Below are 143,616 nucleotides of genomic sequence, written 5' to 3' on the forward strand. Positions count from 1 at the left end.
CATTGTCTCTGCAAGTTCACTCATTTTAGTCATCTATATTCCACATGTGAATAAAACCTTAAAGTAACAATGGTTTCACTTGTTGCTTCATAGTTTTTTTTTCTTTGCTTCATCTCCCCTTAAAATGCAATCAGAGGGGGTCAGGTGGTAGCACTGCAGGTTAAGCCCTTGTGGCACAAAGTGCAAAGACCTGCATAAGGATCCATCTGCATGGGAGTCGCTTCACAGGCGGTAAAGCAGGTCTGCAGGTGTCTATCTTTCTCTCCCCCTCTCTGTCTTCCCCTCCTCTCTCCATTTCTCTATCCTATCCAACAACAATGACATCAATAACAACAGTAATAACTACAACAACAAAACAAGGGCAGCAAAAGGGAAAATAAATATTAAAAAAATTTTTTTTAATTCCATCAGAGAGTCAGGGAGAAAGCAGAATGGTTCTGCAAAAGACTTTGTCATCCCTCAGGCTCTGAAGTCCCAGGTTCAACCTCCAGACACAATAAACCAAAGCTGAGCAGGGCTCTGGTTCAAAAAAAAAAAAAAAAGAGTATGCAATAAATTTGATTTGCAAAGACATATCTCATATCAGTAACTCTGCCCTGTATACCAGCATCTCAGTCTGCCCATCTGAACACATCCCTGGAACAACTTCGGGAAGAACAGCACTCCATGAAGACAACAGAAGGATGAATTATGAACAGCTAAATTCCCAATGTAAAGCAGAGAGGACAGGAAGCTGAGCATCAGCTTGTAGAAGCTAAATAGGAGACAGGGTGATTTCCAGTCCTTTCACTAAGAAACCAGCAAAATCCTAATGTGATTATCCCACTCTAGTCTTTTTCCATGTCTCCCACACAAGCATGAAGCTTCCTTTCAAATAAGGGAGCAGAAATCTCTGCCAAACTTACAATACAGGAGTCTGAAAGCACTCCTGTATTGTCCACAGGCAGGACCAGACTCATAGCACTGTGACCTGTACTATCAAGCAGGGTCAAAATCTTAGATGCCTGGTGTAAAGTTCGACTGGCACTGTCTTAGAGTTCTTAGTATTGGGTTGTCAGAAAAGTCATAATGCATTTTTTTTTACTATCTTTATTTATTTATTGGATAGAACAGTCAGAAATTGAGAGGGAAGGGAGAAACAGAGAAGAGAGACAAGAGAGACACCTGCAGCACTGCTTCACCACTCTCAAAGCTTTCCCCTGTAGGTGGGGAAAAGGGGCTTGAACCCAGGTTCTTGTGTACTGTAACATGTGCGCTCAACCAGGTGCAACACCACCCAGACCCTGTGATGCATTTTTACATGGAAAAATTCATCAAGATTTTCCCAACAACTCAGTGGCTTTTGGGCAATACCCCCACGTCCAAAATGTTCATTTTGCAATGGATCCTGAAAATTACAGTCAGTGCTGTCCATGGTACTTCCTGGTGAAACAGTCTCCTGTGGTACTAAGCTCAAAATTCTCTCTGGCAGGTTGAGCATGGGCAGAACACAGATGTGCAGTCTGTAAAGCTGCTGTGGCCTCTCCCACATTCCTCTTCCAAGAAAACTGAACAAGGATATCATAAAAGATCAACGCTGAGCATCTTTCTACTCTGTACAGTCCTTACTCCTGAGTCCCAACTCCCTAGCTGTGAAACATGGCAAGTGCAATCTTGAGCTAACTAGCTAACCTCTCTAACTGGCAGCTGGTGTTCACTATCCCAGCTGATCCCCCAGGTGATGATGGGACATTCCTGCTACATTGTGGGGTCATCTCAAAGTACAGGTACTATTTTTTTCACACAGCACTGTATAATAAATGATTTTTTAATTTTATTTATAAAAAGGAAACACTGGGGGGGGGTCGGGTGGTAGTGCAACGGGTTAAACGCAGGTGGCGCAAAGCAAATCACAAGGACCCAGGTTCCAGCCCCCAGCTCCCCATCTGCAGGGGAGTCGCTTCACAGGCGGTCAAGCAGGTCTGCAGGTGTCTTTCTCTCCCCCTCTCTGTCTTCCCCTCCTCTCTTCATTTCTCTCTGTCCTATCTAACAACAACGACATCAATAACAACAATAATAATTAGAACAATAAAACAAGGACAACAAAAAGGGAATATAAATAAATAAATAAATAGGAAACACAAAACCATAGGATAAGAGGGGTGCAACTCTACACAATTCCCACCACTAGAACTCTGTATCCCATTCCCTCCCCGATAGCTTTCCTATCACATAAAATCTCATAAATGTCATGATTTTCTACAATCTAGCTGGTACTGCAGTGAATATCCTTATAATTAAAGAGTTTCCGGGAGTCCGGCGGCAGCACAGCAGGTTAAGCGCACCTGGCGCAAAGCGCAAGGAACAGTGTATTGACCCTGGTTCGAGCCCCCGGCTCCCCACCTGCAGGGGAGTCGCTTCACAGGCAGTGAAGCAGGTCTGCAGGTGTCTATCTTTCTCTCCCCCTCTGTCTTCCCCTCCTCTCTCCATTTCTCTCTGTCCTATCCAACAACAACGACATCAATAACAACAATAATTACAACAATAAAATAACAAGGGCAACAAAAGGGAATAAATAAATAAATATTTTTTAAAAGAGTTTCCTCTGTTTAGGACCATTCCCCTATGTTATGAAATCCCAGAAAGGGGCTGTGTAGTAGTGCCCCAGGTTAAGTGCACATATTATCATGTGTAAGAACCCACATTCAGGCCCCTAGGCCCCACCTACAAGTGGAAATCTTCACAGCTGGTGAAGTAGGGTCTCTCTGTCTCTCCCTCTCTATCCCCCTTCCCTTTCAATTGCTCTCTGTTCTATCAAATAAAATTAATGTGGGTATTTTTTTCAATTTTTAAATCCCAGAGAAGCATTATATTAAAATTACTGTGCACTTTTTAGGTTGTTCAATACATTGCTTCCCAGATTACTATTCACAGCATTAGGTGAAAACCCTGTAGAAAAGGGGAAATTATTGGGCGGAGGGTAGATACCATAATTGTTATGCAAACAGACTCTCATGTCTAAGGCTCCAATGTCCCAGGTTCAATCCCCCGCACCACCATAATATGCTCTGGTTAAATAAATAAATAAATATATTTTTAAATTATCTTTAAAAAAAGGGGGAAATTCTATGTGTGGATATATATTATGCTGTGTATATGCATATACGTATACATATATATTACATAAAAATCTGACCGCTTAGCCATCATTATCCAAATCTTCTTCCTACCCATCATGGGCACATGATGAATTTGGCTCGTTTCTCTACTCACCTCTCTATCATTCCTGCCAACTTTTTAAAATATTTCATTTATACATTCAATTTTATGAGAGATACAGAGAGGGGAGAGACACCAGAGCATGGCTCAGCTCTCGTTTTTGGTAATGCTGGGGATTAAATCTAGGACCTTGGAGCCTCAGGCATTAAAGTCTTTCTGCATAACCATTCTGTCTCCCCAGCTTCCTGCCTCTTTTTTTGTTTTTTAAACCTGATTCTCCAGCCTCTCAATCAATTCTGGATGTCACTCAGAGACCTTCCAAGAAATGCCTTCTCTGCTTAATTAAGTTAGCCAGTCTCTCTCTCCCTGATGACTCCAAGCAAGAGAATGCTTAGAGACATTTAGAGAACCCTGCTAAACTACCACAATCAGACCTGTACTGGACTTCTCCTCACCTCCCACTCAGAAACAGACAGACCTAATGAGGAAAGCAAATATGCATCAAGGAAAAATGTAAGCGGGCAAACAGAGCCCCCCAACCACCCACCCCCAAAATGTCCCACCACCACGCCAACTTCTGATGGAAACAGATGATTTCTGTGGGCTGGCCTAGTGAGAACTCAAGCACAGCTGAGAGCTGAAGTCACCCAGCAAACAGAAAGAGCTGTAAAGACTACAGACTTGGGGAAGGAGAAAGGATGAAGAGAACCAACTACAGAAAGAGCACTGCAAGGGGCCAAGAGGTGGTGCACCCAGTTAAGCACTCATAATACAAATAGGATGCCAGCATGAGGCCGACCAGACTTCCCTGGACAGAGGACCCCACCAATGTGTCCTGGAGCTCCACTTCCCCAGAGCCCCACACTACTAGGGAAAGAGAGAGACAGGCTGGGAGTATGGATCGACCTGTCAACGCCCATGTTCAGCGGGGAAGCAATTACAGAAGCCAGACCTTCCACCTCCTGCAACCCACAATGACCTTGGGTCCATGCTCCCAGAGGGACAGAGAATGGGAAAACTATCAGGAGAGGGGGTGGGTTATGGAGATCTGGTGGTGGGAATCGTTAATGTCTCCTTTTCTAAAAATAAATAAATAAATTATAAATAAATAAATAAATATAAATAGTACTTATATACTATAAATACATAAAATATATAAAGAAATATAATTATAAATTATAATAAATAAATTATAATAAATTATAAATAAATAAATATATAAATAGTACTCAACCCATGTCTGTGACCTTGGGAGAACTACAGTTTCTGTTTTAATTGACATCCAATTAAAATTCCTTGTCAGGAGTAGTAGCATAGCAGGTTAAGCACAGAGCGCAAAGACCACCATAAGGATCCCGGTTCAAGCCCCCAGTTCTCCACCTGCAAGGGAGTTGCATCACAAGCGGTGAAGCAGGTCTGCAGATGTATATCTTTCTCTCCCCCTCTCTGTCTTCCCCTCCTCTCTCCATTTCCTATCCATGTCCTATCCAACAATAACGACATCAATAACAATAATAACAATAAAACAACAAGAGCAACAAAAGGGAATAAATAAATAAATACTTGTCAAGGCAAAAAATAAGGAGTTGAAGCGAGGCATTTATTCTTTTACAAAAGGGTGTGTTGTTAACAGTGGCCGCCAGGCAGCAGCTTGGCCCCTTCAGCCTTCTCCCATCTTTTATACCTGACGCAGAACTGTCTCCTCCACCCCTGGGCTGGGCTTCAGAGCTCACAGTCTCCCCGTTGCCTAAATAAGGAAAGGAGGAAGAGAGTCTGAGGGCCTCTGCTGGAGGATTAGCAAGCACTGCAAGGAGCTGACCTAAAGAATACAAAACTAGGGAGTCGGTGGTAGCATAGCAGGTTGAGCGCACGTGGCGTGAAGCGCAAGGTCCAGCATAAGGATCCAGGTTCGAGCCCCCGGCTCCCCACCTGCAGGGGAGTCACTTCACAGGCAGTGAAGCAGGTCTGCAGGTATCTATCTTTCTCTCCCCCTCCTCTCTCCATTTCTCTCTGTCCCATCTAAAAATGACATCAATAACAACAATAAAAATACAAGGGCAACAAAAGGGTAAATAAATAAATAAATAAGGAAGGCAAAGCAATCAGCATTATCCCAGTGGGAAACTGAACCATGACCAGAGGCTGAAATACCTTTAAGCCAAATCTTGTTTGCTACATCTTCTTACCTAACAATCACAATCACAAGGAAAGGTTTCCATAGCAACTGGAGCCCAGGGACTTAGTTGTTAGTTCTGCTGGTACTGACCACTCACTCTGGGTTGGGAAAACATAAGAAAAAGATAAAGTCAGCAAGCAGAATGGGGGGGTGGCGAAAGTGGGGGAGGAATAGACAGCATAATGGTAATGCAAAGAGACTTTCATGCCTGAGGCTCCAAAGTCCCAGGTTCAATCCCCTATACCACCGTAAATAGTGATCTGGAAATAAATAAATAAATAAATAAATAAATAAATAAAATAAAGTCAGCTATCAAGTGTGGAAATCTTGAGCGTTTTCCTAGCTTCCCTATGTGGCCAACTTTATGTCTGGTAGAATGGACAGGGTGCTGGGGTGGTGGCACACCTGGTTGAGAACACGTTACAATGTGCAAGGACCTGGGTTCAAGCCCCCAGTTCTCACCTGCAGGTGGAAAGCTTTGCGAGTGGTAAAGCAGTGTCTCTCTGTCTCTTTTCCTATCACCCCTTACCTTTTTGATTTCTGGCTGTCTCTATCCAATAAATAAATATAATTTTTAAAAATCAAGGTAAAGCAAAGGGCACGGTTTCATAAAAATAATAATAATAAAGATAATACCAAAAAATTATAATAAAAAAAGAATGGAGGCTGGCAGGTGGCACACCAGGTTGAGCGCACATGTTACATTGCACAAGGACCCAAGTTCAAGCCCCCGGTCCCCACTTGAAGGGGGAAAGCTTTGCTAGTGGTAAAGCAGTGTGGCAGGTGTCTCTCTGTCTCTTTCCCTCTCTACCCCCTTCCCTCTCAATTTCTGGCTATGTCTAATAAATAAATAAAAATAATATAATACTTTTTTTAAAAAAACGAATGGACAGGGGAGTCGGGCTGTAGTGCAGCGGGTTAAGCGCAGGTGGCACAAAGCACAAGGACCGGCATAAGGATCCCGGTTCAAACCCCGGCTCCCCACCTGCAGGGGAGTCGCTTCACAGGCGGTGAAGCAGGTCTGCAGGTGTCTATCTTTCTCTCCTCCTCTCTGTCTTCCCCTCCTCTCTCCATTTCTCTCTGTCCTATCCAACAACGACAACAACAATAATAACTACAACAGTAAAACAAGGGCAACAAAAGGGAATAAATAAATAAAATTAAAATATTTTTAAAAATTAAAAAAAAAAAAACGAATGGACAGTTGCTTCTAAATTACAGCCTGAATTCGGGAAGTAGGAACAGTTCCCTCACCCCCAAGTTGAGTCTCTTTCTTCTCTATGTCTATGGGATCAGCCCTCCCTTTGATGGTGTGAGTAGACCTCCCTCCACATCTGCATCGCACTCACTTGCTCAGTAAGCACGTGCTGTGCATAAAGGAGTGATGCTCCCATGTGGAGGTAAATCATAGTCCAGCAATCACACAAACACTGGCAGCAACTCTTGGGCAGGCGGGGGTGGTGGTGAGGGGACGGGGTTGCAGGAATCTCTGAGCATCAAGGAGAGCCTACTGGTGGTGGAAGGGCTCGAAAGTCCCCTGAAAGGAAAGACCCTTTGTGCTGAGGCCTGAGGGAGAAAGGAGGAAGCTGGGCAGTGAGCATCCCACACAGAAGAGGATGCCCACAGCCTCCCAGGTGCGTGTCACATGGGCACTGCACAGCCACTGGGAGGCCCATTCCGCAAGGGGGTCAGTGGTCTGAGCAGAAGCTGCAAAGAGAGACAGTGCCCAGTTTGCAGACAACTATATAGCCTAGGCAGTCAGCTTATCCTAAGGGCAGTGGAGAGCATTAACGGATTTCAAACAGTTGCTATATCCAGAAGAGATTAGAAGAGATCATGGCACGTTTAATTAAGCAGTGGCAGACAATGAATGATTTGAGACCGTTTTGTATGTAGAAGTGACAGGCCTCTGTGACAGGGAGAGAGGTCAAGAAAGAGATTACTCAAGGCTGACTCAGAGTAATTAATGGAAGAAAGTATCAAAAGCTCTAACACATATGAAAAGATATGTAAAGATGAGGGGGGCTACAAATACTACAAGGAAATACCATTTGTCCGTTACCAAATGGACAACACATAAACTAGAAGCACAATGATGAGAAGGTTATGAAGAAACAAGTAACTTTTTTAAATTGCTGGTGGGAGTGCAAAATACCAGAACACCCACAGAAGATGGCATTCACTCAAAATTGCACTGCAATTGGCCTTTGCAGTAGCAGATACCCTCCTTCTATGTCAAAGAAATGCCAACAGGGAGTTGGGCAGTAGCACAGCAGGTTAAGAGCACATGGCACAAAGCACAAGGACCAGCTTAAGGATCCCGGTTCAAGCCCCACCCCCACCTACAGGGGAAGTCACTTCACAGGCAGTGAAGCAGGTCTGCAGGTGTCTATCTTTCTTCCCCCTCTCTGTCTTCCCCTCCTCTTTCCATTTCTCTCTGTCCTATTCAACAACGATGATATCAATAACAACAACAATAATAACTACAACAATAAAACAAGGGCAACAAAAGGGAAAATAAATTTAAAAAATTTTTATAAATGCCAACAAAAAGGAAAAAATGCTTCATAGAAAGTTTTTTATCATAGCTCTCTTTAAAAAACTATCAACAGGAGTCAGGCGGTAGTGCAGTGGGTTAAAAGCACATGGTGCACTCTAAGGCAAGGACCGGCATAAAGATCCCAGCTGGAGCTCCCAGCTCACCATCTGCTGGGGAGTCGCTTAACAGGCGGTGAAGCAGATCTGCAGGTGTCCATCTTTCTCTCCCTCTCTCTGTCTTTCCCTCCTCTCTCCATTTCTCTCTGTCCTATCCAACAACGACAACATCAGTAACAACAATAATAACCACAACAACAATTGGAAAAAAAAAAGAGCAACAAAATGGGAAAAGATGGCCTCCAGGAGCAGTGGATTCATGGTGCAGGCACTGAGCCCCAGCAATAAACCTGGAGGCATTAAAAAAAAGAAAGAAAAGAAGCTGGGGCCCTAGTTGGGGAGTCCTGAGATTCCCAAACAAACATGACGGCCTAGACCTCGCATAGATCCCTCTCTCCATTGTTACTGGTCTGTCTATCAGGAACAACACAATAGACCCCTCTGTGGGCCCCCATAAGACTTTGCCCTCAATGTGGATCAACAATGGCAGAGAATGTTCTATCCTCCGAAGGGAGGCTGGACAACATACTCTATGCTACACCTGAGGAAGATGGGTCCTGATATTGGGGCATCTTGGAATGTTCTTACTCATGACCACAGAATGTGAGCTCAGATCTACAGGGATGCAGAGGTCACATAGGGTCCTAAGCTGAATATGGGTCCCAGATCAGATCAAATCAATGGGGTTTACAGTGAACAATATTTATATACCTTCCCCATATTTGGGAGCTACTCACTTCTCTGATCCAGCTTTCTGGTCCCTTTTCTAGCCATGACATCATCTCCCTGGACATTAACTTGGACCCACCTACATATCAGATGTCAAGCTCAGAAAAAAAAAAAAAAACTAGTACAGTCATGGGCTCTTTGGAATATAACTAAAATAGGCCTACTAAGTATCTACAAAACTAAGTATCTCTACCTCATAACTTAATAAAAGATTGAAAACTGCAAAAAAAAAAAAAAAAAAAAGTATCTACAAAACGGAGACCCCCCAACTCTTCATCTGCACTATTCCAGCCTTTAGGTTCATGATTAGTCAACAATTGTTTTAATTTTTCTTTCTTTCTTTTTTTTCTTTTTAACCAGAGCACTGCTCAGCTCTGGCTTATGGTGATACAGGAGATTGAACCTGAGACTTTAGAGCCTTAGGCATAACCATTATGCTGTCTCCCCGAGCCTGATTAGTCAAGAATTTGTTTGGCTTTGTATGTTAACTCTCTTTTCAACCACCAGGTTCCAGATGATAGCATGATGCCAACCAGACTTCCCTGGGCAGACAACCCAACCAATGTGTTCTGGAGCACCGCTTCCCCAGAGCCCTGCTCCACTAGGGAAAGAGAAAGACAGGCTGGGAGAATGGATCGATCTGCCGACTCCCATGTTCAGTGGGGAAGTGTCGGGCTGCGCAGCAGAGAACAGAGAGAGGAGATCTGGATCGAAGAGGGAACACAAATCTTTATTTGCACAGGCATCTCAGAGTTGGGTGAGAGAGCAGTGGTTCAGGCCACAAGGCGGTAGCAAAAATGGCCACCTCCCGGATCACCCTCCCTTGCGTCTAATCACCAATGTGAAAAGTAGGCAAGAGAGACGAGGGGCAGAAGAAGAAGGGCTTTATAGAGCAGCAACCAGGAGTGACATGTTGGGACAGGATTGGTTGAAAAAGGCACTGCGACAATATCGCAGGAAGTGGCAAAGCCTGAGGGGACAGCTTGGCAGATGTGATTGCATCTGCATAATGCCCCAGCAGGGAAGCAATTGCAGAAGCCAGACCTTCACCTTCTGCATCCCATAATGACCCTGGGTCCATACTCCCAGAGGGAGTAAGAATAGGAAAGCTATCAGGGGAGGGGATGGGATACAGAGTTCTGGTGCTGAGAATTGTGTGGAGTTGTACCCCTCTTATTGTATGTTTGTTGTCAGTGTTTCCTTTTTCTTTTTTTTTTTAATATTTTATTTTATTTATTTATTCCCTTTTGTTGCCCTTGTTGTTTTATTGTTGTAGTTATTATTGTTGTTGTCGTTGTTGGATAGGACAGAGAGAAATGGAGAGAGGAGGGGAAGACAGAGAGGAGGAGAGAAAGATAGACACCTGCAGACCTGCTTCACCGCCTGTGAAGCGACTCCCCTGCAGGTGGGGAGCCGGGGTTCGAACTGGGATCCTTACGCCGGTCCTTGTGCTTTGCGCCACCTGCGCTTAACCCGCTGCGCTACAGCCCGACTCCCAGTGTTTCCTTTTTCTAAATAAGAATTAAAAAAGAAAAGAAAAAAAAGACTATCAACAGGGAACAGTTTGAATTCACTACGAAGCAGTAAATAAATAAATAAATAAATACCATCTCTAATATTACTATGGAGTTATAGAATAATCTTGAGAAAGTTTAGGCAAGAGAACAGAATGCAGGGAAGCTGAGCAGTACACTATGATTTATGTAGAAATAAGAGGAACATTTAGTGACTTCTATCTGCTAGTTTTTGTTCTTTGAAGCATAAAATATTTTCATTATAAAGACATAAAGTTTTTCTCCCTTTGGCTGCTTGTGCTCCTATTTTTCTAATGAAATATAAACAAATAAATATGTCTTATTTGTTCCTTATGAAAAAGCTGATAGAAGAACCCAAATAAGGGCACAGGAACAGGACCTGAATGCTGAAGTCATCTCTGGGTTTTTCTTTTTTCTTTTAAATTTTTTTTATTATATTTATTTATTTAGTGAACAGAGACAGTCAGAAATCGAAAAGGAAGGGGGAGATAGAGAGGGTGAGAGACAGAGAGACACCTGCAGCCCTGCTTTACCACTTGTGAAGCTTTCCCCCTGCAGGTGGGGACTGGAGGCTTGAACCTGGGTCCTCGTGCACTGTAACATGTGCACCCAACCAGGTGCACCGCCACCCAGCCCCTCCTCTGTGGGTTTGACCCTCTGCACTGCATGTGGTACTCTGGTCTCTCTTGCTGTCTCTCTCTCTTCTCTCTCTCTCTCTCTCTCTCACCCTCACTCCTTCTCATAAAATAAAGAAATCTGGGGCCGGGTGGTAGCACACCTGATTGAGCACACATGTTATAGTGCACAAGGACCCAGGTTCGAGCCCCCAGTCCCCACCTGCAGGGGGAATGGTTTGCAACTGGTGAAGCAGTGTTGCAGGTAACTGTCTCTCTGTCTCTCCCTCTCTATCAACCCCTTCTCTCTTGATTTCTGGCTCTCTCTATCCAGTAAATAAAATAAAGATAATAAAAAATTTAAGATAAATAAGTCTTTAAGAGAAAAACAATAAAATTATCAACAAATGTTTGAAAAGATGTTCAGCATCATTACACATCAGGTAAATAAAATTAAACATCTCAAAGCAGATGCTACAACACACCCACCAGGGTGGCTTAAAAGGCTGCCAATACCAAGAGGGGATTGTGGAGCCTCAGATGCTGTGGAAAGGGTCAAATTGCACAATTGCCTTCTTAAACAGTATGGCAGCATTCTATGACCCCAAAATTCCATTCCTGGGTCCCATAAAAAAATATCTAAAAATGTACACTGTAGTTTTGCTAGATGCTCTCACTTATCTGTGAGACAGGAGAGAAAGATAGACACCTGCAGACCTGCTTCACTGCCTGTGAAGTGACTCCCCTGCAGGTGGGAGCCAGGGGCTCGAACCGGGATTCTTACTCCCGTCCTTGCGCTTTGAACCACCTGCGCTTAAGCCGCTGTGCTACAGCCCAACTCCCCATATGAAGTCATGTAAGCCTGTATTACCTCAATTAAGATAATTTTCAGACTAAGAGACATGTTTGAACATGAAGATATTGAGGGTAAACACCAACTTTCGTGCCATGGCAAGTCAAAGTAGTGTGGAGGAAAAGTCACAAGTCTAATCTTTGAAGAAACCGTCTCCGGAGCAGAGAATGGGGCAGAAATGGTCTCCAAGACTGAGCTGCAGGGGCCATGGAGATAGATTAACCGAGGGCCAGGTGGTGGCACACCTGGTTGAGCACACATGTTACAACATGCAAGGACCTGGGTTCAAGGCCCCAATCCCCACCTGCAGGGGGAAAGCTTCATGAGCGGTGAAGTTTCAGATGTCTCTCTCCCTATGTCCCTCTTTGACTTCTATCTCTATCGAATAAGTCAAATAAGTTAAAGGAACAGCTCAGAAGGCCAGGTGGTAGTACACCTGGTTAAGAGCACACATCACAGTACACAAGGACCTAAATTCAAGCCTCTGGTCCCACCTGCAGGGGGAAAGTTTCACAAGCGGTGAGGCAGAGCTGCAGATGTCTCTCTGTCTCTCTCCCCCTCCCTTCTCAATTCCTGTCTTTATCCAATAATAAAAAATATTTTAAAGAGAGATAGCTCAGTCTGTTACAGTACTAACTTACATGCCTTCGGCCTCAGAGGCAGCTGGTTCAACCCCTGGCAAAATTTTATGCCAAAATTAAGCTCTGGTGTCTCTGTTTCTGTATCTCTATCATAACAAATAGTCGAGAAAGAGAGAAATGGAAAAGGCTCATTCTCCCAGCCTCAGGTGCCCACGGTCTTGAAGTTCATTTTCCTGAAAGCTTGGCATTCTGACAATAAAATCCACCATTATGTGAGGTGACTGATGTGGAACCGAAGCTCGTTGCTTGCTACCCAGCCAGTAAGTGCTTTCTAAATGTAAAACCCACAGCCGGGGAGAGTCTGTGCACAGATGAAAGGAATGCAAATTGGTGTAACCTTTCAGGAATACAGTTCCGTAATCTACGGCATAACCTTAGAATAATCACACGAGTCCTCACACAATATGTGGCTTTTCTGGAAATTTGTTTTAAAAACACCAGCACCCAACAGGAGGCATGAGATATCTCACTTGGGAGGGCACCTGGTTTGTCGTGCATGGACGCAGAGTTGAGGCCAGGGTACACTGTAATACAGCACTGGAAGGAGCTTCATTGCTGTGGTGTCTTCTGTCTCTACTATGGCACTGAAGGACCCACAGCAATGAACCAGCAGCAACAACAGACAAAAAAAAAACAAAAAACCTTGTCATTAAGATATGCTTAGACTATAAAATTCAGCCTTTTGCCATTTTATTTCTTGGCAGGTAGTTATTTCAACCCAACCCCCAAACTCCCTTGGGAGGGGAACGGGATAGGCCTGGTAAAATTGAGTTGTTAAAGTCTTTTGCTTGGGCAGGAGAAATAGCATAATGGGTTATGCAACTTTAACACCTAGGGCACCAGAAGTTGCAGGTTTAATCCCTACCAGTGCTCTGGTAGAAATTAATCAATTAATTAAAAAAAAAAAATTCAGAAGGCCAGGCAGTAGTGCACTTGGTTAAGCACACATAGTACAAAGTGCAAGGAACCACACAAAGATCCAAGTTCAAGCCCCTGCTCTTCACCTGCAGGGGGAGATTCACTAGTGAGGTCTACAGGTGTTTTTCTCTCTCTCCCTATCTCCCTGTCATTTTGTGGGCCGCGGAGAAGAGAGAGAGGAGGCCCGGAGCGAAGCGGGAACACAAATCTTTATTTGCGCTGGCACCTCAGAGTTGGGTGCTAGAGAAGCAGGTTGGGCCACGTGGAGGTAGCGAAAATGGCCGCCTTACGCAGTAACCTTTGCTGTCTCTGAACACCGAAGTGGAGCGCTGGCAAGAGAGCGAGGTGCGGAAGAAGGGCTTTCACGAGAATGGGAAGGGGGAGGAGTAACCATAGCACTCCAGGATAGGATGATAACTCTCGTGAGAATGGGAAGGGGGAGGAGTAACCAGAGCACTCCAAATATCGCAGGGGGGGGAAATAGACAATGCCCTGAGGGCACAACATGGCATAACAGGCACTCCAAGAATGTCCCAACTCTCACAGGGAACTAGCAGTAGCCTGAGGGGACAACATGGCACCCTTTTCAATTTCTGTCAAGTAAAAATTTAAAATAAATAAGAAAAATAGAAGAAAAAATAAAGCAGGGGTCGGGTGGTGCTGCACCCGATTAAGTGCACATAGTACTAAGCACAAGGACCCAGATTTGACCCTTGCTCCACACCTGCAGGGGAGACACTTCACAAGCAGCAAAGGTCTGCAGGTCTTTCTTTTTTATTAGTGATTTAATGATTAGTAAGATTGTACGATAATGGGTATAATTCAACACAGTTCACACCATGACAGTTCTGTGTCCCATTCTCTCCACTGGAAGCTTCCCTATTCTTTTTTTGCCTCCAGAGTTATTGCTGGGGCTCAGTGCCTGTACTATGAATCCACTGCTCCAGGAAGCCACTTTTTTCGCCTTTGTTGCCCTTGTTGTTTTATGATTGTGGTTATTGTTCTTGATGTCGTTGTTGTTGGATAGGAGAGAAATGGAGGAGGGGAAGATAGAGAGGGAGAAAGCTAAGACATCTGCAGACCTGCCTCACCACCTGTGAAGTAGTTGGAGAGCTGGGGGCTCAAACAAGGATCCCTATGCCAGTCCTGAGCTTCGTGCCATGTGTTTAACCCGCGGCACTACCACCCAAACCCCCCTTTTCTTTTTTTACATAGATTTTCCCATTTATTAGTTTGTCAAGATGAAGTCACATGGAATTTCTGTATATAAAAAAAAAAGCTTATCTTGTTTTTGTTGAAAATATGTCAACTATGTAAAGTAACCTGTGATCAAGTTGAAGGATATATTGCTTACCCAACTTTTTAGCAACTCGTTCCTAGTTGTTTTTTTTTAATTATTAACAAGTCCATCAGATAAGAGGGACACATTTCCACATAATTCCTACCACCAGAACTCTGCATCCCATCCCTTCCCATTGGAAGCTTTTCTTCTTTAACCCTCTGGGAGTATGGACCCAGGATCGTTATGAGGTGCAGTAGGTAAAACATCCCCATTTTTTATGGAGCGCAAAAAAAAAAAAAGTTTTTTTTTTTTTTTTTGCCTCTAGGGTTATCACTGGGGCCTGGTGCCAGCACCATAAATCCACTGCACCTGGCGGCCATTTTCCCATTTTGTTGAATAGGACAAATTTGAGAGGGAAGATAAGAGGGAGAAAGACACCTGCAGACCTGCTTCACCACTTGTGAAACAACCTCCCACCCCGCAGGTGGGGAACAGGGGCTCAAACCCAGAACTTTGGGCAGATTCTTGTTTAGTACTATGTGTATACCACAAGGTGCATAAGTGCCCAGCCCCTGGACCAAAATTCTTTATGGGATGCAGGTGGGAGGTTTGGCTTCTGTAATTGCTTCTCTGCTGACATGGGTGTTGGCAGGTGGATTCATACCCCCAGCCTATTTCTATCTTTCCCTAGTGGGGCAGGGGTCTAGGGAGGTGGGGTTCCAGGACACACTGGTGAGGTTGTCTACCAAGGAAGTCAGGATGGTGTCATGGTAGCACCTGCAACTTAGTGGCTGAAAGGCAATAAGATAAAAGCAGGATAAAGTGTTTAATAAATAAGAACCCTAAGGTAGGAATAGAGCAGATGAAATTAGGGGCCTTCATGTGGGAAGAAGCTAGGAAATCTATTTTAGGTGTGTCTGAGCTCACAGTCCATGTTCACAGCTAGGAACATTCCAAGCTGCATTCATTTCAGGACCAGACTTCCTCGAGTGGCAGTGTAGGCTGGCCCAGCCTCCCTTCAGAGAGTGGGGCAGTCCCTACCACTGCTGCTCTACAGTGAGGGCAAGGTCCTGGAGAAGCCCACAGGAGGGCTTGTGATGACATTCCTGACGGAAGTGACCAGCAATGGTGGAGATGGATCTACTAGAGGTCTAGGTTCACTATATCTGCATGGAAACCCAAGGATTCCCTGACTAGAGCCCCAGATAATGGAGTGGCCTGGTATTGACCAAAAAAGCCATCATTAAAGTACCTCTCTCCCCATCTCCCCCCCCCTCAATTTTTCTATTCTATCCAGTAAAATGAAAAAAAAAAAAAATGTCACGAGGAGCAGTAGATTCATGGTAGAGGCACCAAACCCCAATGATAACCCTGGAGGGGGAAAAAAAATGCTGAGAAGCTAGTATCTGCTGCCGAATGTTCATCATGCTCATACCTGGTATTTTTCAGTCCCAAAAACATTCAGAATGTATTATCCATATATAGTTATTAAGCACACTTAAGTTACAAAAAGACCACCAAAAATGTTTTTTATTGCTTTACAACAAGCCAGCAACAAACATAACTGAATAATTATAAACATGACACAAATTCTCAAATGGGGTTATAAGACCAGCCTGTACTGCACTTAAGAGTTTAAAACTCAAATCCACAACTACTGCCAAGAACTTGAATTTTTCCCAGCAAAACAGATGCCTAAAGCAGCAGAGAGAACTACTGCCCATGCCTGATCCTGTAATTGCAGGTGTTTATAGTGTTCAATCCAGGTGGAGCTCTTCACAGACCCTCACATTTCCCCTATTAGCAGACTTACTGAAGGAGCCGCCATGCTAACTGGCCTAAAGTCCAAGGTGCATTGCAACAGACGCCTCAAGTTTGACTTCTTTCCCCAGGAAGGAAAACTTGGATCAGTCTTGAGCTCAGATGCCAAAACAGAATATCCCACTCTGCAAATCGGAAGCCCCAATTGGTACTAGACAAAAAAGGGCAATTTTTTTTTTAATTATACTGGAAACACTAGCACCTTCCTTTCAGTGAGTTCCAAAACAATGGGCTAAGTCACCATTTTAAGGATTTCAATTCCACGGCAAAAGTACTCTAGTACTACCTGAAAATGGAGAAGGGGATGAAAGTGCCAACAAAACTTACATGACTATGACTTGACCCAAGTTACAATAGGTCTAAACTCTGGGCTAGCCATCAACAACCTAAAACTGTATATTCATGAAACATCACCCAATCAGCTTGGTTCTTCAACTATTTTAAATACAAAATTTTCTTTCAGACAAAAAAAAAAAAAAAAAACGGCAAACAAACAAAAGCGTCTCTTTTTTCTTGCTCAGAACAAACTAGTCGGGGTATTACTAACCTGACTGGTGTTTTTATACTCCACAGCAATCATCCAGCCAGCTGTTAGGAATGTTTCCAACTTACAACAATCACATGGGGTGTTGATTCTCTGGATGTTTGTGAAGACTTTTAGTGGCTGCAACAGCAAAATGTTAAGGCAACAGCAGAAAACAGAGGTGTTTCACAACACCCTGCTCTCCACCTTGTATACAGAGCCAATAAAATGTCACTAAATCCCCTAATGCAAAACTTCCCAAAATAATCTGCTGAACTTGACTCTTCAGTTTAATCTTTTAAATGTTGACGGCAGTGAGAGAATCCTAGGGCCATAATTCCCTTGCCAAAAAAAATAAAATAAAAAATAAATGGGGGGGGGGCGTCTGATTTATTTATGGGGCTTAAATAAGGAAAATATAAAATAAGCTATCCTTTGCCTGGCAACCATCCCTTTTGTCTTCTTATATTGTATCCAGGGCACACCTGGGTATGAATGGCTGACTTTTTATTACAGACAACATCTGAGATATTTCTCAAAGAACCAGAAGCAAGACACTAAAATTCTCCATCAGTGTATCAACAGCATCAGGGTAAGCAAGAAAAAGACTTTACCAAAAGACTGACACACTTTGACAGAACGGGAAAAAGGTGATATACAAAGCAAATCACTGAAACAACAACGAAAAACTGTCCTTGTGAAATCTTGCACCCCGCAAAAACAGTATTTCAAGTCTGATTCACACCACAGCTAGTTAAGAAAATTAAGCACGCCTGGAGTCTGGCAATGGAGTCTCCTAACTACAGCGAGAGGCACTGCGCGTGCGCAGTGCTAGCAACGGGAGCCCCTAACTATGGCGAGCGGCACTGCGCACGCGCGGTGTCTAGCAACGGAATCTCCCGACTACAGCGAGAGGCACTGTGACATCCTCACAGGCAGCTGCCGGCCTCCGCTGGGCCAGGATCGGGGAAAGCCTATTTCTCCACACAAGCTGCCGCTGTCTCCTTATTGAAGCCGCGGATGGAGAGATCATAGACCACCTCCTCGACTTTCTTCACATCGTACTTGAGGCCGTCGTAGCGCTTCCTCAGAGAGTCGTTTTTCAGGTTGAGGAGACGGAAGCCGGAATCCAGCTCATTGATGAAGGTGGAGATGTGCAGCGGCCGGGAGTAGTCGCCCGCAGTCACGCTGTTGACTGACAGCCTCGACTGCAGGAGAGAGGAGACCCTCAGCACAGGACACAGTGCCTCAGGGCGCACAGCACGCCCACCACGCCCACACAGGGCTGTGTCCTAGCAACTACTCAGGAACTTACTCCCTTCTCGCTGGAATTTCTGCGGCTCACAGATTTTCATAAATATGGATAATGCTATAGAGAACACCCCTTTTACAGCTGTTTCTTCTTCAGACATATTTTTACAGAACTTCCCAAAAGCAAGTTCAAGAAGGTAAAGGACAAGAGTAATTCACAGTCGTGTAGTTAAATGATTCTCCATACAATTCTATTCAGTAACTGCTATTAGGAAGGCCTAGCTCGCTGCTCTGCTGAAAGGAAGAGGTTGCTATCTTTGTTCGCTTTTATTTATTTATTATAGGATAGCGACAGAGAAATTGAGAAGGGAGGGGGAGATAGAGAGGGGAAAAGACAGCTGCAGCCCTACTTCACTTGTGACACTTTCCCCCTGCAGGTTAATTTAATCACCAGGTCCTTGCACATTGTAACATCTGCGTTCAACAGGTGCCACCACCTGGCCCCGGTTGGTATCTTTTGAAATACTACTACATATCAGTGAGTACGCACATCCTTTGCATTGGCATTTCTCTAAGGACTAGCAAAAGCAAAACAAAACCAAAAAAACTGGTGATTAAATTAACAGATGACTAAAAAAAACTGAATTAACTTATTGTCTGTACCCATTTAAAAACTGAACAGGGGGGTGGGGTGGTAGTACAGTGGGATAAGCACACATACTACGAAGCGCGCAAAGACCAGCATAAGGATCCCAGTTCGAGCCCCTGGATTCTCCACCTGCAGGGGGGCCACTTTACAAGCGGTGAAGCAGGTCTGCAGGTGTCTTTCTCTTCCTCTCCTCCCTCCATTTCTTTCTGTCCTATCCAACAATGACATTAATAACAATAATAACAACCACAACAACAAAAAAACAAGGGCAACAAAAAGGGAAAAAAAAAAAACAACTGTGAACAGATCAAAACATGAATGGCAAATTACTGAGCTTCTTACCAGTTCACTAGCAAGAATTAGAACTCCTGAAAGGTAATCTTCTACATCCAGATGGAATCCTTTCTCCCGATCTGGCTCAACTGAAAATCATATCAAAGTAAATATAAGGCCAAGATGTGAATGCAATTTAAAACTAAGAACATAAAAATGCATACATGTACATACAGAAACTATGTAACACACATAGAATTCTCTTAATTGGAAACAAGATGCACCTTCACTGTGGATTTTAAGCTCATAAGAAAGGTTCCAAGAATCTTAACACTTTCTCCAGTGGGTACCTCCCAGGCTGCAAGTCACTGACAAATGGTTCGAGCATTGAGTGCACACATGCAAGTGTGCATGAAAAACGAGACTAAGCAAATAAGGCAAGATGCTGTGGTTAATCTAAGTAGGGTACAGACAACAGGTATTCTCTGTACTATTTCAACATTTCTGAAAACTTAAAAAAAAATGTACTAAGAATTAAGAGCTGAAAGTGTGTGTGAATATGTACTACAAACAGTCATGCCTCAATTTCAAAAATTTAAAAGCTGGGGTCAAGGAGAAATGCGAGCAGAGTATGCCACAGCACACGTACAGCTGTGTGTGTGTCCATGTCATCAGCATCCCATTCAGTTCTCATCTGTAGAAGCAATATCCACCACCCCCATTAAGCTACCCACCATGTCTGAGTCTGCAGATAAGCACTAATGAAGACACTTACTGCCAAGAATTTCTGTAACTGCTTCTCGAGTCACTAATGTTTCCGATTCCAAATACACGACGAATGCTGCCAAGAAGACCAAGCGCTGCAACACAAACCTCCAGTGCTCGTGGAATCTGCACACGGACACAAGCAGTGATGTCGAGCGATCAGGACCTTAAGAAAGGCCTGCTACAAGGACGTTATTTTACGTGAAATTCCAACATATAAAACAGATAAGGGTACGGTAACATCTAAACATATGCGTTCATATGGAAAACCATTTTCAATCCCACTCCCCTGTGTTCTTGCATCTGAAGCATCTTGGGGTTGAGATGTTCAGGGGCAGAGTACAGGATTTGCAAGTCTGAGGTTCTAGCTTGATCCTTTTCCAGGTAGATCTTTTTCAGACAGGCAGGCAGGCAGACATGCAGACTGACCAATCAAACATACACCGAAATTCTACCCATGTGATGGGGGCCAGATCTTGAATTTGAGCACATGTACCTCAGTACAGATCTGGCTTCTCTCTCTCTCTCTCTCATACTATGCCCTGTCTACCTCATGAAATAAATTAAAAATCATCTTTTAAAATGCAGCTGTGAAAACTGCTTACCAGGGAGCACATCAGACAAGTTTGAAGCACCCATCTGACTATACTAGAGCAGTGCGCTCTGGCTTCTTTCTTTCATGTGAAGGGCTCTTCCACTCACACATAACAAATCTTACTTAAAAAATAAGTCAAAATTCTAGATCCTTATTTAACATACTTCATCAAAGCTCAGAGGTGTCTTTTCCTAGTTTAACATTAACATTTATTTAAAATAAGTAAACACATTTACATTCGCAATAAAGACACATTACTTTTTCTTCCTTAAAAATATTAAAATACCTAAGGATCCCCACCTGCAGAGGAATTGCTTCACAAGCAGTGAAACAGGTCTACAGGTATCTTTCTCTCCCCATCTCCGTCTTGCCCTCCTTTCTCCATTTCTGTCATATCCGACAACAACAACAACACAATAATAACAACAATAATAACCACAACAGTGATAAAAATATGGGCAACAAAAAAGGAAAATATTTTTTAAAAATATTAAAACAGGGAGTCGGGGTGTAGTGCAGCGGGTTAAGCGCAGGTGGCGCAAAGCACAATGACCAGCATAAGGATCCCGGTTCGAGCCCTGGCTCCCCACCTGCAGGGGAGTCGCTTCACAGGTGGTGAAGCAGGTCTGCAGGTGTCTATCTTTCTCTCCTCTTCTCTGTCTTCCCCTCTCTCCATTTCTCTCTGTCCTATCCAACAACGATGACAATAATAACTACAATAAAACAAGGGCAACAAAAGGGAATAAGTAAATATTAAAAATAAACATTTAAAATTTTTTTTTAAATATTAAAATAGCAGCGTACCTTAAAAATACATGGTATTAGAACTCCCACGTTCTGTACCCCCAAAAGAATCCTAGTCCATGCCCTCAGAAAGGAGGAAAAATGTTAGGGGAAAATGACCAGGGGGCTCTAAACTCCAATTCCATCAAGACCCAGAGAAAAGAGGGAAAAAGGAAGCACATATGGAAGTAGCAATAGGTGGAGGTGTGACTAAGAAAGAGAAGGCAGGACCACAGGAAAAAATGGACAAATCTATACAAATATGGGACAGTTCAGAAAGAACAGTCCACCCCATCTGTGACCTTGAGAACCACTGCAGTAACCTAATTGGCCTTTAGCTATAATTCAGTCCAGTTTTTCACCCATTTTCCTTTTTTTTTTTTTTTTAACCAGAGCACTGTTCAGCTCTGGCTTATGGTGGTGCGGGGAACTGAACCTGGGACTTTGGAGCCTCAGGCATTAGAGTCTGTTTGCATAACCGTTATGCTATCTACCCTCCACCCCATCTTATTTTTTTAAAAAAACATAAGATGTTACTTTTCAGTTCTGCCTTCACTCCGTCCACTGTAAACTGAATATGGTACTTTTCTTACAAACCTGTAATATTGTTCAGCAGGGAACTTGGTCTTCAAAGATGTTAGATGTGTCTTTACTGTAGCAAAATGTTCTCGGGCTTTCAAACACCTCTTTGGAACTAATCACAAAAAGATAATCAAGAAAGAAACACCAAATTTCAAATAGTGTCTTGCTTAAACTTCTATTTCCTCTACCTGGAAATCCGCCAACTTTTTAATTTCATGACCAAATGTGTCAGAGGCTCTCAAAATATCTTGTTTCTCTCTCTTTAAATAATTCTCAATTTTTTAATTTTATTTATTTCCCTTTTGTTGCCCTTGTTGTTTATTGTTGTTATTACTGTTGTCATTGTTGGGTAGGACAGACAGAAATCAAAAGAGGGGAAGACAGAGAAGGGGAGAGAAAGATAAGACATCTGCAGACCTGCTTCACCGCTTGTGAAGCGACCCCCTGCAGCTAGGGAGCCAGGGGCTCGAACCTGGACCCTTATGCCAGTCCTTGTGCTTTGTTCCATGTGTGCTTAACCTGCTGTGCTATCGCCCAGCCCCCTTATTAGCTGTCTCCCCCACCCTCATTTCTAATTTCTCTACGGAGTCACTGGTGTCTTTTTTTTTTAATTTTTTATCATTTTTATTTATTGTATAGAGACAGCCATAAATAGAGAGGGAAGGGGGTGATAGAGAAGAAGAGAGACAAAGAGACACCTGCAACATTGCTTCTCCACCTGAAAGGCTTTCCCCCTTCAGGTGAGAACTGGGGGCTGGAACCAGAGCACTTGCGCATCGTGGCATGTGCAGTCAACCAGATGCACCACTACCCAGGCCCCAATCACTAGTGTCTCTCTTTTTTCCTCTGTATCTCTCCCCCGCAATTTCTATGTTTCCTATCAAATAAAAATAATTAAAAAGGAAAAATGGCTGCTGGAAGCATTGGATTCAGTGCCAGCACCAAGCCTCAACGGTAAACCTGGTGGCAAAAAGAAACAGTAAAACAAATATTTGCTAAAAGTAAAAATGTCAAGAGGTATGTCATAATAAACCTGGCCTTAGTGCTGGGAACTGAACCTGGGACCTTTGTGCCTCAGGCATGAAAGACCTTTAACATAACCATTATGCTATCTCCCCAGCCCTATAGTCAATTTTTACACACACGCAGAAGATATTTTCGTGATAAAATGGTACATCAGTATTTTCATGATGGGAATTAGCTGTTTATAAGTTGAAGACTGAGTGATTAAAATCAAAGCACAGAACTTACTGTCCTGAAATCCAGCACCCTGATGGACCCCTTGCAGTAGAGTCAAAATCTCTCGAGCTGTTTGTTCTAAACTCTGCACAACTTTTCGGATTTCCTAGAAATTAAAAATCAAAATGTCAGATAAAAGTTAAGCTAATTATTATCGCATCCTCAAACCAAATATAACCTGTAGCATATTTAATGACAGCTTTTCAAACATTCAAGACACTTAGCGGGCAGAGGGTAGATAGCATTACAGTTATGCAAAGAGACTCTCCTGAGTCTCCCAAAGTCCCAGGTTCAGTTCCCCATAAGCTAGAGATGAGCCATGCTCTGGTTATAAAAAAAAAAAAAAAAAAAAAAAAGACACTTAGCCATCTTTACAAAGTCTAAACTGTCATACAAAACAGGTTTAAATTTCAACTTTTCTACTTATTTTCGCTGTGAGCCCCTCAGGAGTTACTAGAAAGACTTATATTTGTGCCCCAGGAGATGGCACAGTGGACATAGCACTGGATCGTCAAGCATGAGGTCTTGAGTTTGATCTCTCACATTACAGGTGCCATTGTGTCTATCCTCTCTCTTACTCATGACTAATAATCTTTTTTTAAGCCTGAAGCCTCCTCCTGCTGATTTCAAAGGTTAATAGCCACCCACTCCTCCCACCCCAAAATATCCCACTGGAACAATACAAAAATTAAATTATCTGGGAGTAGGGCAGTAGTGCAGCGGGTTAAGTGCATATGCAGCAAAGCACAAGGACAGGCATAAGGATTCCAGTTCGAGCCCCCAGCTCCCCACCTGCAGGGGAATCACTTCACAGGCGGTGAAGCAGGTCTGAGGTGTCTATCTTTCTCTCCCCCTCTCTATCTTCCCCTCCTCTCTCCATTTCTCTCTGTCCTATCCAACAATGACATCAATAACAACAGTAACTACAACAACAATGAAAAACAACAAGGGTAACAAAAGGGAAAATAAAATTTTAAAAAATTCAAGTAATAAGAAAAAATGTGTTTTTCATTCACTCCTACAAATATTCAGAGACACGTGTGCTATTATATACCAAAGAACCAAACAGTCCTTTGCAATCTAGCACATTAAGTGGGATGTCGGACTAAAAATCACACTGCACAGACCTGTCTGTGTGCGACTGAAAAACGTAACAGAGGAAGATCACTTGGCTTGTGTTATCATGGAAATGAATACAAGAAACGGGGGTGGGGGGTTACATTTCAGGAAAAGCAAACACCTGCAAAAGTCCGGAGGCAGAAAATGTCTGGTATTGGGGGGCAAGCAGGGAAGCCAAAGGGAGAGAAACTGAGAGCACCTTAGGAGAGCTATAGAAATAAGATGGGCCAGGGCGGTAGTGCCGGAGGTTAAGCGCACATGGCGCAAAGCGCAAGGACTGGCATAAGGATCCAGGTTCGAGCCCCAGCTCCCCACCTGCAGGGAAATCACTTCATAAGTGGTGAAGCAGGTCAGGAGGTGTCTGTCTTTCCCCCTCCTCTTTTGACTGCTGTCTGTCCTATCCAACAACAGCAACAGCTATAACAATAACAACCCCCAGTACCACTGGCAAAAAAAATTTTTTCTTTAAGTGAAATCTTAAAGACATAGGCTACGGCACACGTGCTGGAAAACCACCGACAAACCGACCTAGGGCGCACCTGGTTGAACGCACACGTTACAGTTCGCAAGGCCCCGGGTTCGAGCCCCCGATCCCCACCTGCAGGGGGAAAGCTTTACAAATGGCGAAGCAGGGCTGCAGGTGTCTGTCTCCCTCTATCACCCCTCCCCTCTCAATTCTGGCTCTCTCAGTCCGTTAAAAAATCATTTAGAAAATGTAATGTGGAAGAGGAAGACATAGTTGCACGCGGTGAAGTCAGAGGACACGAGCCTCGGGCAGGAGAAACCGGTCGGGGACGCGGTGGGCGGCCTGGGGCGGAACCAAGGGGGCGACACGCCCGCTGCCCACGGTCTCCCCACGGAGCCAAACCCGACCCCGCAAACACAGGCCGGAGGCGGGGGAAGAGATGCTCGCCTCTCGAATGTCCTGCTCCGCAGCCAGGAAGCCCTGCAGCTCCACAAAGATTTCGCTCACAGACATGGCGGCGGCACAGAGAGCAGCGAGGGAACAGCAGCCAGCCGAGCGCGACCCGGCAACACTCAGGGAATACGATCGCGGTGCCCTCCGCCGCCGCCGCCGCTGCGCTCTGCGGGTCTTTCGTAGCTGTGGGCACTGTGGCCCTCGCAGGCCCGTGTCGCGTTTGAGCGCGGCATGCCCGCCGCACTGCCTGATGTCACGTGTGTAGAAGCCGGAGGTCGTTTTCGGCTCTTCACTCAGGCACCACCGGAGACAGCCCGACAGGTGGCGGGACTAGGCCGGAGGAGGTGGTGGCGGGCTTCCACGTGGTTGGGGCTAGCCAAGCTGTCTGTTTACATACCATGGATTTTACTTTTTTTTATTCCCTTTTTGTTGCCCTTGTTATTTTATTGTTGTAGTTATTATTGTTGTTATTAATGTCGTCGATGTTGGCTAGGACAGAGAGAAATGGAGAGAGCAGGGGAAGACAGAGAGGGGGAGAGAAAGATAAACACCTGCAGAACTGCTTCACCGCTTGTGAAGTGACTCCCCTGCAGGTGTAGAGCCGGGGGGCTCGAACCTGGGTCCTTACGCTGGTCCTTGTGCTTGGCCCCACATACGCTTAACCCACTGCGCTGCCTCCCGACTCACGAATTTTACTTTTTTTTAAGTTACCTTTATTCTTTTTTAAAAAATACTTTTATTACTGGATAGAGACAGAGATATTGAGAGGGGAGGGGGCGGGAGAGAAACACCTGCAGCCCTGCTTCACCTGCCAGTGGGGACCAGGGCCTCGAATCCTTGTGCATTGCAGCATGTGTGCTTAAGCAAATGCAGCACCACGAGGTCCCTGAATTTTATTTTATTTTATTTTTTCCCTTTTGTTGCCCTTGTTGTTTTATTGTTGTGTTTATTATTGTTGTTGATGTTGTTGGATAGGACAGAGAGAAATGGAGAGAGGGAGGGGAAGACAGAGAGGAGGAGAGAAAGATAGACACCTGCAGACCTGCTTCACCGCCTGTGAAGCGACTCCCCTGCAGGTGGGGAGCCGGGTTTCGAACCGGGATCCTTATGCCGGTCTTTGTGCTTTGCGCCACCTGCGCTTAGCCCGCTATACTACAGCCCGACTCTCCCTGAATTTTATTTTTAATAATCTTTTATTTGTTCGTAGTAGTTTCTTATAAGAATATGAGATTATGGGGGCCGGGTAGCGCAACAGGTTAAGAGCACGTGGCGCAAAGCGCAAGGACCGGCTCCCCATCTGAAGAGGGGGGAGCTGTCTTTCACAAGCTGTGAAGCATGTCTGCAGGTGTCTCATCTTTCTCCCGGTCTTCCCCTCCTATTTCTCCCTGTCCTGCCCAACAGCAACGACAGCAATAACAATAATAACAACAATAATAAGGTAAAAAATAGCCTCCAGGAGCAGTGGATTCATAGTGCAAGGACTGAGACACACCCTAGAGGCAAAAAAAAGAATATGAAATTACAATGTAGAGTCCACACCACACCCACCAGCAGTTCTGTGTCCCCATCTCCCACCTCCCAAAGATAACCACCAGAGTTCTTAGAAGTCATAGTTTGCTTGCTTCTGTTTTGTTTGGATTTTTTTTTTTTGGCAAATCCAAGTAAATCTGATCTCTAGAATCCACATATGACTGAAAAAATCTGGTCTTTCATTTCTTTCCTTATTTTACTAAGCATAATCACCTCCACGTCTTTCCATTTTGTTTCAAAGGACACAATATCACCTTTTTTATTACAGAGTAGTAATCCATGGAATTGATATTCCACAACTTCTTTATCCAGTTGTCTGATGATGGGCATGTAGGCTGCTTCCACTCTTTGGCTATTGTGAGTAATGCAGCTGTGAACACAGAGGTGCATGTGTCCCTTAGAATTAGTGTAGTAGTGGTCCGGGAGGTGGCGCAATGATAAAACTTTGGACTCTCAAGCATGAGGTCCCGAGTTTGAGCCCTGGCAGCACATGTGCCAGAGTGATGTCTGGTTCTTTCTCTCTCCTCCTATCTTTCCCATAAATAAAAAAAAAATTTTTTTAAAAAGAATTAGTGTTGTGAGTGTCTACTGGATAAATGTTTAAGAGTAGTATTGCTGGATCATAATATAATTCCATTTTTACTTGTTTATGGACTGTCCATACAGTCTTTCAAAGTGGCTATGCCAGTTTCATTTCCATAGCAGAGTTCCCTTTTCTCTACAACTTCCACATACGATTATTTATTTTTTGAAACTATCAAACTTTATTTTTCTTTTTTAATTTTATCAATGATTTAATGTTGATTTACAAAGTTACAATATAACAGGGACATAATTATTGCACCATTCCCACCAACAGAGTTCTATGTCCCCATTCCCTCCATTGGAAGCTACAGCGGTTCTCCCAAGGGGTTTCATTGGAAGAGAGATTGTTGGTCCCAATTTCATAAAGATGGTTCGCCCCTGAATAGTACAAATTCGGGGCCTGAGATTCTGTGGACCACTCCTGTTTTAGAACAAGGTCACCCTTCTATGACAGTAAAGATAGGCAACATTCCTTTTAAATTTTTGATTGACAAGGGGGCAGCAAAGACGATTTTAAGGCAAGAAGAGGTTCCCCAAGATTGGGAACTCATCCCTGGACCCAGTTTACATGGAATCGGAGGGATGACGAGAGCATTTTACACACGAGACTCGCTTATGTGGGAAGACCCAGAAGGTTCTACTGGACACTTCCGCCCTTTGGTAGCTAATATTAGCACCAACTTACTGGGCAGGTATCTTCTGGAATGTCTTAATGTTAGGATATCCACAGACGCCTCTGCAGAGCGTAAAACTCATTCCCGCGATACCAGGTCTATTCAGCACCCCCAATACTAAATGCCACTGTTCGTAGCCAAACACCCCGCTTAAGCTGGCTTTCTAATGAGCCTGTCTGGGTGGAACAGTGGCCTTTACCTAGGGATAAGCTAAAAATTTTAAAAGAGCTCGTCCGAGAGCAGTTGTCCTTGGGACACATTCGTCATTCTCGAAGCCCATGGAATACTCCTGTCTTTGTGATTAAAAAGCGCTCGGGAAAATGGCGCCCCCTTCAAGATCTCCATGCAGTAAATAAAACCATGCAGGTCTGGGGCTCCCCCCAAAGGGGTTTGCCTCTTGCTTCTGCAATTCCCACGGGAATTCCAATCATAGCTATTGATATACAAGATTGTTTTTTCTCTATCCCCTTGCATCCGCGAGATTGTAAACGTTTTGCCTTCTCTGTTCCGTCTATTAATAATGCCAGCCCCGCTGATAGATTTGAATGGGTGGTGCTGCCCCAGGGTATGGCCAATAGTCCTACGATTTGTCAGGAGGGTGTCAAATCTGCCCTTGTCCCATATATTCATAAGGGCCTTAATATTTTTCATTATACAGATGATATTTTAATATGGGGAAAATCAGATACAGATCTCTATGCCTTACGTGATTTTCTCATTCCTGCATTAAAGAAAAGCGGCCTTAATGTAGCCCCTGAGAGGATACAGCTAATCCCTCCAATATCCTTCCTAGGTTCAGAGATTTCTCTAACGCAAATTCGTCCCTTAAAACCTAATGTTACCTTCCCTTCTAACCTTACTCTTGCTTCTTTACAAAGTTTTCTAGGAAATTTAAATTGGCTTAGGCAGTATCTCTATCTGCCCACAAGCTGCCTCCAACCACTGTTTGACCTGTTGAAAGGAAACAAACAGCCCTCTTCAAAACGTAAATTAACTCCTGAGGCCTCCTTGGCACTGGAAAGGGTTAACCAGGCCCTCCAGGACATGCACCTTGTTCGATTCTCCCCCTCCTCTCCGGTAAACCTTCTAATCTTCAACTCCACCCCCACAGTAGTAGGGGCACTGTGGCAAGACCATGGGGTTCTCGAATGGCTTCACACGCCAGTAGGAGGAGCTCCAAGACTCCTCACTGAGATAGATGCGTTAGCATTCATGGTTCGCCAAGGAAGAAATAGGTCTGTGCAGGTCTTAGGGAAAGAACCGGATTTAATCATTCTGCCCTTTTCTCTCACAGATACAGAGTGGCTTATACGCCATCATTCCCGCTTTGCCATAAGCTTCGTGGGGTTTCCAGGACAAATAGATAACCATTTTCCTTCTAATAAATTGATAGCTTCTTTACCTCTTCTGCCTCTACTAGCACCTAAACTTTTCTCTCGGGATCCCATTCCCTCTGCTCCTACAATCTTTACTGATGGCGGAAAAAGGGGAGCTGCTGCCCTTATATATTACCCAGACAAACAATCTCCTAAACCTCTCTTTACTGAGCTTCCTGATAATTCCCCTCAGTACAAAGAACTTTATGCTGTTTTTCTTGCACTAAAAGCTGTACCAGAATCCTTCAACCTTTTTTCTGACAGTGTGTATACTGTTAACTTACTTCCATGGCTTGCTCGTTCGTATGTGAAAATTGATGACAACCCACTTTCCCCTCTCTTGATTCAAATCGCCTCTATGCTCTGTTCTCGAACCCAACCACTGTATATTCAACACCTTCGCTCCCACAGCCCTCTTCCTGGTTCCCTGTCCGAAGGGAATGCCGCAGTTGACCGCCTTGCCTCCACAGGAACTTTCCCAGTCTCTGTCTCTGATCCTGCTAATTTTCACTCTCTAACCCATGTTAATCTTAAAGGCCTTCAAGCTCGATTCCCTGATGTTCCTGTATCACAGTTAAAACATATCCTCGCTACATGCTCTTCTTGTGCAAGTCTCATAAAGACACCTGCTATCCAGACCCTTGGGGTTAATCCCCGAGGTTTAAAAGCTAATGCTATTTGGCAAATTGATGTTACCCACATACCAAACTTTGGCAAACAAAAATATGTGTTTGTCTCAATTGATACCTTTTCTAAATTTATGTGGGCTACAGCTCAGACAGGAGAAAGTGCTAAAAAGCTTGTAAGCCATATGCTCTCTTGTTTTGCCGTTATGGGGGTCCCATTATTTTTGAAAACAGACAATGCACCTATGTTTACAAGTAAACAATTTAAAGATTTTTGTTCCCTCTGGAATATTACTCATACCACGGGCATTCCCTACAATCCACAGGGACAAGTCATTGTCGAGAGGGCCCATCAAACTCTTAAGGCTCAACTAAATAAAGATAAAGGAGGAACATACCCCCCAAATATCCAGCTAGCAAAAGCCTTAACTACGTTAAATCTCTTTAATATTTACAATAACTCAGCCTTACCCCCTATTATTCTTCACTGGCAATCACCATCTACCCTCCCATCTATTAAGGTCAAATGGAGAGACCCACTCGATAAAGTTTGGAAAGGGCCTGACCCATTATTGACCATGGGAAGGGGTTTCGCATGCATTTTCCCTCAAAATTTCTCTAAACCTGTCTGGGTTCCTGCCCGCCATGTCCGACAATACCCGCAGGATGGCGCTGTTATTCCTGAAGAACAAGAAATAACACAAGAGGACCAGATGCAGGATACATCCCAGGATCCATAATATGGCATGGCAGAACCTACAAAAGTTGGCTCACAGAGCCCTCTCTCCTACCCCTTCCCTGAATGTCTTATGTTATGAATGGCCAGTTGTGTTTTGTGAGTGAGTGTGCTGAATGACCAAAAATTTTTTGTATGACCCATCTGCTCAGAAGTACTCTAAATGTTAAAACCATTGTTACTAACATGTATTAACTCTCTAAGTAACCTGAGTCTGCTTATAGTCCAAAGTCAATAATAGTAAACCTCTAACTTGTTACAAGTTTTATTGTTTTTCACAAGTAAGTGATTACAGCTATCAAGCCTTCATATGAGGAATCATCTGTTCATACGGTAAGGTATTAAACTGTAAGAAGTTCCTCCATATCCAACCTATGTGAATTAGCAACATTCACATATTCTTGTAAACTTAACTGGTGTATCTTGTCTTGCCACCATAGGCCTGCCTTTGTCAGCCAACAGTTTAAAGATGTTTCTCTTTATAACATCACCCATGCCACGGACATCCTTTACTACCCCCAAAGACAAATGGCTGTTCCCCTGGACATCACATTCACTGACTGCTTCCCTTAGACTTGAGATATGCTCCTACCTCTTCATATCAATGGATACATTCCCCCTTCCTTACCTGTATACCCTTAGTTGTGGGACCCTAGCTTGTTTTACTTCTTCTGCTCACAATAGGTCCTATAATTCTTTTATTTCAACATTTTAAATTTATTTATTAATGAGAAAGAGAGAAAGAACCAGACTCACTCTGGTACATGTGCTGCCAGGGATCGAACTCAGGACCTCATGCTTAAGAGTCCAAGGCTTTAGTCACTGCATCACCTCCCGGACCACAGTCCTATAATTCTTAACAAGCTCATGGCCTTTTGCAGCAACAGATTGATGCCATAAAGATGCAACCTATACAAAGTCACTATCATAGGCTGGACATGGCAGAATATTGAGTTGCTGTGGAGGATTTGCCCCCCTCCATCAGAACGTCCACCATGTAGAGGGCTGGCTAGCCAATGACGGGTAAGAGGAAACTAGCGCTATCCAGTCAACCTAAGACAGGGCATCTGGTACTACTGGGCAAAAATGACCAGGTGTTCCAATGACGGGTAAGATGGAAGGCTGATCCCCAACCTAAGACAGGCACAGTCCACCCTGCCACAAAACAAAGTCCGCCAAACATCAAAACATGATATAAGACAGGGGGACATGTGGGGAGCCACATGTGCCCTCAAGGTTGCTATTGGCATGGCCATAGAGTTTATGTTAAAAGATAGTTCCTGGGAATCGGGTGGTGGCGCAGCGGGTTTAGCAAGAACTGGCTTGAGGATCCCAGTTTGAGCCCCCGGCTCCTCACCTGCAGGGGAATCACTTCACAGGCGGTGAAGCAGGTCTACAGGTATCTTTATCTCCCTCTGTCTTTCCCTCCTCTCTCCATTTCTCTCTGTTCTATCCAACAACCACAATATCAGCAATAACAACAATATAATTACAACAAGAACAACTAGGGCAACAAAAGGCAAGATACAAGATACAAAAAAAAAAAAAAAAGGGATAAGATAGTTCCCGCTTCCCTACACCTTAGAGTCTTTGTTAAAAGATAAGGTCTTTTTCCCCATGAATCACCCAGGACCTTCCAGATAAACGGCTGACTACCATGACAAATAATATAAAATGTAATCATAAATGAATAGGAAAGATACATCCCCCAATACTCAGTTGGTCAAGGCACCAAACCTCTTCTTCTATAAAGCATTCAAATCAGATGCCCTGCTAACCACGAGAAGCAGATTGTTTGTGTTTCTTTACAGGAATCCCGGAAAAACCATCTGAACCCCTGCACACCCTGACGTCACTCACTAGATGGCACGACTACCATGGCACACCCCCCGAAACCCTAGATGTCACTCAACGCGATCTGAAGAATCTGATTCGCAGACTCCAAGGACAGAACCTTTTTACTGCCTGTCTGCCTTTCCTGCTTTTGCTTTGACCTGTCACGTTTTGGCGGTTCCAGCTCACAATCTACAGAAAAGCAGAATTCCAGAGGCTGACCTTCCTCATGCAGCATTTCATCCCCTGCCATTTCTCCCCCTAGTCGCCTACTTTGGACTGAGACTTCTATCGGACTTGCTGGTATACCCTTTGGACACTTTAGACAATTTTACAGCAGCTTCCTTCCCTTCACGTTGCTGGTTTTTCATAGACTGATCCTGAGTAATTCATAGACTTTACAGACTGTTGCCTTGAGGACTATACAATGCCAAATAGCCCCTCTGTTTGGTGGGTCATGCCTCCCGCCTCCCCCTCATTATGTACCCTTGCCCCTTTCCCCACCCAAACAGGGAATGCTCCTTTACACACCAATCCTTCCCTTCACACCACACTGGCTTTTACTTCTCCCCTACTTATCTCTTCCTATTTTGTTATGTCATTTAGGCTTATACCCAAAAGGTTTCTGCCCCATGATAGTCTTTTATAGACTTTGTACATCTTATGCTATTACTAGGTAGAAAGATAGAAAAGATGTAGAGATATTGTGAAGAGATGGTTGAGCAGGCTGCGCTTAAACCTATGAGATGAGTCTCTCCAGGTAAGTCTCTCTCTCTAAAGAGGGGTTGAGCACAGGAGGACGCATAAATCTCACAAGGTTGGCAGCCATTTAAGCCTTCCCTCCTCCACAGAAAGTCCTACATCTTCCCACCCGAGCATGGCATTCCTCTGAAACATTTAAGCCTGCTCCATTTTTCTTTACTGTGTCCATTTAGATATAAAGGGATAGGAGGAGATGTTGCTGAGGACTTATTCTGATGCAGTCTCCGCCCCCAGGTTTTTCTATGCTCCGCTAAATCCTAGAGTGCCCCCTTTCAACCAATCCTGGCTCCGCCCCCAGGTTTTTCTATGCCCCGCTAAATCCTAGAGTGCCCCCTTTCAACCAATCCTGGCCCTACACGTCACCCCTGGTTGTCGCCCAATAAAAAGCCCCCTCACCCCTCCCCTCTCTCTCTGGGCTCTCGGCTCTCCCTCTCTGAGGTCTCGATCCCTGCTCTCCCCCGGTGGTCGGCCATTGCTGGCTGGCTCCACGTGGTCTGAACCAAACCTCCCCCCCATCCTATAATAAAGATCTGTGTACCCCTTTGCTCTGGACGTCCGCTCTCTTCTCCGCGGTGCAGCCAGACACCAGATCACCTCAACAACAGATAAGAGTTAACTATTGGGGTCCTGGTGATGGTGCACCTGGTTGAGCACACATGTACAGTCCGCAAGGACCCGGGTTCGAGCCCCCCCCCCGCCCCCACCTGCAGGGGGAAAGCTTCACGAGTGGTGAAGCAGGGCTACAGGTATCTCTCTCTCTTCTTCAATCTCCCCCTTTCCTCTTGATTTCTGGCTGTCTCTATCCAATAAATAAATAAAGATTAAAAAATAGTTAACTATTATTATTATCTGTCTACATTTGTATATAATTGCCCTTTTTCCTTATGACTCTTGTCTTCTGCCTTTCCAAGTCACACCTACATCAGTTTCTACTTTTTTTAATTATCTTTTTTTATTTATTTATTTTCCCTTTTGTTGCCCTTGGTTTATTGTTGTCATTGTTGTTAGATAGGACAGAGAGAAATGGAGAGAGGAGGGGAAGATAGAGAGAAAGACAGACATCTGTAGACCTGCTTCACCGCCTGTGAAGCGACTCCCCTGCAGGTGGGGAGCCGGAGCTCAAATCCTTATGCCGGTCCTTGCAATTGGACTCCCCAGTTACTACTTCTTAATGGCCCTCCCTTTTCCCTCTTTTTAAAAAAGATGTATTTATTTATTCCCTTTTGTTGCCCTTGTTGTTTTATTGTTGTAGTTATTATTGTTGTCATTGTTGAATAGGACAGAGAGAAATGGAGAGAGGAGGGGAAGACAGAAAAGGGAGTGATAGACACCTGTGAAGCGACTCCCCTGCATGTGGGGAGCCAGAGGCTCAAACGGGTCCTTAACGCCAATCCTTGCGCTCTGCTCCAACTGCGCTTAACCCGCTGTGCTACCGCCGACTTCGTCCTTTTCTCTCCGGGTCCTGATGGAGTTGGAGCTCAGAGCCCTCTGGGCATCTTCCCCCTATCAGAAATTTCTCCCCTTCTGGGAGTATGGACCCAAATTCTTTATGGGGTGCAGAAGGTGGAAGGTCTGGCTTCCTGTAATTGCTTCTCCCCTGAACATGGACGTTGGCTGGTGGACCCACACCCTCCAGCCTGTTTCTATCTTTCCCCAGCCTGGGGGGAGGTTCCGGAACACATCTTACAATGAAAAAGTTTTAGAAGCTACCAATCTCGGGGAAGAGAGCGCGCGACCCAGAGACGCCCAACCAGCAGGGAGCGCCCCCGTCCTTTCCGCGCCCTCAGCCCCGCCCACAGGCCACTTCCGCTTTGCTGTCGCTGTCCTTAGCTATTTCCGGTGCGCCGCCGCATGGGGCGCCTGGGTCGGGGGACTTCCACCATGGCGGTGTTTGCTGGCCCAGCTAAACCGCTCCTGTCGCTGAGCCCGAAGGACGATACCAGATTTCAGAAGGAGGTGGTGCAGGTTCGCCGGCGGGCGGTCCAGGTGAGCAGGGAGCCCTTTGCAGATCCCGGGACCACCGCCCCTAGCCCACTTGCCGCCTCCTGGGTCCCCGTGGCGATCACTGGGGCTCCTACCTGTCCGACTCCACCGTTCCTAAGGATGGTTGGCTGGTTGGTTTGTTTTTCCAGTGGGGGGCGGGTGGATCCCTGTAGCACTGCTCCGCCACCCCTGAAGCTGCGCACCCAACCCAAGGACCATGCTCCTGCCTCCTGAGGGGCCCCGACGGGAAGTCCACTTTCGCCCTGCTTCGGGAAATCCTTAGTGTTTTGTTTTGGTTTTTTTTGTCATGCAAAATTGGTATTAAGATTAGCTAGATGGGAAGTCGGGTGGTAGCACAGTGGGTTAAGCGCACATGTTGCAAAGCACAAGGACCAGCATAAGGATCCCGGTTCCAGCCCCGGCTCCCCACCTGCAGGGGAGTCGCTTCACAGGCGGTGAAGCAGGTCTGCAGGTGTCTGTCTTTCTCTCCCCCTCTGTCTTCCCCTCCTCTCTCCATTTCTCTCAGTCCTATCCAACAATGACGACATCAATAACAACAATAATAACTACAACAATAAAAACAAGGGCAACAAAAGGGGATAAATAAATTAAATTAAATTTAAAAAAAAGATAAGCTAGATGAGCGGCCAATCGGTGTTGCTCCTGGTTGAGTGCACACATGATAGTGCACAAGGACCCGGGTTCAAGCCCCTGGTCTCCTGTAGGAGGAAAGCTTCGCGAGTTGTGAAGCAGCACTATAGGTGTCTCTCTGTCTCTCACCTTCTCTACTACCCCTCTCCTCTTAATTTCTGTCCACTCAATAACACGAGACGTTTTTAAAAATAATAACAAAAAGGTTATTTTATTTTTAAATTTTTTTTTAACTTTTTTTGAGAGAGAGGAACACTAGAGCACTGCTCAGCTCTGGCTTATGGTGGTGCAGGGGATTGAACCTGGAACTTCAGAGCCTCAGGCTTGAGAGTATCTTTTGCATAACCATTATGCTATCTCCACCCCCACCCCCAGAAAAAGATTAACAAGTCTCTCAAAATGGTCTGGTAAGGGTAAAGTTAGGATCTGTATACAGAATGGAAAGGCACTTGTGTGTGTGTGTGTGTGTGTGTGTGTGTGTGTGTGTGTGTGTGTGTGTGTATGTGTGTATGTGTGTAATTCTCCCGACCAGGAAATTATGCATTCACAAGATCTATTTACATATCCCCTTGACTCAACGTAGAGTTACTTAGGTTTTTTTTTAAATATTCATTCCCTTTTGTTGCCTTTGTTTTATTGTTGTAGTTATTACTGTTATTCATGTCATCATCGTTGTTGGATAGAACAGAGAGAAATGGAGAGAGGAGGGGAAGATGGGGAGAGAAAGACACATGCAGACCTGTTTCACCACCTGTGAAGTGACTCCCCTGCAGGTGGAGCCAGGGGCTGGAACTGGGATCCTTATGCTGGTCCTTGCGCTTTGTGCCACCTGCACTTAACCGCTGCACTACTGCCCAACTCCCTGAGTTACTTGGGCTGGGCTGCAGACTGAGAATAGTTTGTCCTAGTGGGGAAACAGCACTAAACCACCAGGGCTTTAGCTGCTACGCAGGTAAGTGGACATACAGGTTTGTAATCTCATGCCTTGGGCTGAGAACCAGGGACTTCTTCCTCCTTTCTCTTTCTTTGTTTTTTCTTTTTTCTTTCCTTTTTCTTTTTTTTTTTTTTTTTTAACATTAACCTGTGCTTTTGACTTCAGCAACAGAAGAAAGAAAAACCTTCTTCCGGAGTGATCTATGTGGGACACTTACCTTCAACAATTTATGAATCCCAGATCAAGTCCTATTTCTCCCAGTTTGGCGCTGTTAAAAGATTCAGGCTATCCAGAAGTAAAAGGGTAAGCGTGTTTGTGCTGAATTAAATTGCCTTGGATTTTGAAAGTTTAACGGTGTACACAGCATGTTCCTTTATTATCCACTCCCCCATAGTAGGGGGTGAGGAGTCGAATGAGTATGGATTTGTTGTAATATTTTAGAGAAGATAATTGTCTGAAATTGCCAGTATTGATAAGTCATTCCTGTTGATCCTCTGGCTGTTAAGCCAGGTGACTTGAAACTCACCGTAAAGAGAATATTTGTACATTGCACATTGCCCTAGAGCAAAGGTTTGTGTAGTGAATGCTCAAGACTAAGGATTCTTGACCACCGGTGAGTGAGATGGTTCACTTAGGAGGGTGCCTGCTTTGCCACATGTGCAGCCTGGGTTCTAGCCCTGTTAGGCCCTGATGCCAATGATGACAATGTGGACAGTACCGCCATGGTTATCACAGGGGCTCGGTACCTGGATAACTCCAGCATTCTGGGGGTGGTTTGTTGTTTCAGTAAAGGGGGAGGTACCTGCAGCACTGCTCCACTGATTGTGAAGCCACACACATGGATGGGTGTTGAGGGCTTGAACCTAGGCCCCTGCTTTTTAGTGTAGAAGTATCACTTAGTGTATTTGACATGAGGGATCAAAAATTCGGGGCTTCATAAATTTCCCTTTTACTTTTAAACATTTATTTTAATGAGAGATCAGAGAGAAAGATACAGAGAAGGAGGGAGATCAGAGCACTGCTCAGCTCTGCCTTATGGCGGTTGGGGGGTTTAACCTCAAGAGTCTTTGCAGAACCTTGACGCTGTCTCCCAGCCCCCTTTCTAGACCTCTCACACATTCGTCAGCACACTGAGTAGAGTGTTTGCTGGAAATCTGTGTTTTCATTTTCAGCTGAAACACTTTTTTCACTAAACAGTCTTTTGAACTTTTTTCATCCAGCATTCAATTTTATTCATTTATTTTATTTTTTAAAATTTTTTCTTTTTTTTTATATTTATTCCCTTTTGTTGCCCTTGTTTTACTGTTGTAGTTATTCTTGTTGGATAGGACAGAGAGAAATGGAGAGAGGAGGGGAAGACAAGAGAGGAGGGGAGAAAGACAGACACCTGCAGACCTTCTTCACCACTTGTCAAGGGACTCCCCTGCAGGTGGGGAGCCGGGGGCTGGAACCGGGATCCTTAAACCGGTCCGTGTGCTTCGCGCCATGTGCACTTAACCCGCTGCACTACCGCCCGACTCCCTTATTCATTTATTTTAAAGACTTACTTGTTTATGAGAGAATTGGGTAGGGGAAGATAATATAACGGTTATACAAAGAGACTCAGCCCTGAGGCTCCAAAATCCCAGGCTCACCACCACCACAAGGCAGAGCTGAGCATGGCTTTGGTCAAATTAATTAACTAAGAAGAAGAAGAAGAAAGGGACCTAGAACATCATTGTGGTGCATGCAGTGATAAGTGCTGTATTCATTGAGCCACCTCCCAGACTGCTTGAATTGGTTTCACTTTTATTTATTGGACAGAGACAGCCAGAAATTGAGAGGGAAGAGGTGGTAGAGATGGTAGAGAGATACCTACAACACTGCTTCACCACTTGCAAAGTTTTCCCCCTGCAGGTGGGGACTGGGGGCTCGAACCCAGGTCCTTGCACATTGCAACGTGTGCGCTCAACCAGGTTTGCCACCACCCAGCCCCGAACCAGGATCCTTACACCTTAACCTATTATGTGCACTTATCCCGATGTGCTACCACCTGGTCCCTGATTCTCTTTCTTTTTGAATTTTTCTTTAAATATGTCTTTACTTACTTACTTTGGATAGACAGAATTTGGAAGGGAAGAGGGAGAGAGACCTGCAGCACTGCTTCACTGCTCTTGTGACTCTGACACCACCCCCACCCCCACCCCCACCCCCACCCCCACCCCTCCGCTACAGGGGCAACTCAGTGCTTGAATTTGGATCCTTGCGCACTGTGATACATGCCCTCAACCAGCTGTGTCACCAGATTTTTTTTTTTTTTTTTTTTTGAGAGAGAGACAGAGACAGATACCAGAGCACTGCTCAACTCTGGCTTATAGTGAGTGGTGCAGGGAATTGAACATGGGACTTTGGAGCCTCAGGCATGAGAGTCTCTTTGCATAACCATTATGCTATCTACCCCTGACTGCCACCAGCTTTTTTAGCATAGTTTACTCGTGGTGTAGCTGCTGGAAACACTTTTTGGATGGACAGAGGCAAAAACTTCTGTAGACGTATTTATTTCAGACTTTAGCACAATAGTAAACTTTGTAGCACAGGGTAGGACACATACACATGTATGTACATATATGTAAGCATAGTTGAAATAAAAGTCACATGAGACGACACACCTTTATTCAGTTTTTAAGGCTCCTACCTAGCTGCTAATTTCCTTTTATTGACCTCTAGAAGGTCACAGTGAGTTGGAGAAATGCTACTCAGAATGGTCACTGAATTTGCAGTGTGATGAGTGTGTGCATATTCTTAATGGGTTGAATGTTTTTGTGTTTGTCAGCCCTTGAAATTTTTTCTCCTGTGGTTTACCTGTTCATTCCTTCTGTCTTTTCTTACTGTCTTTCTTTTTTTTTTTTATTTTAAGATTTTATTTATTTATTAATGAGAAAGATAGCAGAGAGAGACGGAAGGAAAAAAAAATTCTGCCTTAACGGTCACCAGATTTCACCCATTGATGACATTTTAGTGCATTAACTTCATGCCTTTCCTAAACTCCCTCAACTTCTGTGTGGCTAAAGAGGGTAGGATGGAGGACGTGCCAGAAGTGGTAGAATAACTTGGGCCTGAAGCCCTGGAGGCAAATAAGTAGACACACTTAAAATTTTATTTTTATTTTATTTTTTTTATTTAAGAAAGGATAAATTAACAAAACCATAGGGTAGGAGGGGTACAACTCCACACAATTCCCACCGCCCAGTCTCCATATCCCACCCCCTCCCCTGATAGCTTTCCCATTCTCTATCCCTCTGGGAGCATGCACCCAGGGTCGCTGTGGGTTGCAGAAGGTGGAAGGTCTGGCTTCTGTAATTGCTTCCCCGCTGAACATGGGCGTTGACTGGTCTGTCCATACTCCCAGTCTGCCTCTCTCTTTCCCTAGTAGGGTGGGTCTCTGGGGAAGCGGAGCTCCAGGACACAGGACACATTTTTTAATTTTTACTTATTTTACCTTTTGTTGCCCTTGGTTTCTATTGTTGTAGTTGTTGTTGTTATTGATGTTGTTGTTAGATAGGATGGAGAGAGATGAGGAAGACGGGGAGAGAAAGATAGACACCTGCAGACCCGCTTCACCACCTGTGAAGCGACTCCCCTGCAGATGGGGAGCGGGGGTTCAAACTGGGATTATCTCTTTATTGGATAGAGACAGTCAGAAGTCAAGAAGAGAGGGGAAGACAGATAGACACCTTCAGGGACCGGGCAGTAGTGCACCAGGTTAAGCACACGTACTGCGAAGTGCAGGGGGCCAGCACAAGGATCCCAGTTCAAGCCCTTAGCTCCACACCTGCAGGGGGGTCACTTCACAAGCAGTGAAGCAGCTCTGTGAGTTTCTGTATTTCTTTTTTTTTTTTTTTTTTAAATCAGGAGATGCAGAGTAAAATTTCTTCCTTAAGGTAACTTTGGATATTTTTTTTCTTTTCATAAGGTGTGTATTTTCTGCTTATAGTTTCAGTATATATATATATATATATATTTTTTTTTTTTGTGGGGGGTGGGAGTGGGTTGGAGGGATGGGTCACAGTCTTTTTTTTTTTTTTTGGTTTTTTATTTATTTATTTTTTTTTACATTTCTTTCTTTATTTATTTAAGAAAGGATTAATTAACAAAACCATAGGGTAGGAGGGGTACAACTCCACACAATTCCCACCACCCAATCTCCATATCCAACCCCCTCCCCAGTAGCTTTCCCATTCTCTATCCCTCTGGGAGCATGGACCCAGGGTCATTGTGGGTTGCAGAAGGTAGAAGGTCTGGCTTCTGTAATTGCTTCCCCGCTGAACATGGGCGTTGACTGGTCCACACCTGCAGTGAGGCAGCTCTGTGAGTTTCTGTATTTCTCTCCCCCTCTCTGTCTCCCCCTCTTCTCTCAATTTCTCTCTGTCCTAGCCAACAACAGCAACAATGAAAAATTGGCTACCAGGAGCAGTGGGTTCATAGTGCAGGCAAAAAGAAAAAAATAGTTAGGCACCTGCAGGCCTACTTCACCACGTGCAAGACTTTCCCCTTGCAGGTGGGGAGACTGGGGGCTTGAACCCAGGTCCTTGCAAATTGTAACATGTACACCACCACCCAGCCTCTGTTGTGATTTCTGTATTTGTTATTGCAGACTGGAAATAGCAAAGGTTATGCCTTTGTGGAGTTTGAATCTGAAGATGTTGCCAAAATTGTGGCGGAAACAATGAACAACTACCTTTTTGGTGAAAGGCTTTTAAAATGTAAGTAGTACTCACTGCTGATGGCTCATTGCTGGGAATGACAGATTGTTTGACTACTGGTCCATGTGCTGGTTGTATTAAGGAGAGCTACAAGCATGTAAGAAAAGATACAGGCAGCTTCTAACTGGAAGTCCTGGGTCTTCCATCAGAGCAGTGTTTATGCTGCCGTGGCCATTGGCACGTTTCTTCAGGAATGAACAGAAGAACAGTTCACCCCTCCCTAACAGGTTGTGGGAGCCTTCCCTGGAGAAGCATCAGTCAGGAAGACAACAGAAGAATATAGAGGAAAGCCAGGTACTCCGGATAGGAGTCAAGGTTGAGACCATTCCTGGCTGAGAGAATAGCAAATGCAGAATCTCAGGTAACTCACAGCATTGGCCTGTGAAGGAACGTGAGACAAAACGAGATGAAGAAGCAGAAACAGAAGTGGAGGTCAGGTCACTGGAGACTTTGTGAATCTAAGTTTAGAATACGTCCTGAGTGAGGGCAGTGGGGGGACTAGTGGTCAATAACATTGAAGATGTCAGCAGTTATAGTTCGTTTGGAGGGCAGTGATTATAGAAGAGGCCAGAAGGACTGAAGGAGAGAAAGAAGAGGCTCACTCTCCACAACTCGGAGCTGTAGTCTCTAGGGTCCTAGAAATCCCCATCTGGAGGCAGAGTTAAGTGTCTGGAGTCCTTGTGCCCATGGTGGAGTGGAACCATCCCAAGCAGCCAGATAATCACAGGCAGCTGATAAATCACCCTAGTGGCATCTCTGTTGCTGTGGGAGAGAATACCAGTAGCATCATTGAGGTTGTGGGTTCATTTGCACTTTTTGTCATTTTTTTTCCCCAGAGGAAATAGCCTGAGTGAGTGATGGGGCGGGGGATGTGCCACGACTCCCTGCATAAAGTCAGGACCATCCTGTGTCTGAGTTTGATACCCAGCACAAAGAATTCTAAGCTCTGATAGAAGCGATAGTAGCTATGCCATCTCTTTCCTGTCAGTGGAAGCCTTTTGGTGCAGCTGACTGAGCCTGGGATCTCCTGTACTGTGTCACTTAGCTTCACCCCCTGCCTGAGGGGGTTTGTTTGGGTCTGATCTCAGGAAAATGCTCATAGGGAGTGGAGAGGTCAATATTTGTTAACAAGCAATTTATTATTGCTCAGGTAACAGAACTCTGTGTGGGTCACTCTGAAAGACAGAACTGTTTGTGCTATCAGGCTAAGGACTAGAGCACTCATCACCAGCCCCCTGTCCCTCTGAGAGAACTGCAGCAGGGCTTGTCTCTGCATGTGCTATTTCCATAACCAGAACAGTCCCTGTGGTCAGACACAGATCAGCAGTGAGCTGCCGTAGACAGTGAGTGGCGGTGAGTGACTTTGCTCCGGCAGCTCGCACAGTTCAAAGAGGAATCCTTTGAGTTCCAGCAGTTCCAGAGGAGTTGTGCCACCAGGACCGTGTGTGCCCATTTTATCCACTTATATATCCCCAACTCCTGAAGTGATTTTGGCACCCGGTAGGTGTTTGCTGGTTCTCTGCTTTTTATCGAGCAGTAGTGGTTTTTCTCCGGCATGTGCTTATTCATCTTGAATGTGATGGGCGGGGTCATGCCAGAAATTCTCAAGTTAACATTAAAATCCTCTCCCATGGGAGTTGGGCGGCAGAGCAGCAGATTAAGCGCAGGTGACACAAAGCATAAGGATCCCGGTTCAAGCCCCCAGCTCCCCACCTACAGGGGAATCATTTCACAGGTGGTGAAGCAGGTTTGCAAGTGCCTTTCTCTCCCCCCTCTGTCTTCCCCTGCTCTCTCCATTTCTCTCTGTCCTATCCAACAATGACAATGACAATAACTATAACAATTAAAAAAAAACAGCAAGGGCAACAAAAGGGAATAAATCGTTTTTAAAAATCCTCTCCCACTTGATTGAAAACTTTTTTTTTATATATATATAATAGGTCATTTTGTACCGCATGAAAAAGTACACGAAGAGCTTTTTAGAAATTGCTGTGTCCCGTTCAGAAAACCATCGTTCCCTGCAGTGAAACGGTACAACCATGACCGGTCACTTCTTCAAAAGCTACAGATGGAGAGGAGATTTCAAAAGAAAGAAAACCTACTCAGGAAGAAACTGGCTAAGAAAGGAATTGATTATGAGTTTTCTCCATTGGTAAATGTTCCTTGATGAAATGTTTGTTTTTCCTGTGGGGAGGCTGTGCGCTTTACTAATTGCCCAGACCCAGAGAACTGACTCAGCTGATAGAACCTCAGGTTCGGTCCTCGACACCCAGAAATTTGGGCCTCACTTTTCTTTCTCTACAGGAGGGGAATTTAAAAAAAAAAAAAAAAACTCTTAAGATGTGGTTATTAGAATTAAGAGTAGGTCCAGTTCATGGAGCACCTAGCCGAGCACACATCCCATGCAAGGATGGGTTCTTGCCCGCAGGCCTCCACCAGGGGTATGTTCCCTGAGGGTGGAGCAGGTGTCTTTTGCTCCTGAATCTTGTCTCACCTATCAAGAGGACTTGGGAGATAGCATAGTGGCTATGCAACAAGAACGAAAGAGAGAAAAATGTCACCAGGAACCAGTGGGGTTGTTTGGGCACCATGCCCCAGCAATAACACTGGTGGCAAAAAGAAAGAGGAATGTTTTGGTTGATTCTGTGGCACCGGTAACTACCAAGACTGAACTTTCGCTGTTCAGGTTTACACTGTGTTCACGTTCTCCTCAACTGGCCCAACACCAGGTTGAACGAGCAGGGATTGAAACTAGCCTGCCCTCACGAAAGCGTCCAGTGAACACAATGATAAATCTTTTTTTAATTTGCTAGTACAGATATTTTTACTCAGTTTTTGGGTTTTGCTTATTGTGTAGAGAGCTTGCTGATTCTATTCTTGCTGATTCTGAACCTATGCTCTCTCTCCCTTTTTTTCTTTTTTTTTTTTTTTAAAGAGGACAGAGGGAGAGATGACACCCATGAAATAGTCCCCATCTTTGTGTTCTCTTTATAGAAGGTCAATCCCAGAACCTCAAACATGGTTGGCATGTGTGCTATCTGCTGAGCCATCTTCTCATCCTCAAAGATTTCATTTCTTTTCCAGACTAAATCTCTAGAGGTTATTTATGGTCTCCCACAGATTTTACCAGGTTTCTTTTTTTTTTTCCCCCTTCGTTTAACCAGAGCACTTCTCAGCTCTAGTGGAATGGGGGGTTGAATCTGTGACTTTGCAGCCTTGAGCAGGAGAGTCTCTTTGCATAACCATGACACTGTCTACTCCCACGCCAGTTTTATTTTCAAAATTTCCAAATTTATTTAGTCCAATTCCTGGCTGTTCTTTATTTACCCAAACACCAAGCCTGGTTTTGTTGTTGTTGTTGTTTTGGTTTTGGTTTTTTGAAGATTGAGAGAGGCCACTGCAACCAAGCTTCCTTCAGTTCAGTAGGACCAGATTTGAACCTGGGTTGCTTGCATGGGAACACAGTGCACTATCCAAGTGAGCTGGTTGGCGGGCCCCAAACAAATTTTCAGTCATGAAGCGGGATAGCGTTCCTGCACAGCCGTTGTCCCTGTCACGTTTATGAACCATTTAGGTTCCAGGACTGCAGCTAGAAAGCAAGCATGCAGAGACTGCTCTTAAGAACTAGGAGATGCGGCAGGGGAAATAGCATAATGCTTATGCAAACAGACTCTCATGCCTGAGGCTCCTTAGTCTCAGGTTCAGTCCCCTGCACCACCATAAGCCAGAGCTGAGCAGTGCTCTGGTGTTTCTGTCTCTCTCTGCATCTCTCTCAAAAATAAAATAAATAAAAATACTTAAAAAAAAAAAAAAGCAAGGGACTTTGAGCACTTTGCTTAAAAAAAAAAAAAACAACTAGGAGATGGCTCTCCAGCTAGAAGGCCTGGATTTGAGCCCTCAACCGTCACTGAGTAGGAGTACCGCCACCAGTGGGGTGCTGCTCCTGTGTGTTAGCTCTCCTTTCCCACTTACTCTGCGAATCAAAGTGTCAGGAGCAGTAGAGTCTCTGGATGAGAGAGGAGACGAGCTGCTCTTCCATCACAGCCTGTTGCTCTGCTAGAAAGCAGCCTTCTCATGCACGATCTTGAATTCAGTCAGGACTTATCTTTCGTGTGTTTTTCTGCTTTCACCTTGCTGACTCAGACTCGCTGGCCAGCTCTAGGCTCTGGCCTTCACTTGGATGTCTGTTTATTCCTTATTAGGTTTCTCTCCTGGTTTTGGCCTAATCCACTATATTTGTGAATTTTGTATCTTGAACAGAAATGCTATCACTTCTCAACTTCTTTGACTTACAAATACAGTGTTTACTCTTATTAGTTGAAATGGTGTTGTTTACAGGGGCCTTACTTATTGAGTGTCTATGGGTCTGATAGACATTTAAAAGTGAAATTATGTGAGGCCATCAGTTTATAATTTCCTGTGTTTTCTTAAGATTTTACATAAGAAGGGGAAAAAAAGTGCTTCATCTGCTGATCCAGACATGTCTACAAAGAGTCAGGTAACTACTATCTTGCATATCAGATATAAAAGATAGTGGAAAAAAGATATTCAAGATTAATATAGATGAATATGTAAATTGATTGTCTCTAAAATCTTATTGAAGGTTTTACCAAAGAAAAAGAAGAAAAAGATCTCAGTTAGTTCTGACACTCCTGAGAAGACTGTGGATAGCCAGGTAAAACTCTTTAGTAGTCTGATAATTGGGTATTACAAAGAGATTTAAATTTGAGTGATTGAAGAAATAGCTCAAGGGGTAGCATGTAGTACAGTTTGACCTTGTGGCATCTTGGCAAATCCTTACTGAGCGTAGTAAAAACTGCTGTTGGGGATGGGCATGGGTGCACCCAGTTGAGTGCACAAGGACCCTGGTTCAGGCCCCTGTCCTCACCTGCAGGGATGAAGCTTTATGAGTGGTCAAACAGTGCTGCAGGTGTCTGTCTCCCCCAACCCCTCTCAGTTTCTGAATCCAAAACAGATTTTTTTTTCCTTCCGGGCTAGCCTGAGGGTGTTTCTTCCCAGGCATGTGCTCTCTGGGTTGGAGAGAACTCAAGTCAGAGCCAACCTAGGCTGCTGCTGCTTACTCAGCAACGCAGGAGAGGAACCAGGAACTCTCGTGGCTGAGCTAGAATGCAATGCAACTCTCCTTTATTGATCAGATACAACACCTTTTATATCTTATATCTCTTTAACTGGAAGTGGCAAATGGGGAAATGAAATGGGTAGGAGAGGGGGCGGAGCAAAAAAAAGAGCAAAAACATAGAAAGCTTCCATAGCAGCTGTTGCGAAGGTTTTAACCAATGAGATTAAACCAGTATCCTGCAGGCAGGGTGGGTCTCAGGCAAAACAATGATTATGTAAATAGACCATAGTATCAAAGATGGAGCAGGGCAAGTAATGCCCAAGAAGCTTTCTTAGCAACTGGGTTTTTTTTTTTTTTTTTTTTTTTTTTTTTTTATGTACACTCCTATTAATTTCTAGTCATGAATCACTAAGTAATATGAGGGGGGGGGAAACTGAATGTCTCAAACTTTTTAAAGCCTTTATTTTATTTTATTATTATTATTTTTTCTTTCTTTCTTTTTTTTTTTTATTTATTTTTTATTAAAGAAAGGATTAATTAACAAAACCATAGGTTAAGAGGGGTACAACTCCACTAGCAACTGGGTTTTAACCAGTGGGATTGTTACCCTGCAGGCAGGGCAGGTCTTGAAGTAGAAAGAAGATAGATCAGTGGGATGGGTGGGGATCTTTCAGGTAAAACAATGATTATGTAAATAGGCCATACTATTAGCAATGCAGGATGGAGGGGGGTGTGGCTTAATGCCAGACAAGCCCATAGAAGATAGATCACACTCCAGATACTGACTTTCTGTGCTGTTTGATAAGCATCTGAGCTCTCGATGTCATGCAGTTTTATCACTGCAAGTGAGGTGAAGCCAGGCATAAGTTAACACAGCACTGCTTGTGTAGAGGGGGGTGGTGCCGGCTCCTCTGCTCCTATTGTAATGTTGATCTTGATTTCAGTCTTCCACACCAGTATGCACACCAACATTTTTGGAAAAACGAAAATCTGAAGTGGCTGAAATGAATGACGATGATGACGATAACGAAATAGTTTTCAAACAGCCTATACTTGGTGTCAAAGAAGAAACACAAGAGACTCTGGCACCTGCACACACAAGGAAAAGAAGGCGAAAAAGCAATCAGTGATTCTGAATTGTACATGCATATATATGTATGTATGTGTTCTGAGAAATTGTATTTTGTTATGAAGAATGGTTGTATTTAACCAGATACTATGAAATGCAACCATTGACCAGGAAAAAAAAAGTGTTGGCTTAAGCCAATAAGGAAATATAGGGCCAGGTGGTGTCACATCTACAATGCCCAAGGACCTGGGTTTGAGCCCTTGGTCCCCACATACAGAGAGAAAGCTTTACAAGTTTGTGAAGCAGTGCTACAGGTATCTCTTTGTCTTTCTCTCTCTCTCTGTCTCCTTCTCTTTTGATTTCTGGCTGTCTCTGTCCAGTAAATAAAGATAATAGAAAACTTTTTTAAAAAATGGAGAAGTAAAGAAAATAAAGTCGGGGTCTGGCAGGTGTCGTGGGGCATAAAGCATTGGACTCTCAAGCACGAGGTCCCAAGTTCAATCCCCAACAGCACATGGACCAGAGTGCTGTCTGGTTCTTTCTCCTCCTTTCTCATTAATAAATAAAATGTTTTTAAGTCAGTAATTCTGATTATACTACACCAAATGTAATATATGAAATGTTGAACTACAAATCAACCAGATTCATACTACCTCTCAGTCACCAGTTTCCTTCATACCTATCCTAGCTTTTTTTTTTTTTTCGGGGGGGGTTGCTTAATGAGGGAAATTGTGATTTACAAGACATTGAGATGTGTACATCTTCCCATTCACCATTTTTTACTCATTCTGCCTGGAGAGAAGGGTCACCATTAACAGTAGTTTAAGTCACAAACTGTATCCTTTGCTGTTGTTAAGTAAAGAAATCTTGTTCTACCTGCTACCTGATTCTTTGTGTTAAGGTATGCATATCTGAGACCTGAGAATAAATTTCAATATCAAATAGATGAAACTAAAAGTTGAATTATACTAAGAGGTGGCTGAGCAGTGCCACAGCCAGTAGGGTGCACACACTGTGTGCAAGGGCCTGGCTTCAAGCCCCCCAGTCTCCCCTGACCTATAAAAAGCATTTGATTTTATTTATAAAAAGGAAACATTGACAAAACCATAGGATAAGAAGGGTACAACTCCATATAATTCCCACCCCCAGTTCTCCGTATCCCATCCTCTCCCCTGATAGTTTTCCTATTCTTTATCCCTCTGGGAGTATGGACCCAAGGTCATTTTAGGATGCAGAAGGTGGAAGGTCTGGCTTCTGTAATTGTTTCCTTGCTGAACATGGGTGTTGACTGGTCAATCCATACTCCTAGACTGCCTCTCTTTCCCTAGTAGGGTGGGTCTCTGGGGAAGTGGAGCTCCAGGACACTGGTGGGGTCATATGTCCAGCGAAGTCTGGTCAGCATCATGCTGGCATCTGAAACCTGGTGGCTGAAAAGAGTTAACAAAGCCAAACAAATTGTTGACCAACCATGAACCTAAAGGCTGGAAGTTAAGGACAAGGTCCTATGGGGGGCCCACAAAAGGGTCTGTTTTGTTCTTCCTGATAGAGATGACCAGTAAGAATGGAGAGAGGAATTTATTTGAGGTCTAGGCCCATGATGTCTGGGAATCTCAGGACTCCCCAAATAGGGCCCCAGCTGATGGGGTGGCCTGATAGTGACTAAAGACTCATTAACATAAGCCAGTCTCTTGCCCTTATTCAGTCCTTGCTTTGCTAAGATAGCTTTGGAGTGAGTGAGAACTGTAATAGGAAGTAGGCGAGGAGGGTATCTAAGTCTAATTAGATACTATTTCCTTAGGAACTTTATACTGACTCACTGCAGACTATTGTGTACATTTTGCTTTCAGGTATATATTTTGCCCTAACTTATGGATACATGTGAGCATATCCTCTATCTCACAGGACCTGATCTATATCTAGGTTTTGAGACTTTGTTAGGAAATGAACCGCCTGGAATGGAATTCGAGAATACTATGAAAGGAAAGGTCTCACCTGAGTAATGAAGCTGAAGCGTGGACATTCCACGCCTGAAGTCTTGACACAGTTTAAAATGAAGCATGCTGAGGTGGTACTCGTTGCATTGATTAGGTTGGGGTCAGTGGATGCAATATCATTTGGCATGAATTGAGAGAAGCATGCAGGAAAGTGAGCCCCACTCTAGAGGTTCAAGACTGGGGGAAATAACACGCTCTATAGAGGAAGTGGGAGGTTCCTGCTGTCTTAGGTTAAGAAGATAATAGGTAGTTATTGGTATAATCACATTATTTGGCAATTGGGTTAACTTTGAAAAATCTCTGTTAGGATTTGCTGTATCATACACAATATCACCATAATTTATATCCATTGACATTTGTATATAGCTGTGCTACCGTTTGCTTCTGTTCTCCCTGATTTAGGCTTATGAGACAGTCAACATATCAAAGACTCAGCCTATGTATTAAAAAGACTCAGTCTATGCTTTAAAAAGTTTGAGACATGCAATCAATTTTCCCCCTCTCATATTGATTAGTGATTTATAGGACTACAAATTAATAGTGTATATAAACACCATTCCCACCACCAAAAGACTATCCCTCCCACCCCCACCCTGCCGCCCAAGGAAGCCTAATATTCACCTGCACCCCAGGGTTTTTACTTTGGTGCCCTACTCCAGATGAAAGGCATTTTAAAGACTACATAAAATATATCATTCAGGGGGTCGGGCGGTGGTGGCACAGTGGGTTATGCGCATGTGGCGCAAAGCACAAGGACCAGCGTGAGGATCCCGGTTCGAGCCCTCGGCTCCCCACCTGCAGGGGAGTCGCTTCACAGGCGGTGAAGCAGGTCTGCAGGTGTCTATCTTTCTCTCCCCCTCTGTCTTCCCCTCCTCTCTCCATTCCTCTCTGTCCTATCCAACAACGAACAACATCAACAATGGCAATAATAACCACAATGAGGCTACAACAATAAGGGCAACAAAAGGGGGAAAAATGGCCTCCAAGAGCAGTGGATTCATGGTGCAGGCACCAAGGCCAGCAATAACCCTGGAGGAAAAAAAAATAGATATTCACAAACATGCAAATGGGTGGTAGTAAAACACTAACTTCACACTTCTCAATACAACTTAAAAATCCATCACGGGGCCAGGCAATGGCTTGCCTGATTAAGAGCACACATTAAAGTGTGCAAGGGGAAGTCTGGCAGTAGCGCAATGAGTTAAGTGCAGGTGGCACAAAGTGAAAGGTTCCCGGTTCAAGCCCCCGGCTCCCCAGCTGTAGGGGAGTCACTTCACAGGCCATGAAGCAGGTCTGCAGATGTCTGTCTTTTTCTTCCCCTCTGTCTTCCCTTCCTCTCTCCATTTCTCTCTGTCCTATCCAACAACAACAACAATAATAACAATAGAACAATAAGGGCAACAAAAGGGAATAAATATTTTTAAAAAGTGCAAGGAACTGGGTTCAAGCTCCTGGTCGCACCTGCAGGGGAAAGCTTCACAAGTGGTGAAGCAGGACTTCAGGTATCTGTGTCTTTCCCTCTATCTCTCCCTCCGCTCTCAATTTCTCTCTGTCTCTATCCAATAATAAAGAAATGAAAATTTTTTTTTTAAATATTTTATTTTATTTATTTATTCCCTTTTGTTGCCCTTGTTGTTTTATTGTTGTAGTTATTATTGTTGTTGTCGTCGTTGTTGGATAGGACAGAGAGAAATGGAGAGAGGGAGGGGAAGACAGAGAGGAGGAGAGAAAGATAGACACCTGCAGACCTGCTTCACCGCCTGTGAAGCAACTCCCCTGCAGGTGGGGAGCCAGGGTTCGAACTGGGATCCTTATGCCAGTCCTTGTGCTTTGCGCCACCTGCGCTTAACCCGCTGCGCTACAGCCTGACTCCCCGAAAATATTTTTTTAAATGTATCACAGACTGAAATATAAAACTAGAGAATTTTCTTTTTACTTGAGGCTTAGAAGCCTCAGATATGAGAGTCTCTTCATAACCATTATGCTGTGATTTGGGACTAGCCAATAGGTGATTCTTAAGTATGACACCAAAATTATAAAGGAAAAAATGAGGGACCAGGTGGTGGCACACCTGGTTGAGGACACATGCTACAGTGCATAAGGACCCGGGTTCGACCCCTGGTCCCCACCTGCAGGGGAAAGCTTTATGAGTGGTGAAGCAGGTCTGCAGGTGTCTCTCTGTCTCTCTCCCTCTCTAGGTTCCCTCCTCTCAATTTCTGGCTGTCTCTAGCCAATAAATAAATACAATTAAAAAAATAATAAAGGGTGGTCCGGGAGGTGGCGCAGTGGATAAAGCATCAGACTCTCAAGCATGTGGTCTTGAGTTCAATCCCCAGCAGCACATGTACCAGAGTGATGTCTGGCTCTTTCTCCTATGTTTCTCAATAAAAAAATAAAATCTTTAATAAAATAATAATAAAGGAAAAAATGACAAATTGAACTTAATTAAAATTAAAGACTTGTTAAGCTAATGTTGAGAGGTAACAAATACAGTCTACAAGCTAGGTGAAAAGAGCTGCAGAGAACGTTTATCCAGAATAGGCCTTTTTTTTTTTTAATCCAGAATAGGTTTTTTACCACCAGGGTTATTCCTGGAGCTCAGTGCTGGCACTGTAACTCCACCAATCCCCGTGGCCGTGGTAGGACAGAGAAGGGGGGGGGAGGCTCCTGCAGAATCTGCTCTGCAGGTGGGAAGTGGAGACTTGAATCCAGATCCTTGCACATGGGAATGTGTGCCCTCAGACAAGTGTGCCACAGCCTGGCCCCCAACAATTTTTCTCAGAATGGAGGCCCTCATGCCTGTACATTCTGTCCTTCTCCAAGTAAACCCCTGGGCTAGTTCCAATTGAATTTCTTTTCTTTTTAAATATTTATTCTATATTTTGTTGCCCTTGTTTTATTGTCATCGTTATTGGATAGGACAGAGAAATGGAGAGAGGAGGGGGAAAGAAAGACACCTGCAGACCTGTCTCATCACTTGTGAAGCGACTCCCTTGCAGGTGGGGAGCCAGGGTTTCGAACTGGGATCCCTATGCCGGTCCTTGAGCTTCGCGCCATATACGCTACTGCCCAACTCTTGAGTATTTGAATTTTTTTTTATTTACTTATTCCCTTTTGTTGCCCTTGTTGTTTTATTGTTGTAGTTATTATTGTTGTTGTTGGATAGGACAGAGAGAAATGGAGAGAGGGAGGGGAAGACAGAGAGGAGGAGAGAAAGATAGACACCTGCAGACCTGCTTCACCGCCTGTGAAGCAACTCCCCTGCAGGTGGGGAGCCGGGGTTCGAACCGGGATCCTTATACCGGTCCTTGTGCTTTGCGCCACCTGCGCTTAGCCCGCTGCGCTACAGCCTGACTCCCGAGTATTTGAATTTCTATTAGGGATTTGGGAGTGATAGGAAGTCTATGATAATAATTAAAATTTATTACACATTTACATGCATTTGATACTGTAATTTTTTTTTTTTACCCCAAGTGCTGGTGAACCACCAGATTGTGGGGAGGATCGGCTTTGAACCTGAAACCCTGTCTGCCTGCCTCAGAGTCCATGGGCAGAGCCACTACACCATCTCGGCAGTCTGCAACACTGTAAATATTTTAACTATAATTAGATATTCTAAATATTTTACAGAGGCTGGGCCCTAGTGCCCCTGGTTAAGCGCACATAGTACCAATGTCAAGAACCTGGGTTCGGGAGTTAGGCGGTAGCACAGCGGGTTAAGCACACGTGGCACAAGGACCGCTGTAGGGATCCCAGTTCGAGCCGCCCCCCCCCACTCCCCACCTACAGGGGAGTTGCTTCACAGGCGATGAAGCAGGTCTGCAGGTGTCTATTTTTCTCTCCTCTCTGTCTTCCCCTCCCTCTCTCCATTTCTCTCAGTCCTATCCAACAACAACGACATCAATCACTACAATAAAACAAGGGCAACAAAAGGGAATAAATAAATACTAAAAAATAAAAAGGGGAGTCGGGCTGTAGCACAGCAGGTTAAGCGCAGGTGGTGCAAAGCACAAGGACCAGCATGAGGATCCCGGTTCGAGCCCTGACTCCCCACTTGCAGGGGAGTTGCTTCACAGGCGGTGAAGCAGGTCTGCAGGTGTCTATCTTTCTCTCCCCCTCTCTGTCTTCCCCACCTCTCTCCATTTCTCTCTGTCCTATCCAACAACTACGACAACAATAATAACTACAACAATAAAACAACAAGGGCAACAAAAGGGAATAAATAAATAAAATAAATAAAAAGAACCTGAGTTCAGGCTCCTCCTCTCTACCTGCAGGAGTAGTGAAGCAAGTCTGCGGGTGTCTTATCTTTCTCCCTATCTACCTATCCCCTCTCAGTCTCTCTCGGTCCCGGAAAAAATAACTACTGGGACAAATTCATAGTGCTGGCAACGAGCCACAGCAATAACCCAGATAGCAATAAAAATATTAAACTATGAACTCATTTAATCAGAACACCCCTATGAAGTAGACATTACCATTCCTTCTCAAAGATGAGGGAACTAAAGCCCCCAGGACTTGAATGGCTTGATCAAAGACACCCACAGTTAACTCAAGTTTATTCCAACAGGGCAAGCACAAATGCTAGACTGTTAGTGGGAATGGGCTAAATGAAAAATGAAAATGCCTTTGTCTGACAAAGTCTGGTGACATTAAATTTGAGGCAGAAATGGGACATCAAGCATGGGGAAGGAAGCATTCTTGCGTTAAAATTTCAAAACCATTCATGTTAAGTGAAATAAGTCAGAAACAGAAGGATGAATATGGGATGATCTCACTCTCAGGCAGAAGTTGAAAAACAAGATCAGAAAAGAAAACACAAGTAGAACCTGAAATGGAATTGGCATATTGCACCCAAGTAAAAGACTCTGGGGTGGGTGGGCGGGGAGAATACAGGTCCATGAAGGATGATAAATGACATAGTGGGGGTTGTATTGTTAAATGGGAAACTGGGGAATGTTATGCATGTACAAACTATTGTATTTACTGTTGAATGTAAAACATTAATTCCCCAATAAAGAAAAAGAAAAGAAAAGAAAACACAAGTAGAACCTGAAATGGAATTGGCTTATCGCACCAAAGTAAAAGACTCTGGGGTGGGTGGGTGGAGAGAATACAGGTCCAAGAAGGATGACAGAGGACCCGGTGGGGGTTGTACTGTTATATAGGAAACTGGGGAATGTTATGCATGTACAAACTATTGTATTTGCTGTTGAATGTAAAACATTAATTCCCCAATAAATAAATTAAAAAAAAATTTTCGAAACCGTGGCGCAAAGCGCAAGGACCAGCGTTAGGATCCTGCTTAGAGCCCCCCAGCTCACCACCTGTAAGGGAGTCGCTTCACAAGTGGTGAAGCAGGTCTGCGGGTGTCTTTCTCTCCCCTTCTGTGTCTTCCCCTTCTCTCTCCATTTCTCTCTTCTCTCTGTCCTATCCAGCAACAACGATATCAATAACTACAACAATAAAACAAGGGTAACAAAAGGGTATGTATGTATATATATATATATATATATATATATATATATATATATATATATATGATTTCGAAACCACTAAAAAAACCACCACTAGGTGGCAATAGATCCCAAGTACCTGGATCTTTTGCTGTAGTTACTGCTCTAGGCTGAGATTGTAGGTAGGATGTGAGAGGGCAGACACCACAACACCAAAGCTTCCCCCCTGTACTGGGAGTCACAGGCACTTACAACTTATAGTTAGCCAACACCTCTACTAGAAAGTTTCAAGTTATGTCAAAGTTATGTGTTTGGCTTCTAAAGAGCAAAACCTGTCTAAGGAAGTTAAGGATTAGCTCCAGTCTGGAGTTGATGTCCCATTGATCCAATTAGAGAATGCTTCACATACTTAACTATAAATATCTCCCACTCCAGTGACTAATCTATTTGCTAATTAAAATTGCTAACCAAGTATCTTGGTCATCTGTACTGCTGCTTCTTGTGTTTAAAGGAGAAAATGACCAGGAAAGTAATGGAGTGTGGGGTTGTGTGCACCAGGCCCTGGGCTGTCTCTGAGAATGTATGACCAGTGCAATACTCTCTCTATCTATCTATCTATCTATCTAACCCCTTTCCCTCTCTCCCTCTCTGTGTCTCCTGGACGAAGAGAAGCAGAGAGAATGAAAGAGGCGCCAGCATCAAAGTTTCCTTCATTGCAGTAGGGGTTGTGGATTCTCTCTAGTAAAAGTAAACAACCCGGAAAGAAGGGAGTGGATGTGTAGCTACTACACTGGAACTTAGTTTTCTGTGCTGATGAGCAGCCAATTTTAGAATCTCCCCTGTTATAAATAGACGCTGTCAACCTAAGATGCCCCAGGAAAAGAAAGGCAGACATTTGATACTTGCCAAACATAGTTTCCACAGCAAATGTGCAGTGAATAACGGGCTTATCCTCGGGCAGCTTTATTCACAGGCTCAGTGATTTGAGGATTTCAAAGAGAAGTGCTATGCTGTCTTGAGGAGGAAGCAGGACTTTTGCAAAAGGAATCAAGGAAAAGATCCTAATTAGCCATCCAAAAGAGAAACCATGCAGATGTTTCTGGCAGTGATTCAGGGTAATCACTGCAATTCCCCGCCCCCAAGGAGTGTTTCAACTTTTCTTCTATTTCTGCTTTTACACTTAACTAAATGATAAATATTGTGGCTTTTTCTTTTTTTTAAGATTTTATTTATTAATGAGAAAGATTGGAGGAGAGAAAGAACCAGACATCACTCTGGTACATGTGCTGCCAGGGACTGAACTCAGGACCTCATGTTTGAGAGTCCAGTGCTTAATCTACTGCACCACCTCCTGGACCACTTTTTTTTTTTTTTTAAGATTTATGTGGCTTTTTCTAATGAGCTGTTTTTTGGGAAAAAATCACCACTGCCAATACAAGACTAGTGTTAATAAAAAATGCAGACAAGTAATTTAGTAATGCAGACTGCTCAACTTTCCCTCGCTACAGATTTGTACTTAGCTTTCTAATGTGATGTTGATAGAGAGTCAACCATACACAGGCAGATTGCTCTTGGGGCACATAAATTATTAGTTTTTGGTGACCCCTGGTGATCCCTTTGTTTTTATATTTAATTTATTACCTGACTAGATAGTGCATGACAATGCTACAGGGATATTTCCAAAAGGTTTTGAGTGAAAAGTCAGTCTCTAAAAAAGTTACTCAGTCTTTTATCTGGAACTAGAAAAGACCTAGAATTGCCAAAACAATCTTGAGAAAAAAGAACAGAACTGGAAGCATCACACTCCCAGATCTCAAACTGTATTATAGGGCCATTGTCATCAAAACTGCTTAGTACTGGAACATGAACAGACACACTGACCAGTGGAATAGAATTGAGAGCCCAGAAATGAGGCCCCACACCTATGGACATCTGATCTTTGACAAAGGGGCCCAGACTATTACATGGGGAAAGCAGAGTCTCTTCAACAAATGGTGTTGGAAACAATGGGTTGAAACATGCAGAAGAATGAAACCGAACCACTGTATTTCACCAAATACAAAAGTAAATTCCAAGTGGATCAAGGACTTGGATGTTAGACCACAAACTATCAGATACTTAGAGGAAAATATTGGCAGAACTTTTTTCCGCATAAATTTTAAAGACATCTTCAATGAAACGAATCCAATTACAAGGAAGACTAAGGCAAGTATAAACCTATGGGACTACATCAAATTAAGAAGCTTCTTCACAGCAAAAGAAACTACCCAAACCAAGAGACCCCTCACAGAATGGGAGAAGATCTTTACATGCCAGACATCAGATAAGAGTTTAATAACCAACATAAAGAGCTTGCCAGACTCAACAACAAGACAACAAATAACCCCATCCAAAAATGGGGGGAGGACTTGGACAGAATATTCACCACAGAAGAGACCCAAAAGGCTGAGAAACACATGGAAAAATGCTCCAAGTCTCTGATTGTCAGAGAAATGCAAATCAAGACAACAATGAGATATCATCTCACTCCTATGAGAATGTCATACATCAGAAAAGGTAACAGCAGCAAATGCTGGAGAGGGTGTGGGGTCAAAGGAACCCTCCTGCACTGCTGGTGGGAATGTCAATTGGTCCAACCCCTGTGGAGAACAGTCTGGAGAACTCTCAGAAGGCTAGAAATCGACCTACCCTATGACCCTGCAATTCTTCTCCTGGGGATATATCCTAAGGAACCCAACACACCCATCCAAAAAGATCTGTGTACACATATGTTCTTGGCAGCACAATTTGTAATAGCCAAAACCTGGAAGCAACCCAGGTGTCCAACAACAGATGAGTGGCTGAGCAAGTTGTGGTATATATATACAATGGAATACTACTCAGCTGTAAAAAACGGTGACTTCACCGTTTTCAGCCAATCTTGGATGGACCTTGAAAAAATCATGTTGAGTGAAATAAGTCAGAAACAGAAGGATGAATATGGTATGATCTCACTTCAGGCAGAAGTTGAAAAACAAGATCAGAAAAGAAAACACAAGTAGAACCTGAACTGGAATTGGCGTATTGCACCAAAGTAACAGACTCTGGGGTGGGTGGGTGGGTGGGTGGGGAGAATACAGGTCCATGAAAGATGATGAATGACATAGTGGGGGTTGTATTGTTAAATAGGAATCTGGGGAATGTTATGCATGTACAAACTATTGTATTTACTGTTGAATGTAAAACATTAATTCCCCAATAAAGAAATAAATTATTTTAAAAAAAAGTTACTCAGTCTTACATTATGCTGGGAGACAGCATAGTGGTTACACAAAAATCTTCCATGCCTGAGACTGAGGTCCCATGTTCAATCCCCAGCACCACCATAAACCAGATCTGAGCAGTGCGCTGGTGTCATTATCTATCTATCTATGTATCTATGTATCTATGTATCTATCTATCTATCTCTATCTATATTCTCTCTGTGTATATCTTTCATTAAAATGAATAAAATTTTTAAAAAATAAGAGGCCAGGTGGTGGCACACTTGGATGGTGAACATGTTAACAGTATAAAGGGTAGTCCGGGAGGTGGCGCAATGGTAAAGCTTTAGACTCTCAAGCATGAGGTCGTGAGTTCGATTCCCGGCAGCACATGTGCTAGAGTGATGTCTGGTTCTTTCTCTCTCCTCCTATCTTTCTCATAAATAAATAAAATCTTTAGTTCTGCAAGTGGTGAAGCAGGGCTGCAGATGTCTCTCTTTCTCTATCTTCCCTTTCCCTCTCAATTTCTGATGGTCTCTACCCAATAAAGATTTTTTTTTAATTATAAATAATAAAAATAGGAAAGTAGTTGTTCACTCTGCTCCAGTCCCCCTTTTGTCTCTCAGCTACAAAAATGCTCTTCCTGCTCAGATTCCAAAGCATTCTTCCCTAACTTCTCAATTCCGGTTAGAGGAGGAAGGGGGTGGGGGGCTATTAGATTCACACAGTCCAAAGTATCCCAATATAAGCAGCATATTTCTTCACTTTTTTTTTTTTTTTTTGCTCTCCCCACCCCATTTCTTCACTTTTTTATTTGTGATTAACAGTAGGTTACAAGATTGTAAGACTACAGTGCACAGTCCCACACTACACCCTTCACCAAGTTCTGTGTCCCCACCCTCCCACCAAAGAGCACCACCAGACTAGAATTCTCACAAAACAACACCCCCTCTTTTTAAAAAAAAAAAAAAAAAAAAACTGGCAGATTTGAACAACTGAATGCTCAAAAAAAAAAAAAAAGTAAAATCTAATAAAAACCAAATAGCAAATAGCACATTGTCAGAGTGCAGCAGTGCTGGGGAAGCATGCTTCCCAAAGCCTTGTCCTCCACAAGGCAGGGGTAGGGGCCACAAGGCCTGAAGGACATTCTTCTCCTCCCTGTGAAATCTAAGTCTTCCTGCTAGCAGGTGCATTGCCTTCAGACATTACTTCCAGTGTCTCATCCAGCGAACAGCCAGGGCTCTCAGAAGCCAGTGTGGGGTGTTGAACACCTGTCTTGCTTGTAAAATGTAAAGAAGCTCAGAGAACTCCTGCCACCTCCACCCCTTGTGTGGCCAGAGAAAGCGTCCCACCACCAACCTCCCCCGTGAACATTGTAAACATATCTTGCATTATTGAGCTTCTCTTCTGGTTAATCATTACCCACAGCTGCTGGTAGATGGAAAGAATGGCTCACAAATCACCAAGCAGGTATGTGTCAAAGAAAAATGTTCCACTAACCAGCAGGGAGGCTGACCCTTCATTTTAACAGCCTGGGGTAGGGGCATGGCAGACCATAAAAGTCACTTGTGTTAAAGTTGTAGGGTTAACAGTGAAACGTGCCTCCCAGATGCTGCTGGTGTGGGCCACAGGGTTTCAGGAGAAGATCTGGAAAGCAGACAACACAGACCCAATAGTGATACAAATATATGGTGTTGTTTTTAGCTTCTAAAAGTCATGTTTTCAGAGAAGGCTAAAAACTCAAAGGGACCAGATGGTGGTGCACCTGGTTAAGCACTCACATTACAGCATGCAAGGACTCAGGTTCAAGACCCTGGTCCCCACTAGTAGGGGTAAGCATCATGAGTGGTGAAGCAGGGCTGCAGGTATCTCTCTGTCTCCCTCTCTCTTTTTAAATACATTTTAAATTAATTTATTATTATTTGATAGAGACAGAGAACAATTGAGAAAGGAGGAGGAAACAGAGGGAAAGAGACAGAGAGACACCTGCAGCCCTGCTTCGCCACTCATGATGCTTTCCCCTACTAGTGGGGACCAGGGTCTTGAACATGGGTCCTTGAGCACTGTAATATGAATGCTTAAGCAGGTGTGCCACCGCCTGGCCCCCTTTCTCTTCTTCTCTATCTCCCTCTCCCCTCTCAATTTCTGTCTCTATCCAATAATAAATAAATAGTGTTTTTTTTTAAAAAAAAAGCTTGTCTTGAGTGATTATGCTTAGCTAAGTAAAGAAATTAAAGACAACTTAATCTCATTCATATGCAGAATCCAGAGAACGATACACATGAACTTGGGGGTGGGCAGGAAACAGAAGCAAGCAAACTGTAAGACTTGTGAGAACTCTGGTGAGGATCTTTGGGAGATGGGAGGATGGGGACACAGAATTTGGGTGGTGGGTGCGGTGTGAAACTATACACTGTCATATTACAATCTTGTAACCTACTATTTATCACAAATACAAAAAGAAAAATGTGTCCCACTTTCCAAGTGCATTGAAGCTTCCCAAGTGTTTTTTTTAAACAAAGTAGACCAGGGGATGGGTGGTGGCACACCTGGTTGAGTGCACGTATTATACTGCACAAGGACCCAGGATCAAGCCTCCAGTCCTCACCTGCAGGGGGAAAGCTTTGTGAGTGGTAAGGCAGTGCTGCAGGTGTCTCTCTGTCACTCTCTATCACCCCCTTCCCTCTTGATTTCTAGCTGTCTCTATCCAAGAAATAAAGATAATAAAAAATAAAATAATAAAAATAAAATTTTTTTATAAAGTAGAAGTGAGCATGACTTTTTTAGGGCACTTAGAACTGGGGAAACTGACTACATGCATAACAGATGCTGGGGGAAAACGTAACTTAAATATCCCATAAATGAATTCATAAAAATGTGTGTGAATGGGGGCCAAGTGGTGGAGCACCTAGTTAAGCGCACAAACTCCAGTGTGCATGGACACGGGTTCAAGCCCCTGGTCTCCACTTGCAGAGGAAAAGCTTCACAAGTGTTGAAGCAGGGCTGCAAGTGTCTCTCTGCCTCCTCCTCCCATCTCAATTTCTTTCTGTCTCTACCCAATAATAAATAAAGAAAAAAATTTTTTATATTTATTTTATTTATTTATTCCCTTTTGTTGCCCTTGTTGTTTTATTATTGTAGTTATTATTGTTGTTGTCATTGTTGGATAGGACAGAGAGAAATGGAGACTCCCAAGAAAAATATTTTTAAAAGATTTTTTTTTCTTCTCTTCTATTGAAAAAAAAGTAATAAAAGAAAGTAGAGTGGTCCGGGAGGTGGCACAGTGGTAAAGCTTTGGACTGTCAAGCATGAGGTCCCCAGTTCGATCCCCAGCAGCACATGTGCCAGAGTGATGTCTGGTTCTTTATCTCTCCTCCTATCTTTTTCATAAATAAATAAAATCTTTAACAAAGAAAAAAACAAAGTAGAGAGGGTAAGAAATCAGCCACAAACTACAAAGCATGGTCAGATTTCCAGGCTAGGTGAGTTAGATCACAAATCACCAAATATTAGCACTGGTGTTAGGACAAACCTGTTGCAGGTTAGGCTTTAAACCTATGGAGGGGAAGTCGGGTGGTAGCGCAGTGGGTTAAGTGCATGTGGTGCAAAGCGCAAGGACCTGCTTAAGGATCCCCACCTGCAGGGGGCGAAGCTTCACAAGCCGTGAAGCAGGTCTGCAGATGTCTCTCTTTCTCTTCCCCCTCTCTGTTTTCCCTTCCTCTCTCCATTTCTCTCTGTCCTATCCAACAATGACTACAACAATAAAACAAGGGCAACAAAAGGGAATGAATGAATGAATGAATGAATGAATGAATGAATGAATGAATGAATGAATAAATAACCTACGGAGGAAAAAGATCCTGATAACCGAAGCCAGGTGAATTTGGGTTTCTTGAAAGTTATTCCTAGAAGTCACAGAAAGGGCTGGGGAGATAGCATAATGGTTATGCAAATGCCTTAAAATCCTGAGGCTCTGAGATCTCAGGTTCAATCCCCAGCACCACCATAAGCCAGAACTGAGCAGTGTTCTGGTCTCTTTCTCTCAGAATCTTTCCCTCTGTATCTACTCTTTCTCATTAAAATAAAGTAAATGAAAATATTTAAAAAAAAAAAAAAAAAAGAATTTAGCCTTAAAAAAAAAAGTCACAGAAAATCAAAGATGTCATTGACAGGTGGTACAGTGGTTAAAGTGTTGGACACTTTAATGAATGAGGTCCTCAGTTCAGCCCCTGGCATCACATATCCCATTTACCAGAGGGCTTGGTTAGTTTGCTCTTCTATTGCCCTGTAGAGATCAGTGCAAACTGTAGACAGAGTTAAGCATGCCAAATTTTGTTTGTTTTTTGTTTGTTTTATTTTCCTGTTTTAGATTTTGTTAAAGCCCTTTTACTGGTGTGGAGGTTAATGGTTTACAATATAGTTATTAGGGGAGTCGGGCATAGCGCAGCGGGTTAAGCGCACGTGGCGTGAAGTACAAGGACCGGCTTAAGGATCCCGGTTCGAGCCCCCCGCTCCCCACCTGCAGGGGAGTCGCTTCACAGGCGGTGAAGCAGGTCTGCAGGTGTCTGTCTTTCTCTCCCCCTCTCTGTGTTCCCCTCCTCTCTCTATTTCTCTCTGTCCTATCCAACAACAGTGACAGCAATAACGACAACAACAATAAACAACAAGGGCAGCAAAAGGGAAAATAAATAAATATTTTTAAAAAATACAATATAGTTATTGACATGTGGGTACAGTTTCTCATCTCCCCATAGCTGGTGTTTGCAAATCACTCACACCCCAACTTAGGTCCTTTCCCACCATCATGCACCAAGACCCGAAATCTCCAACTCCCTCCTTCCCTACCTTCCCCGGAATCCTTTGATTTAGTGTAATACTAAGAAAAACATGTGAAAGAAAGTTATTTTCATGATGGCGATTGAATTCCATTCATAGCTCTACTGAACTAGAAGAAGGAGTCGGGCTCTGGGGGAGTGTATTCCTAGCAAGACCATGAATTGACTGTTTGGCCTTCTCTGTCTGGTGCATGGCATTGAGTGGGTGAGAAAGTCTAGATGAAGAGGGACTTGGTGCTTGACCCAGACTTAGGTAAGCTAGGCATGCCCTCCCCATGCAGCTGTGCAGTACCTGATATAAAGCCTTTTTCAGCAAAGTCACATATGGATGAGTGGAACCTGGCTCATACCAAGCTGTCTTTATAAACCATTAGAATAGACATGTCAACACCTATTTCTTCCCTGGCCTGTTAGTCTCCAGAGACTTTGTTGTTGGGGAAAACAACCATCTGGTGATGTGCTCTTGTGTCTTCCCCCTTGTTTTTTAGGGTCTCTCACCTGGCCATGCATGTGCTTTAGAAAGGTAACAGCAGCAAATGCTGATGGGAATGTAAATTGGTCCAACCTCTGTGGAGAACAGTCTGGAGAACTCTCAGAAGGCTAGAAATGGACCTACCCTATGATCCTGCCTTCCTCTCCTGAGGATATATCCTAAGGAACCCAACACACCCATCCAAAAAGATCTGTGTACACATATGTTCTTGGCAGCACAATTTGTAATAGCCAAAACCTGGAAGCAACCCAGGTGTCCAACAACAGATGAGTGGCTGAGCAAGTTGTGGTATATATATGTATATATACAATGGAATACTACTCAGCTATAAAAAGTGGTGACTTCACCGTTTTCAGCCAATCTTAGATGGACCTTGAAAAGTTCATGTTAAGTGAAATAAGTTAAAAAAAAAAAAAGGATGAATATGGGATGATCTCACTCTCAGGCAGAAGTTGAAAAACAAGATCAGAAAAGAAAACACAAGTAGAACCTGAAATGGAATTGGCATATTGCACCAAAGTAAAAGACTCTGGGATGGGAGGGTGGGGAGAATACAGGTCCATGAAGGATGACAGAGGACCTGGTGGGGGTTGTATTGTTAAATGGGAATCTGGGGAATGTTATGCATGAACAAACTATTGTATTTACTGTTGAATGTAAAACATTAATTCCCCAATAAAGAAATAAATTAACAAAAAACAAAAACAGGACAGGTTCCAAAACACCCTGCCCCAAAATTCCCCACAGCATTGGGGAAAAAGCTTCACTACTGTGGTGTCTCTCTCCCTGTCCTTCTCCCTGAAAATTATCAGCCCAGATTGCCTGGATGAAGTCCAGGCAGCCAAAACCACACACACACACACACACACACACACACACACACACTCCTCTCTCCCCATACAAAAAAAAAAAAAAAAAGACTCTGGGGTGGGTGGGTGGGGAGAATACAGATTCAAGAAGGATGACAGAGGACCTAGTGGGGGTTGTATTGTTATATGGAAAACTGGAAAATGTTATGCATGTACAAACTATTGTATTTACTGTTGAATGTAAAACATTAATTCCCCAATAAAGAAATTTACAAAAAAAAGAAAAAAAAACTTTTTCAAAGATGAGTTTGCTGCCCAGAAGCAAGTACAATAGATAAAGCACTGAACTCTCGAGCATGAGGTCCCAAGTTCAACCCCCTGCATTGCATGTGCCAGAATGGTGCTCTGGAGTTGCTCATTCTCACCCTCATACATAGAGAGAGAGGGGGAGAGGGAGAGAGAGAGAACCAGAGCATTACTCTGACATATGCCATGCAGGGGTGCTGAGAATCCAATTTAGTACCTCAGAGCTGCAAGTTAGGTCTTGTGCCTGCTGTGCAGCCTCTCAGGATACTGTTTCTTTAAAGATATTTTATTATTATTATCATCATCACCATCATCATTGTTTATTGGATAGAGACAGAGAGAAGTTGATAGGGAAGAGGGAGAGGGAAAGAGAAAGAGAAAGAGAAAGACCTGCAGACCTGCTTCACCACTCGTGAAGCTTTCCCCCTGCAAGTGGGGACTGGGGGCTTGAACCTGGGTCCTTGTGCATTGTAGCATATATGCTCAACCAGGGGCACCACCACCTGCCCTGCCATTTTTTTCTTCTGATGCAAATATATATATGTAGGGGCTGCAGAGATATCATAGTGATCATGCAAAAAGATTTTCATGCCTGAGACTCTGACATCCCTAGTTCAATTCCCAACACCACTATAAACCAGAGTTAAGCAGTGATCTGGTAAAGTAAATAAGCACAAAAGCATAATGACAAACAGAGTCAGTCTCAGATGGCTTATTGGTTCAGTTAGCCATGGGAAAATGGGGACTTTTTTTAAAGATTTATTTTTTTTTTAGTATTTATTTATTTATTCCCTTTTGTTGCCCTTGTTGTTTTATTGTTGTAGTTATTATTGATGTCATTGTTGTTGGAGAGGACAGAGAGAAATGAAGAGAGGAGGGGAAGACAGAGGGGGAGAGCAAGGTCATCTGCAGACTAGCTTCACCACTTGTGAAGCGACTCCCCTGCAGGTGGGGAGCCGGGGGCTTGAACCGGGATCCTTAAGCTGGTACTTGCGCTTTGCACCACCTGCGCTTAACCCGCTGCACTACTGCCCGACTCCTGGGACTTTCTTTCTTTCTTTCTTCCTTCCTTTCTTTCTTTCTTTCTTTCTCTCTCTCTCTCTCTCTTCCTTCCTTCCTTTCTTTCTTTCTTTCTTTTTAAGATTTTATTTATTTTTTAATGAGAAAGGAGGAGAGAGAGAAAGAGCCAGACATCACTCTGGCACATGTGCTGCCAGGGATTGAATTTGGGACCTCCTGCTTGAGAGTCCAGTTCTTTATCCATTGTGCCACTTCCACTCTTCCTTCCTTCCTTCCTTCCTTCCTTCCTTCCTTCCTTTCTTTCTCTCTTTCTTTCTTTTTTCCTTTCTTTTTCCAGAGCACTAGTCAGTTTCTGGGATGCATTGGATCGACCTTCTCGTGGTGCATCCCGTGAGTACCCATTCATTGGGGAAACTGACGATCCTTCCTAGCCGACTGAATCCACATGCATCCCAGTCACTTTCAAAGCCAGCAACAAGCAGCTCCTGACAGCTTTCAACCTGACCTGTTGACTGGCTACGGAAGAAGGGCAAACGCTAGAAGAAGAAGAAGTCAGTTTCTCAGTTCTGGCTTACTGAAGCAGACTGGGGGTAGGTATTGAACCTGGGACTTTGGGAGCCTTAGGAATTAAAGTTTTGTATAGCTATTACAGTATCTCTCCCCCACCCCCACCCCCGCCACCATCACCCTTACTCAGTCTTTTTAAAAATACCTATTAATTTTCACCTCCACTCTCAGAATGGACCAAAACCGTGGGGGGTTAGGGGGTGGTACTCTATGAAGACGAGTGGTTATGATAATGTGCCGTCAGCTACACCACTCCCAGTTCACTAGGTGTGTCAAGAGGCCAGTGGATTATAAGCCACCCACCCCCACTTCCCACCCGGGAAAATGCTTGTTTATTGGGAAAATGGAAAGTAGGTCTCTGGCTGAAACAGCTTTGCCATCAGTAGCAACTTTTTAAGCCCTTTGTCTGGTGCAAGGAATCAGTTCCCAGAACACAGGGGTTATTAATAACTGTGGGACCTTTTCCCAGACTCCAGATCAATTGGCAGAAGCTTCTGGTTACTTCCTTCTGGGTGCTTCTATTATTTAGAGCTGAGTAGCTCCTCCTCTGTGAGACCTGTACAGTTTTTGCTTTTTTTTTTTTTTTTAAGGCATGACTTAGGAATTCACAGCAGCCCCCAATCCCCAGCCCCCAGCACCCAGCTCACCAAAGTGAGCTAGTCTGCAGTGGGCTTAGCCTCCTCTCACACGTCCCCATCCAGCTCAGTGCCCAGCTGGTGTCCTTGCTGGTGCCACAGTGCCCTGTCTCCAGCTCAGTGGAGTGTTCCTCTCCTCCCTCTGGCACTTCACTGCCAAGTGCCATCCTGAGTGTTGACAGGGCTCATAAAGGCAGCCTGTGTGGAATGAGGTCACTCCTTGTGCTGGGTGGAGGCCCTAGAATCATCTGCAGGGCAGGTGCTAAGCAAAGCCTTGATCTTCCTGTGGGGACAGTGGTGTGAATACTACTCTGGGAGGAGCTCTTAAGCTGGGAGATCAGGGAGAATGCTTTTTTATTATTATCATTTTTATTTACTTATTATTGAATAGAGACAGAGAGAAACTGAGAGGGGAGGGGAAGATAGAGACAGGGAAAGAGACAGAGAGACACCTGCAGCCCTACTTCACCACTCGTGGGAACCGGGGCTTGAACCCAAGTCCTTGCACATTGTAATATATGTGCTTAAGCAGGTATGCCCCCCCCTTCAGAGAATTCTTTAAAATTTTTTTTTGTATTATCTTTATTTATTGGATAGAGACAGGCAGAAATTAGAGGGAAGGGGGTGATAGAGAGGGAGAGAGACAGAAATATACCTAAAGTGGTCAGGCAGTGGTGCACCAGGTTAAGCACTCACATTATAGTACACAAGGACCCGAGTTCAAACCCCTGGCCCCCACCTGCAGGGCAAAAGCTTCACAAATGGTGAAGCAGGGCTGCAGGTGTCTCTCTGTCTCTCTCCCTCTCTATTTCCCTCCTCTCAATTTCTCTCTATATATATATCCAATAATAAATAAAGATATTAAATTTAAAAAAGATAACCAAAACACTGCTTTACCACTTACAAAGCTTTCCCCCTGCAGGTGGGGGCTGGGGGCTCGAATCCAGGTCCTTGTACATTGTAACACGCTCTCAACTAGGTGTGCCAACACCCAGCTCCCCAGGAAAAATTCTTAAAGGAAGATCTTCCTCCAGAGCTTGTTCTGGACACCCCTTTCCCACTTCATCCCTCCTGGAGGCCTTTCTATGTCCTGGGCTTTATAGATTCTCACTCAGGAACTGGCTATTACTCCCATTCTCACCTTCCAAGCTCTCCAGGTGTGACACAATCCATCCTGATCCCGGCATGGCACAGGGGGTTGGGCAATCTGGCTCATCTCCTGACTCACCTGTGGAGAAATTAAAGCAAGAGAACCAAGCCTGGTCCACCATCACCATGTACGGTGTGAACACAGACAGCCGACTCCCTCTTCCTAACTAGCCTCCTGGGATCCTGTCTCAGTTCATGACATCACTGTTGTCTTAGTCACTCAGATGGGATGACAAAGCTGTAGCTTTGGAATCTCTTTCACTGGGCAGGTTTTTGTTTTATGAGAGAAACAACAAAACACTGCTGTCATATGCAGAGCTGAGCCTCAAATCACCAGGCCTCACTCATCCAAGAAATGTACTCTATTCCCTAAGCAACTTCCTTGGGTGCTAATTTTTTTTTTTTCTTTTTTTTTTTTTTTTTTTGCCTCCAGGGTTATCACTGGGGCACAGTGCCTGCACTACGAGAATCCACTGCTCCTGTGTCCTTTTTTTTTTTTTTTTTTTTTGATAGGACAGAGAGAAGTTGAGAAGGGAGGGGAAGACAGAGAAAGAGAGAGGCAGACCTGCAGACTTGCAGACTTGCAGACTTGATTCACAGCTTGTGAATCGGCCCCCGCCCCCTGCAGGTAGGTCCTTGTGCTTCATACTATGTGCACTTAACCCGGTGCACCACCGCCCGGCTCCCAGGTGCTAATTTTTGTTTGGTGGTAAAAATATACATAACACAGGAGTTGGGCAGCGGCGCACTGAGTTGAGGGCACATAGCACCAGTTACAAAGACCCAGGTTCAAGCCCCCAATCTTCATCAATAGAGGCTGCTGGGCTAGCGTGGGGGTGCCTCTTCTGGGCGGGTACTCTGGGTTGGAGATAACTCGACCAGAGTCTGGGCTGCTACTCAGTGATGTGAGGGAGATGACTCAGGAACCAAACATGTGGCCCAAGGTAATGCAACGTCTTTATTGATCAGAGAGACAATGCTTTTATAGGATAGAACTGGAAGTGGCAAGTCGGAAATAAATGGAAATGGCTAGGAAAAGGGGTGGAGAAAGGCAAAAGCAGGCTGGAAAGGTAGAAATTTCCTTAGCAACTGTTTTAACCGGTGGGACTAATGTTACCCTGCAGGCGGGAGGGGGTGGGGGGGGGTCTCAAGGTAGAAAGAAGACAGATCAAAGGAATGGGATGGGTGGGGCTCTTTCAGGCAAAACAATGATTATGTAAATAGGCCATAGTATCAGAAATGCAGGGTGGAGCTGGGGGAGCTGGTTTAATGCCCGACAAGGGGCAAGTTTCTTGAGCAGTGAAACAGAAGTGCAAGTGTCTCTCCTTTCTATCTTCCCTTCCCCTCCCAACTTCTCTCAACCCTGTCAAAATAAAGAAAACAAATATTATAGAACAAATACATAAACAACACAAAATGCATCATTTTAACTTTTTGTTTTTTCTGGTGCCATTTGGAAGGAAGATCAGACTTGAGAAGCAGGCGCACTGTGCAGGTGAGCTATCCTGCAGGCCTTGACTTGCTTTTATACAGACTTCCAACCACTTCCCTTGTCAGCCCCACTCCACCCTCATCCACTCCATCATCTCCCATAACTAAATCTGTTGTTCAAACTCCCTGGCCAACTACTAGCGCCCCACCCTGCACTCCCACCAAACTTGAGTTTCAGTTTTCATATAAGATGTTAGTTACTGCTTTTCCCTTGCATTTCAGATTTCTAAAATTTATTTATTTATTTATTTCCTTTTGTTGCCCTTGTTTTGTTGTTGTAGTTATTGTCGTTGTTATAAAAGTCACTGTTGTTGGATAGGACAGAGAGAAATGGAGAGAAGAGGGAAAGACAGCGAGGGGAGAGAAAGATAGACATCTGCAGACCTGCTTCATCACTTGTGAAGTGACCCCTTGCAGGTGGGGAACCAGAGGCTCGAACCAGGATCCTTATGCTGGTCCTTGCACTTTGCTTTGCGCCACCTGCATTTAACCCGCTGTGCTACAGACCGACTCTCAGACTTCTAAAATTTGTGGGTCTCCCTGACCTGTTGTCCTTTTCTTTCCCTCTTTCTTTTTTAATTTTTTAAATTTTTTATTATATTTATTTATTTGTTGGATAGAGACAGTCAGAAATAGAACAGAAGGGAGAGACAGAGAGGGAGAGAGACAGAGAGACACCTGCAACCCTGCTTTACCACTCTCAAAGCTTTCCCCCTGCAGGTGGGGACCGGGGGCTCGAATCTGGGTCCTTGCACATTGCAATATGTGTGCTCAACCAGGTGCGCCACCACCCAGCCCCTTCTTTCCCTATTTCTTTGTCTCGTGACCCATTTGTTAACTTAATTATATTTTCAGTAGGAAGTAGAAATACATTCTGGTGTCCCAGCTGCCACATAAAAAAAAATGATTTCACATGTTTATTTATAGTTGAGAGAAAGAGGAAAAAGAGAACCAGAGCATCACTCTAGCATATGGGATGCTGGGGATAGAACTCAGAACCTCATAATTGACAGTCCAATATTTTACCCATTGAGCCACTTCTCAGACCACCTCAGGTGCTACATATAACTAGAATTTTCTCCTAACTTAATTTCTACTTGAAACACTTTTTAAAATATTATTATTGGCTAGAGACAAAGAGAAATTGAGAGAGGAAGGGGGATAAAGAAGGAAAGAGACAGAGGGACAGCTGCAGCCCTAATTCACCATTCGTGAAGCTTTCCCTATGCGGATGGTTACCAAGGGGCATGAACTTGGGTCCTTGTGTACTGTAACGTTTGCACTTAGCCAGGTGCATCACTGCCTGGTCCCTTAAAACACTTTTTCACAATGACTTATTGAGTCCAAATGTTTTCAATTATAAGTATATAAAGAATAATACAAAAACCATTCATAATTCTAGAAGTAATCACTCTTTTTTTTGAAAATTTTATTTATTTATTTATTTTTACATTTTATTTTAACCAGAGCACTGATCAGCTTTGGTTTATGATGGTGTGGGGGAGAGAACCAGGGACTTTGGAGCCTCTGACATGAGAGTCTCTTTGCATAATCATTTTGCTATCTATCCTGTCCCAGGAGTGCTCACTCTTAACTTTTCACTGTATCTGCAGATCTAATTATTTAATGAGAAAGAGATGGAATGGAGAGAGAGAAGAAAAAGGAGGAGGAAGAGGAAGAACCAAGGCACTATTTTGGTATATGCAGTGTCAGGAATCTAGCCTAGGGCCCCAGGCATGCAAGCCCTATAATAGCTCTCCTTACTGAACCACCTCCCGGGCCACCTTATTTATTTATTTATTTATTTATTTATTTATTTATTTATTTATTTGATAGAGAAACTAGGAATGAAAGGGGAGGGAGAGAGGAAGAGAGATACCTGTAGCACTGCTTCACTGCTTGTGAAGCTTTCCTTTGTAAGTGGGATCCTGCAGCTTGAACCCGGGTCTCTGCACATGGTGACATATGTGCTCTGATGGGCGCACCACTGCCCAGCCCTGGTGACAATTTAAAAGGAAAAGAAGAAGAGGAGGGAGAAGAAAAAGGAGGAGAAGAAGGAGAAGAATTAGAATTAGTAGGAGGAAAAAGAGGAGGAGGAGGAGAAGAAGGAGGAAGAGGAGGAGGAGAAGCAACTTCCTCCTGTTTTATTGAATGCCAGACTAGCTGTCATCTCCACAGAAGACTTGTTGGGAGGCAACTGTTAAGATTTGCTGGGTCACTCCAAATATTCCTTGTTCTTCAGCTGCTCACTGCCCTGAGACTCCACCCGCAGCCCTGCTAGCTCTCCACCACTTCCACTGGAGGGGTTTTGCCAAGTCAGAACCAAGTTTCCAACTACAGTGCCTGAAGAATGACAATAAGGGAACAGAGAGTGCCCCTGCTCCCTCAGCTCTGTCATCCACCAAGAATGTTCTGCTAGGTTCTGAGAGAGACTCGAGGAAAACACTCAGAATGACCTCACTTCATTCCAGTATCCCACAGTGCTCCTGGCCATTGTCTGGACCTGGTGAGTCCTCATGGGGTTACTTCTGAGGTCCTTTGGGAGTTGTTATTTTGGAAAAGTGGACTGTCTTGTAAACTAGCAGCTGCCTCTATGGTAGAGCACTGGATATACAAGCCTAAGGTTCCAAGTTCAACTCCCGGCACCATATGTCAGAGTGTTACTCTGTTCTCTCAGTCATTCTCTATCTTTTAGCTTCTGTAATTGCTTCTCTGCTGGACATGGATGTTAGCAGGTGGACCCATACCCCCAGACTGTTTCTATCTTTCCTTAGTGGGGTAGGGCTTTGGGGAAGTGAGGTTTCAGGACAAACTGGTAAGGTCATCTGCCCAAAGAAGTCAGGATGGAATTATGTTAGTATCTGCAATTTGGTGGCAGGATATAAAGTGAGACAAAATGGTTAATGAACAGGAGCCAAAAAGGAGGAAGAGAACAGATGAGATGAGGGATTTATGGTGGAAGAAAGCTAGGAAAGCCATTTTAGGCATGTTCTTAAGTGCACACAACCATAGTAGTTTTGCTTGAGTTTGATAGCTAGCACGAAGTTGGATAAAAATATTGTCTGAGGGAGTCGGGTGGTAGCGCAGGTGGCGCAAAGTACAAGGACCCTGGAAAGGAAGCCGGTTCGAGCCCCTGGCTCCCCACCTGCCGGGGAGTCGCTTCACAAGTGATGAAGCAAGTGCAAGTGTCTATCTTTCTCTTCTCCTCTCTGTCTTTCTCTCCTCTCTCCATTTCTCTCTGTCCTATCCAACAATGACGACATCAATAACAACAACAATAAAAAAACTACAAGGACAACAAAAGGGAATAAATAAATAAATATTTAAAAATTAATTAAATAATAAAAAATAATGTCTGAGAAAATGGTGTCAGAGTAGAGAAAAACACTAGGAAGTTGGATTAGGGCAGAGAGGGTAGCTCCTATTCTTGAAAAAATTCTGTGGATAAAACTATTTACCTCCATCCACCCGACCTAGGGCCCATATATATGTTTATATTTGGCACCAGAGACTATGTAACCTCTGAGTCTCTATTGGTCTGAGCTCAGCTCATGGTCACAGCTCAGAACATTGTAGGCTGCACTCATTTTAGGACCAGTCTTCTTTGACTGGCAGGGCAAGATACTCCAGCCCCCCTTCAGAGCCTGGGACAGTCTCTATCTTTGCTGCTCTACAGTGAGGGCAAGGTCCTGGGAGGGCCCACATGAGGGCTTATGATAATGTTCTGGATGGAAGTGTCCAGTGGTGATGGGGAGAGGAGTCCATTAAAGGTCTAGGTCCATCATATTTGTGTGGGAATTCAAGGATTCCCTGAATAGAACCCCCATATGATGAGGTGGTGTGCTATTGACCAAAAGGGCCATTATTAAGTGGGTCAGTCTCTTTCCCTTACCCAACTTTTATAGTCCTCTCTTTATCTGATGACTTAGACTTTCTCCAAGTTGTTCAAGCACTGAGTGTCATTTGTTGAACCACACCAGAATTAGTTTTGGGGATCTGTCTTCTTTGGACCTTTCTGCTAGATTGCCAAGCTAATTTGGTCTACATCTAATCTACTGGAGAATTTAGGATTCCTTCTTTAGGCACCTCAGCTGAGATTCCAGCTTTATTAGGTCTATGACTAATCATAAAGGATTATTGAGTGCTATTACTTGGAGTTATACAATTGCCCCTTGTTTATGGATAATGTACACCTGTCCCCAGTACCCTAAGCCTTCACCTGTATCTGGTATCTGTTACTTTGTTAAATGATGTGCCACCTTATGTGGATGTAAGTAGTACATGTGTTCATGACATATTTTTCTTTTTTTTTAAGTTTTTAAAATTATTATTTATTCCCTTTTGTTACCCTTGTTGTTTTATTGTTGTTGTTATTGATGTCGTTGTTGTTGGATAGGACAGAGAGAAATTGAGAGAGGAGGGGAAGACAGAGTGGGGGAGAGAAAGATAGACACCTACGGACCTGCTTCACCGCTTGTGAAGCGACTCCCCTGCAGGTGGGGAGCCGGGGGCTCAAACCGGGATCCTCAGGCCCGTCCTTGAGCTTTGCGCCATGTGCACTTAACCCGCTGCGCTACCGCCCGACTCCCATTTTTCCTTTTTTTTAAGCTTTTATTAAAATGTAAACACTGACAAGACCATGGGATAAGAGGGGTACAATTCCTGGAGTCAGGCGATAGCAAAGCGCAAGGACCGGCTAAGGCTCCCCACCTACAGGGGAATCACTTCACAGGTGGTGAAGCAGGTCTGCAGGTGTCTGTCTTTCTCTCCCCCCTCTGTCTTCCCCTCCTCTCTCCATTTCTCTCTGTCCTATCCAACAACGATGACAGCAATAGTAACTACAACAATAAAACAACTAGGGCAACAAAAGGGAATAAATAAATAAATATTTTTTTAAAATAAAATCTTTAAAAGAGAGAGAGAGAGAGAGGTACAATTCCATACAATTTCCACCACTGGAACTCCATATCCCATCCCCTCCCCTGATAGCTTTCCTATTCTTTATCCCACTGGGAGCATGAACCCAGGGTCATTATGGGGTGCTGAAGGTGGAAGGTCTGGCTTCTGTAATTGCTTTCTCGCTGAACATGGGCATTGACAGGTCGATCCATACTCCCAGCCTGCCTCTCTCTTTCCCTAGTGGGGCAGGCCTCTGGGGAGGCGAGGCTCCAGGACACAGGGTGGGGTCATCTGCCCAGGGAAATCTGGTTGGCATCATGATAGCATCTGGTGGCTGAGAAAGAGTTAAGATATAAAGCAGTGGATTCATAGTGCAGGCATCAAGCCCCAGTGATAATGGTGCAGGCAAATACATAAACAAACAAACAAACAAACAAACAAGTAAATGCAACATAGCAGCCCAGGAGGTAGAACAGTAGATGCAGCTGCTGATGCCAGAAAGAGAACTCACAATCTTATGCTTAATAAGAGTCCAAAGCTTTATCCACTGCACTACCTCCCAGCTTGTTTATTTCTGTCAATAAGTCAGCTGAAATTGGGATAGGAAGTGCATTGACTCTCTTCATCATTGTGGAGAGTCTCTTAAAAATAATACATTTTCTGACCCATGAACACGCAATGTCTCCGGAGGAAAGGAGTCTCTTGGCTCCTTGTCCTAAGGAATGGGTTGTTGAGGTCAGTGTCTAGAGCTAGCTTGTTTCAGCCTCATTGTTTTGATGCCCTTATTCCATCCTCTCCAAACAAGGACAGTAAGACTAGATTTTTTTTTCTAAAAATGCATATTTTTATTTTAATTTTCTTTTTTTTAATTTCTTTATTGGGGAATTAATGTTTTACATTCAACAGTAAATACAATAGTTTGCACATGCATAACATTCCCCAGTTTCCCATATAACAATACAACCCCCACTAGGTCCTCTGAATCCTTCTTGGACCTGTATTCTCCCCACCCACCCACCCCCACCCCAGAGTCTTTTACTTTGGTGTGATATGTCAAATCCATTTCAGGTTCTACTTGTGTTTTCTTTTCTGATCTTGTTTTTCAACTTCTGCCTGAGAGTTAGATTTTGTTTACTTACTGTTACCTACACCCTTATAACCTGTTTATTGGGAAGTTTCAGTTAAGTAAAACAAACATGGGGGCCAGGTGGTGGTGCACCTGGTTGAACACACACATTACCTTGCTCAAGGACCCAGGTTTGAGACCTCACTTTCTACATGCAGTGAGGACACTTCATGAACGGTGAAGCAGGTCTGCAGGTCTCTCTCTCTTTTAAATTTATTTATTTAATTAATGAATTAATTAATTAATTTTAATGAAAGAAAGAGATACAGAGAGAAGATACAGAGACCAGAGCACTGCTCATCTCTGGCATCTGACGGTTTGGGAAATTGAATGTGGGACTTTAGAGCCTCAGTCTGTCTTTTTGCATAGCCATTCTGCTGTCTCCCCCACCATTCTCTTTCTCTCCCTTTTCATGGTGCCTACTTCAATTTTTCTCTGTCCTATCAAATAAAATATAAAGAAAAGGGAGTTGGGCGGTAGCGCAGCAGGTTAAGCGCACGTGGCACAAAGCGTAAGGACTGGCACAAGGATCCTGGTTCGAGCCCCCTGCTCTCCACCTGCAGGGGAGTTGCTTCACAGGTGGTGAAGCAGGTCTGCAGGTGTCTTTCTCTCCCCCTCTCTGTCTTCCCCTCCCCTCTCCATTTCTCTCTGTCCTATCTAACAATGACAACAACAACTACAACAACAATGAAAAACAACAAGGGCAACAAAAAGGGAAAATAAATAAATATTAAAAAAATAAAAAATATATAAAGGAAAAAGAAAGAAGGAAAGGAAGGAAGGAAGGAAGGAAGGGAAGCAGGGAGGAAGAGAAAAGAAAAAAAAAAAGGCCATCGGGAATAGTGGATTCATAGTACTGGCACTGGGCCCCAAAGACAACCTACATGGTAATAAAAATAGATTAAATAAATAAATAGGGAGTCAGGCGGTAGGTAGCTCAGCAGGTTAAGCAGAGGTGGCGCAAAGCGCAAGGACCGACATAAGGATCCCAGTTCAAGCCTGGGCTCCCCACCTGCAGGGGAATCGCTTCACAAGTAGTGAAGCAGGTCTACAGGTGTCTTTCTCTCCCCCTCTGTCTTCCCCACCTCTCTCCATTTCTCCCTGTCCTATCCAATAATTACGTCAATAACAACAACTACAATAACTACAACAAGGGCAACAAAAGGGAATAAATACATATAAATAAATAGACAGTTATTTTGTTCTTAAATCACCCACCTCCAATTGTGCATGACAAGTCTTCCTTTCTCATGTCTAAATGACATTTGAAGGACATCTCATTACAGTCCCATACCTTTCAGTCAAAAAAAAAAAAATCCAGTTTAGTTTAGTTTTTTATTTTTTGTATCTAATTCAAAGTAATCTCCTCTCTCTTAATAGAGGTATGTGGGCACAATCTGGCAGCTGGCTCTTACTTGCTCTACTTCTAGTTTCTAGCTCTTTGGGTGTTAGAGAATGAAAACAAAAGGGAAAAAGAAAAGAAAAAGGTACAAATATATATGCATATATATATATATATATCAGTATTTATTTATTTCCTTTTTGTTGCTTTTGTTTTTATTGTTGTTGTAGTTATTGTTGTTGATGTCGTCAGTGTTGGATAGGACAGAGAGAAATGGAGAGAGGAGGGGAAGACAGAGAGGAGAAAGAGAAAGATAAACACCTTCAGACCTGCTTCACTGTCTGTGAAGCGACTTCCCTGCCTGTGAAGCAGGACTTCCCTGCAGGTGGGGCGCCTGGGGCTCTAACCGGGATCCCCACGCTGGTCCCTGTGCTTAACCCGCTGCACTACCGCCCAACTCCCAGAAATATATTTTAAGAGCCTTTTTATTTTACTTTATTTTTTGCTTTATCATTATGACTATTATTATGGTTTTTATTTATTTAATAGAGACCAAGAGAATGGGAGAGAAGGAGGTGGGTAGGGAGGGAGGGAAGACAGACACCTGCAGCTTTGCTTTACCGCTTGTGGAGTTTTCCTCCTGCAGGTGGGGCTGGAGGCTTGAACCCGGGTCCTTGCTCACTGCATTATGTGCGCTCAACTAGGTGCTTAGTTTTTTTTGTTTGTTTGTTTTTAATTTTTATTTATAAAATGAAAACACTGACAAGACTATAGGATAAAAAAAGTACAATTCCCACCACCAGAACTCCATATCCAATCTCCTCCCCTGACACCCTATTCTTTATCCCTCTGGGAGTATGGACCCAGGGTCATTATGGGGTGCAGAAGGTGGAAGGTCTGGCTTCTGTAATTGCTTTCTCGCTGAACATGGGCGTTGACAGGTCGATCCATACTTTCCTCACTCTTTCCCTCGTGGGGCGGGGTTCTGAGGAGGCAGAGCTCCAGGACAACGTGGTGGTGCTACTTAAGCAAACACAGTGCCATGCTTGAGGACCCAGGTTCCAGGCCTCCTCACCTGCAGTGGAGGGCAACCTGCACAGTGGTGACACAGATCTGCAGGTGTTTCTTTCTCTCTCTCACTTCCTATCTTTCCTTCTCTTCTCATGTATTCCATCAAATAAGAAAGAAGAATTAAAAAAAAAAAAAAAAAAAGAAAGAAAAAGGAGGAAGAGGAGGAAGAGAAGAAGAAAGAGGAAAAATGGCCATTGGGTGTTGTTGTGGATTCGTCTTGCAGGCACCAAGCCCCAGTGATAGCCTTGGTGGCAACAAGAAAAAAAAATTGAATAGATTTGGAAAACAAATTACTTTCCTACACCACATACAAAGGTAAATCCTAGGTATTTGGAAAAATACTTTAAGTTGTCAGGAAGGTGGTTCAGCAAGGAAAGTCAATACCAGGCAGCTGTGAGGCCTCAGATCCCTGGTACCCACCACAGATGGGAGAATAGAGCTCTGCAGCTCTCTCTCTCTCCTCTCTCTCTCTCTCTCTTCTCTCTCTCTCTCTCTCTCTCTCTCAACAAAGCTTATGGGAATCAGGCCATAGTGCAGAGGATTAAGCGCACGTGGTGCAAAGCTCAAGGATGGGAGTAAGGTTCGAGCCCCCACCCCCCACCTGTAGGGGAGTGGCTTCGCAGGCAGTGAGGCAGGTCTGCTGGTGTCTGTCTTTCTCTCCCTCTCTGTCTTCCCCTCCTCTCTCCATTTCTTTCTGCCCTAACAATGACGACATCAATAACAACAACAATAATAACTACAACAACAAAACAACAAGGGCAACAAAATGGAATAAATAAATAAAGGAAAACAAAGCTTACAAAAATATAGACAAATATAGGCAGCATATCTTTGTAATATTTTTATAGGGAAAAATTCATTTATTTTATAAGACAAAGATAAAGAACAGAGCACCACTCTGCCCTGGTATCTGTAGTACAAGTTCATACCTGCAAGTCCTACACTCTGCTTGCTGAACCAGCTCCCTGACCGTGAAAGTTGTCCTATTTATTTATTGCAGAACCTGGACCTTGCACATGCATGGTTTCATTGATCCATACCACTTTTATTTTTTTTTAATAATATTCTTTTATTTATTTATTCCCTTTTGTTGCCCTTATTGTTTTATTGTTGTAGTTATTGTTGTTGTTGGTTAGGACAGAGATAAATCAAGAGAGGAGGGGAAGACAGAGAGGGGGAGAGAAAGATAGACACCTGCAGACCTGCTTCACTGCTTGTGAAGTGATGCCCCTGCAGGTGGGGAGCTGGGGGCTCGAACTGGGATCCTTCTGCCAGTCCTTGTGCATTGTGCCACATGTGCTTAACCCGCTGCGCCACCACCCAACTCCCTATGTGTTTCTATCCATCTAAAAAAAAGAACATTTTTTTCTCCATTTCTTTCTTTTTTTATTTTTTTATTGGGGGATTAATGTTTCACATTCAACAGTAAGTACGATAGTTTGTACATGCATAACATTTCCCAGTTTCCCATATAACAATACAACCCCCACTAGGTCTTCTGTCATCCTTCTTGGACCTGTATTCTCCCCACCCACCCACCTCAGAGTCTTTTACTTGGGTGTGATATGCCAATTCCATTTCAGGTTCTACTTCTGTTTTCTTTTCTAATCTTGTTTTTCAACTTCAGCCTGAGTGTGAGATCATCCCATATTCATCCTTCTGTTTCTGACTTATTTTACTCAATATGATTTTTCCAAGGTCCATCCAAGATCGGCTGAAAATGATGAAGTCACTATTTTTACAGCTGAGTAGTATTCCATTGCATATATATACCACAACTTGCTCAGCCACTCATCTGTTGTTGGACACCTGGGTTGCTTCCAGATTTTAGCTATTACAAATTTTACTGTCAAGAACATATGTGTACACAGATCTTTTTGGATGGGTGTGTTGGGTTCCTTGGGATATATCCCCAGGAGAGAAATTGCAGGATCATAGGGTGGGTCCATTTCTAGCCTTCTGAGAGTTCTCCAGACTGTTCTCCACAGAGGTTGGACCAATTTACATTCCCACCAGCAGTGTAGGAGGGTTCCTTTGACCCCACACCCTCTCCAGCATTTGTTGCTGTTACCTTTTCTGATGTATAACATTCTCACAGGAGTGAAGTGCTATCTCATTGTTGTCTTTGTTTGCATTTCTCTGACAATCAGAGACTTGAGCATTTTTTCATGTGTTTCTCAGCCTTTTGGATCTCTTCTGTGGTGAATATTCTGTCCATGTCCTCCTCCCATTTTTGGATGGGGTTATTTGTTGTCTTGTTGTTGAGTTTGGCAAGTTCTTTATATATTCTGGTTATTAGCCTCTTGTCTGATGTATGACATGTAAAGATCTCCCATTCTGTGAGGGGTCTCTTGGTTTGGGTAGTGGTTTCTTTTGCTGTGAAGAAGCTTTTTAATTTGATGTAGTCCCATAGGTTTATACTTGCCTTAGTCTTCTTTGTAATTGGATTCGTTTCATTGAAGATGTCTTTAAAATTTATGCAGAAAAGAGTTCTGCCAATATTTTCCTCTAAGTATCTGATAGTGTGTGGTCTAACATCCAAGTCCTTGATCCACTTGGAATTTACTTTTGTATTTGGTGAAATACAGTGGTTCAGTTTCATTCTTCTGCATGTTTCAACCCATTGTTTCCAACACCATTTGTTGAAGAGACTCTGTTTTCCCCATAATAGTCTGAGCCCCTTTGTCAAAGATTAGATGTCCATAGGTGTGGGGCCTCATTTCTGGGCTCTCAATTCTATTCCACTGGTCAGTGTGCCTATTCATGTTCCAGTACTAAGTAGTTTTGATGACAATGGCCCTATAATACAATTTGAGATCTGGGAGTGTGATGCCTCGGGTTCTGTTATTTTTTTCTCAAGATTGTTTTGGCAATTCTAGGTCTTTTCTGGTTCCAGATAAACATTTGTAGCATTTTTTCTATCCTCCTAAAAAATGTGCTTGGGGGGAGTCGGGCTGTAGCACAGAGGGTTAAGCACAGGTGGCGCAAAGCACAAGGACCGGCATAAGGATCCCGGTTCGAACCCCGGCTCCCCACCTGCAGGGGAGTCGCTTCACAGGCGGTGAAGCAGGTCTGCAGGTGTCTGTCTTTCTCTCCCCCTCTCTGTCTTCCCCTCCTCTCTCCGTTTCTCTCTGTCCTATCCAACAACGACGACAATAATAACTACAACAATAAAACAACAAGGGCAACAAAAGGGAATAAATAAATAAAATAAAATATTTTTAAAAAATTTTTAAAAATGTGCTTGGGATCTTGATGAGGATAGCATTAAATTTGTAGATGTCTCTGGGTAGTATATTCATTTATTCTACCAACCCATGAACATGGAATATCTTTCCACTTCTTTGTGTCTTTTTCAATTTCCTTGAAATATAATTTTCAGTATACAAGTCTTTCACTTCTTTGGTTAGGTTTACTCCTAGATATTTTATTGTTTTAGTTGCTATAGTAACAGGAATTGATTTCTGGATTTCAATTTCTTCTAACTTAGTGTTTGCATAGAGGAATGCCACTGACTTTTGAATGTTAATTTTGTAGCCTGACACCTTACCGTATTGCCTGATGATTTCCAAAAGCTTCTTGCTGGATTCCTTAGGTTTTTCCGTGTATACTATCATGTCATCTGCAAATAGGGAGAGCTTGACTTCTTCTCTTCCAATCTGTATCCCTTTAATTCCTTGCTCCTGCCTGATTGCTATGGCAAGAACTTCCAACACTATGTTGAATAGTAATGGTGATAGTGGGCAGCCCTGTCTAGTACCTGATCTGAGGGGAAATGCTTCCAGTTTTTCACCATTGAGTATGATGTTGGCTGTAGGTTTGCTATATATAGACTCCACTATCTTGAGGAATTTTCCATCTATTCCTATTTTTTGTAGTGTTTTGATCATTAAGGGATGTTGTATTTTGTCAAAGGCTTTCTCTGCATCTATTGATATGACCATGTGGTTTTTGGTCTTGCTTTTGTTGATGTGATGGATCACATTGATTGATTTATGTATATTAAACCAACCTTGCATGACTGGGATAAACCCCACTTGGTCATGATGAACAACCTTTTTGATATACTGCTGTATCTGGTTGGCTAGAATTTTGTTCAGTATTTTAGCATCTATGTTCATCAGAGATATTGGTCTGTAGTTTTCTTTTTTGGTTGTGTCCCTGTCTGCTTTTGGTATCAGGGTGATGTTGGCTTCATAGAAGCTGGCAGGGAGTATTCCAGTGTCTTCAATCTTCTGGAAGACTTTTAAAAGTAGAGGTATTAGTTCTTCTTTGAAGGTTTTGTAGAATTCATTTGTAAAACCATCTGGTCCAGGACTTTTATTTTTGGGGAGATTTTTTATAGCTATTTCAATTTCATTAGCTGTGATGGGCCTGTTTATGTTATCCACTTCCTTTTTACTTAGTTTTGGAAGTTGGTAGGTATCTAGGAAATCGTCCATTTCTTCCAGGTTCTCTAGCTTGGTGGCATATAGTTGTTCAAAACAGAATATTTTCTATAAATCAAAAGTAAAAAAAGTAGCCCATCTGATAAAAATTGTCCATCCATATAAGGAGATCCAAGTCACCAGTAAATATATGGAAGAATTCGCATTGCCTTGGCTAATGATTGCAATTTAACTAAGTATCATTGACACTCTTGAGTTAGATCTCTGAGATGACACAGTGCTAGAGTGAACATTCTCACATTCTGCTGGTTACTTCTGAGATAATTTTGTCTAGTTGAAATTGTGCATGGACTAGGATTTTGTAAGTTTACCTAGAGACATTCTTACACACAGTATTCTGAAGAGGGCTTTTACAGAGATGTTCTTAGCAACAAAGTAAAAAAAAAATACTAGCAGGACCAGGGTAGATAGCATAGTGTTTATAGAAAACAAAAACTGTTTGTGCCTAAGGCTCTGTAAGGTGCCAGGTTCGATCCCCAGCTCCAAGCACTGCTACAGGCCAGAGCAGGGCAGGGCTCTGGTGAAAAACCAAACCAGAAGAAAAGACCATCAAAAATAACAGTAAGTATGGCTGTCTGGGAACGGGAGCGGGACCCCCAGGATTGTTCCACCATCCTTGTTCCCACCATCCAGCTTGTTCCCACCATCCTAGCCTTCTCCTCCTTGAGCTTCACCAGCTTCTAGGTTTCTGTCTTGGTGACAGCAAAGGCATTTAGGAAACTGGCAGCACCAGCTGTGGGAAGAAGCATAGGAGGTGGCGCAGTGTATAAAGCATTGGATTCTCAAGCATGAGGTCCTGAGTTCAATTCCTGGCACATATACCAGAGTGATGTCTGGTTCTTTCTTTTTTTCCTCCTATCTTCCTCATGAATAAATAAATAATTTTTGAAAGAACATATAATAAAAAATTAAAGCATAACAGTAATTAAAACAGCATAATCTTTATAAATTAATTAATGCCAGTTAATAGATGAGAGAAATGTTAAGACATTCACAAGAGGGCAGTTGGTTTCTCTTTCTCTCTCTCTAATTAGATAGAGACAGAGAGACATTGAGAGGGGAGGGGAAGATAGAAAGGGAGAGAAGCAGAGAGACACTTGCATCCCTGCTTCACTACTCTTGAAACTTTCCCCCTGCAAGTGGGGACCAGGGGCTTGAACCTGGGTCCTTGTTCACTGTCATGTGAGTGCTTCACCAGGTGCACCATCATCTGGACCCCAGCAGTTGATTTCTCTTGATCCTTGTTGTATGCTTTACATTGGGTTCTAGTTCTCCCCCACCAAGAGAATTGGATCAGTCCAGTTAGTTTCGCAGCCACTTGGCCCCGCCCCTAGGGACCCCGCCAGAGTTCCAGAGTTGGAGAGTTGGAGAGCTACAGAGTAAAAGAGAGTGCTTGCGCCGCTGCAAAGAGACAGCAGAGTTCTGTTTGGTGATTAGTTTGTCTTAGTTTATGAATCGTTGTTCCTGAATAAAGAAATACAGCTTCCCTACCCAGCCGTTGTCTCCGCGTCTCTGTTACCCGCCTGTGAAGCTAGCCCGGCCAGCAAGAGCCGCCAAATTTTAACAACAGATCCTTCTTTTTTTCTTTTCTTTTATATTTATTTACTTTCCATTTTGTTGCCCTTGTTGTTTAACATTGTTGTGGTTATTGATGTCGTTGTTGTTGGATAGGACAGAGAGAAATGGAGAGAGGAGGGTAAGACAGGCAGAGAGAAAGATAGACACCTGCAGACCTGCTTCACCGCCTGTGAAGCGACTCCCCTGCAGGTGGGGAGCCGGGGGCTCAAACCGGGATCCTTATGCTCGTCCTTGCGCTTTGCGACAGGTGCACTTAACCCATTGCGCCACCGCCCGACTCCCCTCTTGATCCTTCTTGATGGTCTCATTTGTAGCATATATATGGTAAGTCTATAAATGCTTCTTAAAATAAATAAATAAATAATTAAATAAACAAGTGAAACATCATGAGGTAGTCTAAATAAATCAAGTGGAACTATCCTATTTATTCATAGTGTAAATCTTAAAACATATTGAGCAAGTATAAAAAAGAGTGAGCACATATGAAAAAGTTGCAGAGATAATATAGAATATAGATATTACTTATGGATGCATTTGTAGATATGAAACACTAGAACAGGTATGGACATAGAAGCACCAACTGTGTGTATGGGGGGGAGGAGATGAGATCAGATGGGGCTTCACAAAAAGTACACAATAGTTCCTTTTCCTTTTTGCATGTCTCTAAGATCTCATTAAAAACAAATAAACTCGGGCTGGGTGGTAACGAAGCAGGTTAAGCGCACATGGTGCAAAGCCCCAGGACGGCTTAAGCATTATGGTTCAAGCTCCTGGCTCCCCACCTGCAGCGGATCGCTTCAGAAGTGGTGAAGCAGGTCTGCAGCTGCCTTTCTCTCCCCTTCTCTGTCTTCCCCTCCCCCCTCGATTTCTCTCTGCTCTATCCAAGAATAACAACAATAATAACAACAACAACAAGGGCAACAAAAATGGGAAAAATGGCCCCCAGGAGCAGTGGATTCATATTGCAGGCACCAAGCCCCAGCGATGACCCTGGAGGTAGGAAAAAAAAAAAAGCAAACACAACCAAAATAACCCTCAGTGTTGTTCAAGACATTTTCTGTAAACTTCCATTTAGTTCTAATTTCAGCTTACTGCTTCCAAAAAAAGGTTATCTGCATTCAGACTGGTGACCCAACACTCAGGTTCTAACTTTAACTTCATGACTAAGATTCTCCCTGGCCTTGGCAAAGCCTAATACTTGCTTCTAGGTAGCAAGTCTATACAGGTAGATGTCCCACCGTACAACCAGAGTTTTCAAAATGTCCCTACCTCGTCTGCCTAACTTTCAGAGGAAAGTGATTCCATGAGATGAATGTAGGGTATCCTTTGGAACATGGAACACTTGGGTGTGGGTTGTCAACTTTGTTGGTCAGTGTTAAGACCACTCAAGTCAAGTCACTATTACTTAGTTCTAGTTCTTAACATGCCACTAACAAGGAAGATAAAGCATCAGGTGAATCCTTAACTGCTTTGGCCTCAGTCTTCTCCAGATCAGATAAGTATGCCAGTGATATTCAGTGATCTCAAAGGTGACTTCTTGATCTAACTTTCCATAGTTATAAGGCAAACCGGGTGGGGGTAGATAGCATAATGGTTATGCAAACAGACTCTCATGCCTGAGGCTCCAAAGTCCCAGTTTTAATCCCCCACACCACCATAAACCAGGACTGAGCAGTGCTCTGGTGTTTCTCTCTGTGTCTTTCTCCTGCATCTCTCTCAAAAATAAATAAATGAATAAATAAATGTAAATAAAATACTTAAAAAATATTAAAAAAAAAAAAGAAGGCAAAACCTGGGGCCCGGTGGTGGCGCATCTGATTAAGCGCATAAATTACAGTGCACAAGGACCTGAGTTCAGGCCTCTGGCCCCCACCTGCAGGGGGAAAGCTTCACAGTAGTGAAGCAGGGCTGCAGGTGTCTCTCTGTCTCTCTCCCTCTCTATGTCTCTCTCCCCTCTCAATTTCTCTCTGTCTATCCAATAACAAAATTAGAAAAAAAGAAGGTAAAACCTGAGACTTAAAAAAAAGATTATATTTATTATAATTTTAATTACTATTATTCCATTTATATGTTTTTTAAAATAGTGCTTTAATAATGATTAATAAGATTGTAAGATAACAGGGCTACAATTCCACAAAGTTCCCACCACCAGAGTTTCATGTCCCATCCCGTCCATTGGAAACTTCCCTATTCTTTATCCCTCTGGGAGTATGGACCAAAGATCTTTATGGGAGGCAGAAGGTGGGAAGTCTGGCTTCTGTAATTGCTTCTCTGCTTGACATGGGTGTTGGCAGGTGGATCCACACCCCCAGCCTGTTTCTATCTTTCCCTGGTGGGGCAGGGCTCTGGAGAGGTGAGACTTCAGTATACATTGGTGAGGTCGTCTGCTCAGGGAAGTCAGGATGGCATCATAGTGTCTGCAAGTTGGTGGCTGAAAGGTGGTAAGATAAAAAGGACAAATTTTTAGTAAACAGGAACCCAAAGGTAGGAAAGGAGCAGATGAAACTAGAGGTCTTTATGTAGGAACAAACTAGGAAATCTATTTTAGGTATGTTCCAAGGAGCTCATGACTAGTAATTTTTGCCTGAGCTATAAGGTCAATATAATTTTTGCCTTATAAGCTATAAGGCTCAGGCAAAAATAAATAAATAAACAAACAAACAGGGGCCAGGCGGTGACGGGACTGGTTAAGCTATTATATTAGAAACAAACAAAAACCTTGGGTGGCTTGGAGGTGGAGCAGTGGCTGAAGTACTGGACTTAATCAGTCTGAAGTCCGAAACTTGATCTCTGTTAAACTGGATGGATAAATACTGGTCATATCTAATCTCTGGACAACTTCGAGGGTTACTGTATTATCCACATGTCCAAGTTGAACATTCAAAGAGTCTATTTTACTCCACTTATTGTTGGGAGATATTTGCCATATTATCCTCTAGGTAGACAAACATTGCCTTTCTGACTTTTATACCAGTGGTATATTTTTCACTTTGTAACCTTTTTTTTTTTTCCCCCTCTAGGATTATCAGGTTATATCTGGGGCTGCTTGTCTTCATTACAAATGCACTGCTCCTGGACCACTTTTTTCCATTGTTGTTGGATAGGACAGAGAGAAATGGAGAGAGGAGAGGAAGACAGAGACGGGGAGAGAAAGATAGATACCTGCAGGCCTGCTTTACCGCTTGTGAAGTGACTCCCCTACAAGTGGGTAGCCAGGGGCTTGAACTGGGATCCTTGTGCAGACCCTTGCTCTTAACCCGATGCACTACTGCCTGACCTCCACTTTGTAACGTTTACATCAGTGGTTGTCTGTTAAATCCTTTGGATTGGTGAATACTCTCTTTGCAATATATATATTTTAAAATATTTATTTATTCCCTTTTGTTGCCATTGTTGTTTTACTGTTGTAGTTATTATTGTCGTTGTTATTGGTCATTGCTGGATAGGACAGAGAGAAATGGAGAGAGGAGAAGATAGAGAGGGGGAGAGAAAGATAGACACCTGCAGACCTGCTTCACTGCCTGTGAAGCGACTCCCCTGAAGGTGGGGAGCAGGGGGCTCGAACTAGGATCCTAACGCTGGTCCTTGCGCTTTTCAACAGGTGCGCTGAACCCACTGCGCTACCGCCCAACTCCCTTCTTTGCAATATTTTGTCTGGCTTTTTCCAGTTTGGTACTAAGAGAAATCTAATTTATCTTTTGTACTACGTTACAAATAACGTTTTTTTCAATCCCCAGCACCACCATAAGGGTCTCTCTCATTGACTTTCTGTATCTTTCTCTCTGTACCTTTCCTGTGTATCTCTCTCATTAAAGTAAATAATGTATTAGAGAAATTATGTTAAAAATGGACAAAAAAAAGAGTCGGGCGGTAGCGCAGCAAGTTAAGCGCACGTGGCACAAAGTGCAAGGACTGGCGTAAGGATCCAGGTTTGAGCCCCCCCCTCCCCTCCCCACCTGCAGTGGAGTCACTTCACAGGTGGTGAAGCAGGTCTGCAGGTGTCTCTCTTTCTCTCCCTCTCTGTCTTCCCCTCCTCTCTCTATTTCTCTCTGTCCTATCCAACAACGACGGCATCAATAGCAACAATAATAATAACTACAACAATAAAAAACAACAAGGTTAACAGAAGGGAATAAATAAATAAATAAAAATGGACAAAAAGTACCCATCTATCTGTCTATCCTGATTTTGCCACTTGATTATATATAAATATAAAGATATGAAGTTTAGCAAGGTAAGCTTGCAGCTTGTAGTCAAACCTGTTAGTTTTAAGAACTGACAATTACCATTTACAGTCAGGAATTACAGGTTGAAAACAACTATGCAGTTTAATTCACATGATGTTTGTATTCAGAAGAAAGGAGATACACAAGCGGAATTTAAATATTGCACAGTTAATAGCAGGGAGGGTGCCTCATCTTAAATGACTCAGAGTGTCAGTGCACTGTAGGGCAGGATGCAGAATAATGTCTCTGGGTCAAGTTCACAAGCGAAGAGTGTGCTGGAAAGTTATATAGTTAAATCAGCCACAGGCAAAGTAAAATTATCTGTGAATATGAAATTTAGAGAGGATGAACAGACTGATGTTTTTTATGCTTATTTATTTTACTGACTAGATGAATATGGAAAATTACAAAACATTGCCTGACTATATAAATAGATTATCTGCAAAGAGGGACAAAGGATGTGAGTTACTATAAACAGCAGGACACGAGATAATTTCACCCCTCAGTAGGAAACCTAGCTAGGATACATGGCAAATACAAATCATAGAATATAAAAATCTTGCCGATAGTGTATCATCTGTCTTTATTGTTCACTTAGCCGGGCCTTGTGCATGTGTGATTTCACCACTTTGGGTCAACTTTTATTTTCATTTATTCATTCATAGAGAGATTGTAGCCACCAGAGCTTCCTCCAGTACCTTGGTATCCCCATGTGGAGCTGGGGCTCCAATCTGGGTCATGCCTATGGAAAGATGTGTTCTCTACCCAAGGAGCCATCTCCCCAGCCCCTGATTTAGCTTTTTTTTTTTTTCTTGCCACCAGAGCTTCCCTGGGGATTCACGCTTTTATTATACCGATGCTTGAACCTGAGATCTTGCACATAGTAACATGTGTGCTCAACTAGTTGGGCCACCACCTGGCCCCTCATTTAACTTTTAAATTGCAAGCTGGCAAAGGGACAGACTCCATGTCCAATTCAAATACTAGATTATATAGTTAATATGATGGACAAAAAGCAGGAAAAATAGAAAAATAGTAGCAAAATTACACACATGAAAATCAGGCATGTCGGGGGTCGGGCGGTGGCGCAGTGGGTTAAGCGCATGTGGCGCAAAGCGCAGGGACCGGCGTAAGGATCCCGGTTCGAGCCCCCGGCTCCCCACCTGCAGGGGAGTCGCTTCACAGGCGGTGAAGCAGGTCTGCAGGTGTCTGTCTTTCTCTCCCCTTCTCTGTCTTCCCCTCCTCTCTCCATTTCTCTCTGTCCTATCCAACAACGAATTGTGTCAACAAGGGCAATAATAATAACCACAACGAAGCTACAACAAGGGCAACAAAAGGGGAAAAAAAAAAAAAAAAGAAAATCAGGCATGTAAAACATGTGTTTGGGTCAGACGGTAGCGCAGTGGGTTAAGTGCAGGTAGCACAAAGCAAAGCGCAAGGACCTGCGTAAGGATCCTGGTTCGAGCCCCCGGCCCCCCACCTGCAGGGAGGTCACTTCACAAAAAAAATTTGTCTTTTTGTAATATCAGTTTCACTAGTTGTGACAACATTGAAAATGGAACTACCCCCTCCATTAAAAAATGAGGTGACTGGTACTTGTGACCACACTAAGTGACTTTTCTGGCTCACAGAGTAAGCTGATAGCTGATGATTGTTGGGTAGTTGCCATCTCCCCCTGGCTTCTTCTTATCCATATGCCTATATAGGGATTTACTGATCCAAAGGTTTGGTCTATTTACATAAATCACTTTTACATAAAGCACTCCAGGGCATTGGTGGTTCAGTTATAGGATTCTCGCCTGTTCCGCCCCCTCCTTGTCACACTCTGATTTTCACCAGTCACTTTTCTCTCCACCCTCTCTATATCACATCCTGTTTCCACCCTACTTGGAGAGTATAAAAACAGCTGCTCTTCTGATTAAAGACACTTGGAAATTGCTTTCCGGCTCCGAGAGTTCCAGAGTGTATCTCCTGCGGAAGTTGGTGCAGCACGAGTTCCTGATCCCTCTCCCACACAGCAGCCTAGATCAGCTCCAGTTGAGTGATCTCCAACCCAGAGAGCACTAGCTCGGGAAGAAGTACCCTCAGGCTATCCCGGCAGATGATCATTTCATTTCTGTCTTTTCTTTTGCCCCCACCCCCACCCCCCAACAGAGAGCACTGTTTAGCTCTGACTTATGGTGGTACAGGGGATTAAACCTGGGACTTGGGAGCCCAGGCCTGAGAGTCTCTCTGTTTTTTAATTACTTCATTGGGGGGATTAATGTTTTATGGTTGACATTAAATACAATAGTTTCTTTCTTTCTTTTTTTAAATTTTTTTATTATTTTTTTAATTTTATTGTTGAGAGAGATGAAGAGAAAGACACAGAGAGAAACCCCAGAGCACTGCTCAGCTGTGGCTTATGGTGATACAGGGGATTGAACCTGGGACTGAGGAGCCTCAGGCAGGAGAGTCTGTTTGCATAACCATTATGCTAACTCTACCCCCAATACAATAGTTTCTACATGCATAACCTTGCCCACTTTTACACATAACAATACAGCCCCCACTAGGCCTTCCTCTGCTATCATGTTTCAGGACCTGAACCACCACCCCAACCCCAGTCTTCTACTTTGGTAAGAGTCTCTTTGTATAATCATTATACTATCTTCTCCATCCCAGTTAATTTCTTTTTCTTTCTTTCTTTTTTTTTTTTTAATTTTAGTTTTATTTTTTGATAGAGACAGAGAAAAACTGAGAAGAACGGGAAAGATATGGAGAAAGACACCTGCAATACTGCTTCACAACTTGTGAGGCTTCTCCCCCTCCCCCTCACAGGCGAGGATTATGTACTTGAACCCAGGTCCTTGCACACTGTAATGTGTACATTTAACCAGGTGTGCCAAACCCCCCCTCCCCTAGTTACTTAAAGAGGGGTATTATATAGCAGAACACCTTGCCAGATGAGGAATCTCATGAGAGGCAAACCAGGTATTGTCTCCTTCAGTGGGTGAAACTGGGTAAGTCAAGCAATGTGTTCCAGGGAGTGGTTAGGAGCATGATTTAGCAAAGCAGCTTCTAATCTCCCGTTTTCATCAGACACAAAAAGCATCCTTGGCCTTTGTTGACAGATTTGTTTGACAGACACTACATCTCTAGCAGAGAGACTGCCCTGACGGTGACACAGATGTGGGTAGTAAATACTGCTGTTCTTCCTGGATTTTTCATTTCTGTAGGCACAAAATATTTTCCCTTTTTTCACAGAGCTTCTAATCTAGATCACGGAAGAAGATTCAGAAAAGCTATCTAGCTAAATGCAAGTACTTACTACTAAAGTATTTAGGTTAACCTAGATGGGAATATACAGCCTAACTGAACCACAGGAAGATAAAGAAATCTTACTCAGAATTTAGTGATGTTTGCTTGCTAATAGATGCTATTACAGATATGCTACCAAAGCCTTCAAGAACAACTTTTTGTATTTTAACAAAGCAAAGGACTCTGGGTTAAGAGGGGAAAGGACAGAGTGTCCTGGTACATGATGGTAGAAAGGATCTAAGTCAGGGCTAAGGGTGTTTTTCAGACAGTTATCACAGGGAGATGAGAGATTGTATGAATGTTTCAAGAACTTTACTGTAAACCATTAACCCAAAATAAAGTGGTTTAAAAAAAAAGTCACGTAATGTGAAGTGCAAGGACCTGCATAAGGACCCTGGTTCGAGCCCCTGGCTCCCCACTTGCAGGGGAGTCGCTTCAGAGGCGGTGAAGCAGGTCTGTAGGTGTCTTTCTCTCCCCCTCTGTCTTCCCCTCCTCTCTCCATTTCTCTGTCATATCTAACAAAGATGACATCAATAGCAACAATAATAACTACAACAACAATGATTTTAAAAAAGGGCAACAAAAGGGGAAAAAACAACATTGAAAACTACAAAAAAGCGGCTGGAGCGACATATCAAAGGAAGAGCACATAATTTGTGTGCCCAGGACTTAGGTGCAGTCCCTAGCACCACACAAGTCCTGACCAGCTATATCACTGGGGATTCTTTCTTTCTTTTTTATTATTATTATTATTTTTTATATCTATTTATTTATTTTCCCTTTTGTTGCCCTTGCTGTTTTTTTATTATTGTTGTAGTAAGTATGGCAAATGCTAGAAGAATTGTTGTAGTTATTGTTGTTATTGATGTCGTCGTTGTTAAGTAGGACAGAGAGAAATGGAGAGAGGAGGGGAAGACAGAGAGGAAGAGAGAAAGACCTGCTTCACCCTCTGTGATGTGACCCCCGGTAGGTGGGGAGCCAGGGGCTCGAACAGGGATCCTACCGCTGGTCCTTGTGCTTCATGCCAAGTGCGCTTAACTTGCTGGGCTACCGCCCAACTCCCGATTCTTTCTTTTTAATATGTCTATTATTTTACATTTTATTGGGAGCCGAATTTCTTGGGGCTAATAATGTCTACACGAGGGCACACTTTCCAAGCTCCGCATAACGGCTGTCTGCAAAAGCCTCTCCCACCAGCCTGGGACCCTCTTCCATTTCTTCCCCTGAGTCCCTTGTTTCAGTGTAGCACACTGCCAGCAATTCAAATTCCACTCTGCTTTCCCTTTCTTTTATTTTAATTTTATTTTTAAATAATATTTATCTATTCCCTTTTGTTGCCCTTGTTGTTTTTTAAATATTTATTCCCTTTTGTTGACCTCGTTTTATTATTATAGTTATCATTGTTGTTGTTGGATAGGACAGAGAGAAATGGAGAGAGAAGGGGGAGACAGAGAGGGAGAGAGAAAGATAGACACCTGCAGACCTGCTTCACTGCCTGTGAAACAACTCCCCTGTAGGTGGGCAGCTGGGGGCTAGAACTGGGATCCTTGTGCCGGTCCTTAAGCTTTGCGCCACGTGCGCTTAACCTGCTGTGCTACCGCCTGACTCCCTGCTTTCCCTTTCTAACTCTGCCTCCCAAGTTCCACTTACATGTCATCCAGCATTCACCCCTCCCTTCCTGACTCATCCCACCCAACACTTCTTCTCCTTTCAAGGTGAGGCAGAGAGTGGGATTTTAGTCTTCCTGGTCTAGTAAATATCTAGGTCTTTGACAGCTGGCCTTGGCACACCAACATTGGTCGTATCACTTTGTCCATTTTGCCCTCCCTTTTCCTGTGTTTTTTCCTGCTTTTTTGGTTGCCATTGTGTTTCCAGTTCTAGCCAACCACTGGTCATCTCATTTAGAGTTGGAGTTCCTTTGCTTCTTTCCTGGACTCCTTTCAGTAATTCTTGCAAGCAAGGATTGATGGTGGTGAATGTCATGGTATGGGAAGTTCTGGATTCAGAAGCTTGTCCTGTACAACAAATCCACAGTTGGGAACCTACATCTGTGAGCATGGTAATGTGTATTATCTACCTGGCGTTCCATAGCCCAGCCCCTAATGTGAATTATTTCAAAACATGCACACACACACACTCATTCAAGAGGTAAAGAGAAAGCACAAACCACGGCTATAGAAATGAGGGGAGGGGAGGGGAAATAGAACACTATTTCACCACTCATGAAGCTTTCCTCTGCAGGTGGGGATGGGGGCTTGAACCTGGGTCCTTCTGTATTGTAACAAGAGCACTCTGTGTAAAAAACAAAACTTATGAATTTTTGTTTTAGCCATAAACAGATTTTCATTCATTCAGATCTTTAATTTCAATTGTTTTATAGTATTCATAAGGTAATGTCTACATTCATTAAACTCATACAGTAAATTTTTCTTTTAATATTTTACTAGTGGGGGCTGGATGGTGGCATAAGGACTCAGGCTCAAGCCCCTGCTCACCACTTGCAGGGGAAGCTTCATGAATGGTGAAGCAGTGCTGCAGGTGGCTCTCTGCCTCTCCACCCCTTCTCATTTCTGTCTCTATCCAAAAATAAATAATAAAGATAAAACATCCTTGCTAAAATGTGTAAAATTTTTAAAAGACTTATTAGTGATTTTAGTAGTGGTTTACAAGTTATAGGATTCCAGGTGTACAGTTCCATACCACTCTATAACCAGTGTTCTGTATCTTTCCACCATATCCCCAATATTCATTCATTTTTTTTGCCTCCAGGGTTATTGCTGGGGCTCAGTGCCTGCACCATGAATCCACTGCTCCTGGAGGCCATTTTTATCTCTTTTTGTTGCTCTTGTTGTGGTTATTATTGGTGTTGTTGATGTCGTTCGTTGTTGGATAGGACAGAGAAATGGAGAGAGGGAAAGACAGAGAAGGGGAGAGAAAGACACCTGCAGACCTGCTTCACCGCCTGTGAAGCGACTCCCCCTACAAGTGGGGAGCCGGGGGCTCCAACCCAGATCCTTATTCCCGTCCTTGCATTTTGCACCATGTGCGCTTAACCCGCTGTGCCACTGCTGACCCCCTTTCTTTTTTGCCTCCAGGGTTAGCACTGGGGCTCGGCAATGCTGGCACTATGAATCCACTGCTCTTGGTGGCCACTTTTCCCATTTCTATTGGATAGGACAGAGAGAAATTGAGGAAGGAGGGCAAGATAGAGGGAGATTATAGACACCTGTAGCCCTGCTTCACTTGTGAAGCAGTGTCCTCCCTGCAGGTAGGGAGCTGGGGGCTCGAACTGGTATCCTGACGCAAGTCCTTGCACTTTGTACTATGTGCGCTTAATCCAGTGGGTCACCACCTGGGCCCCTTCCCAATATTTTCTTTCCTAAGACTATTTTTTCAAAGCAGTCCAGGAGGCAGCACACAGACTACGTAATTATGAGTTCCCAAGTTCAGTGTCCTGCATCACGTGTGCAAGAGTGACACTCTGGTGGTTCTCTCTCCTTAATAGGTTTTTATTTTTTAATTAAAAAAATAGAGAAACATGAAAGAGACATCATTGAAGCTTCCTTCAGTGCAATGGAAGTTTGCCTCTCTCCTGTCTCCGTTAGTAAATATTTATAAAGAGTAACTTTTTATTTAGTGGCTGGATAAACAGCTCATGGGTAGAGTACAAGACTTGCATGGGCGCCTGAAGTTCCCAGAACTGACCACTCCATGTGTCAGGATAGTGCTCCGACTTCCCTTGCTGTCTCTTCTTTCATGACTGACTTTTTTGAAAACAAAGACCCAAAAACCTCATGCCTGAGGCTCAGAGGTCTCAGATTCAGTCCTCAGCACAACCATAGGCCAGAGCTGAGCAGTGCTGTGAGGGGAAAAAAAAAAAAAACCAAAAAAACAAAACCAAAGCAAGCGACACATGCTCTGTCTGACCCCACTCCATGAGGCGCCGACAGACGCAGAGCAGTGGCTGGGAGCAGGCGAGAACTCAGCGGGTGCTGCCTCCACTGTGCAAAGGAGAATGCCGGCGGCCGCTGCAGTCCTGCTCAGCTCTGGCTTCTGGCGTCGCTGAGCCTGGGGCCTCGCGGGAGTCTTCGCGCAGAACCGTTGTGCTGTCTCCCCCCAGGCCTTTTCATCAGCCCCATTTTTCTCTGCCCTTCTGCACTAGTTCCAGTTGCACGGCCCTTTTCATGGTGCTGCTGCCAGTCCCCCGCCCACTGAGGGACTCTCCTCCATGAGTCCGTGTGTGTTTTTCTTTTCTTTCTTTCTTTTTTTTTTTTTTAATTTTTAAATCTTTACTTATTGATTAGACAGACACAATCAGAAACCGAGAGGGGAGGGAGGGGTAGAGAGGGTGAGAGCCAGACACCTGCAGCCCTGCTTCACCACTTGTGAAGCTTTCCCCCTTGCAGGTGGGGACTCCAGCCCAGGTCCTTGTGCACTGTAACCAGTGCGCTCAACAGGTGCGCCCCCACCCGGCCCCGTGTGTTTTTATTTTAAAATTAAAAATTTCCCTTTTTGTTGCCCTTCTTTTATTGTTATTGCTGTCATTGTTGTTGGATAGGACAGAGAAATGGAGAGAGGAGAGAAAGACAGAGAGGGGGAGAGAAAGATAGACACCTGCAGACCTGCTTCACCGCCTGTGAAGCGACTCCCCGGCAGGTGGGGAGCCGGGGGCTCGAACCGGGATCCTCACGCCGGTCCTTGTGCTTCGCGCCACATGCGCTTAACCCGCAGAGGGGTTGTGCTACCGCCCGACTCCTTGTTTTTTGTTTCTTTTTTCCCCCAGAGCTCTACTCAGCTCTGGTTTACGGTGGTACGAGGGGGCTGACCCCGGAACTTTGCAGCCTCAGATGTGACAGCCTCTTTGCACAACCACCGTGCTACCCACCGCCGCCGCCCATGGGTCTCTGTCCTGTGGTTTCTTCCCAGGGAGGCTCCTACAGGATGACACGTCCCTTCTCAAAATGGCCTTTGAGCTGTAGCCCCCAGGACACGCTGCCTTCGGTGGGTCGCCCCTCTCCCATCTGGTCACCGCTCTCTCCCTTTTCTGCAACTGGCGGAGGGGAGGGGTCGGGGCGGGCGTAGCCAGCACAATGGTTCTGCAGACTCTCCCGAGAGAGGCTCCAGAGTCGCAGGTTCAATCCCCAGCACGTCAGCCAGAGCCGAGCAGCGCTCTGACAAAAGTAGATAAACGGGCCTAGTGGTGGCGCACCTGGGTGAATGCACACGTTACAGTGTGCAAAGACCCGGGTTCGAGCCCCTGGTCCCCACCTGCAAGAGGAAAGCTTCACGGGTGGTGAAGCAGGGCTGCAGGTGACTCTCTCCCCTCTTAGTTTTGGTCTATCCAACAGTGAATAAATACATAAAATGCAAGTGCAGGCGAGTTCTGGGCACCCGGAGGCCGACACCTACTAGCTGCGCGGCGTTATGCCCTCCGCAGCCCTTTCCCCCCTCGTCATCCGGGCCAATGCAAAAATAAAAATAAAAGGCACAAAGGTGCTGAAGTGAGAACAGCTGACTGGCTGGCTGCCTAGCCGCCGCGGGGGTCTCCAGGCCGGATCCGCTCCCCAAAGGGCCCAAAACCGTTAACAAAAACCACTTCCGGCTCATGATCTCGCGAGAAGAGAAGAGGCGCGGACGGCTTCCCCATACGGGAAGTCGCGGGGCACAGTTTCCTCCATCCGAATCGGCGAAGGGCGGGGGGATACGGGCTTAACCCAGAAGGAAAACACCTTTCCCTCAGCTTTTTGACGCCGGACCCAGTGTCGTTCCGGGCGTTGGCTTCCCCCATCAAGGCTGTCCAGACTCCTCCTTAATTCTCCATACACTCCCTTAATCCTGGCGCCCCTTGTCTCTTGGGCGTCTGTCCACAGTTTCTCCAGAACTCGCAAGCTCACCCTCCCGCCCTGACACAACCTTTCCTCTACGGGACCCCGCCAGGGTCAGATGACGTCCTCCGAGGAGGTTAGAGCTCCAGGGAGCTAAGGCTCGCCGAGCTGTGGCCGGCGCCTGCGCGGGGCGTTACCATAGAGAAGCAGCGGCCTCTCTGGTTTGCAGTCTCTATGGTCCAAGGCCCGTCGCTGGTGCTCATTTTTTTTTGGGGGGGGGGGGGAAGAAGGGAGCGCGTCTTGCGCAGGCGCACTACGTTTCTATTTTTTTTTTTTTAATCCCGCACCGAGAGCTTAACCTCATTGGGGTGGAGGAGAAGGCGGCGGCCGGCTGGTCCGCTGCGGCAACAGTAGCGAGTCAGGCGGCGGTAAGTACCCGGCCGGGGCGGCTCGAGGGAGCCCTGGGTCCTGCTAGGCCTCCTCCCGCGGTGGCGGGCGCAGGGTTCGGGTGGGTGGGGGCCATGTGTCTGGGTGCTGTCATCCTCTCGGGGGCGCCCTTTGGGGAGGGGGGCGGGGAGTGGGGGCGGCCCTTGGGTGGGAGCCGGAGTGGGGGTGCCGGGTGGGCAGCTGCTGTGTCCCGCCGCGATCGCCAGTCCCAGGCTGGTGCACGGGGTGGGGGGTCAGTCGGCTTTGTGTGCTCCCCTTTTCTCCCAGACCCCACCCCCCACCCCGTTTCCGCTGGAGTCTCCCGGGAGGCCTGGGCCGGTGGCGGTGCTGGGGGGACGCGGGGTGGGTGGGGGCACCCAGGGGAGCCGGGGATCGCGGGGGGTCGGGGGCAGGAGGTGTCGGGGTGACCAGCGGTCCCCGCGAGAGGGATGCGTGCGGAGGGGGGCCCCGAGGGAAGGGGTGTCGGGGCTCGCAGCCTGGCCAGACAAAGCTCTGGGGCGGGGTGGGGTGCAGGGGGCGCCCCGGGCCCGCGGGCGCCCAGTCCAGCCCTGGGCGGCCGCCCCCACTCGCCTTTGTTGTTCTCGGGCTTCGGCTGCGATCTTGCACGTTAGTCGGCTCAGTGGGGTACAATGGAGCTGGCTCATCGGATGTTGCTTTCCTTTCTTTTTTTTCTTCCCTTCTTCCCGAGCTACTTATGGGGTCCATCCCCGTCCCCCACCCCCACCACCAGAGTTGAACTGATTACATAACCTTTTAAAGATAGTTTTCTTAAATACATTTATATCTATATAAAAAAAATGGAGGTGGAGTTGTAAAGTAGGCTGTGTTACATCAGGTTGAGTTTCTGTGTATTGGGGCTTCGGCGGTGACATCCCGGTTGGCTACAGAGTCTGGGAGCTCAGCGGCTGGGGGTGGTGCACCTGGCAGAGCGCCCATGTTCCGGTTCTCAGAGACTTCGGGTTCGAGCCCTCGCCCCCCCCACCTGCAGGGGGAAAACTTTGCTAGTGAAGCAGGGCTGCAGGTGTCTCTCAGTCTCTCTCCCTCTCAGTCTCCTCCTTCCCTCTCGATTTCTGGCTGTCTCTATCCAATACGTAAATAAAGATAATGAAAAGAAAAACGTCTGTAAAAAATAATAAAAACAGAATCTGCAAACTCTTTGAAGCGTGTTGATATGGCAGTGAGGAAACCTCAGCTTCTCTCCTACGTCCTTTGGGAGGAGGCAGTGATGGAGAAACAGTTGCAGGTTGCCATGTGCTTTGCACTCCATCCTGGTGCTACAGTTCTGATGTCAATTCTGGCTTTATAAGTCATTCTTTTATTCTTTTATTTTTGTGACATTTACTAAGCCTTTTGTGTGAGAATCCTGGAACAGTGGGGGCCTCCTTTGCACATCAAAGGGTAGTGGAGAATGGTAACATTGATGCAGTAGCCGTATAGATAAGAGAAGGTAACACAGCAATGTCCCAGAGTTACTGAACTTTGGTCTTCCTCATTTGTTATTAAAGATTTCAATTTCAGCGAGTTCATTGCTTATTCATTTTAGTAACACTGTGTGATTGCACCTTTTAAGTAATTGTTACTTAAGCATTGGGTTTATGTAATTTGTAGTTTATTGGCTAATGGTACCACTCTTTCAGATTTTTTGAAGTTCTAGTTTTTATAAGAAGTTTTTACCCATAGCTTTATATTCAACCAGTTAAGGCTAACCAAAGTCAAAACTCCTTTAAAATGACTGTTGAGACTATCTCTGTGTTACAGTTTAGTGGTAGCTGCAAAAAGGCCTTTGCTAAGCTTACACCTTAAATTAGTGTTTGAACTGAAAGCCTAGACCAAGGGTGGCAGGCATTTGCTGATGGACTATACACTTTACTTGAGAGGAGAGCATTTTATACTTCGTGCTAGTAGAAAGCAGATATCAGAAACTTGGTGTGCTGTATGCTTCAGTGACTTCAGAGATTGTTGTTAAAATTTCGGATGCTCTTGCCGGCCGGGTTGGCTTGCTTCACGGTGGTGAACAGAGACGCGGAGACAACGGCTGGGCAGGGAAGCTGTATTTCTTTATTCAGGAACAACGATTCATAAACTAAGACAAACTAATCACCAAACAGAACTCTGCTGTCTCTTTGCTGCGGCACAAGCACTCTCTTACTCTCGAACTCAGGAACTCTCCAACTCTCGTACTCGGGAACCCTCTGAAACTCTGGCACACTGGGACTCTCTCTTACTCTCTAACCCAGAAACTCTCGAACTCAGGAACCCAGGAACTCTGTCACTGGGGAACTCAGGAACTCTCGGACTCCGGAACCCTCTCCCAGGGTCCCTTGGGGCGGGGCCAAGCAGGCCCGCGAAATTAACAGGACTCATCCAATTCTCTTGGAGGGGGAGGGCTAGAACAAGTCAATGTAAAGCATACGACAATTCCCCCTTTTCTTTTTAACTAAATGACTATAGTATCAAGGGTGTGGGGTGAACAGAAACATATATAACAAAAACCAGCATGTTGCCAAGGGAAGGCCTGAGGGGGCCATATCTGCCTCTGGGGGGCTACTTGCCTCGACAGGCATTAGCATGGGGGCGGGGACGGCCTAGAGTCCCACAGGCAGCTGGCTGCAACTTACTTACTATGAAACAAAACTTGTTATTAGCATATCTACTGCAGGATCCAACGTTTCTAATAGAGAAGGAATTTGAGACTTTTACATATCAACAACGTCTTTTAACCTTTTGTTACACCCATTCAAGATGGAGACACACCCTAGGTGTGGGCCGGAGAGGAAACCTCAGGCATGAGAATAATTAGCATAGCCATTGTGCGATCTACCATTTCTAATAGAGAAGGTAGTGTTTTACATATCAACAAGTCTATTTAACCTTTTGTTTAGACCAACTTAGTTAAAATATATTGATTGTTAACTAATTTTTACCTTAGACTTTAAATGTAAGTTAATTTTATCTTTATGAGAATTACATTGAAAACCTTTTTCATTTAACTTTGACTAGTAAGAATTTAGCCTTAAAGCTACTGTTTACCAAACTTTAAACATACACATAAACATGGTCATTAATACACAAGGAGAGAAACCTTTGTTACGAAGACATGTCATTTTAAACACGAATTTAAATCTGTACTGTCTTAGTTGTTGGGGGGGGGGGTTCACCATCCGGAGGTGGCTTCCCGTGTAGCTCCACTTCTAGGAATTGCAGGTTGCGATCTCTGCACGAATCTCTGCGTACTCCAGCTTGTCTGCCTTCAGACCGGACCGGCGGCTGGAGATCTCGTGTGCCCAGTTTCGGCAGGGAGCCCGGGGGTCCGGGAGGCCCGGGATGGTTCCAGAATTCATAGAAAGAGGGCAGGCAGGCCATCTTTGTAGAAGGCGTGGGCCTAGGTGCCCAGGGGTGGCGGCCATGATGGGCCGCCGCGGCCCTGCCCCATGGCCCTGCCATGTCTGCTGCCCTGTTCGCAGTGGCCGAGCAGCGTGGAGGGATCACGCGTCCAGTGCCCTGCGCCACGCGGTGGAGAGCCGGCTCCTGTGGGCTGGCCTCGGGCTCTTGCATGTTGGCCTCGGGCTCTTGTGTGTTGGCATAGGGCTCCAGCATGTTGGCATTGGGCTCCTGGGTCTTTTGTGTGCTGGCGTAGGCCTCCTGCGGGCTGCGGGGCTGCGGGGCTGCGGGCGCAGTGCGTGGGGTTGTCTGGGCGCAGCCGGCTGGCTGGCTGTTTAATAACCAGGTGGAAACGGCAGCTCTGCGCCTTGCCTCCCGCCCGCTGGCTCTTCCCGCTGGCTGTTCTGAGTTCGCCCGAGCGAGTGGAAACCACAGAGTGGTCCAGAGATAAATGTTCCAGAAACAGCAAAACAGTCTCGTGAAGAAAGAGCAGAGGCCTTTGGAGATCTCTTCACAAGCAGAAGAGAAGGCCATCGAGCATAGGTAGCCAAATTGTCTTTACTTATCTGAGAGATGCGCAGGTCAGGTCCACGTGGGCGCCATTTGTTGTTAAAATTTCCGGGGCTCTTGCCGGGCCGGCTAGCTTCACGGTGGTGAACAGAGACGCGGAGACAACGGCTGGGCAGGGAAGCTCTATTTCTTTATTCAGGAACAACGATTCATAAACTAAGACAAACTAATCACCAAACAGAACTCTGCTGTCTCTTTGCGGCGGCACAAGCACTCCCTCTTACTCTCGAACTCTCCAACTCTGGAACTCTGGAACTCTCTTACTGGGGAACCCTCTGAAACTCTGGCACACTGGGACTCTCTCTTACTCTCTAACCCAGAAACTCTCGAACTCAGGAACCCAGGAACTCTGTCACTGGGGAACTCAGGAACTCTCGGACTCCGGAACCCTCTCCCAGGGTCCCTTGGGGCGGGGCCAAGCAGGCCCGCGAAATTAACAGGACTCATCCAATTCTCTTGGAGGGGGAGGGCTAGAACAAGTCAATGTAAAGCATACGACAAGAGATATGATCTTTTTAAGTGTAGTTCAGATGATGGGAACTTCCTTCAGAATCTTTAAATAGTTCAACAGGGGATATAGAGAAATGATTGATTTAAGACCTTCAAGTTTATCATTCTAGTCTGGCAGACTAGGCTGTACCCTGGTTTGTACATGTGACTAATCAGGTAGTCTGCCCAGGTGAGTTGTCTTGCTGTCCTTATCCTGACTTTATTTTTAGTCTTTAGCTAGAAGGTTTTTTATTTTTTGGATTTTTTTTAATCTTTATTTTTTGATAGAGACAGCCAGAAATTGAGAGGAAGGGGGAGAGAGGGAGACAGAGAGACACCTGCAGCCCTGCTTCACCACTTGTGAAGCTTTCCCCCTGCAGGTGGGGACCGGGGGCTTGAACCTGGGCCCTTGGCACTGTAACATGTGCACTCAACCAGGTGTGCCACCACCAGGCCCCAGAAGTTTTTTTTTTTTTTTAGATTATAATGTAACTTTATTCTCTAATACTACTGTCAAATAAGGGATTGTAAATATTAGGCTAAGCTTAAGCTGAATTATTAAAAATTTTGATAACTGCAGTTCTGCTTGTCAGATTAAATAGTAGACAGAGGAAAACATGACATGTTTAGGGAGTTGGGCTGTAGCGCAGTGGGTTAAGCGCAGGTGGCGCAAAGCACAAGGACCGGCATAAGGATCCCGGTTCGAACCCCGGCTCTCCACCTGCAGGGGAGTCGCTTCACAGGCGGTGAAGCAGGTCTGCAGGTGTCTATCTTTCTCTCCTCCTCTCTGTCTTCCCCTCCTCTCTCCATTTCTCTCTGTCCTATCCAACAATGACAACAACAATAATAACTACAACAATAAAACAACAAGGGCAACAAAAGGGAATAAATAAATAAAATAAATATATAAAAAAAGAAATTTTGAAAAAATGGAAAAAAAAACATGACATGTTTAAAAGCAGAATCATCAAATATTGCCTAGGAGGTAAGAGAACAGTATTATTAGCTTATAAAAACAAATGCTTAAGCTGCAAGAACTCATTGGTGACATTTAAAAAAATTTAATTAATTTTTTTTGTGTTGGCTTATACAACATAATTAGAAAAGAAGTAATTTTTCTTTTGAAAACATCTACTGGGGCTGGGCAGTGATGCACCTGGTTAAGAGCACACATTGCCATGTACAAGGACCTGAGTTCCAGCCCTCTCTCCACCTGCAGGGGGGACGCTTCATGAACAGTGAAGTAGGTCTGCAGGCATCTCTTTTTCTCCCCCTCCTTCTATACCTTCCCATTCCTCTCAGTTTCTCTTTATTCTGTCCAGCTTAAAAAAAAAAAAAAATATATATATATATATATACATACACACACACACACACACACACACGCACGCGCGCACACACACACACACACACACACACACACACGGGGGAAAAAAAGGAAAAAAAAAGTGCATGGGGAGCCAGCAGCAAGCTCCAGGGATATCCCTCCCTGGTGGCATAAATAATAGTAAGAAAAAGAAACATTTGTTGTCTGCTTGTCATCCCAAGGTGATAAAATCTCTCTCGTGCTTAGATCATCACTGTTACTCCGAATGCTTCTCTTCAGATTATTCAGGCTACTCGGGTTCACCCCTCCCCCAGTGCTAAAGTGGCTCAAGTCCTGGCATTTCTTCCTTAGCATCTCTGTGTACTTTCCCATTGTTTCCTGCCTGGGCGGTCTCTTCACTCGCTCAAGTTTTCTTTTGTATCTTTTACCTTCCTCTTTGCCTTTGCTCTTATCTGTATTTTTGAGGCCACTGGGAAGTTGTAGAGCTTTGTGGGGATTTGAGTAAAAAGAACCTTGTGTCGTAACTCAGAATTATAGAATTTGAGCCTTGGAGGAGTTTAGAGGTCCCCATTAACCGACATTCCATCTACTGTGTCCAGGGCGTCAGCCTCAACTCCAGACATGCCTCCCCGGCTCTGGAGAGGTCTGTTGTTCTAGTAAGGTATTGCTGATTGCACCAGCTCTCCCTACACTCCCTGCCCTCCCGATCTTTGTTGTACCTCCTGAAGCAACAAAAACTTATCTGTGTTATCTCCACAGTCATCAGACCTCTCCTGGATTTGTCGATTTGTTTATTAAACCCTCAAGTTAGCTAGTAAGCAGCAGGACAGTACAGCTGAAAAGCTTGACACAGTTCTCACAGTCTAAGGCAGACAGGCAAGAGACCAGAAAGCGAAGCTGTTCATGCTCTAAGTATGTGCACAGCACTAGGTCCTTTGTTCCTTGCTGACTTAAGATGACCTCACCTTCCTTTCTGTAGGCATCTCTGTTTTGTTAGTATCCTCTAAGTGCAGTGTCTGAACTAGAATAGAATTTGATGACTTGACAGAGAATATATCTGCCGTTTTAGGTTAGAGAATGGTATCAGTGGTTTATAGTTTTTTTTTTCCTCCCTGCTGGGGATAAAGCTAGGTCTTCTCATTTTTTTAAAAGTATTTATTTATTCCCTTTTGTTGCCCTTGTTGTTTTACTGTTGTAGTTATTATTTTTGTTGTTATTGATATCATTGTTGGCTAGGACAGAGAGAAATGGAGAGAGGAGGGGAAGACAGAGAGGAGGAGAGAAAAATAGACACCTGCAGGCCTGCTTCACCGCTTGTGAAGCGACTCCCTTGCAGGTAGGCCACAGGGGGCTCGAATGGGATCCTTACGCCTGTCCTTGTGCTTTGCTTTGTGCCACCTGTGCTTAACCCTCTGTGCTACCTACCTACCTAGGCCCACCGTCAGCTCCCAGTGTTGACTTTTTTCAGAGAGAAAGGAAGAAGAAAAGGCTCACAGAAGAGTGACACCACAGCTCTGCTCCACCTGTCTCAGAGCTTTTCTGTTTTATTGTTATAATTGTTGTTGTTATTGATGTTATTGTTGGATAGGACAGAGAGAAATGGAGAGAGGAGGGGAAGGCAGAGAGGGGAGAGAAAGATAGACACCTGCAGACCTGCTTCAGACCTGCTTCATTGCCTGTGAAGCGACTCCCCTGCAGGTGGGTAGTTGGGGCTCGTCCTTGTGCTTTGCATCACACGCATTTACTCCGCTGCACTACCACCCGACTCCCCACAGATGACTATTTTAAACCTAAGGTTTGAGAGCTTTATACTTTATAGTAATTTTGTCTGTGATTATATTTAATGTTGCAGATTTAAAAAAAAAAAGCCAGATAATGTATCTTGGGAGGTGGCTTAGTGGCTAATGCACTGGACTCCTGGGCTCTCAAGCATGAAGTCCTGAGTTCATTGCCCGGCACTGAATGTGCCAGCGTCATGCTCTTGACTCTCTTCTTCTTGCTCATGAATAAATAAATACATCTTTAAAAAACAAATAAAAATTGCCAGATAAGGGTGAGTGTACAGAACTCTGATGATGGGTATGGCGTGGAACTATATACATTCTAACTGTACAATCCTGTAACATACTGTCAAAAACAAATTCTTAAAAATGCCAGATAATAAGTGGGTAGATTTTCCTAAATAATTTGGACAGTCTAAATAATCAGAAAAACCTGATTCCCAGTTCCTTGGGAGCTTGATATCAAATTGTGTTATAATATTTTAAATGTGCCTACACTTTGGGTAACTTTGAACTTTCTTTTTTTTCTTGAAAAATTTTTTATTATCTTTATTTATTTATTAGAGATAGCCAGAAATCGAGAAGGAAGGTGATGGAGAGGAAGAGAGACAGAGAGACACTTGCAACATTGCTTCACCATTTGCAAAGCTTTGCCCCTGCAGGTGGGGACCGGGGGTTTGAACCTGGGTCCTTGCACATAGTAACTAACATGTGCCAACCAGGTGTGCCACCACCCGGCCCTGAACTTAAAAAAAAAAACATTATTTATTTATTTATTATTGGCTAGAGACAGAGAAATTGAGAGGGGAGGGGGTGACAGAGAGGGAGTGAGTCAGAGAGGCGCCTGCAGACTTGCTTCATCACTTGTGAAGATTTCCCCTTGCAGATGGGGACCAGGAGCTTGAATCTGGGTTTTAATGCACTTTTACATGTGCGCTTCACCAGGTGCGCCACCGCCTGGCCCCTAAATTTTGAACTTTTTCTTCATCATCATCATCATCGCCAGATGTGTGGCTTGGGAGATGATAGAGTGGATGAAGTAAGTGTTGGAGCTTTGATTGTGAAGCCCTGAATTCAGACCCTGGCATTACATATGCCAGAGTAAAGCTTTGGTGTCCTTCCCCCCTTCTCATTAGTAAATAAGTAAATCTTTAATAATAAAAACAAAACTCTCAGATTAAAAGAAATAATAGCCAGGCTTAAGGGGGAAAATGTTCAACTTTCAGAGCACTTATATTCATAGTTGTGCTTGGTCCTGTCAGAGTTCTGTTAGGTAGGCAGGGGACCTCTCCTTATTATCCTGTCAACTGACAGACGAATAATGATGAGCCGTACGTAGATCAACTCTCAGTACATCATAGAACTGGGGTGGAGACCAGAGTGTTGGGATTGGGATTCTGTTTTACAGGTTAATGTTCTTTTCATGTAAACAGTCTCTCAGCTTTATAATTTTGTCAGCTTTTATTGAAGCTGTGTTTTATCATCTTTGTGCCATGTGAATAGTTACCAAAACAGCTACTCTTGTTTTTGTTTTTGTTTTAACCAGAGCTCAGCTCTGGTTTATTGTGGCATTGGGGATTGAACCTGGAACCTTATTGCCTTTGGCAGAAAACTCTCTCTGCATAACCATTATGCTATCTTCCCAATCCTGTCTTTTTTTTTTTTTTAATTTTTTATTTTCCCTTTTGTTGCCCTTGTTTTATTGCTGTAGTTGTTATTCATGTTGTAGTGTAGTTGTTATTCATGTTGTTGTTGGATAGGACAGAGAGAAATGGAGAGAGGAGGGGAAGACAGAGAGGGGAGGGAAAGACAGACAGCTGCAGACCTGCTTCACTGCCTTTGAAGCGACTCCCCTGCAGGTGGGGAGCCGGGGCTCGAACCGGGATCTTTATGCAGGTACTTGTGCTTCGCGCCACGCGTGCTTAACCCGCTGCGCTACCGCCCAACTCCCTTACTCCTGTCTTAATGTTTCTGTATTTGCTTTTTGAAAAGGGTAAATCCAAGTCATAATAGTTGCACATATCTGTTAAATTTGATTATTACTATTTATTATTATTTTGTGGAAAAGCCTAGAGTTGGCCTTCACCTGGCTGAGCATGATGTATTTGGGTGAGCATATCTTATGAGGGTGGCTGCGGCCAGCGGATCTACTCTCCACCTGTCTATGACTGTTGTCCAACTGACTTTTCAAGCAGAATCAACCTATTTATAGTCTGACAACAACAATGATGATGATAATGTAGCAACAATACAGGGACCTGGATGAGACTGGATGGGGGAGACACACATAAAGCTATCTTTTTTTTTTTTTAAGTTATTTATTTATTTTGCCTCCAGGGTTATTGCTGGGCCTCTGACAAATCCACTACTCCTGGAGGCTATTTTTTTTCCCTTTTGTTGCCCTTGTTTATTGTTATTATTGTTTTATTGCTGTCGTTGTTGGATAGGACAGAGAGAAATGGAGAAGAGGGGAAGACAGAGGGGGAGAGAAAGACACCTGCAGACCTGCTTCACTGCCTGTGAAGCGACTCCCCAGTAGGTGGAGAGCCGCTGTGCTACTGCCCGACTCCCAAACCATTCTTTCTTAATGCATCACTCTTTGCAACTGTCCATCCATCCACACTTTTTAAAATAATTTTATTTCTTATATGTTTTATTCTTTCCATTCCTATACAATACACATCTTTGAAAATTTTAATAGCGCTGTCATATTTGAGTTGATATAGAAAATTTTTGTAAATGAGGATTCTTGACATTTAGAGAGGCCAAGAGAGAGAAAGGGACCAAAACCCGTCACACCACATAGGGGGCCCTGCCCACGGTGGTCATCGGTGCTGCATAAATCAGAAGTGGAAGAGATGAAAGAGTTGCTCTGTCCACCATAGGGCTCTCTCTCCCGGCTTTGTCTTGCTTTTGGTATTCACATAGTGCTAGGGATCAAACCCAGCACAAAAGGCAAGTGTTCTTCCTGCTGAGCCATCTCCTTTACCTTCCCTTTCTCTCTCTCTCTCTCCCTCTCTCCCTCTCTCTCTCTCTCTCTCTCTCTCTCTCTCTCTCGTCACCAAGGTTATCCTGGGGCTCAGTGCCTGTACTACAAATCCACCGCTTCCGGTGGCCTCCCCATCCCCCTTCTGTTTCCTTCTTTTTTATTATGTGGGACAGACAGAAACTGAAAGCAGAGGGGGAGATTGGGAGAGAGGAAAAGAGACACCTGCAAACCTGCTTCACAGTTTGTGAAGTTCCCTGCCATATAGGCAGGAGCGGGAGCTCGAACCCAGGCCCTTGTGCGTGGTAATGTGGGTGCACCGTCATCCAGGTCCCTACACTGCACTTGTCTTTAAATGTTGCTGCAAGTATACCTCTAGCATCCAGTCCAGTCCCTGGCAATATTGGATGCCCCATCTATGATGTCTAAGGCAGTACGATCTGAAAACTACCTTTCAACTATCTAAAGACTGATCAGGACACAACTTAGGCTTGGAGAACTCTGTATCTTCTTAGAATTTAAATCAAAACACAGTCAAGGGTGGAGGGTAGATAGCATAATGGTTATGCAAACAGACTCTCATGCCTGAGGCTCCAAAGTCCCAGGTTCAATCCCCTACACCACCATAAACCAGAGCTGAACAGTGCTCTGGTTAAAAAAAAAAAAAAAAAAAAAACGCAGTCAAAAGGAGCATAAGAAGACTTCAGAGAAGGAGCTGTTTTTATGGACTTAAACTACTCTTAGAAGACTGGCTTATTGTTCAGAGAATGAACTCTCCAAGGCACTGCTACACAACGTGTTCTCTCAACACAGCAGGCCTCCGTTAGTGAATCTGAGCTGAGCAGCTGCTGAGGACAGAGCATGACTACCCACAGGAAAGATGCCCAGGCTGGCCAGGAGCTCCCTCAGATGGTGTGCCGGCTTTGGCACCACCCAGGTTTGAGGCTCTGGTCCCAGCTGCAGTGAGGAGTGTGCTTTGGTGGTGGCATCTTTCTCTCCGCTTGAAAAAGTCAGCCTGGAACACTGACACCCAGTGATGACAAAATCAACTAACTAAATAAAAAGTTTTTTTTTTAAGTATTTTTTTTAAAAAAAATTTTATTTATTTATTAATGAGAAAGCTAGTAGAGAAAGAACAGGCATCACTCTGGTACATGTGCTGCTGAGGACCTCATGCTTGAGAGTCCAGTGCTTTATCCTATGTGCCACCTTCCCAGACCACAAAAAAAGTTTTTTGTTGTTGTTGTTGTTTTTTTAAGTGAAAGAAGAAACTTAGCAGAAAATTCAGTAAGGTTGCCCCCAAGGGAAGCTTCTAAATTAAATGACCTGAGAATCACTTGAGAAATCTATCTTAGGCAGCAGATCTCTGACCCATAACACCAGATACTGCGCTCACTAATACATTTCAAGCAAGATCTTTGAGCACACGTGTTTAAAGAAATGCTTGTAGATCACACCCTAGTACTGACAGCTAAATCAGACAGACCGGCCCCATAAGCCCAGACTGTGTTTTCCGTCATACCTGTTCAGAAGGGGAGTGACCTTGGCAACACAGGCAGAATGGAAACCAACCATGTTAGAAGAACTCCTTGGCATGCAACACCCAGTACAAATTGCATTGAGTTGGTTCATGTCAAACTCCCTGGTTCTGTTAAGCGGGCCCTGGGTAGTGCCACAGCAGTAGAGAGCAGGACTTGTAAGCTTGAGTTCAGTCCCCAACACTGCGTGTGCCAGGGTGAAAGCCTCTTGTCTGAGGTTAGCCTTCTTCCCCAGCGAGCGAGGCAAGCACCCCATTAACATGGGATGGCCTAAGGGCCCACAAGTAACCCAGTTAAGATCATGAGTGCTGATCTGTGAGGCAAGGCTTTGACCAAAGGGGAAAATGTAATCAAATAGTCAGTTAATTTTTTTTTTTTTCCTTTTTATCAGAGCACTGCTAAGCTCTGGTTTATGGTAGTGTGGGGGATTGAACCTGGGACTTTGGAGCCTCAGACATGAGAATCTCTTTGCATAACCATTATGCTATCTACCCCTGCCCTCAAATATTCAATTTTACATCCCTGCTATTCTTCAGCAAAAACTGTGATGAACTCTCTAGGGTTTAAAAAGCAAACATAGAGTGGTCCAGGAGGTGGCACAGTGGATAAAGCACTGGATTCTCAACCATGAGGTCCTGAGTTCAATCCCTGACAACACATGTACCAGAGTGATGTCTGGTTCTTTCTCACTCTTTCTCATAAATAAATAAATTCTTAAAAAAAAAAAAAAAGCAAACACAGGCTGGGGAGCTAGCATAATGGTTATGCAAAAGGCTTTCATGCTTGAAGTTCTGAAGTTCCTGGTTCAATTCCTCGAGGGGTGCTCAGGTCTTTCCCAAATGTAAAGATCGATAATATCTAGATCTCACATGTTTCAGGTGATTTTTTTCCCCCCTTTTTACAAATGGCATAAGATAGTTAGATAAATCCCAGGTTGAATATTTGATGTGGGGCAGGAGAGATAGCATAATGGTTATGCAAACAACTCTCATGACTAAGGCTCCAAGGTCCTAGGTTCAATCCTCCATACCATCATAAGCCAGGGCTGAGCAGTGACCTGGTAAAAGAAAAAATAAATAAAATAAAATAATAAAAATAAAGTAAAATAAAAAAGTTTCAATGAAGTAAGGCACTATTTAAATGCAAAAGAAAAGAAAGGGGTGGCGGTTCATGGCATAGTGGTTATATGCAAATAGACTCTTATGCTTAAAGCTCCAAGTCCCAGGTTTAGTCCCTTGCACCACCATAAGCTAGGGCTGAGTAGAGCTCTGGTTTAAACACACACACACACACACACACACACACACACACACACACACACACACACACACACACACACACACACACATTCATCCATCCATCCATCCATCCATCCATCCATCCATCCATCCTTTGTTTATTTGTAGCAGATATGTATTATTAACAGTGAAAAGAAAGAATGGAGTTATTTTGTTCTTCTATTTTCTATTTCCAAGCAAGAATATGAACTCAAGTAGGAATGAACTTATGCACCAGACTTCTGTGCCTGGCACCCTGGAGTCCCAGGCTTAACCCCCAGGACCATCTTAAGTTGAGCAGTGCTTCCTTTCTCTCCCTCCACAAAGTAAAAGGAACAAAATACTTAAAAGAATAAAGAAGCATTTACTTCATAACAGGGAGGCACACGGTCCGACTACTGCTGTGGCCTGTGCAGTGGCAGGGAGTCAGCTCTAGTCCTCAGGCATGCAAGTCCTCTGTTCTGCCCCACTAAGCCACCACCACAGCTGTGTACTTTGCTTGCCGTCCTTCTCCTTCTCCTCCGCTTGGTGATTTAATAGTGCTCAACAAGATTGTGGTGACAGAGGGGTCCATCCATACAGACCCAGCAGCAGCGTTCCATATCCTATCTCCTCCATTGGAAGCTTCCCTATTCTTTATCCCTCTGGGAGTATGGGCCATAGATTTTTGTGGGGAGCAGAAGGTGGGAGCACTGGTTTCTGTAACTGCTTCTCTGCTGGGCATTGATGCTGACAGGTGGATTCATACCCCCAGCCTGCTTCTGTCTTTTCTTAGTGGGATAGGGCTCTGGAGAGGGGAGGTTCTAGGACATATTGGTGGGATCATCTGCCCAGAGAAGTCAGGTTGGCATCATGGTAGCAACTGCAACTTGGTGGCTGAAAAACATTAAGATATAAAACAGAAAGGGGCTAGGCGGTAGCGCAGTGAGTTAAGGGTACATGGCACCAAGCACAAGGACTGGTGTAAGGATCCCAGTTGGAGCCCTCGGCTCCCCATCTGCAGGGGGGTCGCTTCATAAGTGGTGAAGCAGGTCTGCAGGTGTCTGTCTTTCTTTCCCCTTGTCTGTCTTCCCTCCTCTCTTAATTTTTCTCTGTCCTAGCCAACAATAACGACAACAAGGGCAACAAAATGGGAAAAAATGGCCTCCAGGAGCAGTGGATTCATAGTGCTGGCACTGAGCCCCAGTGATAACCCTGGAGGCATAAATACATAAATAAATAAAATATCACCCTTCAGACATGGGGCTCTACCCTGAGAAGGGTGACCCTTTTAAATCCTGCAGTCTACCAGCTGAGTAATTGCCCTTATCAGGAAGGTTCTTTAAAAGTCAGTTCTCTTAAAGTCATGTCTTGCTCTGGAAGCTGACTTGTTCTAATGGTCATGGTAGTTTAGCCTCTTGCTGATTGAGTTTAACTTATGGGAGGGGTTGGCCTGCCAAATAGACTCCCCATGGCCCTGGACTGCACGTTTCAAAGTGAATGTGATGGGAGTCGGGCTGTAGCGCAGCGGGTTAAGCGCAGGTGGCGCAAAGCACAAGGACTGGCATAAGGATCCCGGTTCGAACCCCGGCTCCCCACCTGCAGGGGAGTCGCTTCACAGGCGGTGAAGCAGGTCTGCAGGTGTCTATCTTTCTCTCCTCCTCTCTGTCTTCCCCTCCTCTCTCCATTTCTCTCTGTCCTATCCAACAATGACGACAACAACAATAATAACTACAATAATAAAGCAACAAGGGCAACAAAAGGGAATAAATAAATAAAATAAAATATTTAAAAAAAAAAAAAAAAAAAAAAAAAAAAAAAAACAAAGTGAATGTGATGAGAGAAGCTTTCCATTCTCATTCATTTCAGAACACGGATTTCTGAAATTGCCAAAGGAGTACTTACTTGGGACAGAGTAGCAGTATTTAACACAACTGAAGAGTAATGTTTTTATGGAGTCAGGAAAGAACGAGGAACTGTTGGAAGATTTCAGAACATCTGATAATGATTGTTTAGACCTCTTTGGGGGTGGGACAGGGTGACTGGTGGGGCGCAAAAGGACATACATGGGTGTAAATGAGTATTGGGCCAAAACCACAAAGCCTTTAATGAGAACTGTTGCCATTAAGATCACAGAATTATTCTAGTGTTTACACTGGAGAAAACTTAGAGAAAGACACAGTTTATTTATTTATTAAGTTTTTAAAAATATTTTTTATTCCCTTTTGTTGCCCTTATTGTTTTATTGTTGTAGTTATTATTGTTGTTTTTGATTGTTGTTGTTGGATAGGACAGAGAGAAATGGAGAGAAGAAGGGAAGACAGAGAGGGGAGTGAAAGACCTGAAGACCTGCTTCACTGCTTGTGAAGCGACTTCCCTGAATGTGGGGAGCCTGGGGCTCGAACTAGGATTCTTACACCAGTCCTTGCACTTTGTGCCACCTGCGTTTAGCCCTGCTGCACTCACTACCCCCTGACTCCCAAGACATAGTTTATTTACCTTGATTGGGATAGTTATTCTACAAAGTTGGCAGTTGTACGTACAGTCACACAAAAAGAGTTTTAGTCCTGTTCCCAGAGAACTCTGCCTTTAAATGGACAGGTAGGTAAGTAAAGACTCGGTCACTATTATCCTTTTAAGTGACCACAGTGTGAAAGACTGAAGGGATTATAATCTGCAGGTGGAGGAAGAGATATGTCCTCTTTCTATCTGACCTGAAGAATGTGACACCCTGAACCAGGTACATACACTCCTGGGGTCTGTTGTATTCTACTTATGAGAGAGCTGTGCCAACTGGGATAAGGAGCCAGACTCATGAGCAGGTTGGCACTATCATTTGATTTTGAGGGGTTGCCACAGAGTAGAGCCAAGAGAAGGAAGGCAGGAAAGAAGGAAGGACTGTTTTACCATTTGTAATGCTTTTCCTGTGCAGGTGGGAACTGGGGTCTTGAACCCAGGCCCTTCAACATTGCAACACATATGCTCTGGCCCCGAAACTTTTTGTGGAGAGCCTTAGGTGTTGATAAAATTAAGGATGTTGCTACTTTGACATCATTACTTTTATTAGTATTATTTATTTGTTGACAGAACAGAGAGAAATTGAGAAGGAAAAGGGAGACAGAGAAAGTGAGACACTTACACCACTGCTTCACCACTCATCAAGCTTCCCCCATGCAGTTGGAAACTGGGGTCTTGAACTTGGATTCTTGCGCATGGTAACAAGTGTGTTCAGTCAGATGTGCCACTGCCTGCCTTGCATGTTACTTGAATCATCAGCTGATCAGTGACTTTTTGGGGTAGGGGTTAGATATTTATCATCCTTCTGTGAAGTGACTGCCCTGCTTCTGGATAAAGATGCCATTATCAGACATGTGCTATTTCAAGCACAAGTTTAGTTCCTGTACTGATAGCTGCTTTTCAAAGATGACTAGGAAATATACTGTGGGGTAGGGCTAGATAGCATAATGGATCAGTGCTCTGGTAAAAAAAAAAAAAAAATTATGAGCAAGGTCAAATTTGTAGTAGTTATGATTTTTTTTTTTTTTTTTACCTTGTGTTAATTACCTGCAAAGGAGAGATGAAACTACTGGTTAAATGTATTACATTTTAAACCTGCTGGGTCCTTACCCACTGTAACATGTACACTTAGCCCAGTATGCCACTATCCAGCCCTAGTTACATTTAAAAAGTACTAAATATTTATTTGAACAGGGTTAATAATTAAAATTTTTCTTTTATCCCCTACTCACTCAGTTCCTCTCAAGTTATCAATGTTATTAATTACACGTGTGAAAAATGCAAATAAATACACACAAATTTTTTTTTGTTATAGATGGTAGCCTATTATGGAATATGTTGCATCTTTAAAAATCTTAGTATATTGAGGGGTTGGGTGGTAGCGTAGCAGGTTAAGCGCACATGGCACAAAGCGCAAGGACTGGCATAAGGGTCTTGGTTCAAGCCCCCGGCTCCCCACCTGCAGGGGGGGTCGCTTCACAAGCGGTGATGCAGGTCTGCAGGTGTCTTTCTTTCTCTCCCCCTCTCTGTCTTTCCCATCTCTCTCCATTTCTCTCTGTCCTATCCAACACCAACAACAGCTATAACAATAACAACCACAACAAGGGCAAAAAACAAAACAAAACAAAACAAAAAAACGGGGAAAATGGCTTCCAGGAGCAGTGGATTCATAGTGCAGGCACTGAGCCCCAGCAATAACCCTGGAGGGAAAAACCAAAACAAACAAAAATCTTAGTATATTTTGGAAATTGTTTTGTGTCAGTACATTAAAGACTTTCTCATTGTCTTTTTTTCAAACTGAAGAGTGACTGGGCAGTCCGTTCAAGGCATGTTTTGGGAACATGAGGTATAGTTTGTCTTCAGGTTCATAGATGGTGCTGTAAGGATATATCTTGAGTTGAAGACATGGTGTCCTTAAAATTTTGAGACCTATCAGCTGTCTCATAAAACAAATTATCCACCTTAGGTTTTCACAAAATTCAGAGTTCTAGGGCTGGGTGGTGCACACCTGGTTGAGCACACCTGTTACAGTGCTCAAGGACTCGGGTTTGAGTTCCTAATCCCCACTTGCAGAGGGGAAGCTTTATGACTGGTAAAGCAATGTTACAGGTGTCTCTCTGTCTCTTCCTCTCTATCACTGTCTTCCCTCTTGATTTCTTTCTTTCTTTTTTAAATTTATTTCTTTATTGGGGAATTAATGTTTTACATTCAACAGTAAATACAATAGTTTGTACATGTATAACATTCCCCAGATTCCCATTTAACAATACAACCCCCACTATGTCATTCATCATCCTTCATGGACCAGTATTCTCCCCACCCACCCACCTCAGAGTCTTTTACTTGGGTGCAATATGCCAATTCCAGTTCAGGTTCTACTTGTGTTTTCTTTTCTGGTCTTGTTTTTCAACTTCTGCCTGAGAGTGAGATCATCCCATATTCATCCTTCTGTTTCTGACTTATTTCACTCAACATGATTTTTTCAAGGTCCATCCAAGATCGGCTGAAAATGGTGAAGTCACCATTTTTTACAGCTGAGTAGTATTCCATTGTGTATATATACCACAACTTGCTCAGCCACTCATCTGTTGTTGGACACCTGGGTTGCTTCCAGGTTTTGGCTATTACAAATTGTGCTGCCAAGAACATATGTGTACACAGATCTTTTTGGATGGATGTGTTGAGTTCCTTAGGATATATCCCCAGGAGAGGGATTGCAGGGTCATAGGGTAGGTCCATTTCTAGCCTTCTGAGAGTTCTCCAGACTGTTCTCCACAGAGGCTGGACCAATTGACATTCCCACCAGCAGTGCAGGAGGGTTCCTTTGACCCCACACCCTCTCCAGCATTTGCTGCTGTTACCTTTTCTGATGTATGACATTCTCACAGGAGTGAGGTGGTATCTCATTGTTGTCTTTATTTGCATTTCTCTGACAGTCAGAACTTGGAGCATTTTTTCATGTGTTTCTCAGCCTTTTGGATCTCTTCTGTGGTGAATATTCTGTCCAAGTCCTCCCCCCATTTTTGGATGGGGTTATTTGTTGTCTTGTTGTTGAGTCTGGCAAGCTCTTTATATATGTTGGTTATTATACTCTTATCTGATGTATGACATGTAAAGATCTTCTCCCTCTTGATTTCTAATGGTCTCTATGCAATAAATAAATAAAGATAATAAAAATATTTAAAAAATTCAGAGTTCTGTCATTAACATATTAAAAAATTCTATACTAATATATAAAAGGGTGTAATTGTCTCTTCTGGGGGTGGGGGCAGATGGGGAGTAATCTCTAGGACTTTGTTGTTCTGGGCAGACTTTCAGATACAAAGAGTGAGATGGAATGAGAGAGGCAAAGAGACCACAGCACCAAAACTCCCTTCAGAGTGGTGGGGCCAGGCTCAGACCTGTGTCATTCATCTACAAAGCAGCAGGCTATCCAAGTCAGCTATTTCGCCAGCCCGTATTTATTTATTTGTTTGTTTATTTATTTATTGTTTGCCTCCAGGGTTGTTATTTCTGGGGCTCCGTGCCTGCACCATGAATCCGTTGCTCCTGGAGGCCATTTTTTCCCATTTTGTTGCCATTGTTGTTATTATTATTGTTATTGCTGCCGTTGCTTTTGTTGTTGTTGGATATGACAGAGAGAAATGGAGAGAGGAGGGGAAGACAGAGAGGAGAAGAGAAAGACAGACACTTGCAGACCTGCTTCAGCGCTTGTGAAGCGACCCCCCCTGCAGGTGGGGAGCCTGTGCTCGAATCGGGAACCTTATGCCTGTCCTTGTGCTTGGTGCCATGTGCGCTTAACCAGCTGCTCCACTGCCTGGCCCCAATTTTTAAAAATTTTTATGAAGTGCTGCAGAATAAACTGAGGACCTCACATGCTAAATACTTCTGAGCAACCTCCCTGGCCCACTTTTTAATTTTATTTTTAAAATATTTATTTATTTACTCCGTTTTTGTTTTCCTTGTTTTATTATTGTAGTTGTTATTGATGTCATCGTTGGATAGGACAGAGAAATGGAGAAAGGAGGGGAGAGAGAGACACCTGAAGACCTGCTTCACTGCCTGTGAAGTGACCCTCCTGCAGGTGGGGAGCTGGGGGATCGAACCGGGGTCCTTACTCCGGTCCTTGCGCTTTGCTCCACCTGCACTTAACCTGCTGCACTTAACCTGCTGTGCTACCGCCCGACTCCCCCACTTTTTAAATTTTATTTTCGTTCTGTCTACTTAAAGAGGTAGAGAAAAGGGAAGAGGTGGGGGAATGCTGAAGCACTGCTCAGCCCTCCAGGGGCATGCCTTTGGTGCTGTCCACGGTGCTCGCCTGCGGTGCCAGGGACTAACCCACAGCCTACACAGGGGAAAGTCCACCTCACCCCAAGTCGCCATTTCCTGGTGCTCACTGTTCTGTCCTGTGTCATCATGCTGATTGTTTGAGGATCAAACACGAGTGGAGCATTTGTCTGCATCTCATTTCTTGTTTTTATTTTCATTGATGAAATGACGTTAGATTTTTAAGGACTCCTGCATCACTTCTTCTCCCTCCTCCCCCACTTTCCATTAGTGACATGACCATGCTTTGCAAAATCATCAGATTTCAGGGGTATACATTACTTCTCTATAGCTTGACTCCTTTATTCAGTTACAGACAAAAATCCTTCCTGCTTCCATATTCCAGGCCTTCTCACACCTTCTGTCTCCACATTAATACCCAGTGCTTACCAGGGTTTCTCTTCTGCAGACGAGTGTGAGCCAGCTCCCTTGGGAAATGTGGGATGGCTCTGTCAGCTGTCAGGCTATTGAATGACAGATCAGATGCTTTTCACACAAATTCACCTAGGTCTGGGGGTTTATGGGTTTTGAGACCTCTCTCATACTGGCATCTGTGCTCATCTTTGCTATCTGCTTGGCAGGCTTCTCTGTTTGAAACCAAGTCAGTATGGTGCTAGAAACAGATACTTATTTTTAAAGGAAAAAAATGTGATTTTTTGTTTGTTTGTTATTTTTAGGGTTATTGCTGGAACTTGGTGCTTGCACTGCTCTCTGTGGCCTCTTTTTCCTTTTCTTTCTATCTTTTTTTTTTTTTTTTTGTAAACAGAAATCTTTTCCTTTAATATGAGGTACAAAACAAGGATATCACCAATATTCATTATAGAAGTCCTAGCCAGATTGAGGCAGAAAAAAAGAATAAAAACATACCAAACTGGAACATCCCATAGAAAGTGGAATATAAGGCAGTACAACCTTTATGGAAAACAGTGTGGAAGTTTATGGAAATATTAAAATAGATGAAATATATGATCCAACAGCATTAAACTTACATATCTGTTCAAAAATATAGAAACAGTAATTGGAAATGATATGAACCCTGTGTTCACTAAACTATTAATACAATACAGCCTCTTTTTCTTTGTGGTTGAAAAACACATACATACACACACACACACACACACGGGGGGAGAGAGAGAGAGAGAGAGAGAGAGAGACAGACAGACAGACAGACCTGCAAGACTGCTCACTGCTTGTAAAGTTTCCCTTGAACTGGGGTCTTCTCACATGGTAAAGTGAGACCACAGCACCAAAGCTTGGTGGGGGCAGCCTTAAACCCAGGCCAAGCACACGGTGACAGGGTCAGGTAGTATAGGACATGACAGTGACTGTCAGTGGGTGTGCCACTGCATGGCTCTGTAAAATTTAATTTTTAAATATATTTACAGAATAGGCAGTTGTATGGAAAGTGGAGGGTAACATGAAAAACTTAAGATTCAGAAATTTTCTTAGAAGCTTTATCTGTGGGTGGGTAAAGGGAGTACCAGAGCATCACTTTATGATGTATGATGATGAGGATGGAACTCAGGGCCTCAGGCTTGAGAGTCCAAGTCTCCTGGCTGCTTTTTTTTTTTTTTTAATTTTTTAATTTTCATATTTATTTATTTTCCCTTTTGTTGCCCTTGTTCTTTATTGTTGTTGTAGTTGTTATTGATGTCAGCGTTCTTGAATAGGAGAGAAATGGAGGGGGGGAAACTAGAGAGGGGGAGAGAAAGATAGACACCTGCAGACCCGCTTCACTGCCTGTGGAGCGACTCCCCTGCAGGTGGGGAGCCAGAGGCTCGAACCGGGATCCTTACGTGGGTCCTTGCACTTCACGCCATGTGCGCTTAACCAGCTGTACTACCTCCCGACTCCCTCCTGGCTGCTTTTATCTTTTCTCTCTTCCTTTCTCCCTCTTCTCCTCGCCCCTCCTCTACACATACACTTCTTTTTTTTTTTTATCAGTGTGCTTTTATATACCAGTGCGTTGCTGAGCCCTGGCTAATGGTGGTGCTGGGGATGGAACCTGGGACATCAGAGCCTCAGGCAGGAAAGTCTTTTGCATGACCATTATGCTGTTTCCCTACCCCTCTCTTTATTAAGTGAAGCTGAGCTGTACTCTGGCCTCTCTATTTCTAATTAAAATGAAACAAATATAGTATATTTATAAACCATGAAAGGAGAAGAAATTGAGTAGGTGGAAAGCTATCATAAACTGGGTTTAGTGATTGAGAGAGACATGGTGAATCAGCCGAGCTGGAGCACCCCACTGCTGCAGGATATTTTTGTGATCACTTGAACAATTTCAAGTTGTTTTTTTTTTAAATATTTATTCCCTGTTGTTGCTCTTGTTGTTTTATTGTTGTAGTTATTGATGTTGTCATTGTTAGATAGGACAGAGAGAAATGGAGAGGGGAGGGGGAGTCAGGGGGAGAGAAAGATAGACACCTGCAGACCTGCTTCACCACCTGTGAAGCGACTCCCCTGCAGGTGGGGAGCCAGGGGCTCAAACCGGGAACCTTATGCTGGTCCTTGTGTTTTGCGTCACCTGTGCTTAACCTGCTAGGTTACTGCCCTGTTCCCCAATTCCAAGTTTTAATGATTTTTCTAAAGGAAAGAATCGTGTGCCCACCCAAAACCCCCTGGTCTGCACTCGAAAGGTGTCTTGGATGGAGCTCATCGAAAACTACCACACTTGATTTTTGCAAGAAAATGACTGTTGGGCCTCCTCTTTGTCCAGTCTTTTTACTTATTATACATAGAATATACAGAGCATTGTACAACTCTGGCTTATGAGGGTTGGGGGATTGAACCTGGAACTTCAGAGCCTTGGACATGAAAGTCTTGCAGAGTCCTGATGCCATCTCCCCAGCCACCTGCAGACATTCTGAGAACAACAATTCCTGTTAGTTCCCAATGTCACGCATAATGACACATAATAGTGTCTGTTGAGAATTACCAAACTAAAATGAGAATTTCGGATTCTTTTTTTACTTTATCTTTTTATGGCTGCGTATATGTAAGTATGAAAGCTCTGGACACAGATACTCAGTTCATGAAATGTGAGGTGTGTGTAAGAATGATTCTTAGGAGGAGCTGGGCAGTAGTGCAGCGGGTTAAGCGCACATGGTGCAAAGCGCAAGGATGGTTGTTGGGATCCCGGTTCGAGCCCCCAGCTCCCCACCTGGAGGGTTTTGCTTTGCAGGCAGTGAAGCAGGTCTGCAGGTGTCTTTCTCTCCTCCTCTCTGTCTTCCCCTCCTCTCTCAATTTCATTGTCTTATCCAGCAACAACAGCTATGACAACAATAACTACAACAAGCGCAACAACAAGGCCAACAAAATGGGAAAAATGGCCTCCAGGAGTAGTGGATTCGTAGTGCAGGCACTGAGCCCCAGTGATAATCCTGGAGGAAAAAAAAAAACAAAAACAAAAAAGAATGATTCTTAGGCACCCTTTAAGAATCCAGCCCTCGTTGCAGGGGTGGGGACCAGTAGTGATCATGGGTCGGTGTGCACCATCTTCCCAAGTGGCCTTTTTTCCTCTAATCACAGGTTACTGGCTCTCGTGTTTGTGTCTTATTCATTGTATTTACACATTCCTTTTAACAAAATGTTTCATGTATTCACTTATTGGATAGAGACAGAGAGAAACTGAGATGGAAAGAGGAGATAAAAAGGGAGATAGTAGGGGCCGGGCAGTAGTAGCTCAGCAGGTTAAGTGTACATGGTGCAAAGGGCAAGGACTGGCATAAGGATCACCGTTCGAGTCCCCGTCGCCCCACCTATGGGGGGACGCCTCACGGGTAGTGAAGCAGGTCTGCAGGTGTCTATCTTTCTTCCCCTCTCTCCCTTCTCTCTCAATTTTTCTGTCCTATCCAACAACAGCAACAACAGCAGTAATAACAACAGCAACAAGAGCAGTAGAATGGGGGGGGGGGAGAAGGCCTCCAGGAGTAGATTTGTGTTGCAGGCACCAAGCCCCAGCAATAACCCTGGAGGCAAAAAAAGAAAAGAGAGTGAAAGACACCTGCAGCACCGCTTTACCACTTGTGACACTTCCCTTTGCAGACTGGACCAAGAGCTGGCACCCAGGTCCTTGTGCATAGCAGCATGTGTGCTCAGCCTGACCCCTGCACAGTCCTTTATCTTGAATTTTTTTTTCTTGTTTTTCCCACATAGCCTTTTACTTTCCACACCTGAGGGAGAAATGGAACTCAGTGACTGTCAGTGACTTGGAAGTGAGATTTGAACCTGGAGCTGTCAGGCCAGTGTAGGTGTGAGGAAAGTGGCAGACAGAAGGACCAGCCAGGGCCTTAGTTGGCTTAAGCTATCAGAGTGGGAAAGGGTTAGTGTCTGAGAGATATCTGGCCCACGGGCCTACAATTGGGTGTCATTAATGTATCGTCAGGTTTTCAAACATTTTTTTAAATTTAATTTTTTAAAAAAAATTTATTTATTAATGAGAAAGATAGAGAGAGAGAGCGAAAGAAGGAAGCAGACATCACTCTGGTACATGTGCTGCCAGGGATTGAACTCAGGACCTCATGCTTAAGAGTCCAGTGCCTTTACCACTGTGCCACCTCTCAGACTACTTAAATTTAATTTTTTTATTATTTATTTTCCCTTTTGTTGCCCTTGTTTTATTGTTGTAGTTATTATTACTGTTGTTATTGATGTAATTGTTGTTGGATAGGACAGAGAGAAATAGAGAGAGGAGGGGAAGGCAGAGAGGGGGAGAGAAAGAGAGACACCTGCGGACCTGCTTCACCGCTTGTGAAGGGACTCCCCTGCAGGTGGGGAGCCAGAGGCTAGAACAGGGATCCTTACCCCAGTCCTTGCGCTTTGTGCCACGTGTGCTCAACCCATTGCGCTACTGCCTGACCCCCTTTAAACTATTTTTTAAAAAATATTTATGAGGGAGTCGGGCTGTAGCGCAGCGAGTTAAGCGCAGGTGGCGCAAAGCACAAGGACCGGCATAAGGATCCTGGTTCGAACCCCGGCTCCCCACCTGCAGGGGAGTTGCTTCACAGGCGGTGAAGCAGGTCTGCAGGTGTCTTTCTCTCCTCCTCTCTGTCTTCCCTTCCTCTCTCCATTTCTCTCTGTCCTATCCAACAACGACAACAACAATAATAACTACAACAATAAAACAACAAGGGCAACAAAAGGGAATGAATAAATAAAATAAATATTTAAAAAATATATTTCTGAATTGGATACACAGACATACACATAGGGGGGTGTGGATTGGGAAGGCGGGGAAAGACAGAGGAAAACAGGAGAGAGATACCTGCTATGCTGCTTCAGTGCTCATGAAACTCCCCTTGCAGGTAGAGGCTCCAGGGCTTGAAACTCGGCTCTTGTGCACTGTGACATGTGTGTTCTATCAGGTGTGGCACTGCCCAGCCGCAGCCGCCCTCCCCTTTATAAAACTGAATGGAAAAGAACACTGGTCATTTTGGCATGAGCACAGTGAGAGATGATGAGAGACATTGGTTGGAACCAGCAGGAGCACTGTGGGTATGGAGTGGAGGTAGTCAAAAGAACGAGAATAGGCGCAGCCAGAGAAATAGCTGGAAAGTGTGGTCATTTGTTTTCACAGAAATGAGACACTTTTCAAGAAGGAAGGGGGTGGTCACCTTTGGAGTGCCACTGCATGGTGGAGTTATGAAGCCCAGAAAAGAACTAGTGAGGTTTGCCAGCATGGAGGACATTGGTCCTGAGAAGAGCAGCTCAGGTGAAGCCACTGGTCAACAGAGTCCATCAGTTGCTAGCTGCTGTGGAAGCTTTCCTGTTAACCGCTTGATGAGAGGCAGGTGGACTCAGGCCAGTGGTGTGGAGAGGCTTAGATGCTGCTGGGGACAAGCTCGAGGAGCAGGAAAGCTTGCTGAGTAAGTCAGCAGCCCTGGGAGGCAGGACGGAGAGTGTTCTCCTCATTGCGGGGGGGAGGGGAGGGAGTTGCAGCTCGGTGGCATGATTTGGGCAGAAAATGGAAGCTGTCCGTATTGTCTACTCTATCAACCAAGCAAAAGGTAGAGAGTATCAAGAAGAATGCAGGCTGGATGCATGTGTGAGGAGAAGAAGGGACAGTAGATCTGGAGAGAAGGCTAAGCAGACTTGCTAGAGAATGCTGGTGAGGTTGAAGGGCTTTTTAGGTTGGAGACGATCACTTGAAAAACCAAACCAAGTCACGAGAGAAGACCAGAGCATTCCCCCACGCATGCGGGAGGTCAAACCTGGGACCCCACATTTGTCAGTCCAACACCCCATCCAGTGCACCACTGCCTGGGCCACTTGAAATAATCACTTTTAAAAGCTGGCTTGGTGGGGCCGGTGGTGGTGCAGCTGCTTGAGTGTACACATTACCATGTACAAGGGTTCAAGCCCCTGGTTCCCACCTGCAGGGGGAGGCTTCACAAGCAGTGAAATAGTGCTGCGGGCACTCCTTTCTCTCTCGGTCTCCTTTCTCTCTCGACTTCTGTTTCTATTTAAGAAAAGGACAACTGACTGAGGCTGTGATATATGGGTGAGCGTGTGTGTCATGTTCACACATGCACTTGCTTTTCTTCTCTTAGCCTGATAGGCTGATTGCTGCAGGCATACAGAATTAGCGGGTAAAGTGTGAAGTTTATTCAAGGCTTGAGATTTCCTTGGCAGCAGTTACAGAGAGAAAGTTGAGGGAAGTTTCAAATGATCAACACCCCCCATGGAATCTCATACAGACTAATAGGAAAGTGAAACTGGGAAGGAGCTGATGGGATTGGGGAAGTTGGGGCAGCGTGATTGAACAGAAGAGCTAGAAGTATGGGCATTTGTGGCTGGCAAGTGGGACTGCAGACCGCATCTCGGAAGCGAGGATGTGGACAGGAGAGCTCGCTGGCTCCTGAGCGCTGACCACAGAGGGGACTGCAGGGAGAGGGGCCAGTCAGCCACTTGGAGGTTGCAGCCATTAATGAACTTGAGAGGAGGCAGGAGAGTCTGAGTTTGTAGTGTGTGAGTGATGTGCAGGCTGGGAATGGGTACCTGCAGCCCTGATTCTACTTTTAATTAATTAATTAGTTAATTAATTAATTTTGCCTCCAGGGTTATTGCTGGGGCTCAGTGCCTGCATTGGCAAACGCTAGAAGAAGTGCCTGCACTATGAATCCACTGCTCCTGGAGGTCATTTTTCCCAATTTTTTTGTTGCCCCTATTGTTGTTATTGTCGTTGTTGGATAGGACAGAGAAATTGAGAGAGGAGGGGAAGACAGAGGGAGAGAGAAAGATAGACAACTGCAGACCTGCTTGTGAAGCAACCCCCCTGTAGGTCCTTGGTCCTTGTGCATTGTGCTATGTGTGCGTAACCCACTGCACTACTGCTTAGCTCCCCTACTTACTATTATTATTTTAATTTAAAAAAAATATTGATTTATTTATTCCCTTTTGTTGCCCTTGTTTTACTGTTGTAGTTTTTGTTTATTGTTATTGATGTCATCATTGTTGGATAGGACAGAGAGAAATGGAGAGAGGAGGGGAAGACAGAGAAAGGGAGAAAAAGATAGACACCTGCAGAACTGCTTCATCGCTTGTGAAGCGACTCCCCTGCAGGTGGGGAGTCAGGGGCTTGAATCGGGATCCTTACACCCATCCTTGTGCTTTGTGCTATGTGTGCTTAACCCGCTGCTCTACCATGTTGTTAATAGCAAGAGGGCAGGCAGGCCAGCTTTGTAGAAGGCGTGGGCCTAGGTGCCCAGGGGTGGCGGCCATGATAGGCTGCCGCGGCCCTGTCCCATGGCCCTGCCATGTCTGCTGCCCTGCTCGCAGTGGCCGAGCAGCGTGGGATCATGCGTCCAGTGCCCTGCGCCATGCGGTGGAGAGCCGGCTCCTGTGGGCTGGCCTGCGTGCTGGCATTGGGATCCTGTGTGGTGGCATCGGGCTCTTGCGTGTTGGCATTGGGCTCCTGCGTGCTGGCGTCGGGCTCTTGGGGCTCTTGTGTGCTGGCATCGGCCTCCTGCGGGCTGCGGGGCTGCCGGCGCGGTGCGCGGGGTTGTCTGGGCGCAGCCGGCTGGCTGGCTGTTTAACCAGGTGGAAACAGCAGCTCTGCGCCTCGCCTCCCGCCCGCTGGCTATTCCCGCTGGCTGTTCTGAGTTTGCCCGAGCGAGTGGAAACCACAGAGTGGTCCAGAGATAAATGTTCCAGAAACAGCAAAACAGTCTCGTGAAGAAAGAGCAGAGGCCTTTGGAGATCTCTTCACAAGCAGAAGAGAAGGCCATAGTGCATAGGTAGCCAAATTGTCTTTACTTATCTGAATCTGAGAGATGCGCAGGTCAGGTCCACTTGGGCGCCATTTGTTGTTAAAATTTGGCGGCTCCTGCCTGCCGGGATAGCTTCACGGGTGGGTAACAGAGATGCGGAGACAACGGCTGGGCAGGGAAGCTGTATTTCTTTATTCAGGACAACGATTCATAAACTAAGACAAACTAATCACCAAACAGAACTCTGCTGTCTCTTTGCTGCAGCGCAAGCACTCTCTCTTACTCTGTAACTCTGGAACTCTCGAACTCTTCAACTCTCCAACTGTGGAACTCTCTAACTCAGGCGGGGTTCCTCGGGGCGGGGCCAAGCGGGCCCACGAAACTAACTGGACTGATCCAATTCTCTTGGCGGGAGAGAACTACCCAATGTATAGCATACAACACTACCACCCGACTCCCTATTATTATTTTTTTTTTTACCAGAGCTCTGATCAGCTCTGGCTTTTAGTGGTGCAGGGGATTGGAGGTGGGACTTTGGAGCCTTAGACTTGAGAACTTCTTTGCATAACCATTATGCTGTCCACTCCCCCATCCCCTGCCTTGATTGTATTTTTGTAATCCTGTACTTCTTATGCCCAGACACTGTGGCTGGTGAATATTTCCATGTTGGTAGTTATTAAGTGCCCATGCTGTGGATTTTAATAAGGTGATAGTATAGTGTTGCAGTGTGTGTAAGGAAGCCAAACTCTGGAGAACAGTCTCATTTTGAATTACTGCTCAATGCTTATTAGCTTTTTCATTTCAATCTAATCAGCTCTGCCCTAAGTCATTCAATTTCTTTTTTTCCTTTCCATTTTATTTTATTCAATAGGACAGAGAGAAATTGGGGGAGGGAGATATAGGGAGAGATAAAGATACTTGCAGACCTGCTTCACTGCTCTGCAGGTGGGGAGCGGGGGTTTGAACATGGGTCCTTGAGCTTAGTAATCTCTGCACTTAACTGGGTGCATCACTGCCTGCCCCCCAGTCACTCAGTTTGTTCCCTCCCTTATTTGATTTTACCTAGCCTTGATTTGAGGAGCCATAATTAGTAGGCACATATTCGTGTCCATGTTCTAAGACAGAGCTCATAGTGACTTTGTTTAGTAAGTTTCTGTTTAATCACTCCAGGCCGTCTTGACCCATTCCTTCTCTGAATTATGTTACATCTCTTATGTGGCTGGTGTGACTGTCTGCCTGTGACACCTGGTGGTTTGCCCTGTGCTTTTGCTGCATTCCATTGACAAACTTACAGTGTGTGTTTAGTCAAGAAGCTTGGCCACAGTGTTCCGTAGCTGCTTCACACTTTGGATCAGAGCTGGACTTGTGACTTGTTTTGATGAATAGCATGACAGAAATGGTTTCTAAGTTCTGGAACCTAGTATTGTGTGATGTCTGGTAGCTTCCTTTTTCCCACCTTGGATTGCTCCAGCTACTCTAGTGAATTACTGCCGGTTATTGGCTGGCTAAAGATCATTTGTGGTGGAGGTCCAGCCAGAAGCCAACATCACTGCCCCAGACATGTAAGTGATGCCGTTCATAGAATTTTGAGCCCCCGCCAAGCTGCCAGATGACAGCAGCTTCTGAATGATCCTAGGCCAGATCAAACTTCCCATTGCAACTGAGCCAACACACAGACTTACGAGAAATAGAATCTCATTTTTTTAAAATTTATTTTCCCTTTTGTTGTCCTTGTTTTTCATTGTTGTTGTAATTATTGTTGTTGTTATTGATGTTGTCGTTGTTAGATAGGACAGAGCAAAATAGAGGAGGGGAAAACAGAGAGAGGGAGAGAAAGATAAGACACCTGCAGACTTGCTTCACCGCTTGTGAAACGACCCCTCCTGCAGGTGGGGAGCCGGGGGCTTGAATCGGGATCCTTATGCCAGTTCTGTGCTTTGCGTCACCTGTGCTTAACCTGCTGCACTACCCGACTCCCTATTTTATTTTTTATTTTTATTTATAAAATGGAGACACTGACAAAAAACATACAGTAGGAGGGGTGCAACTCCACACAGTTCCCACCACCAGAACTCTATATCCCATCCCCTCCCCTGATAGCTTTCCTATTTTTTGTCCCTCTGGGAGTATGGACCTAGGGTCATTATGGGATGCAGAAGGTGGAAGGTCTGGCTTCTGTAATTGCTTCTCCTCTGAATATGGGTGTTGACAGGTCGACCCATACTCCCAGTCTGTCTCTCTCTTTCCCCAGTTGCTAGTTTCTTATTGCCCAAAGCAAGTCACAGCCCAAGGCCTGACTATAGGTCACATCTCACAGCTAAGTAGATTTGAACTCTGCTTGCCTTGGCAGGGAAGGTGTAGCAATGAATTTGTGGCAGCTGCCGCTGCTCCCAGCCCAGTGGCTATTTCCAGCCCACAATGAGTCCAGTATTGTCGAACCTACACCTTGGGCTGATCTTGGATCCATGTGGAGAAGATGCTGTTGGTTTAACTAATTTGCCCAGGTCCCTGCTGCCTTCTTTTATATGGGCTTGGGAAGAACATTGTCCTTTTCATGCTGAGAATAGGGATGGGCTGGGATGGGTGGTGCTAGAAAGAGAAAGAATTGTTGTCCTTGGGGTTGGACAGACAGTCCAGCAGGTGGAGTTTTCACTTTATCAAGTGTGGGCCTGGTACCACTTGGGAGCCTTGTGGGTGGCTCCGAGGAGCTTCATGTGTGGTGATTATCTTTATTTGTTGGATAGAAACAGTCAGAAATCGGGGGTTGGGCGGTAGCGCAGCGTGTTAAAGTCCAAGGACTGGCATAATGATCCTGGTTCTAGCCCCCGGCTCCCTACCTGTGGATGTGTCCCTTCACAGGCGGTGAAGTAGTTCTGCAGGTGTCTTTCTCTCCCCCTCTCTTCTGTCTCGATTTCTCTCTGTCCTATCCAGCAACAACAGAAATGACAATAGTGACAACAACAAGGGCAACAAAATGGGAAAAATGGCCTCCAGGAGTGCTGGGAAATTGTGCCGATGCAGTCACATCTGCCATGTTGTCCCCTCAGGCTACTGCTAGTTCCTGCGCGAGAGTTGGGACATTCTCGGAGTGCCTGTTCAGCCATGTTGTGCCCTCAGGGCATTGTCTATATCCCTGCAATATTTGGAGTGCTTTGGTTACTCCTCCCCCTCCCATTCTCACGAGAGTTGTTATCCTACCCTGGAGTGCTATGGTTACTCCTCCCCCTTCCCATTCTCGTGAAAGCTGCTCCTATAAAAGCCTTTCTTCTTCCTCACCTCGTTCTCTTGCCAGCGCTTCAGACGCAGGAAAGGTTACTGCGTGAGGCGGCCATTTTCGCTACCTCCATGTGGCCCAACCTGCTTCTCTAGCACCCAACTCTGAGGTGTCAGCGCAAATAAAGATTTGTGTTTCCTCTTTGCTCCAGAACCCCTCTCTCTCTTCTCCACTCTCTTCTCCGCGGCCCGCGCACAACAACACAGGAGCAGCGGATTCATAGTGCTGGCACCAAGCCCCAGCAATAACCCTGGAGGCAAAAAAAAAACAAACCATCAGAAATTGAGGAAGGGGGAGATAGAGGAGAGAGACACAGAGACACCTGCAGCCCTGCTTCACTGCTCGCAAAGCTTTCCCCTTGCACTTGGACACCTATAGCTTGAACCTGGGTCTTCATGCATTGTAATATGTGCGCTCAACCAGGTGTGCCACCATACCTGGCCCCGTGACCAGTTTCCTTACCATTTCTTCCTCTCATTTTCAACATCGTCATCAACAACAATAGCAGCAGCCACTGCTTAAGCATATCTTGCACATGCCCTGGGTTTATTTACCAATGCCACATTAAGAAGAAAAAGAAAAAAATTGGGGGTGGGGTGGGGTGAGGAGGATTGGGGAGATAGCATATGGTTATGCAGAAGACTTTCATGCTTAAGACACCAAAGGCCCCAGATTTAGTCACTAGCTCCGCCATAAGCCAGAACTAAGCAGTGAGCACATTGTGGGAGTAGGGGTAGGGGGCTGGATGTGGGGCAGTGAGTAAGACATTGAACCCTCAAGTGTAAGGCTCTGAGGTTATGTGTCAGTGATAAATAAAACAAAACAGGGCGGAGGGTAGACTAGCATAATAGTAGACTCATGCATGAGGCTCCAAAGTCCCAAGTTCAAACCCCCCCCCCCCCCATAAGCCAGAGCCGAACAGTGCTCTGGTTAAAAAATAAAAAAAAAATAAAAGATTTATTAAAGAAAAAACAAAACAAAGCAAAAAGTGCTTAGACTGAAGAGTCGCCTTGTACAAAGTGTTGACTGCTTAATTTATACATTTAGATCAGCCTGCTAGAGTCTTGGGAGTTTTGGTTTACTGTTTATGTGTAGAACTCTCCTCCTCCTCCTTTTCCTTCTTCACCAGAGCACTACACGGCTCTGGTTTATGATGGTGGTTACGGGGATTGAACCTGGGACATGAAAGCCTCAGGCAAGGAAGTCTCTTTGCATAACCATCATGCTACCCCCCACACCCCTGTAGAACTCTTCTTTCTGGAATAGTGCCAGGGCACTGCATGCTGTCTAGTGAAGATGAGTTTTCTGTAGGTCTTCTTAGGTGAGCACAAAAGGAATCGAGGCAAGATTGAAGGGAGAACAAAGAAGCAAACACAGACACCTGCTTCAGCAGTTAGAGGTGAACATAGGTGGCTTGTCTGATTCCCCAACATGATTTGGAGGCATTTTGACTTTATAGGAAAACACATGGCCCAGATGGCGTGGGTGTCAGGAAGAACACCGTGTCTCCAGCAGGTTAGAACGTGTGAGCCTGTCTGCTTTTCTCCCTCCGTCACTCTCAGTTCGTTGTTAGGAGGCTGGGGTGCCATAGGATCCTATTTACTCTGTTGCTCAGCTGCTGAGCAAGAAATGTGGGTGCTGCTTTCACCTCTGGGTGATGTCACCAGTCCTGCCACTTGAGCCAGTGGCATTTCTGTGGAGCCCCTCTGTCTCCAGCATTTTAAACTGAGAGTAAGGTCACACAGCAATGTCTCCAGTGACTAAGGCAGAAGGACATTAGGGGTCTGGAGGGAAGCCAGGTAGAGGCAGAGTGCTGTCCCACTAGCTAAAATGAGAACCTGTACCCCAGTGCCAACAACGGTACTGTAGACCATTAACTTCCAGTAAAAACTGAATTAAAGAAATATGTTAACTAAAGTAGGAGTTTGATTATTTTTTAAATATCCTTTGTTTGTTATTAATAGTTTGTCACAAGATTATACCAGACCCATCACCAGAGTTCTGTGTCCCCACCCTCTCACCTCCCAAGATAACCACCACAGTTCTCACAAGTCTTTTTTTTTCCTTTTTTTAAAAAAAATATTTATTTTATTTATTCCCTTTTGTTGCCCTTGTTGTTTTATTGTTGTACTTATTATTGTTGTTGTTGTTGTTGGATAGGACAGAGAGAAATGGAGAGAGGAGGGGAAGACAGAGAGGAGGAGAGAAAGACACCTGCAGACCTGCTTCACCACCTGTGAGGCGACCCCCCCTGCAGGTGGGGAGCCGGGGTCCTGATACCGGTCTGTGTGCTTTTTGACGTGTGCTTATTTAACCTGCTGCACCACCACCCAGCTCCCTCTCACAAGTCTTAAGAACAGTGTGCTTACTTCTGGTTTTGATTTTGTTTTTGGCAAGGTCATGGAAATGTTATCTTTAGATTCCATGTATTAGTGAAACCATCTGACAGTTGTCTTTGATCCCTTTACTTACTTTGATGAGCATCATCACCTCCAACGTCATCCGTTTTGTCCCAAAGGACACAATATCATCTGTTTTTGATTGCAAAGCCATATTGCATAGAATATATATCCCATAACTTTTCTAGCCAGTTGTCTGATGATGGACATTTAGGCTGCTTCCACTCTTTGGCTGCTGTGAATAATGCAGAGTTGTATATGTCCCTTCTAATTAGTGTTTTGAGTGTCTACTGGATAAATGCCTGAGAGTGGTATTTCTGGGTCATAAGGTAATTCAATTTGTATTTGCTTGAAGACTGTCCATATAGTCTTCCAAAGGGACTGCACCAGTTTACATTCCCACCAGAAATGTAGCAGACCACATCCTCTCCAACACCTGTCATTTCCTGGTTTGTTGATGTAAGCTCTTCTCTTAGGTTTGAGATGGGATCTCAGCGTGGTTTTAATTTGCATTTCTCTAATGCTAAGTGAAGTGGAGCATTTCTTCATGTCTCTGTGGGCCATGTAAATCTCTCCTTTAGAAAATTGTCTATTTAGTTCTTTGGCCCACTTTTTTATTGGGTTATTTTTGCTTCTTTTGTAGATCTGTGCCAGTTCTGTACGTCAGCAAATGGTGATTGTTTGATTTCTTCTTTCCCAATCTGTATGCCTTTGGCATCTCTTTCTTGTCTGATTGCGGTGGCGAGGACCTCAAGAATGATGTTGAGTAACAGTGGAGATATTGGACATCCTTGCCTGGTTCTCAGTTGTCGGGGGGAAGCTCTGGAAGCCCAGAATTTTGCTTTCCTGTCTGGTGCATTTACAAGCTGGCAAGTTATGAAAGGCACTAGCCGAGCGACCGCGTAGCTCATTGGCTCCATTCTTCAGGTTCTGGTGTTCTTTTGGATAAAAATAATAATTATGTTATTCCGATATGGTGCCAAGCACTCATGCTTCTCACTCCACTTGTGATTATAAATAAGCCTGCAGTGTAAATGGCTTTGTCTTTAATTTAATATTTTACGACATCTGAATGTCATCTCCTCTCTGCTGATTTGTCTTTCTCTTCTCTTTCAGAACGGACTGCTGAATTATGAAGTGTTTCAGAACCAGTAGTGGAACAGCACTCTGCCTCTCACCCCTTTATCTCCAACTAGTTATTTAAATTGGACTTTTAATATCCTACCAGCTGCTCTTCAGACACACATGCTGCATTGTTGCCATTCCCCAGATTGCATCTTTGAAACTCAGACTTTGAGTAACCTTCTGCGAACAAAGAGGCCACCCCCTGGGCGCATCTGCCGGGAGGGCGTCACCCCGAGTGCCCTCTAGCTCTTGCTGGCTCTGGATTCCGCCATGGAGACTCGCATGGAGTCCTACCTGGCACAGGTGCTGCAGAAGGATGTGGGGAAGCGACTGCAAGTTGGCCAGGAGCTTATAGATTATTTCTCAGACAAGCAGAAATCTGCAGACCTTGAGCATGACCAGACCATGCTAGACAAGTTTGTGGATGGCCTCGCTACCTCGTGGGTGAACTCTAGCAATTACAAGGTAAACTGTGCTTGAGCAGGGACTCTTAGAGGTGACCCTCTCCCCTCCCAACCCCCCCCCCCTTCTGATTAAGTTAGGTGGCTCCAGTGATGTGACTGTGCTTCATTAGGTTAAAATTGGTTTCTCTCTCTCTCTCTTTTTCCTCCTCCCTCTTCCTTCCCCTCTTTCTCTCTCTCTGTGTGTGTGTGTGTAAGTTTTTTGTGATTACTTAGCATGCTTCCTCGACTTCCAGTGAGGTACGCTGTGTGCCTCATATACATTTCTTCCTAGAGCAAGTGAACAAATAGAGACTTAATGTTGGAAAGTTCACAAGCACCTGCAGCCTGGAGGGAAAGTGAATACTGTGTCTCAGTGAGTGACTTGGGAGACCTTAGTGGTCACCCACCCTTCATGAGTCACAGATGTCTCCACTGTTTTTTTTTTTTTTTTTTTTGTTAAGGAGGTGGATGATTCGGATGGGGAGCATTTTTGCCTTCGTGTTGCTGTTTTGAAGTCAGCCCAGGTGGCTGGCTAGACGTCATAGCTTGGGTTGCCAAAGACTTTTCTGTGACCTGTGTGTAACATCCTAGTGGACAGCCTTTAGATTCTGAAGATGAAGCCTCTTCACTTGTCCTTAGGTGATGGGATGAGGCACCTGTGATTCAAACGAGTTGTGAAGGTTGACTGTTACCATTCAGAGACTGGGCTTTTGTGACTGAAATCTGGACTGACTTGAAGTGCTTAAGAGCTGTTTTTCTGGGGGTTGGGCGGTAGCGCAGCGGATTAAGCACAGGTGGCGCAAAGCGCAAGGATCGGCGTAAGGATCCCGGTTCGAGCCCCCAGCTCCCTGCCTGCAGGGGGGTCGATTCACAAGCGGTGAAGCAAGTCTGCAGGTGTCTATATTTCTCTTTCCCTCCTCTCTCCATTTCTCTCTGTCCTGTCCAACAACAATGACATCAATAACAACAGTAATAGTAACCACAACAACGTTAAAACAACAAGGGCAACAAAAGGGGAAAAATAGCCTCCAGGAGCAGTAGATTCATGGTGCAGGCACTAGGCCTCAGCAATAACCCTGGAGGCAAAAAAAGAAAAATCTGTCTTTTTTTTTCTTTTTTTTAATTAATTAATTAATTTAAGAAAGGAGACATTAACAAAATCATAGGATGGGGAGGATACAACTCCACACAATTCCCGCCACCCAATCTCCATATCCCACCCCCTCCCCAATAGCTTTCCCATTCTCTATCCCTCTGGGAGCATGGACCCAGGGTCGTTGTGGGTTGCAGAAGGTGGAAGGTCTGGTTTCTGTAATTGCTTCCCCGCTGAACGTGGACGTTGACTGGTCGGTCCATACTCCCAGTCTGCCTCTCTCTTTCCCTGGTAGGGTGTGTCTCTGGGGAAGCTGAGCTCCAGGACACATTGGTGGGGTCTTCAATCCAGGGAAGCCTGGCCGGCATCCTGATGGCATCTGGAACCTGGTGGCTGAAAAGAGAATTAACATACAAAGCCAAAAAAAATTGTTGAAGAATCATGGACCCAAAGGTTGGAATAGTGGAGATGAAGTGTTGGGGGGTACTCACTGCAAACTCTAGTGTACTACTGCTTTCAGGTATATATTTGCCCTAGTTTATGGATACCTGTGAACATATGCTCTGTCTCCTGGAACCTGGTCTATATCTAGGTTTTGGGACTTTGTTAGGAAGTGAACCACCTGGTATGGAATTAGAGAATACTATGAAAGGAAAGATCTCACCCAAGTGATGAAGCTGAAGGGTTGTCGTTCCCACACCTTCTTCTTCTAGCGTTTGCCCTTCTTCCACAGCCAGTTAACAGCGTCAGGTTGAGCCTGATGTAAAGTTTCGAGACCTCCTTTGAATCTGGAGAGGTGGCAGTCGTTGACACCTGAAGTCTCTGGACACAGTCTGAAGTATGCTGGGGTGGCACTCGTTGCATTGATTAGATTGCAATCAGCGGATGCAATATTATTTGATAAGAATTGGGAGAAGCATACGGGAAAGTGGGCCCTACCCTAGGGTCCCAGGACTGGGGGAAGTTTAGGCTCTATAGTGGGAATGTGAGGTTCCTGCTGTCTTAGGGTTCGAGAAGACAATGGATAGTTCCTGTTATCATCACATTATTTGGTAATTGGGTTAGCTTTGAAAAGTCCCTTTGTTAGACTTACAATCAATTTTCCCCCTCATATTAATTAAATAGTGATTTATATTACTACAATTTAATAGGTGTGTACATAAACACCATTCCCATCACCAAAAGATAGTGTCCCATCCCAGTTACCCCCCCTCCCCCCCGCTGGCCCAGGAAGCCTCATGTCCACCCTCCCGCTCACCACAGGGTTTTTACTTTGGTGCCCTACTTTCAGTTTAGTCAGATCCTGCCTTTAGTTTCCCTTTCTCATCTTCTTTCTCAACTTGTGTTGATGAGTGGGATCATCCCATACTCATCTTTATCTTTCTGACTTAGCTCACTTAACATAATTCCTTCTAGATCTGTCCAAGATGGGTCAGAGAAGTTGAGTTCATTGTTCTTAGTAGCTGTATAGTATTCCATTGTGTATATATACCACAGCTTTCTCAGCCACTCATCTGTGTTGGGCACCTGGGTTGCTTCCAGGTTTTAGCTATTATGAACTGTGCTGCTATGAACATAGGAGTACACACCTCTTTTTGGTTGGGTGTTAAAGGCTGTCTTTCATTCTTTTCCCCTACCTCCCACTACTTAAGTGTGTCAAGAGACTGTGTCTTTGGACCCACACTGAGATGGAAGGAATGGTGGGGAGTTTCCTTGACTGCTAGTAAATGCTTTTGATACTGTGAAAAGGACTCACAGAACCTTTTCCCCAGTCTCTTGAGATTGGATTTGGATTTGGACATTGACACTTGAAGGATTTCTTTGCTTGCTCAAGTCAAAATACATTGAATTTTAGTTTCATCTGAGGCTTTGTAGTTGTTAAGGGCATAGCCAAATATTTCACTTAAGTGGGATATTATACCTGCTTGTCTTGGTCTGTGAACATGTCACCTTTAGGGGGCTGGTGGAAGAAGTATTTCTCCCCCCTCCCATTTTTTAAAACGTGTTCTTTAATGTACACCATGCTGGTGGTTCAGTTTCTCTCCCTGGTTTGTCCATTTCTTGTCCCACTCGATTGAACTGAAATTACTTACTCCCCTTGTGACTTTATTTTTTTTTAATTTGTTTGTATTGTTTTTATTGCTTGGATAGAGACAGCCAGAGATCGAGAGGAAAAGGGTGATGGAGAGGGAGAGAGACAGACACCTGCTGCCCTGCTTTACCACTTGTGAAGCTTTCCACTGTAAATGGAGACCAGTGGCTTGAACCTGGGTCCTTGCACATTGTAATGTGTTCCCCAGCCAGGTGTGTCACTATCCAGCCCCTTCCCCTTGTAACTTATAAAACAAATTCATCCTACTTATCACTGAAAGTTGAGCTTAAGTTCTCTTTGTTCATTTAGCTGAAATCAGCAAGAGCTTCTGATGAGTTAGGTGTTGGTGGTAGGTGGGGTGGGGAGTGTTATATTTCTGAGGGCTGTGAAGTTACCGTGTCTGTGCAGGAATCATAGTGCTGCCTTGCTCTGTGTGCACACCGGATGCTTCTGGCTGCAAGTCACTGAAAATTGACTTGATACCTTAAAGTCACTAGTAGAAGATTTCGTAACAGTGAAGGTCTCTAAAGTAGAAAAGGTGTCCAGAGAAGAGTCTCTGTTTAGGTCTTTTACTTGGAAGGAAAACTTCTCGCGCAGAGTTTCACATCAGATTGGCCAGACTTGGCCGTGTGTGTGCATCCCACCAAGGAAAGTAGATCGGTGCAGTTGGCAGTCAAGTTGAACCTTAGAAGGCCTCCACCCCTCCTGAATGGGGTGTGTGGGCAGGTCAGGGGCATGCTGGTGGGGACACTTGAGTCTTTGCAAACTCCTGTGAGGAAGAAGGTACTTAATCCAGAGTCTGCTTCGGTTTCCTCTTTCTACTGTTGGGCTTATAAGCACTGGGAAGAGAGTGTGTGCAGTCATAAAACCTCTGGTGTGGGCAGACAACTCACCAGTGGCACTCCCATTTCACCTTCCGTGCATCACTGTGCATGGCCCTGGGGAAGCTTCATGGATGGTGGAGTACTGCTGTGGTGTCTACTCTTCTCTTTCTCTCTGTCTCTTTCCCTCCCCCTTCTTCTTGGTGTCTGAAATTAAAACACACACGGAAAACAAGTGTGAAACCCCAGCAGCAAAAATCAATCAATCAATCAATCAATCAATATAAACTATGGCATGCCTACCACAGAGCAAGTACTCAGAAACTTTAAAAAAAATCTTTATATATATATTTATTTTCCTTTTTGTTGCTCTTGTTTTATTGTTGTAGTTATTGATGTCTTTGTTGTTAGGACAAAGGGAAATGGAGAGGAGGGGAAGACAGAGAGGGGAAGAGAAAGATAGACACCTGCAAACCTGCTTCACCGTCTGCGAAGCAACTCCCCTGCAGGTGAGGAGCCAGGGGCTCAAACTGGGATCCTTACGCCAGTCCTTACGCTTCGTGCCACCTGCACTTAACCCTCTGCGCTACCGCCTGGCTTCCGACATTAACATTTTTTTTTTTTTAATCCACACTTGGTTCCTGACTTTAAGGTGTTCATGTGTGGAAGAAACTGATAAATCAGTGAGATGATTATGACGCAGGGTAGTGTATGCAATGGTGGAAGGAGACAGAATTCAGTGGGAACAAATAGACGCACAGTGACACGGGCATGCTTGTTACCATGTGCAAGGACCCAGGTTCAAATTCCTAGTCCACACCTGCAGGGCAAAGCTTCACTAGCGGCAGAGCAGTGTGATCAGTAGATCTTCTGTTTCTCTCTTCCTATTTTTCTTCCTCTCTGGTTTTCTCTTACCCTCTATTAAAATAATAATAGTAGTAGTAATAATAATCATGATGCCAGACTGGGAGATAGTATAGTAAGACTCTGAGGCTCCATGGTCTCAGATTCAATTCCCTGCACTATCTGAAACCAGGGCTGAGCAGTATTGCCCTGATGTTTCTTTTCAGAAATAATCCCTGGGAGCAAGGAGTCATACAGGCACTGAACTGTTGCAATAACACTGGTGGAAAAACACTGGTGACACTGCCTCGAGGAACCCAAGGTATTGGAAACTGAGTAGTTTTCAGAGTAGCTTTTGCAGGGTCACAAAGCCATGGAACTCGTAAGACTTCATGAAGGCAAGTGAGGAAGACAATGTACCCGGAGTACTTGCACCTGTCTGCTAGGGGAAGGTGGATAATCTCCGGAGTCTTCAGTTCCAGTATCTTATGTGACTCTGCCCATTTGGCCTTGCAGTCAGGACTGTGTTTGTGGTTTTAACCTTTTTTACCTTCTTAAATTTTTTTTCCTTTTTTTTTTTTAAATTTCTTTATTCAGGAATTAATGTTTTACATTCAACAGTAAATACAATAGTTTGTATATGCACAACATTCCCCAGATTCCCATTTAACAATACAACCCCCACTAAGTCATTTATCATCCTTCATGGATCTGTATTCTCACCACCCACCCACCCCAGAGTCTTTTACTTTGGTGCAATACGCCAATTCCATTTCAGGTTCTACTTGTGTTTTCTTTTCTGATCTTGTTTTTCAACTTCGGCCTGAGAGTGAGATCATCCCATATTCATCCTTCTGTTTCTGACTTATTTCACTCAACATGAATTTTTCAAGGTCCATCCAAGATCGGCTGAAAATGGTGAAGTCACCATTTTTTACAGCTGAGTAGTATTCCATTGTGTATATATACCACAACTTGCTCAGCCACTCAACTGTTGTTGGACACCTGGGTTGCTTCCAGGTTTTGGCTATTACGAATTGTGCTGCCAAGAACATATGTGTACACAGATCTTTTTGGATGGATGTGTTGGGTTCCTTAGGATATATCCCCAGGAGAGGAATTGCAGGATCATAGGGTAGATCCATTTCTAGCCTTCTGAGAGTTCTCCAGACTGTTCTCCACAGGGGTTGGACCAATTGACATTCCCACCAGCAGTGCAGGGGGTTCCTTTGACCCCACACCCTCTCCAGCATTTGCTGCTGTTACCTTTTCTGATGTATGACATTCTCACAGGAGTGAAGTGATACCTCATTGTTGTCTTGATTTGCATTTCTCTGACAATCAGAGACTTGGAGCATTTTTTCATGTGTTTCTCGGCCTTTTGGATCTCTTCTGTGGTGAATATTCTATACAAGTCCTCCCCCCATTTTTTGATGGGGTTATTTGTTGTCTTGTTGAGTTTGGCAAGCTCTTTATATATGTTGGTTATTAAACTCTTATCTGATGTATGGCATGTAAAGATCTCCCATTCTGTGAGGGGTCTCTTGGTTTGGGTAGTGGTTTCTTGCTGTGAAGAAGCTTTTTAATTTGATGTAGTCCCATAGGTTTATACTTGCCTTAGTCTTCTTTGTAATTGGATTCGTTTCATTGAAAATGTCTTTAAAATTTATGCAGAAAAGAGTTCTGCCAATATTTTCCTCTAAGTATTTGATAGTTTGTGGTCTAACATCCAAGTCCTTGATCCACTTGGAATTTACTTTTGTATTTGGTGAAATACAGTGATTCAGTTTCATTCTTCTGCATGTTTTAACCCATTGTTTCCAACACCATTAGTTGAAGAGACTCTGCTTTCCCCATGTAATAGTCTGAGTCGCTTTGTCAAAGATTAGATGTCCATAGGTGTGGGACCTCATTTGTAGATGGCTCTGGGTAATATATTCATTTTGATGATGTTAATTCTTCCAATCCATGAACATGGAATATCTTTCCACTTCTTTGTGTCTTTTTCAGTTTCTTTGAGTAGTGACTCATAATTTTCAGTATACAAGTCTTTCAGTTCTTTGGCTAGGTTTACTCCTAGATATTTTATTGTTTTAGTTGCTATAGTAAAAGGAATTGATTTCTGGATTTCAGGTTTACTTAGTGTTTGCATAGAGGAATGCCACTGACTTTTGAATGTTAATTTTGTAGTCTGACACCTTACTGTATTGCCTGATGATTTCCAAAAGCTTCTTGCTGGATTCCTTAGGTTTTTCCATGTATACTATCATGTCATCTGCAAATAAGGAGAGTTTGACTTCTTCTCTTCCAATCTGTATCCCTTTAATTCCTTGGTCCTGCCTGATTGCTACGGCAAGAACTTCCAACACTATGTTGAATAGTAATGGTGATAGTGGGCAGCCCTGTCTAGTACCTGATCTGTGTGGAAATGCTTCCAGTTTTTCACCATTGAGTATGATGTTGGCTGTAGGTTTGCTATATATAGACTCCACTACCTTGAGGAATTTTCCATCTATTCCCATTTTTTGTAGTGTTTTGATCATAAAGGGATGTTGTATTTTGTCAAAGGCTTTCTCTGCATCTATTGATATGACCATGTGATTTTTGGTCTTGCTTTTGTTGATGTGGTGGATCACATTGATTGATTTACGTATATTAAACCAACCTTGCATGCCTGGAATAAACCCCACTTGGTCATGATGAAAAATCTTTTTGATATACTGCTGTATCTGGTTGGCTAGAATTTTGGCTAGAATATTTTTGCATCTATGTGCATCAGAGATATTGGTCTGTAGTTTTCTTTTTTGGTTGTGTCCCTGTCTGCTTTTGGTATCCGGGTGATGTTGGCTTCATAGAAGCTGGCAGGGAGTATTCCAGTGTCTTCAATCTTCTGGAAGACTTAAAAGTAGAGGTATTAGTTCTTCTTTGAGGGTTTTGTAGAATTCATTTGTAAAACCATCTGGTCCAGGACTTTTATTTTTGGGGAGATTTTTGATAACTGTTTCAATTTCATTGGCTGTGATGGGCCTGTTCATGTTATCCACTTCCTCTTTACTTAGTTTTGGAAGTTGGTAGGTATCTAGGAAATCATCCATTTCTTCCAGGTTCTCTAACTTGGTGGCATATAGTTGTTCATAGAAGCCTCGCATGATATGTTGAATTTCTGTGGTGTCTTTTGTGATATCTCTTCTTTCATTTACTATCTGATTTATTTGGGTCTTCTCCCTTTTTTGTTTTGTGAGTCTGGCTAAAGGTTTGTCAATTTTGTTTACTCTTTCAAAGAACCAACATTTACTTTCGTTGATCTTTTGTATGGTTTTCCTATTCTCAATGTTATTTATTTCTGCCCTAACTTTAGTGATTTCTGACCTTCTCGTTGCTTTAGGGTTCCTTTGTTGTTCTTCTTCTAGGTCTTTAAGGTGTGCAATCAGGCTGTTTAGTTAACTGCTTTAGCTGTGTCCCAAATATTTTGATAGCTTGTGTCTTCATTTTCATTGAACTCTCGAAACATTTTGATTTCTTCCTTGATTTTCTCTTCGACCCAGAAGTTGTTAAGAAGTGTACTGTTGAGCTTCCACATTTTGGGACTGTTACTAATCTTTTGTTGATTGTTAAGTGTTAGTTTAATTCCACTGTGGTCTGAGAAGATGCTTGGGATGATTTCAATGCTCTTGAATTGGCTGATGCTGTCTTTGTGGCCTAACATATGGTCTATCCTTGAGAATGACCCATGTGGATTTGAGTAAAATGTGTATGCCAGTTTCTTGGGATGAATGACTCTGAAAATGTCCAATAGTTCTAGTTTATCTATCTCTTCATTTAGCTCCCTTATGTCTTTATTGATTTTCTGCCTGGATGATCTGTCAAGTTGAGAGAGTGGGGTGTTGAAGTCCCCTACTATGACTGTGTTGCTGTTAATATATTGCTGTAGCTCTTTCAGTAGAAGTTTGATGTATTTAGATTGCTTCTCAATGGGTGCATAGATGTTAATAATCCTCTTGATTGACTGATCCTCTGAGCATTAAGTAGTGTCCATTCCTATCTTTTTTAATATTATCTATTTTAAAGTCTTTCATGTCAGATATGACAATAGCTGTTCCTGCCCTTTTTTGTGGGCCATTGGCTTGTATGATAGTTTTCCATCCTTTCACTTTAAGTCTGTGATTGTCTTGTTGAGTTAGGTGGGTTTCCTGTAGACAACATATTGTTGGATTGTGTTTTCTGATCCATCTTCCTACTCTGTGTCTTTTAATAGGTGAATTCAGGCCATTGACATTTATTGATATCAAAGATTGAAGATATTTTAACGCCATTCTTGTAGAGTTTTAGGTTCTTTTGATATATGGCCTATTTGTGGTGGTCTGATTGTTTATAGGAGACCTTTCAGAACTTCTTTCAGGTCAGGCTTGGTGATGGTTGATTTCTTCAACTGTTGCTTGTCTGAGAAGGTTTTGATGCCTCCATGTAGTCTGAATGACAGTCTAGCAGAATATAGTATTCTTGGCTGAAAGCCTTTCTCATTGTGCACTCGATGGATATCTTGCCATTCTCTTCTGGCCTGTAGTGTTTGTATGGAGAAGTCTGCTGCTAATCTTATGGGTTTTCTTTTGTAGGTGATTCTTTGTTTTTTCTCTTGCAGCTTTCAGGATTCTTTCTTTATCCTTATTCCTTTCCATTCTAAGTATGATATGTCTTGGTGTCTTTAGGTCTGGGTTAATTCTGTTTGGGACCCTCTGGGCTTCTTGAATCTTTATGTCTTTGATGTTGTCTAAACTAGGGAAGCTTTCAGCTATTATGGCCTGGAAAATGCTTTCTTCCTCTCCTTCTCTTTCTTCCTCTGGTAAGCCAATAATGCGTATATTGTTTCTTTTGAAGTCATCCTATAGGACTCTGTTGTTTTCAGCATCTCTTAATCTCTTTTTGAGATCTGTTACTTCTTTTTTAGTTGTCTCTAATTCATCCTCAATCTTGCTAATTCTGTCTTCAGTCTCATTTATTCTATTCTCTCTGCCCTCTACTGTTTTCTGGACTTCATCTATTTTGTTGCCCTGCTCTGATACTGTTTTAGCTTGTTCAGCTAGTTGCATTCTTAGCTCAGCGATTTCAGCTTTCAGCTCTCTAATAACCATGAGATAATTAGTGTTTTCTTCCATATTCTCATTTGTTGTTCCTGTATTTCTGATTA

The 143,616-nt window shown here is 44.2% G+C and overlaps 3 protein-coding genes and 1 long non-coding RNA gene across 15 annotated transcripts in view; 2 read left to right on the forward strand and 2 right to left on the reverse strand.

Moving 5' to 3' along the window:
• Window positions 1-16,108: 16,108 nt before the first annotated feature.
• Window positions 16,109-25,324, reverse strand: TSN (translin). 2 transcript variants are annotated; one of them, XM_007536772.3, is made up of 6 exons: window positions 25,115-25,320; window positions 23,095-23,188; window positions 21,859-21,955; window positions 19,894-20,009; window positions 19,188-19,267; window positions 16,109-18,153 (listed from the first exon to the last, which is right to left on the reverse strand). In XM_007536772.3, exons 1-6 carry the CDS (start codon window positions 25,178-25,180, stop codon window positions 17,920-17,922), a joined length of 687 nt encoding a protein of 228 aa, XP_007536834.1. In that variant the 5' UTR covers window positions 25,181-25,320; the 3' UTR covers window positions 16,109-17,919. The 2 variants fall into 2 exon arrangements, with proteins under 2 accessions (XP_007536834.1, XP_007536835.1); XM_007536773.3 differs by lacking the exon at window positions 19,188-19,267 and having other exon boundaries at window positions 18,080-18,153; window positions 25,115-25,324.
• A 9,737-nt stretch (window positions 25,325-35,061) lies between these two features.
• Window positions 35,062-48,580, forward strand: NIFK (nucleolar protein interacting with the FHA domain of MKI67). The gene is made up of 7 exons (XM_016194140.2): window positions 35,062-35,228; window positions 36,976-37,113; window positions 41,444-41,552; window positions 43,493-43,704; window positions 45,985-46,050; window positions 46,156-46,227; window positions 47,577-48,580. Exons 1-7 carry the CDS (start codon window positions 35,094-35,096, stop codon window positions 47,760-47,762), a joined length of 918 nt encoding a protein of 305 aa, XP_016049626.1. The 5' UTR covers window positions 35,062-35,093; the 3' UTR covers window positions 47,763-48,580.
• Window positions 48,581-59,233: 10,653 nt separating this feature from the next.
• Window positions 59,234-68,259, reverse strand: LOC132534321 (uncharacterized). Its single transcript, XR_009546044.1, has 3 exons — window positions 68,200-68,259; window positions 62,240-62,298; window positions 59,234-60,040 (listed from the first exon to the last, which is right to left on the reverse strand). It is a non-coding gene; the product is annotated as an uncharacterized LOC132534321 (long non-coding RNA).
• Window positions 68,260-97,791: 29,532 nt separating this feature from the next.
• Window positions 97,792-143,616, forward strand: part of CLASP1 (cytoplasmic linker associated protein 1) — a 248,558-nt gene continuing 202,733 nt past the window's right edge. For all 11 annotated transcript variants that reach the window (XM_060177959.1, XM_060177960.1, XM_060177962.1 and 8 more), the window contains exons 1-2: window positions 97,792-97,941; window positions 133,131-133,604. In XM_060177959.1, the coding sequence (XP_060033942.1) occupies window positions 133,410-133,604 (195 nt within the window). In that variant the 5' untranslated portion in view covers window positions 97,792-97,941; window positions 133,131-133,409. The remainder of the gene's footprint in view (window positions 97,942-133,130; window positions 133,605-143,616) is intronic.

This window comes from Erinaceus europaeus, chromosome 18 (assembly GCF_950295315.1).
Source record: "Erinaceus europaeus chromosome 18, mEriEur2.1, whole genome shotgun sequence".
Classification (NCBI taxonomy): Eukaryota; Metazoa; Chordata; class Mammalia; order Eulipotyphla; family Erinaceidae; genus Erinaceus; species Erinaceus europaeus.

What these genes read in the sequence shown, in the direction of transcription:
- TSN (XM_007536772.3), bottom strand. Translation starts at nt 25,180, where the DNA reads ATGTCTGTGAGCGAAATCTTTGTGGAGCTGCAGGGCTTCCTGGCTGCG. An exon ending in CGGAGCAGGACATTCGAGAG is followed by an intron (nt 23,189 to 25,114) that starts GCGAGCATCTCT and finishes TTTAATTTCTAG; the next exon opens with GAAATCCGAAAAGTTGTGCA. An exon ending in TAATTCTTGCTAGTGAACTG is followed by an intron (nt 18,154 to 19,187) that starts GTAAGAAGCTCA and finishes TCTCTCCTGCAG; the next exon opens with TCGAGGCTGTCAGTCAACAG.
- NIFK (XM_016194140.2), top strand. Translation starts at nt 35,094, where the DNA reads ATGGGGCGCCTGGGTCGGGGGACTTCCACCATGGCGGTGTTTGCTGGC. An exon ending in TGGTGAAAGGCTTTTAAAAT is followed by an intron (nt 41,553 to 43,492) that starts GTAAGTAGTACT and finishes TATATATAATAG; the next exon opens with GTCATTTTGTACCGCATGAA. An exon ending in AGAAGACTGTGGATAGCCAG is followed by an intron (nt 46,228 to 47,576) that starts GTAAAACTCTTT and finishes TCTTGATTTCAG; the next exon opens with TCTTCCACACCAGTATGCAC.